Raw genomic sequence first — 129,438 nt, 5'->3', positions numbered from 1 at the left:
TTTTACTCTGAAAGGACCAATATTTTATATTAGAAAAAGCAATATATATATATTGCGACAATATATGGCGCAATGACTTATGGGGCTGGCATAGATTTTTTTTTTTCCAGGGCTGCTTTGTATCCCCAGTCCGGCCCTGGCTAGACACCTCCTTCCAATCTAGAATTAGAGCAACTTTGAAGTACACGGCATGGTTCTCAACCGAGGTGGTGGCGGGAAGGGATCCATTGAGTGTGCTACCCATCCATAAATCTATATACGGCTCCTGGGGAGCGGGGATGTCCAGTATTAACCTTGAAAAACCATGGAGAGAGGGAGGGTGGAAAGGCAAACCTAGACCCAGGGGGTGCAGAACAATCAAAACAACGGGGATACAAAATGCATCCGATTATAAGATAAAACATACCTAGGGGAAACTTATTAAATGTACTAAAACAGTTAAATTCTTATGACACCCAATACAAAATGTCATTATGACATGTAACACTGACCATACAATCACTCTTTCATTGTTCCACACGGATCTCTACAAACCCAACTCAAACAGATGCGGATCACACCTCACATACACGTCACATCCCACGACAAAAACACACTAACAAACCTCCTGAATAACACTGCACCAACCACAATCCCACTCCTACATAACATGTTAAACGCATCATCTCCTAAGGTTATCTGTTTTCTGTTTTTGTTCTTTTTTTAAATTATAAAAAAATTAAACACTGGCAGAGGGCAACCAACACAAAAGGAAGAAAACCCTCGACAAACTAACTGGACTTTATTTTCCTTTCTGTAACGCATAATTGACATATGTACTATCATATGGCTTTTGCACAAGCATAACAATGTTACTTTACCATACGATCTGCCATTGCAAAAATAAAGATTGAAGAAAGGAAAGGAAAAAAAAAAAAAAAAAGGGGAAATATACAATATAGAAGAGAAAAGGGCTAAAAAACAGAGAAAGCAAAGAGAAGACAAAGGCCTGTGCCACCCCTCTAGAAATAGCTCTTAATACAAAGTAATGCCCAGCAATATAGACTTTGTCTATACCACTTATTATGTGGGATCATGACCAAGTGACCAGACAACATATAAGATTAATTCATCAAGCCATTTAAGTCTTGCTTTATTTCAAATCTCAGGTTAAACCCACATTGATGTTGTAACATGGCTAAGCTGGGTCTATCCACAGTCTATGGGCTGCACCTCAATACTACGTGCCCAGCACAAGGAATTGTAACTCAACCTTTGTACGGCACTGTACTTAGTCATATCTCCAGTGTACTCCTTATAATCACAATGTCTGGCACTTTAAATTCTCTGTTCAAGTGAAATGGAGGTTTCCATCTGCTTATTATTTTTTCCCTGGCCACCACTTACTCCTCTTCAAATGACCGATGATGGAGGCAGACGGTGCATTTTTTTGCCAATTATGGAACCATGTTTTCTGTTGAGATCCTACTAACCTTTGATACAACTATCCTGTCTGGAAATTACCCATAGCCATGTTATACTTGACAAACCTTTTTGTTTTGTTTTACTTAGGTTGTATTGTTAAATGCAAAAAAGTGAATGTGAATGCTTCATATAAACTCTTGACTCTGCATCTATTCTGAAACGATGCCTGACTTATGTGTTGTATTTAACATTCACAATAAAAAGTGTTAAAAAAAAAAAAAAAAAAAATTTGTCTAGATGAAAATTCTTGTTCTTGGGTAGAACATTGGTTTACAGGGGGAATACAGAGCTGGTGATTAATGGAACATTTTGAAGCTGGACAAAAAGTGGTAAGTGGTGTCCCTCAGGGTTCTGTTTTGGGACCGTCCATTTCTATTTTATGTACTTAGAAATGATCTTGAAATAGGCATTGAAAGCAGTGTTTCAGAGCTTCCAGATGACACAAAACTCATATGAGGGGACTCATATGACAGATGCAATTTGATGTAGATAAAAGCAAAGTTATTCACTTTGCAGTAAAGAATGCACAAGCAATATGTACCCTAAATGATAGTGGTTTACGCATGACAACAGATAAGGATTTGGAAATTGTTATAGACAACAAACTAAGCAACAATGTTCAATGTCAATTAGCAATGGCTAAGGCAAATAAGGTATTGTCATTTATAAAAAGGGGCATTTTCTCAGGATGAAAATATAATTTTGCCTTTTTAAAAATCAATAGCAAGATCACACCTTAAATATGCTGTGCGATTTTGGGCACCTGTTCTAAAGAAGGATATTATGGCACTAAAAAAGTGCAGAGGCAGGCCACAGAATTAATAAAAGGAATATTTTAGTTATGAAGAAAGGTTAACAAATTTAAATCTGTGTAGTTTAGAAAAACCGCCTCAGATTATACAAATATATTTGGTCCAATACAAACCATTGTCTGGAAATCTATTCATAAAGAGGACTATACATAGGACACGAGGCCGGGCATTTAGACTGGAATAAAGGAAATTTAGTCTAATGAAAAAAATTTACAGTAAGAATAAGGATATTGATTTTTTCTCTTTTTAACCTGAATACTTTTTTTTTTCATTGTTTTTACAGATGTTTAAACAGCAACTAGAAAAATACTTGCATAATAGAGTTATAATTTTTAATTTTGGGGATAATCACTTCTTGATCCAAGGAGAGATCAGACTACCATTTTGGGGTCAAGAAGGATTTTCTTTTCCTAATTTGTTGGAAAATTGGAAAGCACTTCAAACTGTTTTATTTTTTGGTCTTCTATTGGATCAAGAGCAAAAACAGGATGTGAGAAAGGTTGAACTTGATGAACGCATGCTTTTTTTCCAGCCTATGTACCGATGTGTATTGTACAGGTACCTTTGTATTGCGCCCAGATATATTTATGTTGTGCCCAGCTGGTTTTATTGTATAAGTATGTATATATATATATATATATATATATATATATATATATATATGTGATATGCTCAGCTCTCTATATTGTAGGAGTATCTCTATACTGTATAGGGAGTTTTAAAATTCTGGGGAAGAGCCAGGCACGGCTCTTCCCCAGATAATGACATCTTACGGCGCCAGTATCAGTGCGGTGCGCGAGGGAGCTGAAGAGGAAGCACTCAGGGGAGAGTGCTCCCTCGCGCGCCCGCCAGCCTGCCTGGTCACAGCAGGGCCAGGAGGTGGCCGGCTCCTGGGCCCCCCAGGAGAAGAGGCTGGCCCAGAGCGTACATAACAGGTCGCAGGGGCGGCCGGGCCCCCTGGTGGGCCGGGCCCGGTCGCAGCCGCGACCCTGGTATGTACGCCACTGGATATGGGATACACCAATTCCAAGGCTATCTCCTACACAAAGTGTCTACACACATAATACAGAGATGTGGGATACATGAGGTTACTGAACACTACTCTCAAATAGTTACAAATGCATGTGATAATTACTATAAATATACTAAAAGCAAAGTATTGTAGACAGCAGTTATGTTAACACTTCCATGAAAGAAAGAAACGTTATCTTTATACTCGTTTATGGTTATGTCGGCTATGCAGGGCAAGGGTGGGTTGATGCTCCCCAACCCCAGTGGTGATATATTCCTTCACGAGTGCGAGTATGTCACCCTATCTGGCGACTAATAAGACCAGATGGATTGCACTACCATACATTTGTATTTTTATTGTTCTATCCCTTCGCCCTCCCCGCCCCCACCCCCCCCCTTTATATTTTTGTTTGCGGTCTGAGTATTCTTTAGAGTGGAACCTGGGAGTATAGCCCTGAGGAATGCTACAGATTGAGAGGATCACCCTGCCAAGAGTTGTTCAAAACTACAGCCTCTAGACAACACCTTTATTACAGATTACCCATCTAGAGGATGATGGTACCAAAAATTACCTCATTAAACTTTAAAGGAATTAATTCCCCTAAAAAGAGACGACTGTTGAAAAAAACGCAACTATATCACCTTCTTTGAGTGCCCACTGTCACCTTTACTATTTGCTCTATCACTAGAGCCTTTGCTACATGCCATAAGAGTACATCCCATTATTAGAGGGGTAGAGATAGTGCAGCAAAGTATTGCTATGATTATGGCTGACACATTTAAACACACTTTTGCAAGACTTTGGAGTTATAGCAGGTTACAAAGTAACTACCATATTCACATAGCAACGGCTAGTGACGCCGTTAAATAGCTAGGAATCCAAATTACAGCAGATTCCCATGAAGCTATTCCAAATGAATTATAACCCAATGTTTCACACCTTCACAGAGGATATAGAGAAGTGGACGGATAAACCAATCTCATTGTTGGGAAGAGAAGGGTCCACACAGTAAAACATAATATACCGCCAAGAATAATTTTTCTCTTTAATGCCTCCCTTTTAGAGTTACCAAAAAAAGACCTAGCACCGTTTTAAAAAGCGACGACAATTATTAATGCAATTGTATAGCCAGGATTGTGCTTTATAGACCAGGACTAGCTGTATGCAAAACTGCTTTAAAGCTTTGACATTTTTTTCTTTTTAAATTATTCATGAATGAGACAGTTACTTAGTTGAAGAGACTTGTGTCCATCAAGTTCAGCCTTGATCCAAAAGGCAAAAAAACCCAGTCTGAAGCGCTTCCAATTTTGCAACAAACTAGGAAAAATTCCTTCTTGACCCCAAAATGGCAGTCAGATACCACCTTGGATCAATCAGCTATCAGTATTTATCCAATTGCTGTTTAAACATCTGTATGGACTTCGATAAAACCACTTCTCCAGGCACATCATTCCACATCATTATAGTTCTTACTGTAAAAAAACAAAACAAAACAATCCAAACCTTTTTTATTTGCCCAACATTAAATCTCATTTCTTCCAGCCTAAATGCATGACCTAGTTTATTTTGTATAGCCCCGTTTATGAATAGATTTCCAGATGATGGTTTGTACTGGCCCTGAATATACTTGTATAATGTTGTCATATCCCCTCTGAGGCGCAGTTTTTCCAAACTAAAGAGATTTAAATTTAACCTTTCTTCATAACTAAAATGCCCCATTTGCTTTATAAATTTTGTAGCTCATCTCTGCACCTTTTCTAGTGTAATGATATCCTTCTTTAGAACAGGTGCCTAAAATTGCACAGCATATTCAAAGTGTATGGTCTTACCAGCGATTTATAGAGAGGCAAAATTATATTTTCATCCAGAGAATTTATGTCCCTATTTATACATGACAAAACCTTACTGGCCTTAGCAACTGCAGATTGACATTGCATATTTCGGCCTAATTTGTGGTCTATAACAATTCCCAAAACCTTCGTGTGTTGAGACATGTCAGAGAGGTCTAATACTCCTACTATAGGCACACAATTCACCAGAGTGGGGAAGACCAATGGGACAAAGAACCAGGGTCAATTCTAGAGTGGACAGACTGGAGAGCAACAGAAAACAAACAAACAAAAAAAAAACCTTAATCTGTGTTAACCTACATGAACACATACAAAATGATGATCAGATGGTACACTGCCCCCGTGAAATTATTCCACATGAAGAAATTATCTTATTTTGAAACTGTAATATCTATGGAAGTGTGGTGGGGGAGAGTATTAGGGACCCATTGTAAAAAAGGTGTTCGGCAGGAGAATGGTGTTAAACCCATGTATGTAGAGCGCTATGGAATTTGCAGTCGCTATATAAATAATAAAATATTTATTTGCTATCCAAACTGATGGAAGGGGGTCACATCAACAGAACAAAACCTATTTAACAAAACATTAGCAGCCAGGAGAGCAATAACACTGAAGGCATCTCTATGCAGATGGTTTTAAGATAACTTTGAAGGATAAGCCCACCACCAATTTAGAAACAAACTGCCATCCTTCATCCCCCCACCCCTCCACCCCCCACATGTGGAATCACTAAAGGAAGGCTGAACTTGAAGTCTCTTTTCAGCTATGTAACTTCTATTTTGAGCAACTTTGTGGCATTTTTTCCCCACTGGGTCCTCCGGTTAAAAAGCAGACTAATTGATGTTAAGCCAGAGTAAATCTATTCACGTTTTCTTAATACATATATACATATATACATACACACACCCCCACACACACAATATCCATGACAGCACTTAATAAATGCAGAGATAGCAAATCCTTTTCAAACAAGCTTTTAATGAAAAGATCATAAAACAGTTGTTTTTTTATTTTTATCACTGTACATTAAGACTGAAAGTTTCTCGAATGTTCAGATCACCAGAATCTTCTGTATCCTCTTCTTTTTATTTATATGACACTTGTGTGTGAGATGCTCCACAGAGCACTCTAACCTGAATAGAAAATCCGTGAGAAGACTTGGGAGCAGGAGGTGCAATTGGTTAAAGAATATTAAGGGCAGTGTATAAGACCCCTTTCCCCATGTCTCTGTATTCCAGGGATATACTACCCAGTGTTCATAATGTTACATTCAATTAAAGGATGGATAGAGAAAGAAGCATGTTTGCTAGTAATGTCAATAACGGAAATTCATCTTCATTAGCTTATGTCAAAAACAGGGCAGCATGTTTTACTGAAGAAGTGACAAAAAGTATTCTTGACAAAGGCATTATTTAAACCTAATCAGTTCTATTTTAGTGCAGAGTGCATACACGTGTATACACACACACGCGCCTCTTTTTTTTTTATCTGAGGTTAGTGATTCATTATCCATCAACTGAGTGAACTCTTGCTCAATAAGAGAACACCTCCCTGGCAAGATTCTTAGAAACAAGACAGGTGTAATCCGCCTTCTTTCCAGGAATCACGTTCACACAACATGCTCCAGCATTCAAAGGTATGCCCAGAGAAGCTGCAAATCCCTTTTCGTGCCAAAGAAGCCTGTGACTTTTGCTCTGGTTCTAGGGTTAAAGATTCTTGGCACAAATTAATCCTGGCAGTATCAGGGTGGAAGCATTGCCAAATAATGCTTACCCCTCTCTCACTTTCATATGAATTTATTCCAGTTATAAACTACACCGAATGCAGTCCTAAACTTCTTGTGTTTCATAACTATAACATGGGGTCTTTAAATTTATGCAAATTGTATTTTACTATGAAAACTGAACATACACTTTTCAATTTTGAGGCAGCACGGTAAACATGCGGCAATTTAGATTTCATTTTTTGCCTTGCTAAAACATCATGTTAACCCAAAGAGTCTAAATGTTTGGGTAGGAGACATTAAAACATATGTTTACTTCGTCCAACAGAATTTGTGAACTGAAAATTAGCTTGCCAAACAACCATTCGTACTGCAATATGATTTACATTGATGACTGCGCCAGAAGGATAGCTCAAGGAGAATTACTACACGGGTCTATTGTTTGCCAAGTGAATAGGTTACATTTATATCAGACTAACAGGGTAATCCCACTAAAGTGAGAATTCAAAATGGATTTCAAATCTAACACTAAAATAGCTTTACTGGAAAAAAAAAAAATAAAACATAAAATGCAGCTATTTTCCCAGTACAGCTTCTTTTGCCTTAGATTTGAATATTCGTCAATAACCCTGTAAACCCAACATGATCTTAAAACAGTCTTTACATTATTTTACAATTAATGGAAAACAATGAAGCGTACTGCCAGATTCACCCTCCTATTTGTGTCAAAAATATACCACTGTTTTACCACTCTTTATACCGTGTGTGTGTGTGTGCGTGCGTGCGTGCGCGCGCGCACACACACACACACACACACCCCCGACACTTGACATAGCTTTTTTGAATGTGTCTGCCTGTTCACATACATTCTCATGTGCCAAGCGTCATAGGCTTTCAAAAATTTAGTCTGAGGCTGTCACAGCACATCCTAGCATACAAACATCACAATTCCTTTACCAAGGTATTGGGTTATGTATGCATAATATATTTAAAAACAAAAACAAAAACAACAACAACAAAAAAACACAATTTCCAACTCTATCCATCCTCATTTAAATCATTTGATTGTGTTCCGATTACCATTGTTTATTTTTCTATAACACGGACAACTGGACAGAACCATTCTCTTTATCAAAAGTTCACCTCCTGCATCTCAAGCACTGAAGGAATTATCGCAACGTTTTCCAAACACATGTAAACAGGGAAGAGAGTAGTGGGGTTGGAGGGGAATAAACAAGGACATTTATAACAAGTGAAACAGATGGCATTACAATATTAAATAAAAGCAAAAATATAAAGAATAACAGAAGATATCCAGTATGAAACAGAAGAGCTACAGAAAGTCCTGTTTGGTGATTTATGGCTATCTTTTGAGTCTCTGAGGATAGTTAGGTTCTTTTTTTTTTTCTTTTTTTTTTATATTACAATGTTTTTTTTTCTTTCTGAAGTCCTGTAGTTAGACTCCTTCGCTGCCAAAGACACCCTGCAAAATGGCACAAGGCCTGGTGGCAGGAAAGAATTGCAGTCCTACGTGCAAATCGTTCATCACTTTCCATTTACAAAGGACCAGCAAAAAGGGGTTAAGATTGGTAAATATCACCCCCGCCTCCCCCCGCCCTCTAGTTGCACGCAGAGTCTGTGAAATAAATACATTCAGAACTGCACATACATAGTGAAACAATACAAACACTGCAAAAGTCTGCACCATCTTTGATTAGTTCTTTAAGAGCAGGCAAAATGAATGACTTAATTTTCCATGGGTTGTTTCTTTTTTGTGAACCTCACGTTTGTGTTCAGATCAGTTAGTGATTACGGGTTTACTAAAAGTGGACGGGCTATAGGGTGTAATCATTCAATGATGAGCAACATGATCAGTTATACATTCCTTATATAAAATCAACAGCCCATCAGGTCTATGAAAAAGAGTGGGAAAAAAGTGTGTGCGTCAAAAGAACAAACTGTACTTTTAAAAAATATATATATTAAGTTAAACTCATCGTATTTGTGAAAACAAACTTAAGCACAGATACACACCAGAAAAAAAATAATATATCAGATATGTGATATTTCATCTATGCAAATACCTAGATTTTAGTGTAAAGGTCATACTTTCTGTGGCTCTGCATTATAACTACAGACCAATTTAAAAACAAAATCTTACGGTGTGCACAGTGAAAACTTTACATTTTAGATCAGGTGATTAAAAACTCACCAGCAATACAGCTCTACAAAATGGGAAAATGCTAAATTGGCCCCACGCATATTACAGAGATGTACACTTTCAAATAAAAAATAAAATAAAATATATTTCCAACAAAATAGATTTTAGCCCATGGTAAATTGAAATCAGTTTTGCCTGGCCTGTCAATGAGGTCTGAAACTGCAAATATTTATGTAAACAATGAGATATAAATAGTCCATTTGTTTTTTTTTTTCTGAGCTCAGTTGGTTTATTCAAAATGTGCTTTGGTTTAAAAAATAGTTTATGGATTTGGGTACAAGCTTTTTTTTTTTTTTTTTAGGTTTCTGATTTTATAATACATCCTTATTTATACATTTTAAAAATGGTTGTCTCCTGTTACTCCGAAAAAAATAATAATTCAGGAACTCAAGTGTTTTTCGCTGCCTGCCGCCTTATTACATTGAGAATTTGCTGCATTTCATGTTTAACAGCAGGTTTCATGTATGCTGAATATATATATCCCTATCCCTCCCAACCCCTTCTACCCAGGTCCCAAAAACCTCCCAAAACTCTTACTTTTTTTTTTTAAACTTTTTTTTTATATGAAACTAGTGTTTTGCTTTTCTCATAAAATACAGAAAATGTTTGATACAATACTATGTCATAGAAATGCGGCTGAAAGTTTGATGCCCAGAGGTAGCCAGTCCCTGATGTTTGAGAAATATTGTTAATGTTGTCACAGTTTGGAATTTTTTTTCCTTTATATTCAGTCAATATAACACAAACCACAAATCTACATAGCTTTAAAAAAAAAAAAAAAAAAATTAAAAAAAAATTTTAAAGGTACAATACTCCACTATACACAGACTTTGTGTCGATAAGTGCCGAGAAAAAAAAAATCAAATAAATCATGCCTATATAAAAAAAAAAAAAAAAAAAAATTATTTTATATATATATATATATATATATATATATATATATATATATATATATATATATGAAAAATTCTGGGAGTTAAGTTTCCAATCCTTATGGGGTGAAGGTGCAGTTTGTATCATTCCTCGCTAAAAAAGGGTATATTTCTAAAAGTCTTTAAAAAGGTGTATAAGCAATGGTTAGACAGTGAGGTGTACCAATTTTTGGTATCAAAAGGTTAAACTATTTTAATATAGAAAACAAGGTAGGAGAATAATCCCCCAAAATAACAAGCACAACTCATGCCAACACTTTTGCTTCCAGAGAGTTGAAAAAACTATAGTGCAGCTCTTCTAAAAGCAAGCAGAATATTTTACAAAAAATAAGTGATCATGTCAGGAAAGTAACCTAGGAAATGTACAAGTAGATTAGGGGAAAGAGTAGGGTAAAAAAATAAATAAAAAAAATAACTGAAAACAGATAACCAAGTCTGAATTTGAAAGTCTTAAATTAAGGATTAGGTCTTTCCTCCAATCATTTTGTGGGTGGTTGCCGACGGAGAATAACTAAATGTCAGACTGTAAGAATATATTTTTAATTTGTGGCCAACACCTCTGCTGCTCTTCATGGCTTAACCTTCCACTGCCCAATTCATGACTAGATATTAAAAAGTGCATCCCAACTTTGGTAAGTTTTTGTTATTTTTAAATGATGGCCATGAGCTCATTTGTCACTCATGTTCGATTACTTTAATAAAAAAGTCAAATAACTCAACCAAAGCTGTACACTGTAAACCTAGGTGAAACCCAGTCAGTCAAGAGAAGAGCGATACATGGCCTGTACTCTGGGAATTACATCAGCAGATGGTGATTGTATTAAACAAGTAAATTGTGATGTGGATCACTTTAGCTTTTCCTAGTATTTATGAAGGCAACTTCTGTATTTTGACAAGAACAAGTCATTAAAATAGTTTATTTCATTTGATTACTAGCTCTTAAGCAGGGTTGGAGAAAAAAATAAATGTTTGTTTAGTTGTTTACTCTGTTGTATTTTAGGGTAAACTTCCCCCTCCGCCCCCAGTCAAAAATAACAAGTCGAAAAAAAAACAAAAAAAACCTGCAACGTACATTCAAATTTCTCGTGTTCTGGCAAGTTATGGGAATACACTTACACACACAAAAATGTTCTTGGACTTGTTTATATCACAGCCAACACTTCCCATTAGCTTGCCTAAATGCAGATAAAATGTCATTGCTTAATCATTGCATATTACTCTTTCATTTTAAGTTTTTATAGTTTTTGTTACAAATAAATCATTCAGACAAGACGGAGCTTTTACCAACCATATTCATATGGAAACAAATTTAAATAAAAAAAGAAAAAAAAAAGAAAAGGGGGGGTGGGGGGGAGAGGAGAACAAAAACAACAAATGTATCTCCCAATACATAAAAAGAAACAAAGCTGAATAAGAATATCTTGTGCGACACAATAAATGGCATCCTATTTCTTTAGTATTGATTTTTTTTTGGTCATAAACAAACAGCAACAAAAGCAAAACAAAAATATCCACAAAAATTAAATAGATCATTTTAGCGATATGGTATTGGGGGTGTTAAATGTAAACTACCATCAACACCAACCTGCTCAAAGCTGGAAGAAGGCATTGGAGTTCTTAAAGGAAGCTCTCTGGTGGTGGTAGAATATGAACTGCCTACGGTGCAGATGTGTGGGTGAGGGAGAGCAGGTAAATATAAACTTTGGTTAAGAATTATCCATTTAAATTTTCTCCAAAACATATGCCATATCAGGGAAAACCCACAAAGAGCATTTTCCATACCAAGTCATCTCATTTTTATATCTAGCCCATAGAGACCCTTTTCTGACATAAAATGTAAGCATAATATGCTTATATAGACTTAATAGCCGGTTGTCAGTGACCATACATGGTTTCCTCCTAAAATACATGTTACAATTACAACTCCTGCTGCATCACAGGATCCATCCTCTGATTAAATGGTTAAACTAAAGGTGAGATATACATGTTAAATAAAAAAAAAATAAAAAAATTACAATTGAACCTTTTCTCATTTTAGGGTTAAATTGATCAAATAATTTCCAACTGGAAAAGGCCTTTAACCACTCAGTTCAAACTCATATGCCATAAAAAAAACACCACTTTTGTAACTGCATCAGTTAGTTTTGGGTACATTTATGCTCTGATAGGTTAACAACACCTTTTACCCCAGTGAAAACTCAAGATTATTTAGAACGGCATCAAAATCCTAAACTTCAAGCAAGAAGACTACATTGTCTGCACCAGCATGGCAACATAGGGTACTTTGTTTGATAGTATTTCTTTGGCCTATTTTTATTTTTGGGGGGCAGGATAGAGAGCAGAGCTTTGGCCATAAACAGAGTTGGGCGGTTGACGTTTCCATATACAGTCTGCTTTTTGTGCCTTTTTAGGCTTGTCATTTAATTTAAATCTTCTAAATTTATACATTTACTTACATTGGGGATAGGGGGTGAATACATAAAGTTCTAATTGAAAAAGCTGCTTACAGTAAAAGCATCTTATTTAAGAGGTAGCAAATAAATGACCAGTCTATAGCATCCCTCCACCGTACAGCTTTCTGCACAGAGCATGCGACTGGTTGACAAACATACAAAACACACACACAAAGAAGAGTGAGTACCTTGTACAGACAAAAACATTTGCCTGAACATCTATTTGGTTCTATGAGCTTTGCTTCCAGAAAAACTCTACTGGCCAGTCTGGCAGCAAAGACTTTGTTTTTCCTTTCTAAATTGGAGCAATTACCAGTGCCCGGCTGTCCTAATACATTCAGGGTAGGACATATAATGCTATATTTTGGCACTGGCAGCATCCTACAGCATGATAGGGTTTTTCAATGTACACATGAAGAGAAAAGGCTAGAATCCAACCCCCATCACCCCAAAAAAATATTACCCCAAAACTTCCAGTTCAATAATTCACAGATTCAAGAGAAAAAAAAATAAGCCCAGTCTGCCACAACCTAGAGACAAGTACCTATAAGAGACAGGAATATAAAACAGGGGTGTAGCCTAACATAACAGAACTGTACTCCCTCCCACTAGTTCACATGGGTGCAACTTGTAAAACAAAAAAACATTAGTTTCTAGTCAGTGTTGAACGGGTTTTTATGGAGGTTGTTAAAGAAAGATAATACCAAGAAGGAACATGCAAACTATTCACAGCCATGAAACACCAAGAGCCCCAGAAATGTGCCAGCCAGACTCCAGCTATCTCTGCAATGGTGTATGAAAGAGGCACCCTGGCATGGACCTTTCTAGATGCACCCAGTGATAAATGTGGGAGGGAGTTGTGAGGTTTTCTTGGTTTTTATATGATAAACAGGAGGCCAGCATCTCCTCAGACTGGACAGATGTAGGCAGTGCCAAAAATGCAGAAAGGGATAGTTACTGAAGGGCACAGAGTAACATGCCACAGGCAATAATATACATTTACCCTGCCCCAAATTTACCTCACCACCCTTTAAACCACAACCAAAGACCTGACTGCAAAAATATATATATAAAAAAACAAAAAACAAACAAACATGGTGCTTCCCTGCATATAAGAACTAAAATTATAGTTCTGCCAATATCATGCAGGTACAGTGCAGCCATTACTTATGAACAGGGACCTTGAAGTCTTGGCGTAGGTGCTGAGAGAATGGAAAGTAAAAGGGGTTAAGGGTGACTGGGATTTCATGTTTTAACTCGAATGAGTTTCACGGAGGGAAGCGGAGATGCAACATATCATAGACTTCCTCTGTACCTTAAATTGAGATGCCACAGTCATTAATTACATTTTAAAGCTCAGATGAGACCTTACACCCCCCTCTTTACCATCTCTGAGACAACCTAACTGGAAAACAGGGTACCCTTAAAGCAGCAAGTCATAAGGAAGGTAAATTGGTTTGTGTGTGTGAGTTTGTGTACAAGAGAAGCACATTCTTAGGATGTCACATAAGTCTTTGGTTTATGATGGGGAGGTGTGCATACGCAAATGACTTATCAAATTGCGCTGCTGGGTGAATTTCCCCCCACAGAGCTGACATTCATAGGGCTTTTCCCCTGAGTGGACCCGCATGTGCTCAGTCAATCGATATTGCCTGGTAAAGCGCATTCCGCACTCTTCACAAGCAAAAGGTTTGAGCCCCAGGTGGCTCCTCATGTGGCGGGTCATGGTGCCCCGTTGAGTAAACATCTTGCCACAGATGTTACAGGGGAAAGGACGGGTCAGCCAGTGTGTCTTCTCATGCTGTCGAAGTGTAGCTGGATCCTTGTAGCTCCTCTCACACACTGAACATTTAAATGGCCTTGACTCAGTAGGGAAGGTGGTATTTGGAGTGGACAGGTCCTCTGCTTCCTCTTTACTGTACGAATCCTCCTCTTTGATGTATAGCTCCTCTTCGGTGTGTGTTTCCACATGGGCATTCAATTGCTCAGAGTTAGGAAAACCTTTCCCACATGGAATACACACATATAGGTTATCACCAAATGGCACAGTCTCAAAACCTTCCTGACGATATACATAATTGGCGCTAGGATGACCACTGCACTCATTCTCACTATGTCCACTCTCCTCACTGTTGTCCTTGCCATTCTCCATATCTTCTTTGCACTGGAAAGTCTGGTCAGAGCTGTAGACACCTCCAGAAATCCTTTCCTTTGACAAAGGTCCAACAATTACTCCATTGGGTATTGTCCCATCTCCTTCCTCTACAGGCTTCTCCCCTTCACTCCTGTCCCAATCTTTTAGACGGGAGACGTGGCGGAGATTTTTCTTTGGCCCCGCTTCACAATGGTTCTCATCCACTTCCATCGATTCATTGACATCTCTTTTCTGGAGGCCAGATTCTTCGTATGAGGCACAGTTGGTTACAGATGCTGAGGCAGACTGGGGGGAGCCTGTATGGCTGTCTGAATGCGTACCTTCATCTTGTCCAGGTAAAGATGGGCTTTTTTTGGAAAGGTCAAGGCCGAGATCCGGGTCGCTTCCATTAGTGCTGTTATTGAGGCTATTGTTGCTTCCTGTACCTCTATTTAAAGGGTGGCTGTTGTCCTGCTTGGGTGTGCTGAGAAATACCTCCTCTTCTGGCCCAGTACCTTTGGATAAGTCATTTGAATGTGTTTCCTTGGTGCAGTCTGTGGACCCGGAGAAGCGCATGTGAGCCAGTGTAGGAGCAGAGAGTCTGTGACTCCTTCCCATCCTTCCTATACTAGGTACTCCAAGCTTCCCAACGAATGGCTTTCCAGCACGCTTGAGTTTCTTACGGCATAGAGCTGCCAAGTCATGAAGTTGGAGGTAGCTTGCTGCAGTGAGCAGAGCATTGAAGTTTTGCTCTCCTGGCTGGTCTGCGGATGTTAACAGTTTACCAGTGTAGATAAAGTCCAAGATTTGACGGAAAATTGATGGGTTCACCATGTCCGTATCCAGATTGATCAGGTTATCATGGAGAACAAGGGACTTGAAGTACATGCTGCTGGCAGCCAAGATGTTCTTGTGGGCTCGGAACAGGGCATTTTCTACAACAATAATTACATCACAGAGGAAACCTTTGGCTCGTTGCTGGTTCAGCTGAAGCAGCAGTTGTTTGGCATGGTTTGGCAGATCCATTTCCACCGTATCTTTTAATGTGCTTGGCCTGAAAGACAATAAAAGAAAATATAAATAAATAAAATAATAATAATAAAATGTTTAAATATATTTTTAAGTACATATCAAAACATTTTAATCGAATCTTAACCTCAAATATACAACATGATGGTCAGTCAGCTACAGCATTCTACTTATAAAAATATTAATTTATATATTGAATGAAAATATAGTAGTCCAACAAATATTTCCCAGGGAACAAACATGTAAATCTGCTTTAGTAAATTACTGTTTAGCTATAAAAGCCAGACAACAAAAATCTGTTTTCCTGTTTCTAAACAAAGCAATTCTATCCCAGCTCCGATATAATTTTTGAAAGTAAAATCTTGGACATGCAGTTCATCTTGGACTCAAATTCCTAAATTTCGGTCAGTCACTTTCAGATATGTCCAACAACTAACTGAATAATCCGTATGGAAGCAAATACAACTGTTCAAGTGAAGGAGCTCTAAAAATTGCAGTGATCAATACTTAATGGAGTTCAAATTCAAGAAGAGGCGCAATTTCCTTAAAAATATGTTTTGAATACGCCGCTTTTAGAACTTTGTCATTCTTTAAGCAGCACTGCATCTGTGTTTCAAAACAGAGGACATGTCCTTTTAAACATTAGGGTTATGTAACGTATTATACTTTATTCAAAAGGAGTGCTCAGTATTAGTGTGTTTTCAGACCACAAAAGTTCAACAAATTAGCTTGTTTAAAGCAGTATACTAACTCATCTGGAAATTGCACAGCTAAATAAAGCATTGACAATTACAGAAAGAAAAGTTAACACGTAATATATGATTTTAATTTCTCTTTAACTGTATAAAGATTTAGCAAGCAACATCACAATCCAGTTCCGTCCAAGAACAATCAAGGTACACAATGCAAAGGAGAAGATAATGTTTTGCTCTCTCCTTTTTCACTATTCTCAATGGCAGAAAGGGGCACAATTTATAGCGATAAATGACAAACCATATAGATTTCTGCATTTAATTCTACTTTTCAGTATGATACACATTGTTTTTTTTTTTTTGTTAAGTCTAAAAAGTAAATGTAAATGCAGAAATCTATTTCTCCATGGCACTGATGTTAACCCACACCTGAATTCTCCAGACCAGCAAACTGCTAAAACTTCAGCTTTTATAGAGGTGGTCACACTTGCTAATTAATCAATCAAGAACATTTGATTAGCAGCACATGTCTGCTACTTAGCCTCCTACTTCCTATGGAAGGAGTAACTGTGTACTCTGTTTTAACCCACACACGTGACACGGTGTAATATGTCATGTGGAGGTTTTATTTTGCCAATTTTAGGACCTGCCAAGAAAGATTATTGTTATGTAAAACCACATAATTCAAAGAGGGGGTACTTTCTATTTAACATGACTGAAGATAGATCGATAAGTATACACACATAATTAGTAAACAGAATATAACGGGACATGACAGCTCCTCTTTAAGGACCAATGCTATGTCAGGTATGTCAAGATAGCAATGGCTTTGCCTACACCAATTATTAAGTGGTTAAAGCAACACTATAGACACCCAGACCACTTGATCTCATTGAAGTGGTCCCTGTCCCCTTAAAAACAGAGGCAATTGTCCAAGTTCTGAACCAAACCAAAAACTTAGAATTGAGCTATAGGTCTGCTAAACCATATATTTACCTCTTTCATGTTAAGTGCACCCACACTTCTATGCTAGCAGAATGCTTAGTTGTATAGTTGTATTAGCAGTAGAAAGAGGGAAGTGCTCATGCCATTGTACAGAACACTGGTGAGCTCTCACTTGGAGTATTGTACGCGGTACTGGAGACCGTATCTCCAGAAGGATATTGATACCTTAGAGAGAGTTCAAAGAAGGGCTACTAAACTGGTTCATGGATTGCAGGATAAAACTTACCAGGAAAGGTTAAAGGATCTTAACATGTATAGCTTGGAGGAAGGACGAGACAGGGGGGATATGATAGAAACATTTAAATACATAAAGGTAATCAACATAGTAAAGGAGGAGACTATATTTAAAAGAAGACAAACTACCAGAACAAGAGGACAGTCTTAAATTAGAGGGGCAAAGGTTTAAAAATAATATCAGTAAGTATTACTTTACTTGGACACCTTCAAGTGGCCACTGGAGGTGCTTCCTGTGTCAGTGCTGCCAAAAAAGCAGCCCCGATGTTCAGCATCCCCACGCTCTGCATGGAGACACTGAATTTTCCTCATAGAGATGCATTGAATCAATGCATCTCTATGAGGAGGTCCTGATTGGCCAAAACGGCATTTGGCCCCGCGTCAATTTTAGCCAATCCAATGGCCATTTTGATGAGGTCACAAAGGGGGGCGGAGCACGCACGGGCAGACCCGTGCGGTGCTGGAAATAAGGCGTGTTTTAAACGTTTACACAAGGGATAATGGTGAGTTAAACACGATAGGGTCAGGAATACATGTTTGTGTTCCTGATCCTATAGTGTTCCTTTAACCCCTTAAGGACCAAGCTTCTGGAATAAAAGGGAATCATGACGTGTCACACACGTCATGTGTCCTTAAGGGGTTAAGCATGCGTGGGATAGGCATAAGGCTATCCTAGCTATAAAGATAAGGCCAGGGACTATTATTTAGAAAATTGGGAAGACTAGATGGGCCGAATGGTTTATATCTGCCGTCACATTCTATATATAATTTTGTTCAGGAGAAAGAGGGCTTTCATTTCACATAAAAAATTGAGAAAAAAAAAACATATATATATACACACACACATACACACATACATACATACACACACACACACACGAAAAAACAGCTTGCACTCACAGACTTGAAAATGTGAAAACAGGAATTTTTTAATTCAAATAGCGGTCACAACATCGTCACACCAACGTTTCAGCCCTCGTCCAGGGCTTTCCTCAGGATGAACTGACAATCCATTAGTGCATTGTTAGCTACACTCACTTTAACAGCCCAGGCTGTATCAGGCTCCTAGTTAACAGTGGATCCACAAAAGCACTGTATCGAATCCACAAAAGGCATATCAAAAGACTGCGAATATAACAACCTTTATCATCTCAGTTAAAGGAGCACTATAGGGTCAGGAACACAAACATGTATTCCTGACCCTACAGCAGTGATGGCGAACCTTTTTGAGCCAGAGTGCCCAAACCGCAATACATGCCAAATTATTTTTTCTCAAAGTGCCAACATGGCAGTTAAACCTGAATACTGAGGTTTAAGTTTAAAAAAATAAAAAATAAAAAACTACTTGTACAGTTGTCCGAACTAATTAACAACTTTTGTTTTAAAAGAAAACAGACTTCAATGATACAAATTTTACATTATGATATAAATAGATCAAATTAAGCTTATATTTATTAGTATCTCCAACAAATGCAATACACACGGACACAGTCGGCTGAATTCATACAGGCGCGCACACAGTCGGCTGAATACATACAGGCGCGCACACAGTCGGCTGAATACATTCAGGCGCGCACACAGTCGGCTGAATACATTCAGGCGCGCACACAGTCGGCTGAATACATTCAGGCGCGCACACAGTCGGCTGAATACATTCAGGCGCGCACACAGTCGGCTGAATACATTCAGGCGCGCACACAGTCGGCTGAATACATTCAGGCGCGCACACAGTCGGCTGAATACATTCAGGCGCGCACACAGTCGGCTGAATACATTCAGGCGCGCACACAGTCGGCTGAATACATTCAGGCGCGCACACAGTCGGCTGAATACATTCAGGCGCGCACACAGTCGGCTGAATACATTCAGGCGCGCACACAGTCGGCTGAATACATTCAGGCGCGCACACAGTCGGCTGAATACATTCAGGCGCGCACACAGTCGGCTGAATACATTCAGGCGCGCACACAGTCGGCTGAATACATTCAGGCGCGCACACAGTCGGCTGAATACATTCAGGCGCGCACACAGTCGGCTGAATACATTCAGGCGCGCACACAGTCGGCTGAATACATTCAGGCGCGCACACAGTCGGCTGAATACATTCAGGCGCGCACACAGTCGGCTGAATACATTCAGGCGCGCACACAGTCGGCTGAATACATTCAGGCGCGCACACAGTCGGCTGAATACATTCAGGCGCGCACACAGTCGGCTGAATACATTCAGGCGCGCACACAGTCGGCTGAATACATTCAGGCGCGCACACAGTCGGCTGAATACATTCAGGCGCGCACACAGTCGGCTGAATACATTCAGGCGCGCACACAGTCGGCTGAATACATTCAGGCGCGCACACAGTCGGCTGAATACATTCAGGCGCGCACACAGTCGGCTGAATACATTCAGGCGCGCACACAGTCGGCTGAATACATTCACGCGCACACAGTCGGCTGAATACATTCACGCGCACACAGTCGGCTGAATAAATACACGCGCACACAGTCGGCTGAATAAATACACGCACACACACTGCATTGAGGGGTGCAGTGTATGTGTTTGTATGTGAGGGGTGCTGTGTGTTGGGGGGGTAGGGGCGGTAAAGATAAAAAAGAAATACAAAATATATTAAAACTGTATCCCCCCCTCCCTCCTTCTTACCTTTGGTGAAGGAGAGGGGTGGGGGGAAACACAGCCATCCCTGGTGGTCCAGTGGTGGTAAGTACTGTAGGGAGCAGCTCTCCTGCGCGATGCTGTGTGGAGTGTTGCCATGGTAACGTGCAGCAACGCTCCACACAGATTGCTGGCAGGAGGATAGGAGAGCTGCTTCACATGGAAGCAGAGTAGGCGTCTGCTGTTTTGGGCAGGCAGGTGCCTGCTCTGCATTGATGCAGACAGCCAGCGGTCCCCTCCCCCGGCCACCTATGGCCACGTGCCCACAGAGAGGGTCCGGCGTGCCGCCTGTGGCACACGTGCCATAGGTTCGCCATCACTTCCCTATAGGGTTAAAACCACCATCTAGCCACTCTGGTCCCCTCATGCCTCCCTAAAAATAGTAAAATCGTACTTGTATTCAAGTCTGGAGCTGCAGGCTTTGTCCCAATTTCCTGAAGACCTGCCCACTGCCATCAGCAGAAGTGGAAGCCTGATCCAATCACAATGCTTCCCCATAGGAGAATGCTTCCCCATTGTGCAGAGCCAGCACAATTCAAACACAGCCCTGGACAATCAGCATCTCCTCAAAGAGATGAATTAAATCAATGAATCTCTATGAGGAAAATTCAGTGTCTGCATGCAGAGGGAGGAGATACTGAATGTTTGGATGCATTTTAGGCAGCCATGACCCAGGAAGGATCTCTAGCAGCCATCTGATGAGTGGCCAGTGAAGTAGTCACTAGGCTGTAGTGTAAACACTGCATTTTCTCTGAAAAGACAGTGTTTACGGCAAAAAGCCTGAAGGTAATGATTCTACTCACCAGAACAAATGCAATAAGCTGTAGTTTTTCTGGTGACTATAGTGTCCCTTTAAAACAATTAAAAGGGAGCAGGTATGTTGTTTTTTGGGTCAGTTTGCTATAAAAGAAACTTCCCAAAGTTCTCCAGTGCGGTTTAGAAGTGATCAACCTGTTTTTTGCATCCTCTCCTTTCGCATAGCCTAATGTTTAAAGTCTGTAAGCATGATGTGTTTCATTCTCTTTCACATTGAATGTTTATTTTGATCTTTTAAATTTTGGGGGGAATAATTTTCTCTTCTTTCTGCCCTTCCTTCGGGACCCATTTTTCGCTCTTTACATATTTCATATATGTATATTGTATATTACAGGTTATACTTTTTTTTTGTACTCCAGAAATGGGTTTTCCTGCAACAATCATGTTTAAGATTATCCCCTTTTTATTATCCATAAGATTTTTTATTGTGTCCAATTCCCCTCCTTTCTCTTCTTCTTTATGTTCTCATCCACTTACTAAGAAGAAAACAAAGGTTGTTTCTATTCAATCATCAGCAGCCTGTGGATTTCTGGTGGTACACTTTATGTGGATCCACTGCTCACAAGGAGCCTTAATTCCTCTGGGGTTGAAAAAGTGAGAGTGGCAAATAACCCACTAATTGACCCACTAATTGAGAATACCATACGTTTTACTTATGAGGAAAGCTTTGACCAGGGACTGAAAAGTTGACCTATGCATCGCAACATTTTTGTTACTTTTTGTATATTTGTGGCTATAGTCTGGAACCATCTTTAATATCTAAACTTGGCAGGAGTGCAAGGATTTTCTACAATTGTGTATAATTCGTTTAAAAAAAAAAAAACCCCAAAAAACACAGATTCTTTGGCAGTTTCAACATAGTCGCACAAGTACAACAGTACCCCCCATGTACAGGTTTTATAGGGTTTTGGAAAGTTTCAGGGTCAAATATTTCTGCCTGGATTGTCATGCAAATTATATATAGTTATTTTATTCATTATATATTAGGGGATCTACCCGACAACCCTGGCAGTCTGCCAATCAATCCAGCCGGAGGAGGAGATTGATTCAGCGCAGAGTAACCTCTGTGCTATAATCAGGGGTGTGAATAAAGGGTTTAACCATTCAATTGCTGTGGAGTGGCAGAGTGAGAGGGACATTGTAGTAAGGAATATGGTTTAGAATTTCTAAGACTATAGTGCTCCTTTAAGGAATGTACCACAGCATTTGAAAACCAAATCAAAGGAATGTTTAACTGCACATAAAGGAGTTTAATTTACTAAACAAGGAATTGATGGGAATAGATAACCTACTACCAAATCGTCAGGCAAATTAACAGTAAGAGATACTCCAAGTCTCCTCCACTACACATGGCCTACATTGGCCCAGGACCTGAAATTCTTTAAACAAAAACTCCCACATGAAATAATGTATGCTCATTTTATAGTTAAAAAGGTCCCTTGTTCCTTTGAACACACTTGCTAATCACTGCAATGATTTTGGAGAAAATATCATTAGATATATAAAAAAAAAAAAAAAAAAGCGACAAGTCAAGTCCAAATCTCCCCCTATAGCTTAGTGAACATGAACCTCTGTAGGTAGACATGAGAAAAGGTCAACTTGGTCATACACTTTGCACAACCCCATTCACAAAACAAAATGGCGCTGTCAAAATAAAAGTGGCTACAGTGTAGTTGCTATGACATTTCTAAGTAATTCCACTCATCAGATCAGATTAATGGAGCCTCTAATTGCAGATGAACTGAACAGGTCATAAACTCCTGCGGGACAAAGGTTTATGGAATAAGACCAGGACGAGAAGCTTCAGAATAGCAGAATGAACTATTGCTGCTGCTTGCCTGTAGCAACTACAGAAACTTGGGGGGAAAAAACAACACAAAAATAAAAGCACTCATATCTTTGAATTAGGTTTAATTTTTCCTCAAATTTTTCCTCCCCTTTATTTACATTATCTATATACAGATTTAAATAAAAATGGTCACTTCTGCCCCCTTACAATTCTGCAAACATCATAAAATTTGACTGGTAGAATATAAGTTAAAAACAAACAAAAACATATGCCATTATTTAAACTAATATGGTTATTAAGTGAACATTTAGTGATTCATGCTCTTTAAAACCTTTCATTAAGGATGAATATGTGCTTCATGTTTTATTGTGTTTTGTATACGTAAAATCCTAGTCGCTGTAGATATGTACATTCTGCCCAGCTGCAATGTGTTCTAGATTTAAAAAAAAAAAAAAATCAACCAATTGGGGCAATCGGGGCGAGGAGGAGAGCAAAAAAAAAAATTACGTCTCAAAACACAGCAATTCATACTGGAAAATTAGGAGGCAAGACATACAAGCCAGGAATGTATGAACACAGCCCAAGCTAGAGCAAAAAATACCCAGAGTCAAGCAAAGTTCAGCTGACAAGCTTCTCAGTCAATTTAAACCATATGCAAAAGCTTGCCTGCGGGGCCCAGAGAAAATAGAGGAGAGGGGAAAAAGAAAAAAAAAAAAAAAAGAGGGGTAGATAGAAGAGAAGAAAAAGCAACAGTAAAAAAACTGAACAAAAAGATGAGGGGCTAAGATAATGGGTTACAGAGAAAGTACAGCACTAGGACTAGAATGCACACACAATAGGTACTGGTTTAGGAAGACCTGCAGAGAAAGAGTGGTGTGAGACATGGGCTTTACACTGCAGAGATGAGGTGTTCATGTGTAGGAACTAGGAAAGGGAAACCGATGCTTTAACCCCTTGAGTACTGCAAACACTTTTTACACATAGTACAACAAAATGAAGTGAACGAGGAAAGAAAGGCTGCTCGCCATGAGTGAAACAGTCTGTGGAAAAAGCACTCATTCAAAAGAACGTAAAGATGATCAATATATACCTCTATACATTTCATAGTGATTTAAGCTATAATAAACAAAAACAAAAAAAACACAACAAACAAAAACCAACAACTTCAATTTTAGTCATGTTAAAATATCTGCTTACTCATAGAAAAGCAACATTTGACACTGGCAATCAATCATTCAATCATATCCGAGCAGTGTTCTGGCACACAAACAATATTTTTGTCATGTGTCTTACTTCAGTTCCTGGGACTCTTCTCATAGTAATTCAGCTCCAATGACGATCCAGAGGTAGGGCATGTAGTAGAGCATGCAAAACTCACAAATACGGCAACGGGGTGCATCCGCACCTGGACCCATCACAGAACAGCGCACCAATCAGTACAGAGGTAAGAGTTGAACACACTAAGGGCAGGATTTCCCAAACACAGAACATCAAGTAACAAAGCCAATGGACAGTAATGTAACAGACACAGTGCGTGGAATAAGTAGCTCACAAGTAGGGCCTATTTATGCACCATATCAACAGAATATCAAACGCTACATTCTACCTCTCAGCTAAGCCCAACAAGCAGGCTCTGCCATATGCTCCATTGTTGCAACATTCTCATTCAAGGGCTGCCTTGTATTTTGTCTTGGTAGGGCACAAGGGCAAACTCGCCCTGCACACCCCCCCCCCCTTTACTCTTCAGCCTTATCCACTCTCCTGGTTTTTCTATCTGAAGGAAGGGGTGGGGGGTGTTAAGGGTCCATATGAAAAGAGAGAGCTAATTTGGAATAAAAGGAATTAAGGGGGAGAAATAAAAGCTTGTGCTGACACCTGAAGGGGGGGGGGGGTTGGACATTCTGTCCCCAAAACAGCAGCTGGCACAGGCGGGCACTGCAAAGCAAGCACACTGGACAAAAGAGACCACACAGGCTCTGGAAAATGTGTGAGTGTGCATGCAGGCTGCCAGGCCCAGCAGGACACGGAGGTCTGATCCTATAACAGGGCAGAAAGGGGGAACTCTGAGGTACCCAGTACAAAAAGCTGTCCAGTACACAGAAACAGATGTACCAGGAGGAACAGTTAAATATTAAGCACACAAACCAGAGCAACAGCTCTTTTCAAGTATCTTCTCTTACCGATGATCATACAGATTTTAGAAAAAGAAAGATCTGTGGTTGGAGATCCTTTTGTATTTTTAAATTTTAAACAGGTACTTGCACATTTGAAATTTAAGGATGGTAAAGCCCCAGGTGGTATTAGAGTCATACGATAATACAGCTAATTAAATGTGCCAATTTACAATGAAGAGCATGCCCACTGAATATAAAATACAAGATCCACAAGGGCAGGCAAAATTAAAGGGGTGGGAGCACGTTACTGGAATCTCTCCTCAAAATATGCAACACTGTCAAAGGCCGTTTAGAATACATTAAAAAGAAATAAAAACACAGTATGGAAAAATTACAGCGTCTTTATAAAAATAGTACATAGTCAAGAAAAGCAGTGGGAGAAATCCTGCTGAATAATATGCTGTATTAGTGGCCTTTTGTAGAAAATGTTGCAGTATAGCCAATGCAAGAATTAGTGCGGTTTAAATCTGAAGTCCCAAGTATATTCTATAGAGACCTTACAGGACCATAGCCATATACAAGATCAGCCCTTTTCGGAAGCAGTTTTGTTGAAAAGCACTTCACTTGAACATAGAATACAATACATGATGAGGTACCGGGAAGGCTAATCTAGAATACAAAACAGCAGTGTTTATATTTGTGCAAGGTTCTCCAAAGACCAATCTCCACTGTACAGCCACACCCCTCCACTTGACAAAGAAGATTTAAAGCCTGCAGTTTTATGACAGGGCGCAACCCCAAAACGAAACAATTCAACTCACAAAACTGCTTAAACAAAACCCACAGTAAGCTGGCAGTGGGCTGTGGACCTTATGTCAAGAACTGTTGTGTGGGCTCACTTCTAGTGATGAGGGGTGTTCCAATTAACCTTTCAAATGATAGGATGAAAAAGGTTTTGTTTGCCTGTCGTTTACATATCAAAAAAAGTGAAAAGGTTGTACTGACAAGGGGTGTTTGGTGGCCTCCTCAGAGTATCAGTAAAGGCCGAAACCTAACAATTTAACATTGCATGGAAATGTATGTAGTATTACATTGCACCTTGAACCTTTATCAGGTTATACTATTTTACAGTCTGCTAATTTATTTGCCTATATGAGTAATAAGCAGGTAGGGTTTCTAAGTATTACTATCTTAGCACTTGCTAAGGTGAAGGACCTCCATTGTTTAATTTCTCTCTTCAATCCGTATTTTATAAATGCAGATATTTATAAAAGCTGTAGGGGTTTTTGTTTTTTTAAACAAAGAGCATTGCAGTTATGCTACATACTGAAGAAGCAACATAATGTAACTGGGAGGAAATCAAAATTAATCTCACTCTACCCCCTTCTAAAATGTAAAAAAAAAAAAAAATACATGGCTTTCTCAAATCAAATATTAGTTAAAATATCCTCTAGAAATCAGTGTCTTTAGTGTAGGTAAGATGGCAAGATATACTCATGTTCTGTATTAAAAGAACATCTGCAGTTGCTCTATCCATCAACCCACTGTGACAAACCGAATACACCTGATCTGATCATTATTTCCAGGCTCTGAGACAGATTTACCTTGGGTATGACTAGGAAACAAATGGGGGAAGAGAAGAACTATTGGCACACCTGTGTTTTGAGAAAATCTCAGCTACTTCTGTAATTTACGTTGGTTAACATTTCTTGGAACTCCTTGGTTCTCTTTCTCCAAAGACCCCTCTCTTCTTGTCCAGGTAGAGGGATATATTTGGGCAAAGAAAAGAAAAAAAAAGAAAGAAAGGAGATGCCTGCTAATAAAATGTGTGTTGACCAAGGAAAGAGGATGGGGAGGGTGGACAATCATCGTAACTAAAATGGATAAGATTTTTCTGCCTGGGCAAGGCCACTCCCAGCAGAGGTTTTTGTTCTCGTTTGCATCTGTCAAAACCAGAGATTCTGGGTGAAATCCTACAAGTCAGGTTTAGCAATTCAGTAAAGAGCAGTCAAAACCATACTGCTTTCACAGTACAAACAAATTGCAACTCTCTACAAATAGGTTGCTTGTCACATCAGGCCCACAGCGTAACACAGTAACAAAGGGTAGAAAAGTTGTAATGAAAAACCTTAAAAGGAACAAAAAAGTTGATTTACTCACTAAATATATTAATGGGAAATTTAAACAAAATACATTGGGTAAATGTAGATTTTAGTAACTTACAATGTGCTCAAAAGGGCAACATTACAATACCTTCTACTGTGCACCCCGCTCCACCCCCCAAAAAAGGCCTAAAAGATGAGATTTGTGCAGAATCACTTTTAATCCTGTACCTTGGATAATTATAATTGGACAGGAGAGTCTAATCTACTTTATAACAGGTTTTACAGGACAGAATCCATAATTCCTATTCTGGATCTGTATGTGCTCCTACTGTCACTGCAAAATGAACAAAGGGGAGCAGATCAGGCATCACAAAGCTACCCAACCCAGGGGAGCGTCTCCTGCAGCCAGGGTGTGTGCCAAAACGTCTACTCTCAACTGGCAGAATAGCTCAGGTGCGTGTGTCAGTGAATAGGTGGGACAGGGAGCCAGTAAGACACAGGTTGTTATATCGATATATATATATATATATACACACACACATACACACACACACACACATGCGCGCAAAACATTTGTTGCTAGAAGGAGACCATGAATTCAGCTAATGAAATGCAAGAGAGCACCTGCCCAGGAGGGGAGGGGCAGGGGCAGGGGCAGCTTTATACATTACAAATAATGTGTGTCATGCCAAGAAGCATACAGAAATAGGTAATGAAGCACCCAACCCACAGCTATGATGCCTTCAATTTCTGCTAATAATTGCAGAGATGACTGTAAGTGTGTGGTAAAGTGTGTTCATAAACATACTAATCCACACCAATAATTCTAAATACAATCCTAACACACATATAAATGTATTTCTAGGTAGATCTAGGTGTTTCATTTAACCCATTAGATTATATATGAAATGACTTATTTTGTGCATCTTTAGGGGTATAACCAAGGAGCCTCTCTGCATCTAAATACTTAACAGTTGCTCATACATTGTTATGCATTGCATCCAGTGGCTTCTGGCACACAGATGGTTTAGCAGGCACATCTTGCTGCACTGTCTTGCATATTGCTCCCACTAGCAACCTGACAGATGTGGGAGAAGGCCAGCATTGTGGAATAAAACAGAATAGCATGATCTTGGCTCTGTCCTTCCCCTTTTTCCACGCAGCCTCGTATTCCTACGAGACAACAGTTCTAAGCACCTGACAGAAAAGTAATTAAAAGTGTTCATACCTACATTACCAGTGGACTATAGATGTAAAAGGGGGCCATAAGTGACAATTTAATTCCCAATGTAAAGTGCTGCGGAATTTGTTGGCGCTATATAAATAATAACAATTCTATAAACATGATGAGTAGGAAACTAAATACACTATATATACACTGAAGTATATAGTCTGAAGTATTGCTTCAAACCCGAGGAAGAGAAAAACTCTCGAAAGCTTGTCTTTTAAATATTAGATTAGTCCAAATATATATATATATATATATATATATATATATATATACACACACATACACATACACACACACACACACACACACAAATAATAATTATTATTTTTTAATAATCTCACACACACTATAAGCAAATGACTAGATGCTGCAGCACAACCTAAAAACATTTGTTTTCTAACCATTGAAATTCCATGTTTGTGTTCTGATCTCTTCATTTTAAATCCGATTATTGTTATAAATTAGAAAACATGGGGGAATAATACATAAAATGAAGAGATTAGAACACAAAAAACATGGAATTTCAATAAATTACTGTTTGAAAAATAAATGCCTCTCAAAATAGGTTGAGCTGCAGCTTCTAGTCATACATTTGCTTATTTAGTTCCTGCTTTATCAGAGCCTCCTCCATATTTACACTTAAAAATGTTCAAACTTTATTTATTTTAAATAAAAATGCAATCACTAGTGTGAGTTAATATAGCTTTGCACAAATAAATATATTCCTTTCCATACACATTTAGGAGAGCTAGAAAAGGAGAAGAGAGGATTATGGAATATATTAACATCCAAAGTGGTTGGGATGCCAAGATGCCACACTAGCCAAGGTGCATAGGTAATCCTCCCATTGCAAAGCCACTAGAACACCCTGCAGTTTAGGCCTGCATATGGCTAGAGCATAGGTTGCCAGATATCATATGGGACAGCTGAGCAAAAAATAAAATAAAAAAATTAGATTAGATTAGAGCAGGAATGTCCATTATTTTACTACATAAGCCATAAGAACATATAGGTTTACTAAACAGCTCTATGGAATCTTGCAGTTTTAGAAAAATTTTTTAAATGTATGTGGTTCTCAAAGAGAAAATTGGTTTCCTGCCCACTTATTATTATTTATATAATGCCATCAGATTCGGAAGCGCTGTACAAACACTTATGACTAAATGTGGCACTCCCAGCAGCACAGATACAGATCTGGCACACTGATCTTTGGTCAGTGACTCCTAAATGGGGAAACAGCAAAAATATTCATAAAGGGAAGAGATGGCACTTTTACAGCGTTCATGATATGAACAGAACTAGCGTATAAAGTTATGAATGTATGGTTCTTTTAGAAAAGGGGTATCCAATTCCTTTAATATTCCTCTGCACACATACACATTATTGCCAGGTACAAAACACCTTTTGGTCACTGGATACACACAACATTTTGCAAGTACAGGACACACGTTTTTTTTCAGTACGATACAATCAAAAGGACATAAAACAAACTAGGACACTACTTTGCCATGTTTAAGGTTTAATGTATTCTGTTTTCTCCCCACCCTCCACGCACTATAACCTCAAAGTTTAATACACCTGTTTATCACATACTAGCGGTGACGGCCGACGCAGACGCACAACCGCACCACCAGTACACGAAAACCGCAGCTCAGGACGACACCTACCCCCCCGACAGCCCCATGGTTAGGGCCACCACCCCTCACGAGTAATCTCCACCGACACTGTCCCATTAAACCCCCACGGGGCGTAGAAACACTCACTAGGGCTACTCATGCGACTTACCAACAGACGACACAACACTCACTGAACCAACCCAGGCCCCTGAAACGCGCTATAACCTCACTCAACGAGTTAACAGCTTAGATGGGCCCAGGCATCCACCACAACCCAACACCTAGGCAACAAACCCACGAATGACTAACTCAACTACACTCCTACGAAACTACACACTATACCTAGGATTTCATACAAGTAACAAAAAATTGTGCTGAAACCGGCTGAATGCATCAAACATCTACAGTTGTAACCTGCTATACTCATGTGATGCATATGTTGGAATATATCTATCTATATCTCTATCTATCTATCTATCTCATGCACGCAAAAACAAAGAATTTAAAAAAACAAAAACAAACTAGGAATTACTTTGTCCAATGTAAACTTCGATTTTTAGCAAAATGTGGCCAAACGCAAGCAACAAACTACTTCTACCCGCTGCATCTTTTCCCATAAGCCTTCATTTACACGACAACTGATGCCAGAGATCTCATTGCATATGTGCAAGTACAAATAGCGAAGTCTCAGAGAATGTCCCACAGATGCCAATTTTAAACAATAATTAATTGGCCAAGAACTGCAGAATCTGATGGCGCTATATAAATAATAATAATAACTACAGAAAATTAAAATATACTAAAAACCAAGACCACAACCTGAAGACCGTAGCACTGTGGAGGGAGAGTTTTCTTTTCCCATCAGTCTCACCAGGAATCAAACATGTCGCCCTGGGAAGAGTCGTCTAAGAGAAGGGGTAGATAGGAGGGGAGGGAGGAGGGGAGAATACATGTAAGCATCAGATTAGATGGCATAGACTGTCACTGGCCCTTAAGGGGTTAAAGAAATAGATCTTTGCTAACGTGCCAAGCAAAGCTGGAGTTCCAGTGTTTCAGGAAATGGATCTACCTCATAGCAGCAATTAATGAAGTCCAAACACAAAAGGTGTCCAGGTGGGTATCTAGGTGCTTTGTTATGCATCTACAGTATGAGCCCATCCCCCAGCCACCTCTCACCCTCAAACTTGCCCAGCAGGCGTCTCAGGCTTTGTGGAATGCAGACCAGCCCCAGGCACCAGCTTAGAACCTTCCCAGAGAAACTGTTTGCCAACTCTGTATCCTTTTACAAAGAGGTAGGGGTGCTGGGAGGTGCGGCAGGGCTATGTAGATACACAGAGTCCATATCACAATTTTACCGATACACCAAACCTACACACTGTAATGACATGAAACAGATTGTACGTACATACTGGACAGAAGTATGCATACATTTTACAGTAAACATTATATAGGCATGCACAGAAACCGGTGCTTATAACCATCCCCATGAATAGGACAATCATACATGTATACACTTATTTACTTAAGATTCTGATTCTGCTTTTTGTTTATTACATGTGGTCCAAAAATATTATTTGATAATAATCTAACTGGTGCGGTTCAAACAGTTCCTACCACAATGTCTCACAGCACACACACAAAGCTTCACATGTACAATGATGCTCAAACAAACAGTACTAGTACCAGTACCAAGCCCAGTCAGTAAGCGCAATGGCCGAGAAGTCTGGAAATCAAACAGTACTTACGGCATTTTATTGTGCAAATGCTTCATGCGGTCCATTCTTTTTGGTGTGGTAGGTGGATCGTGTGTACCCCACAGGACTTCCTGGCTGGGCTTGGTACGCTCTGATAATAGTGTAAAGTGCGATGTTATATGCTGACGCTATATAAATATCAATATTAATAGTATTCAATAATTAAATGTTACAACACTCATTGCAGATGTACCTATATGTCAACTTACCCACCCGCTTTCACTTTATATGAGGAAGCTACACTTCCCTCTGCGTCACACATTTAGTGACTTCTAACTAGAATATAAACAAACAAAATAAAAAACTGGTACGTCCATTTAATAGCAGCTTCAACAAGATTAATCATTCCAAACGTCAGAAGAATTGCTGCCAGGAGTAGAACTGATCCGAGAACCAGTTAAACTCATACCAGCCATTATATGTATATTTATACACAGGTATTCTAAGATTCAGGAATGACCTTTTGCAATTCTTATATATTATGGACATTAAGTGATAACTGGACTGGTCTGAGTAGCACTGTGCACTTTAAAAGATCACAATGTTGTTTTAGTAGAAGGCCTTTATTCGCTATACAGTACTGGTACCAGTATCCAGAACCAATAAACACAGAAGGAAGGAGATCAAGTAAGACTTAAAAGTGCAAAACATGGAGAATACAAGTATCAGACTTACACAATCATGGAAGATGAAAGCAAATTCAAAAAAAGTGTAATAATTTGTAGCTTAAGTAAAAAAAAATAAACATTCACCCTACTGCTGCTTTAATAATTCAATTGTGCTACTATTATTAGACATATCCCTTACAAGCTGCAACAGCGTATTTTGTGATAAAGTACGTGCACAATTACACCACCACTTCCAGATGTGTGGGTGTAAAATTTTATAGAAGCAAAAAGTAACATTCCCAGTTAAAGGAAAGGACTAAAATAAGTAAATATATTTAAAGCTGAGCGGCTGTTAGTTACAAGTTTTTAGTGGGATGCCTGGTGATGTCATTGGCATCAGATATCTTGTTAATGAAAACGTGCATCTATGCGGCAGCTATATAATTTGGACTCTGACCATGCACTACTAATGGATAACCAGAATGTGTCTAGTTAACACTACCAGCTTTTCAGTTTTCACTGAAGCAGGAAGTTTGAGGTCCATTTCACATTACTAGCAAATGTTTACATGTTGCTTCCTAGGCCAGACTTTTACTTAAAATCTAATCCTCAACAAGGAAGGGGTAGACATGGCACAACCTGTTTCCCTTTCATGCCAGGAATCTAGGTGGTATGGTCCCACCAGTAAGAACTGCTAGTCAGTACTTCACTATAAGCCGGTCCCTCTCTCTATGAAGTGAAAAGGATATTTTACTTACCTTTTCTCCACCACCACACCGGGGCTTTCCCAAAGCATTGTGAGGCTATTACACCTGCGCTGCAAAACACGCGGGGCCAAGCCAAATCAGCATCTTCTCGTCCAGATGTATTGAATCAATGAAAGTCTATGGGAAGCGTCCTGCATCACAGTTCAGCACTGGAAAAGGAAGCACTTCCAGTGGCTGTCTGAGCCACTTGAGGTGTTACTAGGTACCAATGTAAGCACTGCCTTTTTCTCTGAAAAGGCAACTTCTTCATTGTCAACCTGCAGGGACATGGTATAGGCACCATAACCACTACATTAATCTGTAGTGGTTCTGGGGACTATAGTGTCCTTTTATTTATTGCAGTTTTATGATTAGTATCTAATTATTGCAGGACACCATAGTGTATAAAGAATACAGTGCAGAAATTCAATAAGGGAAGAAGTTTAAGTGTAAATAAGTATTTACCGGTAGTTAAAAAATTCTCCAGTTGAATTAATTTTACCTTCAGAATTAAGAAAGGATATAACTTCTACTACTAAATAAATGTCTCTCTCTATAGAGACTATAGAAAATGCTAGTGAAATTTTTTTATTTTTTTTAAAAATCCATGAAAAACAATACATCATTAAAGAAAATTATAAACAGTTCAGATTTACATAAGTCACTCCAATATGAAGGAAATTAGTTTATAAGAGGGGAAGGTGAAGCTCGTTTTCTGCATCAGAAAAGCTTCATGTGGCCCATCCAGTTTCATGCCATTCTGGCTGCAACGATATCAATTTGTGGCAAGTTCAAAATACCTAACTTAATTTCCTCTTAAAGGCTTTTGTGTTAAATGCACATGCCTTTTTCTCAGCCAAGTGAAAAGGACTCTACTTCAAAACCACCCCCACCCAGGAAGGTGCCAGGTTTTTTTGTTCTTTTTTTTTTTTTGTTTTTAAAGCCCGCAGGCAAGACAATGCCCAGAGAGCATGTGGTTAGGAAGCATTCCTAGAAAGACTAGGTACAGATTTCTACTCTATTCACCAAGGTATATCAATTCATTTTGCGAGTGTACAAAACAGAGAGCATTGTGCATGGGTAACCTCCCCCCCCCGCCCCCCCAAAAAACCAAGACACTTGTATTAGTCTAACAAATCACAACAGACGATGCAGTATTCCAAATTCAGAATGACAGAGAATGTGATCCCCAATGATACAATGAACCCTGCATATACATATACACACACACACACCCCTCTATCTATATATAATATATTTCACTGTACTGTGCAGTGATGTGACTGTTCAATCTTAAAAAATAAATACAATGAAAGATTAGTGTTTCTGTAGGATTACTTTTGCATCACAGCTATATTTGCATAAGGCTTCATGACTAATTACCATAGTGTTATATACACACACTGTATATTGATTAAAAAAAATAAAATATTTTTCTGGCTTGTTTGTACTCTATAACAGAATGCCAGAAAGCAGCAGGCAAATTTTATTAATAGGGCTACTACGGAACCTTCCTTTGACGGAGTTTGGACCTGCCTCCAAGTAGATAGAGAATGCGTGCATGAACAAAATAGGTTTCACTCATATTCCACAAACGGAAAAGTAAATAATAAGCAGACCTTGGCTATTAACGGTTACAAGTGAACTTCGTGCCCTCAGAGCCTGGGTAAGGTTCGCTGCCAGCATAACACACCTGGCTTTTTATGCAGAGTTATCTTTACGAGTTTTAGTATCCATAAGAAAACAACAGCAGCGCCACTCCAGGCTTGAAGAAAAAAAAATAATAATACTAGCGCATATAATTAATTAATTTAAAAAAAAAGTGTTGTGTTCACATCTGCAACAGTTGTGCGCATGCAACAATTTCTTAATTATAAAAATGGTTTCTCCATTCTGTACATATTGGTCCCTTTTGCCTCCATGATGATTTATCATGAATTACACTTACAAAATAAGAAAAAAATGTTCCTACATACCGTAGTTTGTATTTTAGAATGTTAGCTCTGTTTTCAAAAGAGCTTTACAGTTTGATTATCTGACAGACTTGCAAATAATCCTTAATAGGAAGCTGCTTTGTAATGCAAGGCCCTCTAAAAGGGTTACATTTAAATGCTTGTGTGGGGGGAGAGTAGAGTGGGCATAAAAACAAAAAACGACCTAGTACTTTGTCCATGGCCAGTGTATACACCCTTATTTAAATGAAGGAGGCTTTCCAGAAGTAGCAGATGATGTGCCATTAAATGTGACACAAGAGCAAGATGGAGAGAGAAATGGAGCCTCTGGCCTCTTGCAGCTGGGATGTAATTAAGGCCTGAAAGTGGTAATCCCAAGAAAAGGGACAAGCGGTAGAGGGGGCAGGGTAAAGTGATGCAGTAGTGTAAAGGGCAGCCTTACAAGCTAAAAGGTTGTGTATATTCATATTATAAACACACACACAAATGCAGAGTGCCACTCCTGTCCTTTAGTAGCCGAATGTAAATTAAGAACTCAGAAGGGATGGGGGAAAAAAATAAATTAAAAAAAAAATGTACACCCCTTTTGTACTGTCAGGCATAAACAGAGACCAGAGAATGCCATCATGAATCCAAACTATTACCCTCCCCTCCTCGCTAATTTTATTGTACTGTCCTTCTGTCTAGGGTCAAACTGACAGATGCACCTTGCACACAGCCCAAAATAGGCAGACTCGTGCATAACAATAAAAAACTAAAAAAAAAAAAAAACACCAAACACAACCACCATGCCAGTCTGTCATACGTAAATGTTTAATTATACCTTTTACATACTATACACAGTTCTAGATAGTTTGTTAATGCTATACAAGTTATAATTGTAATGTTCATTGTTTTTTTTTTTTTTTTTTTTTTTTACAAGGAACTGAGCACTTTTCTTAAATGTTGTCCTTATTGCCCAGCTGAAATGTACAGATTCCTTGAAAGTAAGCAGGGCTTAGTTGACACTGCAATTGTAATAAACAGTACTGGAGCACTAACAAAATGAGCTCAACATGGAATAAAAATCATTTTAATTGTGAAAGCTCATACATGTCTTATGAAACATGCCACTCTTAAGAGACAACCCCCTACCACTACCAAATAAATGAATCTCTATGAATTGGTTACAAGCTATTCATGAAAGAAGAAGGCAGAGGGTCATTACCAATTTACTGGATGCATTACAATGTATCCTTTAGGCATGGGCATTAGAAAACACCGGTCAAATGGCCATACCTGGACTACTATACATAACAATAGCAGGATCTGTAAACATTTCATGCATACTACTGAAAAGAAATTATTCATGCATGTATCTAGTTTCTAAGGGTAATACAGAGCACTGGAGATCTTAGAGCATTTTTCTGGATTAGTGTGCATTGAAGACCTTAAAAACTCACAATTCCTAACCCTCCTCTTCTTGCAAGGTAAAAGCAGTAAATTAACCAATTACCCTATATTGCCAACAGTAAGCAGCCTACCAAGCAACTCATCACTGCAATAAGCAGGCATGAATTATTAAAAAGCTTGCCGTCACTGGATTGGTCCCAGCAGCACGTGTCTTAGGCTTTCACACCCCAAGGTGCATCCTCCTGTACACAAAGCTGTGTGACATGGTAGGAGCTGTATTGCTTTAGGTGCAGAGGTGATGTCTTCATATCAATTGACAATTCCCTTTTCAACCTTGTCTCCATCATGAATTTGTGCCCTCACAAAGGGTCGTGGGACCTTTGTCAGTTGAAGAACAAAACAAAACAAAAAACCCAGAGACTATTCAATACTAAAATGTTAAGAAGAAACAAACACAAAATTAAAAACAAAGAGTGCTAGCTATTAAGGTTTAACATGCCCTTTCCTAAGAAAGGAAAATGAAGACCTTGTTATGGCAGGTAATACAAACAATAAGACTCACAGTCTGAGATTTGCTTTTTGAATATAAAAACATATGAAATAGGCAAATTGGAAACGATTAATGATATTAGCAGAAAGGTACAATTTTTTTATTGATTGTTTCCCTAGATACATTAAGGAATAGAGGCTGCATGGGCCACAAGGTAAAGAAAAGCAATATTTCACCCAAATTGTACACTAAAAATACATTACAAAGAAACAAAGCAGTGTTTTGGATAGGCTTTAAGACTCTTTTTCAAAGGCTTTTAAAATGAGTTCTATGGTACTAAACCCAGGGTGATTGGGTGGACATTGTAGGCACTATAACCCATTGATTTGATTATACTGCCTGGATTCCCCAGCATTGTCCCTCCATTTTAAAGCAGTTTAAAACCGAATGAGGGTCCGTAGCTTCCCAAAGCCCTGCCGACAATAGAAGTGTGACTAAGAGACACTTCCTGGAAGCCATTCCGATTCATACCTGCAATGAGGACTGTGACAAGCTGAATGCAGTCAGCTGACACTAAGCCAATCACAGTCATCTATTGCAGCTCAGGCTAATGCGTCCTTATTAGAGGATGGGTTGATGGGGACTCTTGTTTAGCATTAAACAATAAAAACTGCTTAATCCTGAATTAATGGACAGTGCCAGGAGGACTTCAGACACTATAACCACTTCAATTAGATGAAGCACTAATGGTGCATATAATGTTCTCTCAAAACTATGCTAAGTTTGTCCAATACTAACCTTACTAGCGCAAGGGTTACTCCATATTGCAAACCTGGAAGGTCCATGGAACATTTTTTAACTGCATACATTGTTTGTGCTAACTTGGTTTGTTTTTATTTAACAATTTAATGAGTCACCCCCTTTAAGATTTAGCACCTTTTATAACACCTTCAGTTTATCTTTAAACACTTGAGTGTTAGGAATAAAAAAAAAAAAAAAAAAACGTATATTCCTGACACTATAGGTTCAAAATAACCGTTTAGATCTCCAGCCCCCATACCTCCGGTTAAAAAGGTGCTTTACTCACCTTTTTTTACCCCCAGCACTGCAAGTGTCTCCTCACAGCTGGCCGCCCTTCCTTTACCTCCTTGGCTGAGCTTATCAAATGTGGTGATCTCTGTCAATCTAATGCTTTCCCATAGGAAAACATTGGGAAGCATCAGCGACAAAACGCCACGCTGCGCCATTCAGCATCTGTTCATTGAGATGCATTGAATCAATGCATCTCTATGAGGTGTGCTCTGAACCGCAGTGCTGCACACCAGGAAGCACACCTCCAGTGGCCGTCTGAGTGACTGCCATTAGAGGTGTTACTAGGCAGTGATGTTTACATTAAAAAGCCTGCAGGGGCAGGCAGTAGACACCAGAACCACTGCATTAAGCTGTGTATTAGGACATTCAGCATCAGTGAAAACCCCATAGGAAAGCAGATATCAGATCAAGTGAGTTAATAAAGGGTTTGTGGTTTTATTTTTTACCCTTTACATGCTGTGGAGGAGAAGAAGAGGGCTCTATAGTGTTAGGAATGCAGTAACCAATGTTTCTTCCAAATACTATGTTACAGAGACCTCCTAATTTCCTCCTCCCTGTATTCTATAAAAGTAGTTTGGATCACACCAGCATAGCCTGCACAAAAGCATTGTGCATTTACAAGGAGAACAATCACCAGGTGATGCTGTGATTATTTTGATTCATGAATCAAAATAGTGTTTTAATTATCAGCATTTATATTATACTTTACATATATAGATATTTGGAAGTGAAGAAGGCCATGCTGGAACAAGCTTCCAATCTATGAGGATTTTGAAGTAGGCGAATATATATATATATATAGAAACAACACAGGTGTAGGCGCTCTCTAGAATGTATGGATGGACGGCAGCAGTAAACCAGCAGGACTTCCCAATACCTGCTATTACCCAGAAAGTGCAGAAAACAAAGTGGTAAACCGCGCCACACGATAAAAAATAGTATAAACAAAATTGTACATACATACATACAAGTAGTCCCAGTATTGAGGTAGTAAATATAAACCTTAAGGGACAAAAATAGAAATAATAGTGCAATATGCCAATGTAAAGAAATACAATAGTGCTATAATATAAAGAACCAGTAGAAGGACCAACTCACACTTTACAGAGCTGCTAAGAGCTCTGCTGATTAGCGCCTGGACGGTATAATCCCCGTCTAAGGATATGGTGGTGGTATCTGGTATCCAAGGCTCCACAGGCGTGTATAAAATAGAAACACAGAGAAAATCCAATAGTGTATTATGTATAAATATTGGAATAAAAAACAAGGGGTAAGTACCCTACTTACAATTTCCAGAGCACTAAACTTGCTCTGGTGGTGAGTGCTTGTGGTGGTATAATCCCCACCAAGGGATATAAGCAGGATCCAAGGTGCACAGGAATGAGAGGTAGATCAAAAAGCTGGAAACAAACTGCAACTTTATTGTAAAATAAAATAAAAAAACCTTTGTATATAAAATCTCCAGTAAAAATACAATGTCCAAAATTCAAAGTCCAGACTTCTTGATCCACTTTACGAGTTTCGCCCGTATCTACACTTCTGAAGAAGCCCCTATTCGGGCGAAACGCGTAAAGTGGATCAAGAAGTCTGGACTTTGAATTTTGGACATTGTATTTTTACTGGAGATTTTATATACAAAGGTTTTTTTATTTTATTTTACAATAAAGTTGCAGTTTGTTTCCAGCTTTTTGATCTACCTCTCATTCCTGTGCACCTTGGATCCTGCTTATATCCCTTGGTGGGGATTATACCACCACAAGCACTCACCACCAGAGCAAGTTTAGTGCTCTGGAAATTGTAAGTAGGGTACTTACCCCTTGTTTTTTATTCCAATATTTATACATAATACACTATTGGATTTTCTCTGTGTTTCTATTTTATACACGCCTGTGGAGCCTTGGATACCAGATACCACCACCATATCCTTAGACGGGGATTATACCGTCCAGGCGCTAATCAGCAGAGCTCTTAGCAGCTCTGTAAAGTGTGAGTTGGTCCTTCTACTGGTTCTTTATATTATAGCACTATTGTATTTCTTTACATTGGCATATTGCACTATTATTTCTATTTTTATCCCTTAAGGTTTATATTTACTACCTCAATACTGGGACTACTTGTATGTATGTACAATTTTGTTTATACTATTTTTTATCGTGTGGCGCGGTTTACCACTTTGTTTTCTGCACTTTCTGAATATATATATATATATATATATATATATATATATATATATATATATATATATATATATATATAATTGGGTGTCTCGTCCCAGGACACTTACTAGGTGTCCTGATTCTAAGGCAGTAATGTAGAAGTCCGCCTATAACTGAATGACAGTCTGCCATATTTAATTTTCAATTTAAAAACAAAAAACTGACAGCTGAACTCTATGTCCCTTAATATAGTGCTGTGTAGGCTTTGAGGTACACCTAAAATTTCAATTAATGAAAATAATAGGAAGGCTAGGACTGGCTCGGAGAGCTCCATTACCTAGTCTCTCCAAACATCGCACAAGGAGATGCAAAGGAGTTTTTCTTTTTAATGCACACCTTCCATAATATTAAAAAAGTCACCTCCATGACAAAAAACAAATATAAGTGAATAGAAGACACAGCTGTAAAATAAGGTTCTTTTATTTTTGAGTAAATATGAGAAGAATCATTTTTGCATAAACTTTTTTTGTGTCAAAAAGAATTGATAAAATTACACTTTAACAAAAGGAAATAGTTACTGATCCAGAGACAATGACAAACTAAAAGAGATGCAATCAAGATTAAAATAAAATAAAAATTTGATTCACTGATAATTTCAGCTCTATAAGGTACATTTGGTCATAAAAACAGAACTGCAAGTCATCCATCAGAAGCTTCAAAGCATCTGAAAGACTAAAAGAGTTAATGAGAGAAAGGAGAAAAAACTAGCTAGAAGCCGATAAGTAAACACGCCCATCAGGAACGTTGCCAGTTTGCCAACACAAGCCTGTTTTGCTTTCAGCGTGCGAATGACCTGGAGCGAAGGAAATGCTTTTCCAGGAATTTCTGACACTCGTTGCCATTCACGCTCTGTAAGCTGGCATCTTCCCATGTAACCCAAGAGCGCAGCCAGAGAACATGGACAATGGATCTCGTGCCGAATAAGCAGCTGCCTGCTCACTATCTGGGGGCCCCTGACACTGGCCTTTACTGGACAGATAAAACAGAGGGCACGCATCTGCAATTCATTCTAAACCAAAACGCTAAATACTGGGCAACCACTTCACACAAGGTATGACACAGAAATCGTAACTACAAATTAGCACATTTATTCAGAGATTTTATCTCAGATTGCATCTAAAAGTCTTTCGTCTGCCAACTGCCTGGTCTACCACAGCAGCTGGAACCCTGCTCCATGACAAATATATAGAACACATCATAAAGTCTACAAGGATGATGTTAATCCTTCCCGTATTATTTCTACTCTGCCACACATTGCCAACATAAGCAAATGTACACACAAACAGAAATGTAATAACATGTAAGCAAAGATAACCAAGAATCCCATAACTGTTATTAAAGGGACACTATAGTCACCTGAACAACTACAGCTTAATGTATTTGTTCAGGTGAGATCTATAGCTCCCTGCAGGCAATCTAATGTAAACACTGTATTTTCGGAGAAAATATAGTGTTTACTTTGATTGATAGGAATACCTCCAGTGGCCGTCACTCCAGAGGGACTTCCTATCATGCAGGGCCCTAAAAAGGCCCTGTACACGTCAGACGTATTAAAATACGTCTGACGTGTGCAGGAGAGAGAAGGCACTGTGTGCGCGCCTTCTCTCTCCAGCCTGTCAGCAGAGGAGGGGGGCGGGCAAAGACCGCGCGCTGAGCTGTCAGTCAGCTCAGCTCACGGCCGCGCACACCGTGCGCATGCGCAGTAGTGCGCTCAGGACTTCAGAGGGCGGCATGAATGCCGCCCTCTGGTGTATGTGTGCATGTGCGGCGAAGCCGTGCATGTGCGGCGAAGCCGTGCATGCGCACAATGGAGCAATGACGCTTCCAAATGGAAGCGTCTGATTGCTCCCTGCTCGCGCCCGCCTATTTTGTCATTTTGACGAAATAGGGAGCGCGGCTTCACGAGGCTCCCGGCGCTGGAACCAGGTGAGTAAATTCGGCTGCCTGGAGAGTCCCTTTAATTTATATTTTGTAACAATATGCTATCCAAAGTATGAACAGTCAGTATCAGACCCTCTCAGCCATGAGCTGGCAGAAGGCAATTGGAGCTGTAGTTTTAAGGCTTGGTTCTCAATGCTATCTATCCCTGCTATACTGTACCTAGAGAGGCTTCTTTATCCCTTTGATTCACAGAGTTTGGATTGCAGCCAGCTCTGACTATTTAGGGCCCTGCAGTTAGAAATGCTTTGAGTGCATTTCCTCTACACAGGCTGATTCATGCTTTACAAGTCTGACCTACATGTAGCAGTCACATGGATGCAGGACAGCCATCTCTGTACAGATAGTGTAGTGTACAGCTAAGCTAATAACAGCTTTGAATGGACAACACACACACAACACAAAAAAATGAGGTTGGAGCTGCTGGGTGAGGTATATCACAAGATTGTCCTCGTTCCGTGCTGTTAATGTCCCCTCTCCCCCCCCCCCCTGTACCTTCTAGAATATAGAAAACAAAATTAGGTGAACGTTAATCTTGCGGTTTCCATAAACATTTTTAGCTCATTTTTATTTTAAGAGTTTGTTTACGTTTTTAAATGCATATTCAGACTTCTACATTCCCAGTCCAGACTACCAGCATAAAAAGACACCAAGTACCAAAACCAGTTCTTCATGAAGTTGATTTGGTGCATTGTCCCCTTTTTCAGTGATTTGAAATGGTCATGATGTCTGGAGTCTGTATATGCATAATTCCTTTGCGTAACTCCACCCCTGGCAGCAGCATCTGGGTGTCAGCCAGCCCAGAACAAGAATTCCAAGCTGGCTAACGTTAATTCTGTGCTCTCAGCCAATGAAAGAGCGGCAGGGTCGGCAACCTGCTTCTGCAAATCTGCAGAAGCCGGTTGTTGCAAGTCTGCTGGACTAGAGACCAGGCATCTGGTGATGATAAAGGTCAGAGGGGCGCCAGGGTACTTCAACCATCAAAATCACTACAGCAGGATGGTTGGAGTAACCCTGTAAGAATATGTAACGGGTATACATAATAACAATGAGAGACATAAGAGGCGTAGAAGGTCCTTCTGAAATCTTTGGAAATCAAATGTTTATTATCACACCAAACTCTCTTTGGCAGAGTGCAGTCATTTTTGTGCATGTAGTAACTATGTCCCCAATGATTCTCTAAAAGAGCACTAGATTGGACAAAAGTCATCATTACGGATGACATCGCTGCAGGCAGAGCAGCTGTTACGAGGAGACTGAATTCTCACTGGGCAAAAAGGTTTTATAGTGAATTTCTATTTTAAAAAAGTGGTTAAAAGAGTTCTTTAATGAAGAATCTAACAATAGGAAACCAGCAAACCCAAAGCCTATATGAATGCAAAAGTACAAAATATACCACCTCATGCGTTTGAAAATCGATCATTATGTACCAAATACCTAGATTGTAGTATAGGCATTTGTAAAAGAAGGGTACATATATCTGACAGATACCATATAGCAAGGGATGCAAAGACTCAACACTAATACTATTAGAATACATAACAGTGTAATGAAAATTCATAGGAAGATATCAATGCCACATCTCTCTCACAATCATGGCTCAAAGTTACCACCAGCCACTTTAGCGTGGAAATTCAGCAATGGCGTGGGTTAATTGTGCTTATTGGTATCTGAAAACAGCATATTGTAATGATGACAGTATACACAGAGTATTTCAAAGACTGCAACAATAAGATTGCTCTCCTCCAAACACAGATAGTTGAGCAGGCACACGAAGCATAAGTAAACTTTAGGCGAATGTAATTGCAAAATACCAACACTTGTACAAACTGTATGCAGACCAACATCTTGGTGAATAGACGTAAAGTACTTCCATCCCTAGTTAGCGACAACCAGGCCAGATTGATACATTTATAGATTAAATAAGAACACGATAGAGTTAGGAATACATGTTTACTTATTGCAGACACTAAAGAGTTCCATTAAGCTAACTTGGAGGCTATAAAAGTTTGCCACCTTCAAGTAAATGTATTCAAAGATACGTTGGGCATAACAAGCATGTAGTTTAAAAGGTTGTTTCGCAGGACTTATTTTGTAGACATGAGCTGTTTTACGTGAATTTGTTGGCAGTAAGACATAGTAGATATTTGGGTAAATTCAGAGACCGTCACGTGGCCCGCTCCAGACATTCAAATCAAGAATACTACAAAATGATATGGGTCATTATTTACTAGTGCAGGTTCATACCACACCTTCCTTCCCATGATGATTTTGTGGTATAAAATATACATATTTAGGTGGTAAAACACTAGGATACAAGCACAATTTGGAGGTCCATTTAGAAAGCAATTGGCCAACCTTTTGGTTCTTCCACACCGGAACACATCCATAACCCAGGCCCCGTGGGGGCCTTCAAGGGAGCTCTAAAGGATGCTGGACACTTAGCACAAAGTGTTTCCGTTGCCTGATGCTTTATTGGAAGAAACAAGGGGTATAAAAAGCCCCTGAGTAATGAAGAAGCTTTCAATGAGATATGGAGCAGCTCTTGATGTGCAGTGGAGTAGGAGTGACTGGGCTAGGGATAAACTGGCTTATATATTATTAACAGTGCACCCTCAGAATACCCAGGACAAGAGCCACTAGCAGGGCAAGGAAAAGCTGCTTAACAAGCAAGCAGGTTATTATACAAAGTACAAACATTCAATTGACAAATGTACCTCCATGTATATACACACACACATAGGCATTAATTGCTTAAAGTAAAAAAACAAACCAATATATATTATATATACACACTCACACCCCTGGATAAATCAACATGTTTAGTGACAGCAGGTTTTAGAACCACATATGAGTTTTTTTTTCTTGGCTTAGTTAGCATATGGTAATGTGAGACTAACCAAAAAAAAAAAAGTAAATATAAGTGGGGTTTAGTAATCTAAAAGTGCAATGTTTCTAGATGAATGGAGCTGCACTCTTATGCAGAAAAATGACAGTAGCATGTAGCAGACCTGCTACAACCCACTTATTCTGGTGGATCTACTTTTATAGTTTAACATTCTTATAATGGATATAATCAAGATTCCAGTTATATGTGAATTGACTGGCATGACAACAAAAAAAAGGATTGGATTGCTTTACTTTCCAACACTGCGTTTAGACAATATTATGTATCTAAAATGTATACTAGTGGAATCACAATTATACAAAAAAACAAAAACAAAAAACCAGAGGGTGTAGACATTTTAAGATGTCTTGCAGACACACTGGTCCAAATGGAGTGCATCTTGAAGTTCAGATAACTACATCTTCATTTTTACATTTTTGCAATGATTTGGACAGCATAATATATAGTATGGAATGCATACACCGATCTAATGGGACATTGTCATCCTCTTCTATGGATACCCAAGCCACCTCCAACTAAAGCATGCACTAATGAGGAATTATTTAAAATCTATATTAAGTGGGGTAGTCTAAGCAGTATAGCTGCTATATGCCATTGTAGTTCATTTCAGTCACAGAATGCCATCCAAATATACAAAGTTTGTATTGGCTATATAGAAGTGGAATCTATGTTTCAGCAGTATACATAACCAGAGCAAGGTCATGAGTGCCTCAAGAACCCTCCGTTTTGGTCAAAAGTGTCAACGGCACAAACCATCCTGTGAAAAATGCACAGCTAAGATAGACTTGAATACACATACAAATCTTTACTAACAAGAATGTGCCAGGTACGTCAATAAGAAAACTCCCTCGAGGACTTAAGGGCATGGCATGTCTTAAAAACCCTGCAGTGCGCAGAGCCATATTAAACTAGTTTAGCTACTACCCCAGGACCAGAACACTTAATACAGATCCCCTGCCCTGCTTTTCCACACAAGAGCTCTAATAGCAAATCTGGAATCATAAAATCAAAATTAAAACAAAATAAAAATGTTGATCTAACTTCAGCACCACTATCATGGGTAATGTAACTGGAAATATCTGAAATTGTTTAAAACTTCCTCAAATGAGACATCATGAAATTTAGAAGAGCCCACATTGTGGTATTTTACTGCAATTATACAACCTATATGTTCAATATACTCAACCTCAGAAAAATTCTGAATAAAAACTATGACCACGGGTAAGCAAATTTTTTATGGCAAAATTGCCTCAACATTTGTTAGATGAGTAAAGAATTTTACTTGCTCCCAAGTTCCATAAACAATCTATTTTTCTAATGTCCCTTGGCTGTCTCTTTTTGGTACCACGGTCTACTCTTCACAGCATATAAAGTACTATCACATTTCGTTCCAACACTTTTTTTTTTCTTAAAAACAATCCCCCAAACAGACACTTCCAAACAGACCCAAAGCGGCTATTCTTGTTTTATGAAAAGTGCACCATGCTACAGCAAGCGTGTGTACATGATGCCTTTTTGCTCCCCCACATTATACTAGAGCATGGACGGCCAATGTTATTGTACATTTTATAGTGGAGTTAAAAAATAAAAAAAAAAAAAAAAAAAATATATATATATATATATATATATATATATATATATATATATATATATATATATATATATATATTTTCAACACACATTATTTAAAGACTGTCAAATGTATTATAAGCCAAGGGGGACAATTCAATAGTTCATATTCCTCTAATAATTATGCAAAGGATGAACAGATATATGTAAAAGGATCTTTAAAACACACAAAAAAAAAAACAACTGTTCTTATTTAATGTGCTTTTGTTTTATTGCTCTTATTTAACTGTACTTTTCACCACACTATCAAGCCCAGGTGCCATTAATCTTAAAAGGTTAGTTACTCCAACCTCCATGACCACTTCTGCTTTTAGAAGTGGTCACAGAGCTAGCAATATGTATGTGCTGTGTCTCAGCTTGAAATGCTGCCTATACATCGAAATCAGTCCTTTTGCACTAGTGTGTAGTTGCGCCAACTGCCAGCACAGGCAACTTAGGCAGCTTGGAGCAGTTCGAGACAGCCTAATGCAAATCCAGACTAAAAAATAAATAAAAAATATTGCAGTCCTCAGATTCTTCCCTTCCAGGCAGCCCAAAAATGTGTATTTTTAGCCTCCTTCCCTGAAAAAAATGGAAATAATTTATAGTGCAATCATAATATATTTTAAGAATACACTTTAATAATTATAGAGCTAACTTGTTGTGAACGATCTAGGGATATAGAAGATCTGAAAATGCGATGAGTACATTTGTCATATACAAAGATCAGAATTATTTTTGGAATAACAAGATACAATTGCCTGGGGAATACGTCACAGGTTTACTAATTTTATGCAAAACCCCATCCTTAGACATTTTATAATGTACAGGGGACTTCAGTGAGTTGGGGAAGGCATTGCTGATAGAGTAACAAGAATAACATGGGCATAAAACTGGAGTCTGATGAATATGTGGTGTTTATTCACACCATTGGGACCCAGAGGAATAGTGAAGGAACCAAATTTGGGCCCATGCTCCGTTAAAAAAAAACAAAAAAAACACAACACATTATATAGTTACGAAGAAAGGTTAAAAAAAATTAAATCTCTCTTTAGTTTGGAAAAATGGCACCCCAGAGGGGATATGATAACACTATACAAATATATTCGGGCCAGTACAAACCATTATCTGGAAATCTAATCATAAACAGGGCTACACATAGGACACGAGGTCACACATTTAGGCTGGAAGAAAGGAGATTTCATTTAAGGCAAAGAAAAGGTTTTTTTATAGTAAGAGCAATAAGGATATGGAATTCTCTGCCCGAAGAGGTGGTTTTGTCAGAGTCCATACAGATGTTTAAACTGCAATTGGATAAATACTTGTAAAAACATAACATACAGGGATATTATCTAATTAGTGGGGTAATAGCTGCTTGATCCAAGGAGACATCTGACTGCTATTTTGGGGTCAAGAAGGAATTTTTTCCTAGTTTGTTGCAAAATTGGAAGCGCTTCAGACTAGGTTTTGTTGCCTTCTTTTGGATCAACAGCAAAAACATGTGTGAGGAAGGCTGAACTTGATGGACGCAAGTCTCCTTTCAGCTATGTAACACATAATATTATATATATATATATATATATATATATATATATATATATATATATATATATATTAAAAAGTGAAAGCTATAACTAGGAACGTGGGGGAGAGATTTACGTGTTACAAAGTGTTGAAAAGCACTAAAAGTGGTGCAATGTCCTATAACAGGGGTAGGCAACCTTTTAGCAGCACTGTGCCGATATAGGATTGTGATGTCCCGTAGCGTGCCGGTCCTATTTTTTTTAAATTGCGGTGTGTATGTTGCCGTATTCTGCTTGTGTTATTTGTACTGTAATTGCTTTGGATCGTTGTATTTGTGCATATATAAGCTATTATATTGTATATGTTCATTAGTAGTTTATGGTATCATGTATGATACATATGAATGTGGGCTGTGTATGGGGGCTGCTTGTGGAATTGTGTGTGGATGCATATGTCACATTGTGTGTTTAGTAGTGTGTGGGGGCTGTTTGGGGTATTGCATGTGAGAGGCTGCATGTGAGGTTGTGTGCATGTATGTGGATTGTTAGCGGGTTACGTTTGTGCTGATTGTGTGTATGTTTGTGTGTGGGCTGTTTGTATTATTTGTATGAGGGGAGGGTTATTCTGCATTTCTGTGTATATCTAGCAGTGTGGGTGGCTTCCCTGGGGTCCAGTGGGGACCAGGCTGGCCAGGTACAGGTCAAGGACAGGAGCTGCAACAGCAGCTGCGGGCTGCTTTACTACATGTGGATTACCATTCACAAGTGCTGGGAGGAAATGATCTCAGATCACTTCCTCCATGTGCTACAATGCTTAAATTGAGGATTGTCCTTCACAACCTCTTCGTATTAGCAGATATCTGAAGTTTTACTGGAACTCCTGATAAGCCAGAGCCTGTTTGGCTCTAGCAGCCTTGAGTGCCGTGCAAAGACACCTCGAGTGCCGTGCATGGCACTAGTGCCGTAGGTTGCCTACCCCTGTCCTATAACATATCAAACAGGACAATGTGGATTATCTCACGGTAATCTCTAATTTACTGTGTGTTTATATAGTGGTTCTACCATTTAGATGACGGTTCTATTCCATTCAAAATAGGCTGGTGCAAGTCAAGGTGGTTTTTCTGGGCATCCATCCAACATGGATGAAATATTACTCAATATGACCATTACACACACCAAACAAAATACCTCAAGTGGACCTATGCCATCTTCCACTCTTCTGTTATTCAACATTATAAAAATGCACAAAACCAGGTCTTGGATGGGGCAACAGAAAGCCTACTGGCAACCCAAGAATTACCCCAAAGGTCGGAGCATTCACTGCAACAAAACTGGGCTACGGGTTGTAGGCAACGACAATATTCCAAACAAAACCAACAGGTAAACCAGAAATGCTGGAACCGTTTGCAAACAAGGCATGACCAAAAGGATTGTAAAAATCCATCGGTCAACTCTTATTTCAGTTACCACATAAATATTCCACATAATAAAAACAAGTTACCCATTCTTTATAACATTATCCCAAAAATGATGCTACATGAAAACATACTGATTAGAAATGATAAACAGATAATTATATACACATGTAAATACACACATATAAAAGAACCTGATGTTCAGCATCATACAAAGGATCAACAGAGGAGGATTAGGAGTCACTATTATCGCCAGGTTAGCATTACTTGTAGAGGGATAGGCAGAAACATTATCTAGTTGTGGATGTTCAAACCCAGTATCTGTCAATGCAAAGCAATATCACATATCACGGAATTAGAGGAAGACAGATTTTATCCACCACAAAAAAAAAAAAAAAAAAAATAGAGGAATGTTGCAGAGAGTTATACCAAGTGTTAACCATTTCGTTCCTCTGCATTCAATAATACAATAATGAGGGTGTTTGGCACTTGTTTACCATTTTTGCGAATTCAAAAAGGGGCAGTGATAATGCATACATGTCCAATTATTATTATTTATAAAGCGCCAACAAATTCCGCAGCGCTGTACAATGGGTTCTAATTATGGCCAGAGACATTAGTACAGGACAGTATTATGCATAAAGAAAACACAGCAGCCAGTCTTTTCAGGGAGTTTGTGACACAGAGCGAATTGCTCATTGTTTAGAATAGCTAGGAATCCCTCAAAACGCCGTGAGCACTAACCCAGGCTGGTGGTTTAGCTGGGACCGGTTCCAGCAGCAGTCACACCTCACACTTATTGCAGAACAGGTAGGGCAACCGTGAGACCTTTTTATCTGTGCTGTGTCTGCATTTATCTTGGCGATGGATCAAACCCTCACTTCATTGTGCTTGGAGTTATTACTGAACAGAGACTTTTCAGGAATTGCATGCGATCGCCATTAACCCATTATGCAGAAAACAAGACTACAGCACAATATAGCAAATGGCATATCCATAAATAAATAAATCAGCACTGGGAAAGAAGACAAACGCACACACATCTATACACAAAATTACAATTATTTATACAGTTCCAACATATTACACAGCTCTGTACAATAAATTTGGAATCGTGGAAAATGGACAAAACTGTAAATCTTATGCCATAATAAATAAATTTCAAGAGTTAAGCTGAAAAATATAGTTATATTGGGACAATTTCCAATAAGGCCATTTTAGACTCAAATTTGCATTTCTGTTAACTCATAGTTTAGTGACTAAGCACCATAGCTTAAAGGACGCCAATTAGAAGAGAAACTCAATATGGTTTAATGCATTCTATGTTGAGAAATAGTCATCTATAGGATCAATGACATCTGTTACTAAAAGCCACAACAAATATACAGATTGTTACTAGAGACAACCAGAACTCATAATTCCAGTTTCTCTCCAAGAAAGAACTGTCACAATAGCAAAGGGATTAATCCTTAGCCGCAACACTAGAAAGGCTTTTAAAACTAATATCAACTGGAAAGCCTGCCTTACAAAGCAAAGGGGAGGGCTAATAAATCATTGCAACTGCATATCTGATGCAGCAAGGGACCTACCTCTGAATAATAAAGGGGCAGTTTGTGCTGACCCACTGGGGTCAAACTGATTTAAATAATTAAACTTGGAACTGTCAGCCATCCCCTGTAAATAATAGCCCTGAAGACATCAGGATCAGATTGCTAGTGAAAAGCTGGCCCCTTGCAGGGCTGCAATTTATCTCCTTTTTCCTAGTCTCCTTTGTATTGAGAGGCATCAGGAAATGTGCCATCCAAGAGGTCTTTCCCCAACACTCTGCCCTGCAACACTTTGCATAACAAGATAAACAATGTTGTAGAGTGACTGAGGAAAAAAAAAATTAAACACACACTGCCAAAAATACCTTATAATGAAGAAGAAAAAATAAAATGTAGTTGCCATCGAGAAAAAAAAACTCCCAATTACAAATGTATATTACTGCAACAGAATACATTAAGTATACTATTGCAACAGTAGTTTCTGAGTTCTGATTAGATGTACTTTTATATGTGGCAGGCCAGTGAATTCTACAAATTAGGTTTTGAGATGATATGCATTACATTCTGTTGAAGAGATAGGAAATAAACTTAATATGCTGTAACAAGTTGTGGACCATGAAATATTATCCAGAAGCTATAAGACATTGTCATTTATACTCTAGCATGGTGTAGTATCTCGTTCTCAATTAGCCAAAAACAGAAAACTTCTTGCTCAGCAAACTGTTCTGACGGAGGTCTATGTACCAAGCTAATTGGCAAGCCTCAAGTTTTTTAAAATTCCCTGTTTGCTCAGGAATGGAAATTCCTTGCTGGCAGTATGCAAATATGAAAGTTAAAGCCTTGTTTTTTTGAAAATAGAAGAAAAATGCCAAGTGTCATAAACTGTAGAGCCAGGGGCATGGAGCAGTGAGTACGGTTCCTTGCATGTTACATTCCAGATGCATGCTAAGCCACTCACAACCAAATCTATATATATCCATCAAAGGTTTAGCCAAAGCTCTCACTCCCAGGTATTTTCACCTGAAACCATTATGTTTCCACATATACAAAGAATGCAGATCATCTGTGCAGCCGAATGCAAGGCAATTTGCTCTATTCCCGTGGTGCCCAACCATGGCTCTTCAGATAGCCTATGATAACTCCTGCTTTTATTTTTTTGCTGGCTAAGAATTTTGGTAATTGTAGTCAAACAACTGGGAATCACTATCAAACAACCATAACAAGCCTTATTTAGAAAAAAAAAATTTAAAAAAATGTACAAAGCATGCTTCGCAAACCCCTACTTAGTAGAATAGGTCTATGAATTGCAACTAGTAAGTGTAAAACACTAAATTTAATGCAGTCCTTTTATAGTGATAGGCTACTTTACTTCCAAAGAATAGTCTGTTTATAAAAAACAGGGGTTCCCCATTTAAGGCTATGCTACCGTCTAATTCACAGCAGAAACGTATAGTATTTTGACCCCATATGTATTCATGAAAGGGGCAGCCGCAGTTGTAGGTTATGTTTATAAATTAATCTTTCTTTACGTTCCTTTACTTCCTTTGTGTTTTTTTTCTTCAAATTCATCCTAGTCGTTCGTTATTGATAAGTAAAGGCTACTTTTTCTTATTGAGAGCGTGATCATTGTCAATGGGCGGAGCCTAAGCAAAGCTCCATTTCAATTGCCAAGGTAATTTACCCACAATCCATCAGTCAACAGAACCCCACAGAAGGGCAAACTACAGACATCGTGGACAGAGAAAAAACACTTTAAAAATCACAGATAAAAAGGTCTCACGGTTGCCCTACCTGTTCATAAATCTCCCCAAAGATCCAGTTTGAATGCTGGTTTGCTATGTCGCAATCCTCAGTACATGGTTTAACCCCTTAAGGACACATGACATGTGTGACATGTCATGATTCCCTTTTATTCCAGAAGTTTGGTCCTTAAGGGGTTAATTTGCAATTATTAAAAGGAAGTGTGGGCAAAATAATAAACTGGGACTTGTAGCACTTCTAGAAAGAGCAAAGAAGACTTAACGTCTGTCAAACTGCAATCCGATTGAAATACTCTGTAATTCATAATAGATTGGCACATAAAACCTGATGCCATATCAATATTTGCACAAACCATAAAACAGCCAAGACTGAAGACAATGCTCTATATGCCTCCCTTTGAGTGGATTTCCTAAAAACGTTGAACAGAATACAAACATTCTAGTAAATATTTCATAAACAAAAAAACAAAACAACAAAAAAAAAAAACCTAGAAAGTAACAGTTGTGTAAGGATTAAATTGTGTGGCTTAATCCAACAAACATCTAGTAAAGTTCAGAACGGAAATCAACTCTCGCTCTGGCAACAAAAAAAAAGCAATAAAAATATGCAGAGCTTTATCATTTTAATTCCATAGTGGAGCAGGTCCCTATCCATACAACACATGCGTGAGAGGCATGAAGATTGCATACGTAGCTATCCAACCAAAAAAAAAAATTATATATATCTTAACCCATTCCAAGGTAAGAAAGAGACTGAAGCTAGTAACATAATATAATGTCGAAAGCATTTTAGTCACATGAAAACCCAATAAAACTATATAATTAAGATGCCACGCACAATCTTCTGGTAGCAGGTGACAAAAAAAAAAAAAAAAAAAAATTTTTTTTTTTTTTTTTTAAAAAGGAGGTATAGAAAAAAAGTCATCTGAAGAAGTGTCTTGCCAGCAAGTTAGAGTTAAATGCCTTAATTTACTCGAGCATTTGGCATTACTTTCAAAAGGGGGTTAATGCATGCACACACTGCATTTACCAGTGTTAGACTAATGGTGTTACTGAATACTCACGCATGCAACACAAAGCAGATGCTATCATACAGGCAAAGTACAGAAGCCTAACAAGTCATGACACCTCTTACAGCGTCAGAATAGTAATAAAATTATATTAAAAACATGAGGACATTATATAGAATAGGTACCGTATTACTAAATAAATCTAGTCACACAACAACACTCAAATCAGCAGTTAAAAATATATATGTATAAAAGTAAAAAAAAAAAAAAAAAAAATAATATATATATATATATATATATATATATATATATATATATATTTATATTTTTTGGGGGGGGATATTATTTATTTATTTATAAAACAACCCCATAACATTGAACGCTATCAGTTTTTCACAAACTCAAGTGGGGTCTTAACTGGCAGCAGAAACTGATTAGGATATCATCTGCTCCCTTCTCCACACCCACCATGCACACCTTCTATAGTATCCACACAATATACCACTTACCCTCCCCCCTGTTTATAACCCAAGGTTTCACCACACCAACCCTTCATGTGCTTGCCCAGCCATACCACAAGCACCCCGTGTTGACACAAACCTTTAAGGGGCACATACATGCATACAAGTACGGATCTCCCCAACGTGGACAAAGCCCCCCACCTCCTGTTAATACATAGTGTTGGCCCCTGGCAGCCCCTCTCCCAGTACATGCATTGCAGTCCATACACACAGCTGCACCCAGTGCGGGCACTATTAGAGCGCACCCCCCACTCCAAAAATCACCCATACTCCCCCATGGCTTGGAAATGATTTAGTGGAACATGCTCACCTTGAATGCTCAGCGCACACACTCCCACCTCCAGAGTGTGCCCCCCTCCTCTTTACTATGTACCCCCTAAACATTAAACTGCACAAGCCGACTGCCAGTGCCCCCCAGCACGCTTACCCTCCCCACTGCCTCCTCCACCCTCCGCCCCGAGAGGCCACGGCTCCTGCTCCATTACCTTACTGCATGTGAGTGGCTCTGTCAGCGCAGCCCCCAGCTCCTCATCTCACAGCCGCCCGGCCGCCATCTTCCAGCGTGACGTGGGGACTCACCCCTGACCTGCAATATGAACAGGAGCCAGGGAGCGATGGGGAGAGGGAGGAGAGGAGGAGAGCTAGTGACACACTGAGGGAGGAGATAGAAACACAGGAGGGCGGAGGGAGGGCACCAGGGAGAGAGAGAGAAGGCAGGGCGGGTACAGGGAGGTGGGGGATGGCACAAGGAAGAGAGGGCTTGCACAAGGAGGAGGGGAGACTGGCACAAGGAGGAGGGGAGACTGGCACAATGAAAAGCAGAGACTGGCACAAGGAGGAGGGGTGGCACGAGGAGGGGGTATGGCATAAGGAAGAGGGGTGGCACACGGAGGGGGGGGGCACATGGAGGAGAGGGCTGGCACAAGAAGGAGGGGAATATGGCACTAATGGAGGGGGGGTGGGAGGAATCGATAGCAGGAGCAGGAAAAACCCAATGAGGGGCACTGGGTAAATGCAGAGGGTAATAAGTAAAGGAGTGGGTGGTATCACTGTATGGATAGATATTAAAACATCTGTAACTGCCCTCTTATAGTGCGGGGAATTCATTCTAGATTTTTCATGAATGATATGTTTGAAAACGTGTTATTCCAATACATATTTTAGAAGCAAAATAAAATAATGCGTGGTAGAAACCCAGAATCTATATGTACGCATAAAGGAAATGGAATCACCTAACTAGGAGTCACGTGTTGTTAGCAATGAGTATCACAACGAATGCTTCCTTTGCAGGACACTTATTCAGAATTAATTGTAGCAATCGATTGGAAATTCTTAAATAGGTAGACACTCCACATTTCTATCATTTTAGTAATTTGCCACCATTCTCGGTCAATGTATATGTGATAGATGAATCAATACATCATCATATACAGTCCAGAAGGCACAGTCTTCAAAGTCTCTTGGGTAATTGGCTACAACGTACTATTCTTCATTGCTCAATTTTATATTCAAACCTACAGATTTTTTTTTCGCATGCAGCAGCTGGGGCCCCAATTTAATTGTATTTGCATATGGGTTACATACATTTTGTGACACAGTGGCAGGGTGGGGGCAGTGTCCTTGTGTGTAAAGATGGTTTGGCATTGGTGCATAACAAGTACAGGAATGATGATCTACCACAAAGACCTCGCCCACCCCCCTTAATGGGCAAGTCTGTACGCCTCCCTGCACTAAGGATCAGATGTCAGCCATATACCAAGATCTGTGGTATAAACACACTAGGTTTTCTGTGCCAGTAATGACATACCACTGCTGGAGTGTTGTAGGTTCTCAGCAGCAAAGTCTCAAGCTACTCTATTAAATCAAAATGATTCAGTGTACATGTTCATATTTATTTTATTATGCTTATATGTGAAATATGGCACTGCAAATAGGTTATAGCATTCAAACACAGAGTAAAGGACATATGGGTAGTTTAATATATCAGCATGTTTTAATACACTGAGATGCTCCAGTCACGAATCTCTAAATGCTAATAATTTGTAATTTATTTAAAATATTAAATTATAAGTTTGCTGAGGTTATGTATGTGTTATGCAATCAACTTTACATATGCATATCTATAAAATTTCATATAGAAATATATTATATATAAAGTCAGTTGCCTCTTTAATAGGTACATCTATTCAATAAACAACCTTTTTATACCCAGAACAGCTTGAATTCCGCATAGGGCTCAGTAAACATTCTAGGACTTTTGATTCATGCTGACGTGATAGCATCACTTATTCTTTTTTTAGAATTTTGGAAATGCAAATAATGCTGTGAATTTCACAGAACTATCCTCTTGAATTGAAATATGGAGAATATATACCGGTAGTTCTTTGGAGTAAACAGGAGCAATTGTCATGCAAATGGAAACAACTTGAGATGATGTGTGCTTTGTGACATGGAACATTATCCTGCTTGAAAATGTAGAGACTGTTCTAGAAAATGTGTGGCTATAAAAGTAATCACAACGTTATCTTTCAAAATGAATAGGCCATTTGTTTTTAACCATTGGGTCAGCATCGACATTTGGAACAATCAGTCCAGGGATGCACATGACCAACAACATTTAGTTAGGCAGTCACATTCAAATGTTGCTTATTTGTTAATATAGAATAATATAAAAACGTCCCCATAAAAACAAACCCCATTAGATTGCCCAGTGGACTAATGACACAAGGCAAGATACTATAATTTCGCCAATATCCTGTAGTCCAGTTTTCCTGCTAACATGTCTGCTGTTCTCATCTTCTTGTTCTTAGCTGGTTGTAGTGGAATATGCTATGGCCGTCTGCTGCGTTAAGCCCATTCACTTGAAGAATCAGAGCTGTATGTTTCAGAAAGCCATTGTTATAAGAAGTGTTTTTTATTGAGTATTTGTGGCCTTTGTTGACTTGAATGATTCTCAACATTTTTTGGTGACCTCTCACAACAACAGAGTGTTTTCCCCCAGGGAATGACTGCATGGTAGATGTTTTTTATTCTATTCTATTTTTGTGAACTCTGAGACTTTGTTGTGATTAAAAACCATGTTCAGTCAGCGTTCCCAGGTATACTCGAACCACTATCTCTTGTACCAAGGATCATACCATAATCAACACTGCTTCTGTCATGCAACAGCCCAAATCTAATGAAATTACATCTCATGGACACTTCTACCTGCATTGTAGATAAAATTCAGGAACATGATTCAGTGTTTAGCTATTTGCATTAGTGAATAGGTGTACCTAATCAAATGATCAGTGTATTTCCCTACGATACTGGTCAAAGTATCCTTTAAAACCTAAAACTCAAAATAGATTGTAGTTCTGAAGGAGATCATAATTATCTTTGGTTACCGGAACCTTTGTTCCATCAGGAAGTCAAGCAAACCTTTATTCCATTAAACAAACACAGGGGCATTCTACAGGGGTTGGAAGGTGAGTCTCAAGTGGGGTACTTGCCTGTCTCACCAGTTCAAATTTCCGCACCATTTCGTTGTTGGCTCCAAATCCCCTGTTATACTGAGAGAGAAAAAGCACCCCAATTATATCATTTGTGACAATGCAACCTGAACGTACCATATTTGGAGAAGGTAATTGCACAATTATACACAATGTGAGGGTACTGCTGTAGGTGCAGGATTTGAATGGGACGATTGGTAAATACAGCATGGCTTGGGGTTAAGGTTAGTCTAAGAGTATGGTATAGAGGCTTAAATGGTTACTCCAACCACCATGACCACTTCTGCTTTTAGAAGTGATCATGGCTTTAGGAGTCTGTATATGCGGCATTTCTGCTTAAAACTCTGCTTAAAATATCTTCATTTTTATGATGGGGTATACTTGCACATCCGGCACACGTGAATTAGGCAGTCCACACTGCCTAATGTAAAATCTGTGCAAAGTTTATGCACCAACGACAGATTTAATGAGCTTTGTCCTTGCAGACAGCACCTGCAAAGGGTAGCATGTATCTCCCCTAAATCCCTTTTCCAAAACAACCCCCCCCCCCCGCAGCTTCCTATAGACTTAATGTTCCTACATTTTTTATTTTTGTTTTTTATTTTACATTTTTCCTCCATCCATCTCTTCCTCTCTCTGTCCTTCCCCACTCCATCCCTGCATGCGCATGTTCCCTGAGCCAGTGAAACGGTCCAATCGAATATGTTTCTATATGCAGGAGGGGCAATTACATTTCTCCCTGGGCTGAAGCCTCTAGTCTTTTTGGAACTTTGCAACAACCCTGAGCAAACACTTCAGACTGCATACGTTATGTATATGGCACAAACAAAATTACAATTTAGTCTGGCTATGAAGGCTCTTAATCTGTGCTGGAGAATTTTATTTATGTGTGTTTGAATTGAAGGATGTGTGTATGTCAGCAGCAGGAAATAGTTCTCTATTGTGATAGTGGAACAAAGAGGTCAACAGATCTCAAAATTAAAGAAAATGCAACATAAACCTATAAAACAAATTCCCTATACACTGCTAATTTATTGCCAAACTGCTATTATAACAATACTTTATTTTATTTTTTTTTCTATTTCTGTCTTAGAGCAAACAAATAAAAAGTAATTCTGGAGTAGCAACTCTATTGGATTGCAATAACACTTTCTGTGCCAGTCTGACATTACAATAGAGAGTTGAAATCAGAGCTGAATTATTGTCAAAAAAACATCTTCCCCAAGGAAAAGCATCAGTACTCCACATTCCCTAAAACCATCACACTTCAGTCCCAGATGTTGCTTCAAACAACTGAAATGCCATCTGTTCTGCAAAAGGGGAAAGAGCTATTGCAGGGGTGTGTGGAAGCTGTTTTGGTGGTGGGGGAGTGTTTTTGAGAGCACACCAAAGGATGCTAACTTGCATGGTTTAAAATTTACTGTTGCTTGGTGCAGGAAATGAAGGGGTTAATGTCACTTTGTCTGCAATTTCACTAGGGAGTCAAGCATTCTGTAAAAAAAAAGGAAACGCAGAGTGGTAATTGTTATTTGTAATCATGCAAATTAGAACGTCCAAGAGGGAAATAAAATAATATTAAAATGAATTGCTTCCTCATATGTTCTGCGGCTTTAATTCTTAGAATGCAAATGCATTAAAGGTGCAGTGACTCACTGAGTCGATCTATGAAACATCCTGCCCTGATATTAAGGCACAGAGGGGGAACACTAGTTGGATTTAATGCTGCGCATTGGTTTTGGTATTTATAATGGGTTTGAATATGTACAAAGTAACAATGGATGCCCTGAAATTAAACGATTTGAATTTCACATCCTCTGCATTCTATAGTTGCATATTTGCTTTGTAAATGACCATAGCCTTTTATTAAAGACACATCAGCACATTTTCTGCCAGGGTGCAGTACAAAAGATAAGCCACCCTCCCGACCCTGCCCATACACTTGCTCACTTTAGTATTTAAACTGGTAACAAAACAATGATTTTCCACTCTATTGAAAAATTACAATTTCTACAATGTGCTGGATTATTTGCATGCTTATTTGTATCACCGGCCAGTTTATACTGCAGGCATTTCTACCTATATTTCTTCGATATGGCACATACTGCAAAATCAGAAAAATAAATAAAAATGTCATAATCACATTAAAGGGACTCTATAAGGGACTATTTATTCCCTTAACATCCTTATTATTTTATATCTTGAGAATCAAATCTGTTGAAAACATACATATTACATTCACTGGACTGGAACAAAGCAATAGAAAATACATTTAAAACAAATACTCTAAATGCTTTTTTTTACATGAAAATTTATAAACAAAATGTTAATGAGAAAATAATAAAAAAAAACTAATATCCAAACTCCCATTGTACTATTTGAAGTGGTACAATTGCTGCTTTAATCTTGGTTTAAAGGATCACTATAGTGTCAGGAAAAAAAAACTTGTTTTCCTGGCACTATATAATCCTTAGGTCCCCCCCATCCTCAGGGTTTCTCTCTCTCTGGGCTGAAGGCGCTGGTGATCTCTCCACCCCCTTCGACGTCAGCTCCCAAGTGGAGCCGAATGCGCATGCGTGGCCAGCAGGGCCGTCTTTAATAGTGATTGGACCCTGGGCAAGCATTTGCTTGGGCCCCCTGGACCCTGCTGCCCTCCCACTCCCTGGCATGCAATCATGCCTTACACTCCAACCCAGTGGCGGAACTAATGCAGAGAAGCCCTGGTACAAGAAAGTTGTTTGGGCCTCCCCCTCTAGCACAAGAGTGGCAAAAAGATACATCCCCATCTGTCATACAACTTCCACAATGCTATGCCAGCTGGGGATCTATACTTTACCCATCCTTGTAGGGTTGTATTTGTGTGCAGTGTTTGTGCATTTGAATGTAAGCCTGTTTTTGTATAGAGTATATGTGTGCATGTAGAGGTGTATTTGTATGTACTATTACAATTGGAATGCAGAGGTGTACTTGTGTGTAGTGTTTTGCGTTTGAATGCAGGTGTGTAACTGTGAGTTGGTGTATGCATATCATTTTGGCATTTTAATACTGGGTTTTGTTTGTATGTAATATTTGCCTTCAGGGTTGTTATAGGATGTAGTGTTGTCTTCTAAACATTTGTGTATAGTATTGGTGTTTGAGTAAAGGGTGTGTTTTATATATAATCTGAAATCAGGGTTGTGTTTGTATGTAATGTTTGTGTTATCAGGGATGTGTTTGCATGTTGTTTTTGATTGCTGGGATGTATACACATACACAGTTACATACACATAAACACACATAAAACACATAAACATACTGACACATGCACATACCTTGACACACAGATACACACACTGGCACATGCACACAAATTCTGATATACACACTGGCACATAAACACTCAGATACACACCGACACAGTTACACACTGGCACACACATAGACACAGATACACACACTCTGACATACATGTGATAATTTTTATGTTTGCAGCAGGGCAGAAGCAGAGAGTTGGAGGAGGCACAAAGCTTGTACATGCTGATGATGTGGCAAGGCAAGCTGGTACTGTTATATGTAATGCACAACAAAAATAAAGAATTAAAACATAAAATAAACACTGTGCTTAAATGCAACTGCAGCAATAATTAAACTCATCTAAACAGAAAAAAGCAGTGAGTGGGGGCACAGGGTAAAAGAGCAGTGAGGGGGGGAAGGCAGGAGCAGTGAGTGGGGGCACCGAGAAGCAGTAAGAGGGGGGAAGCAGGGCAGGGGCAGAGAGAAGAGAAGAAGTGAGTGGGGAAGGCAGGGCAGGGGCAGAGTGTGGGGGCATAGAGAAGCGAAGTGAGTGGGGAAGGCAGGGGCATTGAGTGGGGGCACAGAGAAGATAAGCAGTAAGTGGGGGCACAGAGAAGATAAGCCGTAAGTGGGGGAAAGCAGGGCAGGGGCATTGAGTGGGGTGGCTCATAAGTTTTTCTAAAACCTATCCTAGCTGCAGCCATTCACCCAGAAGGATAGGATCAGGGACTGGATACACTTACCTTCAACTCAGCTTAGTGCTGGCTGAGGCTGATGGGAGTGGGAATGAGCAGCAGCTCATTCCTGCCTCTCCTCCCCATGCTGCTACCTGCTGCTGCCTCCTTCCACTCGCGGTGCTCTTTTCTGAAGCTGGGAGGAAGTGATTGGCTGTCACTTCCTCCCAGCCAGCTAATACTACAGGTGCCCGGTCGGCTCTTAAAGGGCCAAGGCACCCCACCGGGTCCCTGTTCAGAGATACCCATCGGGTGGCCCTAAATGCATGGGCCACCTGATAGGCCCCTCCAAATTGTTGTGGGCCCACAGGGCAGCTGCTTTGGGCCCCCCAGGAGTAACTGGGCCCGGGGCAGCTGCCCCGTTTGCCCTGTGTTAAAGACAGCCCTGGTGGCCAGAGCCGCGCGCGCATTCAAAACGCCCATAGGACAGCATTTCTCAATGCTTTCCTATGCACATTCTGCGTGCTCAATACGTCTCGGAAGCACATCTAGCGACTGTCAGAAAGACAGCCACTAGAGGCTGGATTAACTCTGCAATGTAAACATAGCAGTTTCTCTGAAACTGCTATGTTTACAGCTGTAGGTTTAAAACCTGGGGGACCTGGCACCCAGACCACTTTATTGAGCTGAGGTGGTCTGGGTGACTATAGTGGTCCTTTAAAGGGACACCCCAGGCCCCAAAATCTTCGACTTAAGTCAGTGCTTTATGTGTGAACAGTGTGTCCACTTTTTAAGTTTACAAACAGTGCAGATTTCAATAAAAACTGATCCCCCTGGTTGTCAATCAGACAACCGGTCCTGTTACTCTCTGGTATTTCAGGTCAGTGGAGCTAAACTCAGGGTGCAGGCAATTGCCCAGAGCACCTGCCTTGTAAAGACATCTCATTGAGCTGCATTGGTAAGTCTGTGATAGGACAGCCACAGAAAGTCTAGGTGTGTTAGAAGGGGAAGGGGGGGGGGGGGGGGAGAGAGGCAGCAGACAATTTTCTGCTTTTGCAAATTGTTTTCAATTATACCACACATAACAAAAATCCTAATTAATTTTCATTTGGGGTATATCTACTTAAAGGACCACTATAGTGCCAGGAAAACATACTCGTTTTCCTGGCACTATAGTGCCCTGAGGGTGCCCCCACCCTCAGGGTCCCCCTCCTGCCGGGCTCTGGTGTGAGGAAAGGGTTAAAACTTACCTTTATTTCAGCGCCGGGCGGGGAGCTCTCGTCCTGCTCTCTGCCTCCGATCCTCCCTTTCGGCTGAATGCGCATGCGCGGCAAGAGCTGCGCGCGCATTCAGCCGGTCTCATAGGAAAGGATTTACAATGCTTTCCTATGGACGCTTGCGTGCTCTCACTGTGATTTTCACAGTGAGAATCACGCAAGCGCCTCTAGCGGCTGTCAATGAGACAGCCACTAGAGGATTTGGAGGCTGGATTAACCCTATTATATACATAGCAGTTTCTCTGAAACTGCTATGTTTAGAATAAAAAGGGTTAATCCTAGAGGGACCTGGCACCCAGACCCCTTCATTAAGCTGAAGCGGTCTGGGTGCCTAGAGTGGTCCTTTAACAGTGATTTTTATTTTTGTATTTGGGCAGTGGAGTGTCCATCTAAATAATAAAACTATTTCCATCTTTTTTAATTGTGTCCTTTGCCTGGTTGTTTAATTCTCATGGTGCCATGTGTGCACAGAGCGTACGTCACTATGGAAAGAATGCGTGCAATCATATGTCCCTCTCCAAGCAAATGTCCAAGTGCGCCTGGAATATCAAGGGCCAATTGCATCACCCACACAAGAAAGTGATGAGGTGGTAAGTGTATTTTCTACTTACTTTTGCAGCACATCACACCAAGCTAAATGCATAGCATTTACTGGGGTTAAGCTTTGAGGAACTGTCATTTTCAAAGAAGTGAGTTCCTTTTTAACATAAAGCTGTAGCATTTATTTGAAACATGATATTCATAAACAGTACATCTCCCCCCCCCCCCCCCCCCACCTTCTACAATCAATAAATATGTACATCTATTTTTTCCTCAAAATATTTTTTTAAAAACATTTTTGATTGATTATAGTTGAAGGAAAGCTGTCCAGTTGTGTAATTTGGATTTGTGCTGCCATAGGTACAACTAAATCGGGCACCCCCAATCTAAATTTGCACCACGTTTCCTTGTCAAGGCTGCACCTCTTCCTGTTTAAGACCTACACACTTTGACAGACAGACACACTCCCTCACTGATACATGCACTGACATATACTCACTGACAGATACACAGTCATTGACACACACACTTACTGACAGACACACACATTCAGTGACACACACACTCACTGACAGACAGGCACACTCACTGACAGACACAAACACACTCTCAGACACAAATACATTTACTGACAGACACAAACATATACACTCACTGGCAGATAGACACACATTCCCTGACAGACATACTCACTTACTGACAGACACACATTCACTGACAGATACACACTGATACTGACACACTCACACACCTTTTCTTATACACTCTCCTACCTTTGGGAGAGAGTGGATTATTTCCCTGCGGTCCAGTTTGGATCATGTCCCTGGGGTCCACTGTGGCTGCTGGGCGCATGCACACACAATGGAGGCAGTGAGGAAGCTATAATCTTGCACTTCTCCCTCATGTGCCGCTTAATAATGCCGGGGCTGGAGTGACATCAAATTCCAGCATCACTGCAGGGTGCGCAAGAAAGTAGTGCACAGAGAACAGTGCTTCCTCGCTGCCCGTCTGCAATATGGACAGCCAAACTCTTTGGGGGAGCCCTATGGTGGTCAGACAGCCAGCTCTTGGGCCCCCATGACACTAACAAGGCATTTGCAGGGGCGTTTGGTGTGGAGTTTTTTGCCAGCCCATGGAAAGTGCCATTCAAAGCAAATGCCTTTTTTGCCTTGCAGTAAATACAGCACTGCTCTAGGCACCATAACAACTTCATAGCACCAGCTTACTTTTAGGGAATAAACCATTCATAACCGGTTTTGCCCTAAAGTCCAGTATACAGAGATTGATCGCTCTGCCCGCCATCTTTCTGCTGAATCTTGAAAGAGGAAGACGTGGCCAGAGACTGCCCGCTGAGGTTCTAACTCAATCAATAGCTTGCCATTCACAAAACGACTTGAGAAAAATACGTACCTACAGCTGAGACCAAGGCTCATCAACTGGCCAAGGCTTTCAACTGCCCATCTCTTTCAAGATTCTGAGTAGCGGAAGGACAGGGGGCAGAGCGAATGGGCACTGGATACTAGAGATAAACAGTTTGTGAATTGGTTAACACTTAAACATCATGATAACAACATAAAAGACTCTATTTTCTACATATCAGATATTCATATAAAAATCAGTTGTAGGAAAAAGCATATTGGGTTTATTCACTGAACAGGGATTGTAAGTAATTGGATAGTGCGTTTTAGATTTTCGAAATGTTTCTCCCACTTAAATTTTCAATTCTCTGGTTCATTCCACGTAATTCTATGCTAAGTGAATATACCCATATTGTGTTTTGTCTCAACACTGTAGACGTAAAGCAAAATGTAGGGATTTAAATTGATGTTGATTGATAGGGTTATTCATTATAGGGAGAATTGCAGTGAATTCAAAATACCCAACATGGAAATTATTCTCCAAGTCAGCTATACTTCCAGCATGGCTACTTGGGCCTCAAATTTGAAATTCACTTTCATGGTTTTCACAAATGTGAGAATTCAAAGTAAATTTCTAATTTTTTGTTCCCTATTGGCATAATTCTGTAGCCCCACCCTCAAAAGAACCACTGAAAGAGCGTTTTAAAATAAGGTTTTGCTTATCTGTGTCGAACGTCGGGCCAAGCTCCCGGCACTGCACAGCATACCCCATATGAAGTCACGAGAGCCTCGCCAAGGCCCAATCAAAGGCTTCTCATAGAGAGGCCTTTGATTGGACCATTTAAGGGGGCTCAGAGAGCATGTGTGTGCTCTGAGCCAGCAAGGACAGGGGGAAAGATAGAGAGGGAAGGAGTGAATGAGGAGGTGGGGGGGGGAGGGGGGGGGACAAGAGCTCTGCCTAAAAGGGAGAAGTAGTTACGTCTGTGGGCAGTGTGCAGTGCGAGCTTCCAACAGATGTAAAATATACACAGAATTGACATTAGGCAGCCCGAAACAGAGTGCTAGTTAGACTCCTAGCACACAATTGCCAATAACTCTCGATGTGCAGTATTTCCATGGTTTCATGGTGGTTGGAGTAACCCTTTCAAAATAGTGAACTGGAAATTTTTCTGAATCGGCTATGCTTTCACTTTTAAATATCTTAGTCAGTTATTGCCCTCTTCACCTACTTTTCCAGTATGTCAATGATTTTTTTTTAATTTAGTGTCTGTTTTGTTTACGTTTTTACAGCACTGAGGAATATGTTACCACTATGTAAGCTCATTGAGCAGGGCCCTTAACACCTCTGTTCCTGTGCATCCAACTCGCCTAGTTACAATTACGTGTCTGTGAGTCCACCCACTGTACAGCGCTACGGAATCTGTTGACACTTAATAAAAATAATATGATTTAAAAGATGTAATTTCTTGTAAATTACAGATAAGTGGCAATCTCCTTAAAAAAATATTATTATTATTTATTTTATTACTTATATAGCGCCATCAGATAATTGTACTCTGAAATATAGATGAAGTTAAAGAATACTAACTGCTTTTGTATAAGTAGATTAAAAAATTACAACTGCATTGTGAAATTGAACATTACAAAATTATATCCATCCCCGTCACTCCACCAATTTTAGGTGCTTTGATGATCGCAAAATCACTCCAAATAAATGTACAACAATCCCAAAAATACAATAACCCTAAATATACAAACGTATATACAGGGAGTGCAGAATTATTAGGCAAATGAGTATTTTGACCACATCATCCTCTTTATGCATGTTGTCTTACTCCATGCTGTATAGGCTCGAAAGCCTACTACCAATTAAGCATATTAGGTGATGTGCATCTCTGTAATGAGAAGGGGTGTGGTCTAATGACATCAACACCCTATATCAGGTGTGCATAATTATTAGGCAACTTCCTTTCCTTTGGCAAAATGGGTCAAAATAAGGACTTGACAGGCTCAGAAAAGTCAAAAATAGTGAGATATCTTGCAGAGGGATGCAGCACTCTTAAAATTGCAAAGCTTCTGAAGCGTGATCATCGAACAATCAAGCGTTTCATTCAAAATAGTCAACAGGGTCGCAAGAAGCGTGTGGAAAAACCAAGGCGCAAAATAACTGCCCATGAACTGAGAAAAGTCAAGCGTGCAGCTGCCAGGATGCCACTTGCCACCAGTTTGGCCATATTTCAGAGCTGCAACATCACTGGAGTACCCAAAAGCACAAGGTGTGCAATACTCAGAGACATGGCCAAGGTAAGAAAGGCTGAAAGACGACCACCACTGAACAAGACACACAAGCTGAAACGTCAAGACTGGGCCAAGAAATATCTCAAGACTGATTTTTCTAAGGTTTTATGGACTGATGAAATGAGAGTGAGTCTTGATGGGCCAGATGGATGGGCCCGTGGCTGGATTGGTAAAGGGCAGAGAGCTCCAGTCCGACTCAGACGCCAGCAAAGTGGAGGTGGAGTACTGGTTTGGGCTGGTATCATCAAAGATGAGCTTGTGGGGCCTTTTCGGGTTGAGGATGGAGTCAAGCTCAACTCCCAGTCCTACTGCCAGTTTCTGGAAGACACCTTCTTCAAGCAGTGGTACAGGAAGAAGTCTGCATCCTTCAAGAAAAACATGATTTTCATGCAGGACAATGCTCCATCACATGCGTCCAAGTACTCCACAGCGTGGCTGGCAAGAAAGGGTATAAAAGAAGAAAATCTAATGACACAGCCTCCTTGTTCACCTGATCTGAACCCCATTGAGAACCTGTGGTCCATCATCAAATGTGAGATTTACAAGGAGGGAAAACAGTACACCTCTCTGAACAGTGTCTGGGAGGCTGTGGTTGCTTCTGCACGCAATGTTGATGGTGAACAGATCAAAACACTGACAGAATCCATGGATGGCAGGCTTTTGAGTGTCCTTGCAAAGAAAGGTGGCTATATTAGTCACTGATTTGTTTTTGTTTTGTTTTTGAATGTCAGAAATGTATATTTGTGAATGTTGAGATGTTATATTGGTTTCACTGGTAAAAATAAATAATTGAAATGGGTATATATTTGTTTTTTGTTAAGTTGCCTAATAATTATGCACAGTAATAGTCACCTGCACACACAGATATCCCCCTAAAATAGCTAAAACTAAAAACAAACTAAAAACTACTTCCAAAAATATTCAGCTTTGATATTAATGAGTTTTTTGGGTTCATTTAGAACATGGTTGTTGTTCAATAATAAAATTAATCCTCAAAAATACAACTTGCCTAATAATTCTGCACTCCCTGTAAAGCCTTGCACACTGTATTATCAAATAGAAAAATATATAAATTAATGGAAATGCTTGTACAGGAAATCTTTATTTTCTTATAAAGTAAGGAATACAAAAATAAATTACCGTATATACTCGAGTATAAGCCGAGTTTTTCAGCCCATTTTTTGGGCTGAAAAACCCCAACTCGGCTTATACTCGAGTCAGAGTCTGTATTATGGCAATTTGCATTGCCATAATACAGACTGGGGGAGAGGGGGACTGGCAGAGCTGTACTTACCTTTCCTGCAGCTCCTGTCAGCTCTCTCCTCCTCCGCGCCGTCCGTTCAGCACCTCGGTCAGCTCCCAGTGTAAGTCTCCCGAGAGCCGCGGCTCTCGCGAGATTTACACTGGGAGCTGACAGAAGAGCAGAACGGACGGCGCAGAGGAGGAGAGAGCTGACAGGAGCTGCAGGACAGGTAAGTTACAGCTCTGCCAGCCCCCCTCTCCCCCCCACTGAACTGCCACTGGACCACCAGGGAAGGAGAGCCCCCCTCCCTGCCATATATCAAGCAGGGAGGGGGGACGAAAAAAAAAATATAAATAAAATAAGAAATAAAATAATAAAAAAAAAAAGGGGTATGGGAGGGGGGGGTATAAGGACCACTATGGGAGGGAGGGGGTGGGTTAAGGACCACTATGGGAGGGAGGGGGGTATAAGGACCGCTATGGGAGGGAGGGGGGGTATAAGGACCACTATGGGAGGGAGGGGGGGGGTATATGGACCACTATGGGAGGGATGGGGGGGGGATAAGGAACACTATGGGAGGGAGAAGGGGGATAAGGACCACTATGAGAGGGAGGGGGTGGGATAAGGACCACTATGGGAGGGGAGGGGGAAGTAAGGACCACTAGGGGAGGGGAGGGTAAGGACCACTAGGGGAGGGGTGAGTCAGGACCACTGGGGGGGGGAGTGAAGGAACACGGGGGTGGGGAGGTAAGGACCACTGAGGGAGGAGGAGGGGAAGTCAGGACATATGGGGGGGGGGGAGGGGGCGGCAAAAAATGTTTTGCCTACGGCGGCAAATATCCTTGCACCGGCCCTGCACACACTGCATTCACACACTGCATTCATGCACACACACACTGCATTCATGCACACACATACTGCATTCATGCACACACACACTGCATTCATGCACACACACACTGCATTCATGCACACACTGCACTCATACACACACGCTGCACTCATACACACACACATACGCACACACTGCATTCATTATACACACACTGTAAATAAATATTCAATTAATATATTTTTTTTAGGATCTAATTTTATTTAGAAATTTACCAGTAGCTGCTGCATTTCCCACCCTAGTCTTATACTCGAGTCAATAAGTTTTCCCAGTTTTTTGGGATAAAATTAGGGGCCTCGGCTTATATTCGGGTCGGCTTATACTCGAGTATATACGGTAAATAAGTAATGCATCCTCTTGGGGGGAACCTTGGATTGCAATTCTCCTTAGTGAAAAAACCCTGAAGTGACAACAAAACTATATAACACCAATCCACAAAGTAAAAAAAAAAAATATATATATATATAGAAACACTTGTGCGTATGGAGCATTGCAATGCCTGAGATTATTCATCACACCTTTTATTTGGTTTTGGATTATTTCCTTATGAGCAAGATTTTCTGAGCAAGTGTTTCCTGTGGTTTCAAAAAACAAATTCTAGTTCATGATAGCGTTCCAGATTCTATATACTCTTAAAAAAATAAAAAAAATAAATAGAAACGTAAATAAAAGTAGCGCATTTGAGAATTTTTTTTAAAAAATTGCCCACACAAAAACTGCAGCACGAAAACTGAACTGGTGCCAAAATGCCCATCACCACACAAAAACGTGTCTCATCTTGTCTGTTGGACCTGCTCTTTAATCATTATGAACAATCTTTTTTAGGGGAATCGTTGCTTTTGTGCATATAATGACGTATCTGAGTGTCTTTCATTTCTAGAGTGGTGGCTTGGAACAATGACTTGAAGGCTACGATCATCTACCTCAAGAACAGCAAGGGTATAAGGTCAATGTTCTTTTAGAATAGTCACATTATGTTTTAAATTACAGGAATGGGTTGCTGTGTTTTTCCTGGCAAATCTAGTCTGCTTGACATAATACTATTCTTTATAATTAATAATAATTAAATAAGAATGGTTGATTCTAATAATAATTATCTCTATAATTATCTTCAAAATAGAATAGGGGAATCTCAGAATATCTGGGTTTAGACAAATGATTCTAATATGGTTACAAAAGAATTGTGCATGACCTATAACCCTGTAGTGCATTCAAATTAATATTAGCAAGTTTATAATGTTGGAGATGGTGCTGGGGATCAGGGAAATTATGTAAGATTGTTTGCCATTATAAATGAGACACATTGAGTACCTCAAATTTGAAATTCACTTTCATGGTTTTCACAAATGTGAGAATTCAAAGTAAATTTCTAATTTTTTGTTCCCTATTGGCATAATTCTGTAGCCCCACCCTCAAAAGAACCACTGAAAGAGCGTTTTAAAATAAGGTTTTGCTTATCTGTGTCGAACGTCGGGCCAAGCTCCCGGCACTGCACAGCATACCCCATATGAAGTCACGAGAGCCTCGCCAAGGCCCAATCAAAGGCTTCTCATAGAGAGGCCTTTGATTGGACCATTTAAGGGGGCTCAGAGAGCATGTGTGTGCTCTGAGCCAGCAAGGACAGGGGGAAAGATAGAGAGGGAAGGAGTGAATGAGGAGGTGGGGGGGGGAGGGGGGGGGACAAGAGCTCTGCCTAAAAGGGAGAAGTAGTTACGTCTGTGGGCAGTGTGCAGTGCGAGCTTCCAACAGATGTAAAATATACACAGAATTGACATTAGGCAGCCCGAAACAGAGTGCTAGTTAGACTCCTAGCACACAATTGCCAATAACTCTCGATGTGCAGTATTTCCATGGTTTCATGGTGGTTGGAGTAACCCTTTCAAAATAGTGAACTGGAAATTTTTCTGAATCGGCTATGCTTTCACTTTTAAATATCTTAGTCAGTTATTGCCCTCTTCACCTACTTTTCCAGTATGTCAATGATTTTTTTTTAATTTAGTGTCTGTTTTGTTTACGTTTTTACAGCACTGAGGAATATGTTACCACTATGTAAGCTCATTGAGCAGGGCCCTTAACACCTCTGTTCCTGTGCATCCAACTCGCCTAGTTACAATTACGTGTCTGTGAGTCCACCCACTGTACAGCGCTACGGAATCTGTTGACACTTAATAAAAATAATATGATTTAAAAGATGTAATTTCTTGTAAATTACAGATAAGTGGCAATCTCCTTAAAAAAATATTATTATTATTTATTTTATTACTTATATAGCGCCATCAGATAATTGTACTCTGAAATATAGATGAAGTTAAAGAATACTAACTGCTTTTGTATAAGTAGATTAAAAAATTACAACTGCATTGTGAAATTGAACATTACAAAATTATATCCATCCCCGTCACTCCACCAATTTTAGGTGCTTTGATGATCGCAAAATCACTCCAAATAAATGTACAACAATCCCAAAAATACAATAACCCTAAATATACAAACGTATATACAGGGAGTGCAGAATTATTAGGCAAATGAGTATTTTGACCACATCATCCTCTTTATGCATGTTGTCTTACTCCATGCTGTATAGGCTCGAAAGCCTACTACCAATTAAGCATATTAGGTGATGTGCATCTCTGTAATGAGAAGGGGTGTGGTCTAATGACATCAACACCCTATATCAGGTGTGCATAATTATTAGGCAACTTCCTTTCCTTTGGCAAAATGGGTCAAAATAAGGACTTGACAGGCTCAGAAAAGTCAAAAATAGTGAGATATCTTGCAGAGGGATGCAGCACTCTTAAAATTGCAAAGCTTCTGAAGCGTGATCATCGAACAATCAAGCGTTTCATTCAAAATAGTCAACAGGGTCGCAAGAAGCGTGTGGAAAAACCAAGGCGCAAAATAACTGCCCATGAACTGAGAAAAGTCAAGCGTGCAGCTGCCAGGATGCCACTTGCCACCAGTTTGGCCATATTTCAGAGCTGCAACATCACTGGAGTACCCAAAAGCACAAGGTGTGCAATACTCAGAGACATGGCCAAGGTAAGAAAGGCTGAAAGACGACCACCACTGAACAAGACACACAAGCTGAAACGTCAAGACTGGGCCAAGAAATATCTCAAGACTGATTTTTCTAAGGTTTTATGGACTGATGAAATGAGAGTGAGTCTTGATGGGCCAGATGGATGGGCCCGTGGCTGGATTGGTAAAGGGCAGAGAGCTCCAGTCCGACTCAGACGCCAGCAAAGTGGAGGTGGAGTACTGGTTTGGGCTGGTATCATCAAAGATGAGCTTGTGGGGCCTTTTCGGGTTGAGGATGGAGTCAAGCTCAACTCCCAGTCCTACTGCCAGTTTCTGGAAGACACCTTCTTCAAGCAGTGGTACAGGAAGAAGTCTGCATCCTTCAAGAAAAACATGATTTTCATGCAGGACAATGCTCCATCACATGCGTCCAAGTACTCCACAGCGTGGCTGGCAAGAAAGGGTATAAAAGAAGAAAATCTAATGACACAGCCTCCTTGTTCACCTGATCTGAACCCCATTGAGAACCTGTGGTCCATCATCAAATGTGAGATTTACAAGGAGGGAAAACAGTACACCTCTCTGAACAGTGTCTGGGAGGCTGTGGTTGCTTCTGCACGCAATGTTGATGGTGAACAGATCAAAACACTGACAGAATCCATGGATGGCAGGCTTTTGAGTGTCCTTGCAAAGAAAGGTGGCTATATTAGTCACTGATTTGTTTTTGTTTTGTTTTTGAATGTCAGAAATGTATATTTGTGAATGTTGAGATGTTATATTGGTTTCACTGGTAAAAATAAATAATTGAAATGGGTATATATTTGTTTTTTGTTAAGTTGCCTAATAATTATGCACAGTAATAGTCACCTGCACACACAGATATCCCCCTAAAATAGCTAAAACTAAAAACAAACTAAAAACTACTTCCAAAAATATTCAGCTTTGATATTAATGAGTTTTTTGGGTTCATTTAGAACATGGTTGTTGTTCAATAATAAAATTAATCCTCAAAAATACAACTTGCCTAATAATTCTGCACTCCCTGTAAAGCCTTGCACACTGTATTATCAAATAGAAAAATATATAAATTAATGGAAATGCTTGTACAGGAAATCTTTATTTTCTTATAAAGTAAGGAATACAAAAATAAATTACCGTATATACTCGAGTATAAGCCGAGTTTTTCAGCCCATTTTTTGGGCTGAAAAACCCCAACTCGGCTTATACTCGAGTCAGAGTCTGTATTATGGCAATTTGCATTGCCATAATACAGACTGGGGGGAGAGGGGGACTGGCAGAGCTGTACTTACCTTTCCTGCAGCTCCTGTCAGCTCTCTCCTCCTCCGCGCCGTCCGTTCAGCACCTCGGTCAGCTCCCAGTGTAAGTCTCCCGAGAGCCGCGGCTCTCGCGAGATTTACACTGGGAGCTGACAGAAGAGCAGAACGGACGGCGCAGAGGAGGAGAGAGCTGACAGGAGCTGCAGGACAGGTAAGTTACAGCTCTGCCAGCCCCCCTCTCCCCCCCACTGAACTGCCACTGGACCACCAGGGAAGGAGAGCCCCCCTCCCTGCCATATATCAAGCAGGGAGGGGGGACGAAAAAAAAAATATAAATAAAATAAGAAATAAAATAATAAAAAAAAAAAGGGGTATGGGAGGGGGGGGTATAAGGACCACTATGGGAGGGAGGGGGTGGGTTAAGGACCACTATGGGAGGGAGGGGGGTATAAGGACCGCTATGGGAGGGAGGGGGGGTATAAGGACCACTATGGGAGGGAGGGGGGGGGTATATGGACCACTATGGGAGGGATGGGGGGGGGATAAGGAACACTATGGGAGGGAGAAGGGGGATAAGGACCACTATGAGAGGGAGGGGGTGGGATAAGGACCACTATGGGAGGGGAGGGGGAAGTAAGGACCACTAGGGGAGGGGAGGGTAAGGACCACTAGGGGAGGGGTGAGTCAGGACCACTGGGGGGGGGAGTGAAGGAACACGGGGGTGGGGAGGTAAGGACCACTGAGGGAGGAGGAGGGGAAGTCAGGACATATGGGGGGGGGGAGGGGGCGGCAAAAAATGTTTTGCCTACGGCGGCAAATATCCTTGCACCGGCCCTGCACACACTGCATTCACACACTGCATTCATGCACACACACACTGCATTCATGCACACACATACTGCATTCATGCACACACACACTGCATTCATGCACACACACACTGCATTCATGCACACACTGCACTCATACACACACGCTGCACTCATACACACACACATACGCACACACTGCATTCATTATACACACACTGTAAATAAATATTCAATTAATATATTTTTTTTAGGATCTAATTTTATTTAGAAATTTACCAGTAGCTGCTGCATTTCCCACCCTAGTCTTATACTCGAGTCAATAAGTTTTCCCAGTTTTTTGGGATAAAATTAGGGGCCTCGGCTTATATTCGGGTCGGCTTATACTCGAGTATATACGGTAAATAAGTAATGCATCCTCTTGGGGGGAACCTTGGATTGCAATTCTCCTTAGTGAAAAAACCCTGAAGTGACAACAAAACTATATAACACCAATCCACAAAGTAAAAAAAAAAAATATATATATATATAGAAACACTTGTGCGTATGGAGCATTGCAATGCCTGAGATTATTCATCACACCTTTTATTTGGTTTTGGATTATTTCCTTATGAGCAAGATTTTCTGAGCAAGTGTTTCCTGTGGTTTCAAAAAACAAATTCTAGTTCATGATAGCGTTCCAGATTCTATATACTCTTAAAAAAATAAAAAAAATAAATAGAAACGTAAATAAAAGTAGCGCATTTGAGAATTTTTTTTAAAAAATTGCCCACACAAAAACTGCAGCACGAAAACTGAACTGGTGCCAAAATGCCCATCACCACACAAAAACGTGTCTCATCTTGTCTGTTGGACCTGCTCTTTAATCATTATGAACAATCTTTTTTAGGGGAATCGTTGCTTTTGTGCATATAATGACGTATCTGAGTGTCTTTCATTTCTAGAGTGGTGGCTTGGAACAATGACTTGAAGGCTACGATCATCTACCTCAAGAACAGCAAGGGTATAAGGTCAATGTTCTTTTAGAATAGTCACATTATGTTTTAAATTACAGGAATGGGTTGCTGTGTTTTTCCTGGCAAATCTAGTCTGCTTGACATAATACTATTCTTTATAATTAATAATAATTAAATAAGAATGGTTGATTCTAATAATAATTATCTCTATAATTATCTTCAAAATAGAATAGGGGAATCTCAGAATATCTGGGTTTAGACAAATGATTCTAATATGGTTACAAAAGAATTGTGCATGACCTATAACCCTGTAGTGCATTCAAATTAATATTAGCAAGTTTATAATGTTGGAGATGGTGCTGGGGATCAGGGAAATTATGTAAGATTGTTTGCCATTATAAATGAGACACATTGAGTACCATCAGCACTAAAATTCATTTGTTTTCTCATTACAATGTTCTCTGAACTTCAGAAATGATCTCATATGGATATTAAAGTAATTAAATAATATTTGTCAAGTTATTTTTTTTTATTTTTGACATATTAACACTACTTAAGTCTAATATGTATACTGGTGTATGTAAAAGTTCCCCCTGACAAAATGACAAATTTGTTGATTGAAAAGAAACCAACACTTTCTCGTCAATGGAAAAAAACACCTATACTGTAGAGTTGTTTCTCCATAGTTATTGTACAGTTACTATTATTTGCTAAATTTAGGAGATTGGGAAAAAATAAACAGTATATTTGATGTGGGCAACGTTTGGGAACCCTGTCAGTCATTAATTAGTAATACCACCTTTGGCAAAAATCACAACCTAAAAAAGAGCTTTTTGTGACCACCTAACTGTCTTTCTGTTCTTGTTTTAGGCATTTTCCCACTCTTCTTTACATAATACTTCGAGTTCAAAAATATTCTTGGCTGAAAACTTATTGAATAAAAATAAATTTACCACAAAAATATTCTTTGGTTGTCTCTCATACACTGTATGTTTGGGATCAGCCCAGAGATTTTTTTAGTAATATTCGAGTCTGGGACTTTGAAAACCTTCCCAAAAACCTTAATTTTTCATTTCTTGAAATGGACCATGGCTGCTTTTAAGATGTAAATTTCCAAGTTTAGATATTCTTCACTTAATATGTAACATTACTTCCAGGATTTGTTTATATTGACTAGAATCCTTTCTTTCTTTGACACTTGTAATACTTTGTGTGCCACTGGCAGCCACACAAACACACAGATTAATAGTTCCACCCCCTGCTTAACAGATGGCAAGGTATTTCATTCTTCAAATGCTTTTTTCTTATTTTCTCCAAACATACTCAATTTGCAAATTTTTTACAACAAAACACTTGGTTTCAAAAAGGCCCCTAGCTTATCTAAGTGTTGCATACTTGAGGCGTTGATTTTTATGATAACATCGCATGAGACATTTCCTTCAGTTGATCCTTTCATGCAAATCATCCTAGTAAGAGCATCTGCACCCGGTGGATTGGTGAACAACCACTCCAGTGCCAGCTTAACCTACCTGCAGTAGCTGTGATAAGAGCAGTGATATGCTGTGAAACCTCAGCCAGATGCTCCTACTTGGGATTTTACATTAGGACCTAAGCCCTACAGCGCAAGGCTGGCTAATTAACTGAGATCTTCAGCTGACCACTCTCAGCCAGCGAGCTAAGCCCTGCACTGCAGAGTGCTTAGCCCTGCTCAGGCAGAGGGCCTCCAGTTCTCTGGCAGATGTAGTGGAGATGGGGCTGGTGCCCGGCAGACCCCATGTAAGCTGTCAAACAGTTCTAATGCAGTTTGACCACTTACATTGAGTGGGCACTGGACACCATAGCACACCTGGTAGCATAACTACGACAGTGTGCTTGGAGTGTTCCTTTAAGTGTAAGCACTCGGAGAGGTTCCAAGATACATAACATGTATAACGTTTTAGAACTGTCACCAACAGACTATGTTCAATACCTGGTTGGTCAATTTAGACAACTGAGGTTCTGAGTCATTACAAAAAACTCACCATTGGATCAACCAGAATTTTTCCATAAGTCACCTTTTGTAGTCTTATATTTTTGTCATCAGTTAAAGGGTTTCTCCAAGCACCATAACCATGCTGCCAAGAGTACCCATTTTGCAATGGTCTCTCCTTTTACCTGGGTCTCCACCAGATGCTGGGCCTCCCTTCTATGGCTGGTAACATGCATCTAGCTTCTGTAGAGCTGCAGAAGTTGGAAGGCAATCCTGCAGACGATTCAATGGCTGGGAGTCTCAGCACAAGTGCGCCTAATGATATACTTGTGTTTTGCTAGCTGGGGACAGTTCTGTAAGGCGCCAGTTGTCCTTGTAGGGAATATCCTGACAAAAGCGGGACAGTGGAAAACCTAATGTTTAAAACTTGCAGAAATATCTTTTGTTCACTGCAGAGGTTTTGTTACGTTCTTTTCAAATCAAACAAATGTGTTATTTACTCATAGGAGCTTAAACAACTGTATACAAAACAATAAAAAACAATATTAAATTCCATTAGATATTTTATATATTTTGTAAGTTTGCTATAAAAAGGTAGGTGTTAGTACTACATTTTAATATATATATATATATATATATATATATATATATATATTTATATATATATATATATATATATATATATATATATATATATATAATGTGAACCTGTTATGGCATGTTACCTTTTCTTGCATAAAGTTCCTTAAAGGGAAACTCTACTCACCGAAAATACAGCTTATTTTCCTCCCAAACTAAATTCTACCCATCCCCTGCACCTCTGTAACCCCCCTTGCAAGACATATAAACTTCAATAAATATTATAATTCTTACCTTATTTCCAGCGCCGCGTCACACATCCATCCTCCGTCGTCTACACCCCCTTCCGCGTCATCCGATCAGCTGACCCACTCTCCTTCCCTCCGCCAATGAGCTCATACTCATTGGGAATCATTGGGAAGCAAGAGCGCATGCCCATGTAACGCAGCGCCCCGCCCCTCGCACGCTTCACGCAGAGATTCATTGAATCCCCTTGTGAAGCTGCATTAGACCCACGTGATGTGCGACGTCCTCATACAGTGCGTGGGGGCGTCGCACGTCGTAACTCACCTTTCCTCTCCTATGGATGCGGAAGCACCATCTAGCGGCTAGGTAAGAGAAGGCAGCTGGAGGTGGGATTTTCAATTTAACCAAAACACTGCGGTTTAGCAAAAACCACAGTGTTTTGACAAACCTGGTTAAGGGTAGAGGGCCAAGGCACCCAGACCACTCAAATGAGATGTAATTTAGCATATAATATTGCATTGCATAAGGAGCTATCAACAAATTACCTACCCCCCGAAACGGGAAATGACCCTTCAAAGACACAAAGACCCAAAGAGACATAAAACAATACTTACAGGGACAAGTCAAATTATAGACAATTACACCAGCTGAGGTGGAATTACTCAAGGCCCCCATATAAGAAGACGAAGTACAGTCAGTACAAGCATCTGGCCCAGACGGACTATCAGTGGGATACTATAAACAAATCAGAAATATCTTAGTCCCTAGGCTAACTAAAGCGCTAAACAAATTAACAACAGGGTCATCGCTCCATCTAGAATCATCAGCAGCGACCATTACAGTGCTCCCAAAACCAGGGAAAAACACGGAAAGCTGTGGAAATTACCGCCCAATATCTTTGCTCAATGTAGACGTAAAGATACTCTCCAAGATCTTGTCGACGAGAATGCAACCATATATGCCAAGATTATTGCACCCAGATCAGGCTGGATTCATACCAGGGCGAGAGGCGAGAGGCGAGAGACTGCACAATGAGGATGTTCTCTATTCAACATACAGCCAGAAGGGAGAGTAGAAGGCTCATGCTTCTCATGCTTTTAACAGATGCAGAGAAAGCTTTAGACCGGGTAGATGGGAACTTCATGATGGAAACTCTTCGTAAGGTAGGATTTGTCAGGGGACTACTCAGCTGGATTGGAACGCTTTACCATAACCCAAATGCAAAAGTGAGGGTCAATGGGGCACTCAGAGATAGCTTCCAAATACATAATGACACCAGACAAGGATGCCCCCTGTCGCCCCTGCTATTCGCTTTAACCCTGGAGCCCTTCTTGATCACCATTCGAAACACGCAATCTGTCAAGGAGTTTTGATATAAGGGCATGGAACATAAGGGGCCTGCGTATGCAGATGACATGCTGTTCTAAGTGGAAGAACCCCAAACTACCCTACATGCACTACTACAGGAATTCAAGACGTACGGCAAATTATCTGGACTAAAACTAAATCTCACTAAATGTGAAATCCTGAACATTACTATCACAGATGAAGTATGTACTAAACTTAAGACCGACTTTCCTTTCCACTGGTGCACCGATGAAATGCGCTACTTTGGGGTTTGGGTACCACGCACTCCAACAGACATATACCATCAAGATCCATTCAAGAAAACCTAAAAAAAATGGAACTACGCCCACATATCCTGGCAGGGCCGAATAGCAGTGGTAAAAATGAACATCCTACCGAGGTTCCTATACCTGTTCCACATCATTCCTTTGAGCCTGCTAAGGGATTTATTCACCATGCTAAGAACAGTGGTACTCCTAGTACATCTGGAGGGGAGAAAGAGCTAGGCTGAAACATGAAAAGCTCTGCCTCCCGAAAGAGTGGGGAGGACTGACATTACTGGACTTTTGCAAATACCACCAAGCAACAGTTCTTCAGCTAATCTAGGACTGGCACACAGCTCCAGCTCATAAATTATGGGTAGCCTTAGATAAGGCAAGTTCAAATAAAACTTTATACACCTCTGTGTGGCACAAGGAAATAGGTACTACACCCACCTCGAAAAGTACCTCACCTGTTCCGAACACACTGAAGGTCTGGACCACTGTAAGGAATGAACAACACCTCTCCCCAAGACAGAGCCCGCTGATTCCCCTGATATATAATAAGGAGCTGGATAGAGGGCTCCCTCCAAGCGCATGGACATTTGCGCAACAAGTAGATTTTGTACCGCTGCAAACTGCACTTAACAATACTGGAGTGAGAGATTTCCGAGACTTGATGACAGGAATACCCCTGAACCCTGTACTCACAACTAAAGCATTTCTACTTCAACGTGCCAAATAAATCCAAAATACACCAAGACTTAACATAGTTTGAGGATCTCTGCATGAGCACAGCAAGCTCAGACTCTAGTGTCTCCACCCTTTACCAACAACTACTGGTGGTAACCTGGACCGTAAGAACTACTTTAAAAGACAATGGGAGGAACTGACATCTCAAACCTTTTCCGATGCCCAATGGGAGAAGATCCTCATTTTACAACATAAATGCTCGACCAGCTCCAAATATCAAGAAGAGGTCAATTATAAATGAATCTCCCAATGGTATCGTGCCCTGACCCATCTCCACTGGATATTCCCAACGGTTCCTGAGAACTGTTGGAGATGTGATTCTGAGGTCGGATCCATGCAACATATCTGGTGGGACTGCCCAAAAATTAAACTGTACTGGAATGAGATCAAAAACAAAACGCCGGGAGGGGCGGAGCCTGGCTGTGGAGCTGATCAGATGTGTGCAGCACGAGCTCCCGTCTGAATTTACAATCTATGCTAAAATAACCCATCTCTCAAGCTACAAACTCCATTAAATTGCACCACCCATGTAGAGGATGCAAAGGAGATTGCAACGAGACCACGAGTGTGACTCTAAGACACCAGGAGCTCGAGACATATCGCTGGGGCCTACTGCGACGATAGACGCTTAGACCTGCAACCTGGGTAGAGGCAAAGGCGAGGGTGAGGCGGCCGATCACCCAGCCCGAGACTCCCTAGAAACGGACCCTAAAGCTGCAGAGGACCACCCACGAGCCTCCCTCCCCCTCCCTGCCGGTGAGGGATATCCCGGCACCAACAGCATACCTGTCACGTATTCATCCGCTTATAGAAATGTGGTTAATTACATTTACTGTCCACACAGGAAAAGTTGTGCCGAGCAGCAACCTAATCCACAGAAGGGTTAATGCTGAGCAGCAATTATGCAAATTTAACCTGGTAACTGACTTTGGGGTCAAAGGCCGGTTACAGCCTATCAGAACTAAAGGAGGGGTATTTAGGCCCAGTTCTCATCCTGCTCAGTACCCTGTCGTGGTTTCCCTTGTGGTTGTCCGAGAGCGCGTTCCTGTTATTAGTTTTCTACCTGGTTTTTGACTTTGGCTTTGTTTATTGACTTCTCTATATTCTGGTATCCTGACTCCTGGCTTTCCTCATCGCTGCGTCCCTTTCTGTGTTCCCTGACCTCGGCTAGTATTTTTGACTATTCTATGTACGTTAAATCCGGCCATTCTAAGGACCGGTAATACGTTACTTATTTGTCATCCGTGCTATACAGTTCTACGTGCTAGATCAAACCGTAATCCTGACAATACCTACTGTATACCCCAAAGACTGTTCGACCCAAGGATCACCGACTCCAATATGGCGGATGCCACGTGCCAATCGGCAGACATGGGGGCCAGCAGAGATCCAGCGACTCACTCTCTGTCCAAACTTGACGAAATCTTCGCTGCCTTCTGGGCTAAGATAACAGAGAGAAAGCTGCACACCGCTTCAACTATGCAGACCACTCCTGGAAGTATACCCCCAGACACCTCCAGCCCTGAGAGCACATGCAGAGTGGTTACTATCGGCGGCTCCCCTAAGAGGCGCCGACGGCGGGACCGGCAGCACAAGCGGCGACGAAGAGCCCGCTCCCAACCCAGCATTCACCTCCACTTTAAGCAACCACGACTCCGGACGGGTGCTGAAGCAATCTGCCCATCAGGGAAGCACCAACCCCCCCACTACGCAAACCTCTATCACCAAATGCCGGATGCCTGGCTCCGACACGCATGTATGTCTTTGACACCACAGGGGATAGCGGCTCACGGGGGCTACAGTGCGAGCCCAGAGGGGATCGGATGAGAGTGGCCGTGAAACTGGAGTATGTCAAGCATATCGCTGGACTTCCCCCATTATGCCTCCTAACGCACAAACTGCTCCCTGACTGCTGGCTAAGCATACAGTAACGACCATTAACCTGTTATATTCCTACCCTTTGCTGAGTGATCAATAAGTATTATTATAAGTGCTAGCTAAATCAATCTAATGTGGCATCCTAAGCATGTTTAAAACTGACTAGATGGCTGTTGGTCTACCTGCATGTTAACACACTAGCAAATATAAATCTATATACACCTTCTCACACATAGATGTGACTGGAAGCTTGCAATATACCTGTTTGTACTAGTATACTATGTGTGAAAATATGCTCCAACATGATAATCTTCAACCTATATATAAATACATAAAATTGTGCACTGTTAGCATATACCCCTGTTATAAATGTTCTGAAATAAGCAAGTGGAATGCCGTCGGGGTACCACCTGTATGCTTGTTACACATATATGCACTGCAAAAATAAAAAATTTTTAAAAAAAAAATAAAAAAAAAAACATCGGAAATTTTTGGGGAAACCCCTGAATTCGGTATTGCGAATGTACTCCGACACTCCAGTAAACTGCCAATCTCTCAATATAAAAAATCGATCCTTGGTCAATGTGGACAAATCACTGGTGCCTGCCCTCTGGAAACAGACGAACCCTCCAATTGTCGATCAATGGTTACTGAGGGTGGAAAAAATTTATACTGCTGAAGTAAAGCAAGCAGAACTCTTAAACCAAAGTGTCAAACATACAGAAAGATGGCGCCCATGGTATATCTATCTGGCACAAAAAGAGACGAGAGATGAGGAGGGAGCCACCAGCTGAGGTAGAGCAGGGGAAGCTATGTGTGCCGGCCCAACACCTCTACAACTATTACACCCTCCCTCTGTACCTTACTTCTAATGATCTTTTTTCTTATTTTTATCAAAAAAATACATTAAAAAAAACAAAAACAATTACCTACCCACTTTCCAGTGCCTCCACAATGCTGAATTAATGGCTGTTTCACTGTTGTAATACATTCTCCTCTGTTTTTACCCTACCTTCCACCCACCTCTAAATGTCCCTGCTTGGGAAGCACATTAGCTCTTTCTAAAGCAGGGGGCCCTGTATAACACTGACATGCTCTCTTCATTGCCAGCTCAATGGTGTGCTAATAGAGTGACATTTGCACAAAGCGTAAACTGCTTGTAATCTCATCTGTGCCAGGGCCAATCATAGCAACAACCGTGCTGTTGTAAAGGAAAGAAGATGACCTTCCTGGAGAATGGTTGTCCTGCCTTCATCTGTCTGTGGATACTAAGCATACTCCTTCATAGCTGAAGAGAGGGAACATTTTATAAAACATTTTTTGTATAAAATCTTTTCTACTAGAACAATGTATAGATTAAATGTAATGCTTTACAAGTGATACCAAGTTGTAGTAGACACGAGAGATTAAGGTTTAAAGCTTAAAAAAAATTGATTCCATAAGTATGTGGACCCCTCCATTTTGTCGTAAGTCAGGTTTACTCAACACAAAATGGTCGTTGATCTGACATTGTTAGAGCACATTCTCATGATGCCAACAGAAATTGCAGATGTTGATCATGTGACCAGCCTGGTGGAACAGGAATGCTGTCTGAATTCTACAGAGCAGAAAAGAACACCTCTTACCTGGAACACTAGATATAGTTTGTCAAGACTAAAATCATTACACCCAGCATTATGACACACAAAATGCCACCAGTACAGAAATCACATCTGTCTGCAGTATAAGCCAGAATTTAGTTCCAATTGTTGAATTTCACAATACAGCATGCATACAATATATTAATAACCAGCGAGGCAAGGCACTTAATGCTGGCTTATACTTGAGCTATTCCCTTCCTACCTCAGAATGTGCTGGTAAACTCTCCTACCTTTCTTGAGAAGCAGATCACTTTCTTAGCACATTTAGCATGTTTTTAAGCACAAAATGTATGATATGGCCCTTCTTTAAAATATGAAATTGTGAAATGTGATGTGGGTCACGGGTGCTCTATGCAACATGCTTGCCATGTGGGTGTTGTAACTGTCAGTCACACAGATACAGTTTCTGATATTGGAGTTATGTTCGTGCAGTATTTAATATATGTGGATATCACCCAATATTTCAAATGGACACAGTGGATCACTTTTGTTTCACCGACTGTGCAGGTGAGTCCTTGGGGTTAATACATTTCATAAAATATTAAATGTTTCTGTTTTATTTTATTTATGCCCCATTGCATCTTAATAATTAAACACTCTTCTTGGCTTTATCTATAACCTTGAATCAAATCTCAATATCCTTCAGCCACCATTTTGTTCTCATCCGTGAAGTCCGAGCTGCTTTGCCCTTCTATGGGCATGCACCTAAAAAAAAGTAAATTAGCTTGGCAATGGAAACTGTACTTTACTGGCACTTTACCTGTTGTCAATATTCCCAAGGATCACACTTTACATAAGAAAAAGTTGAAACAACTTTTTATCATGTTTAAAAAACAAAAAAAAAACAAAAACAAAGGTGAATTTCAACAAAATAAAATTGAGGGAAAATAGAGGGATATAAAAACAATAATTATGAAAAAGCCTGCTAAGTGACAGCGCTGCTTGAAGTAGATGCGTTTATTATAACTGGATACTTTGACACACACTTACAATGAGTGCTGTATGTTAGACTGGTACTGCTGGTGTGAAATGGATGCTAGATACAATATGGATGCATTCTGTATTAGTAATTAGTGTTGTGTAGAATGTAACAGTGTAGTGATCAGGGTACAGCAGCTATTTTGTTTTAACCCTGCAATTTAAAATATTGCCATTTAGCATATAGTGCAATGTTATGATTGCAGGGTTAACACTCCTCTAATTGGAGACTTCCTGACTGCCACAGACGCGCTTTCTTATTCAAACAAATTCTGCTCACAGAGCGCATTTGATTGGGGCAGTGTGGCGCTTTGCTGCGCTTGCACACCAGCCTCCCAATGCTTCCCTATGGGGATATACTGGATTGGATCTAACTAGGTTGTAGGATACTGTAGCATTCAGAATACATGTTTGTATTAATAAAACTTTAGTGTTTCTTAATCAAATGTAACTTGAAGTAGATTCTAGAATCCAAAATCTTGCAGTGCCCTTTAGACGTACAAATTTCAAGTCCTAATAGACATACTATGTACAGTCTGTGTTCACTTTATTAGGTAAACCTATGTAGAACTGTCCATTACTCCCTTAGTCTTAATTCTTTATGACATGTTTGATTAACAGCCTGGACGTGTTACTAAGGGTGGTTATAAAAGTGCTGACTTCTCTTGAAAATTGCACTTTTTTAAGCTAAATCTGCAGGAAAACTTTGTTAACCACTAAAGCTCTTCCCTAATCTGAAGTGCTTTAGGAATTTAGAGTTTTCCTTTAACACAGCACAGTCTGCCCCCTCACCACCCTTCCCACAAAAATTAGTATTTCATGATCTCCAATTCAGAATCTTTATGAAATACTCATATTGACTATGTTGGAATTTCACTGAAGATCCACTGAGACAAAGTTGGGATTACTTTGTCTCAGTATTTTTCCTATGCCGGACACATCTTGACACTGGGCGGAGCTACCGCTATCAAGAAGTGTCAATCTCCCAGTTGTTAGTAGTGAAATTGGCTCCATCTATAAAATTGGCAAATGGACTGAAGTGCTAGGAGCAGAAGAGGACACACCCGAAGAGAATGAAAGTGCCTGTGAGGGTCCGGTTTACGGGGATAGTCCATCTGTTTTACTTTTCTATCCTAATGTCCCTCTTCTCTGAGCGTATAATAGCCTCCCACAGCAAAAATATTCACAGTAAGGTGTCTTTAATCTACAATATGTGTTTAGAAACAGTCTGTGTAAATAGGATATATAGTTCTTGTTCTAAGTTACATTTTAGTTATATAAATTGTTATTAGTAAATCATGTCAACGTTCTCAGAACAGCCCTGTCCATGGCCACACACCCACTGACACCCCTAAAGTGAAAGTGCCCCTTATTGTCCATTTGAAATGTTGGTAGGTATCTTATTCTATTGAAATATAGGGCCTCTTTTGGCAGGGCTGCCATCATGGTATTAAAGTTTGTCAGAGGTCTGATCAAGCATTGGGGCACATTTGTGGTCCTTTAACTCTATACAGTCCGGTTTGAGATAGTAATATCTCTCCCAACTGGACACATTTACAAGCTTCATTGGTCCAAGCCAATTACACTTCACTATCTACTGGTGCACGAACAGAGCTACGCAGGTGGGAAGCAGCAACAGCTCTATCTCACTGGACACCAGGAAAGTAAGGCTCATGCACACAAAAGGTGTACAATCAGGATAGCTAAAAATATGCATTTTTTTTTTGTAAGTGCATCTGTGTGTGTCGATGTGAGTATCTGTGTGTTTTTAAATGTGCATTTGTACTTGTGTAACAGTATTCATTTGAGTATGTGGCTATGTGTTCCTGTGTTTGAAGCTGTGTATATCTGAAAATCCGTAAAGCAGTGTATACCTGTGTGTGTGCCTGCAATGTATATTTGTGTGTGTGTATGTGTTTGTAAAGGTGTGTCTGTGTTTGTTTGGAAATGTTTATGAGAAACTCTGAATGTGTATGTGTGTGTGAGCATATCTGAGGGTATTTGTCTGAGAAGGTATATGTATGTGTGAGTTTGTATTTTTGTGCATGTCTTGGAGTATGTGTCAGTGGGCCTTGTAAAATCGTTTTGTAAGAGACCCCAGGATTAGTGATGTCCCGAACGGTTCACTGGCGAATAGTTCCTGGCGAACATAGCTTGTTCGCGTTCGCCAAGGACGGCGAACATATGCGATGTTCGGTCCGCCCCCTATTCATCATCTTTGACTCTGTACCTCACAGTCAGCAGACACATTCCAGCCAATCAGCAGCAGACCCTCCCTCCCAGACCCTCCCACCTCCTAGACAGCATACAATTTAGATTAATTCTGAAGCTGCATTCTTTTTTTTTTTTTTTTTTTTAATTTTTTTTTTTTAGACAGAAGTGTGTTATATTTGAGCATGCTAGGCTGAACGTGCGTATATCATGGCTAGTTGCACTGAGGGTATGAGTATATAGCAGTACATTGTTGTGAAAGATGGCTGTCATGTTTAGGGTGTAGCTTGCACGTTATCAACTGTGTATTTATATCAGCAGCTCCACCACTAGTTATAAATCAAGTGTGAGTCGCCCCATGAGATGAGACTAGTGAATAACATAATACATGAACGGTTAAGGTAAAGGCATGTAAGGAACTACGACAATAAACTCTTTAGGAGGTGAAATAATGACATGTTTAAACGCTTGCTACTTTACGATTAGTTAATGTGCAGAGAGCAGTTCATGTGATCAAAGGCATGGTGTGGAGGATCGGCTATAGTGGGACATGCTTGGCAGGCTGCTGTTTACTGCTTGTGCTCATCCGATCCCTTCTGGGCGCCATGTGCAGACCCTGGGAGTCCCTGATACCTGGAACAACAAAGGCAAGTCTCTGGCTGAGTGCTGGGTTCACGGCTTGAGGTGGTGGAAGCTTGTTTTGTCGGGTGGTCGGATCTGTCCCGGTGGTGCTTCACGTCCGGTGCGGGATTGTGGTGGCTTAAGGTGGAGGCGAGTGCTTGACGTGGGTCAGGCTCTGCATTTCTGTTTGTGCCTCCGGTCCCGTCTTCGACGCCTTTTGCGTTGGTGGATTTTAATGGGGACTGCTTCGCTTAGCTGTGGTGGAGCTTGTTGGGGCTGTGGTGGAGCTTGTTGGGGCTTCCTGCTTGTTATTTGCTTCCAAAATTGATTAAAGAGTCTGTCCAGCTTAGACTCAATATCCTGCCATGCTTTGCTGGTACCATGAGGACACGCGGCTGCCGCCATATTGGGAGAGTCGCAGATGAGTATGTCAGCCTGGGCGGCTGTGCTCTGTGCGTCCATTAGCTCCAGACAGCCTCTCAGGTGTGGACCGGGATAACCCCCACCAGTCCGAGGGGGGGGGGGGGGTAACGGAGCTCCTGCCGGGAAGTAGCTGCTCCTGGGCATCTCAGGATCGGGAGATCGGCCGCCTCTCCCGCCCGGTGAGCACCAGGCCACACTTGCCATGCGGAGGTAAGTAAGACTCTGTCGAGTTGCTGACCGCTATTAAGCATGTCGGGTCGGTCAGGTAGGAGCAACATTGCTGGGTCATCCCCTTCTGCGGTGAAATTCGCTTGTTGATAGCTGCTTAAAGTGAGATATTGAGGGAGCTCACACGAAGTGCGTCTTTCCTCCATGACAGCTAGGCCCCGCCCCCCGGAAGCTGCATTCATAGTGAGAGGAGGGACAGTGTAGCTGCTGCTGATTTAATAGGGAAATCGATAGCTAGGCTAGTGTATTCAGTGTCCACTACAGTCCTGAAGGACTCATCTGATCTCTGCTGTAAGGACAGCACCCCAAAAAGCCATTTTTAGGGCGAGAACATCAGTCTGCTTTTTTTCCCTGTGTAATCTAATTGCAGTTGCCTGCCTGCCAGCGTGTGTGTCAGGCTCACAGCGTATACTGTGCCCATTTGCCCAGTGCCACCACTCATATCTGGTGTCACAATAGCTTGCATTTAAAAAAACAAAAACTTTTTTGACTCTAATATATATAGCAGTCAGTTTCCTTCACACGTGTGCGTTTCAGGGCCTGCCAAAGCACAGTGTCACACCAGTGCAACTCATATCTGGTGTAACAGTAGTGTACATTAAAAAAAAAAACTAGAAATTTGACTCTGGAATAATAAGAGTCAGTTTCCTTCACACGTGTGCGTTTCAGGGCCTGCAAGGGCACAGTGTCACACCAGTGTCCCACCAGTGTCACACAGTGTTATTCCAAACAATTTAGGAATGTTAGGTGATTTATGCCCTTTATGGATTAAAACCAGACTCTGCATCAACTATGTAATTTTCCATGGGAGTTTTGCCATGGATTCCCCTCCGGCATGCCACAGTCCAGGTGTTAGTCCCCTTGAAACAACTTTTCCATCACTATTGTGGCCAGAAAGAGTCCCTGTGGGTTTTAAAATTCGCCTGCCTATTGAAGTCTATGGCGGTTCGCCCGGTTCGCCCGTTCGCGAACATTTGCGGAAGTTCGCGTTTGCCGTTCACGAACGGGAAATTTTATGTTCGCGACATCACTACCCAGGATTTCTGATGGCAGCCCTATTACAGGCCACAGGCGAAAACTGTAGTCGCTGTCATGTTTGTGGAATATGCGCTTTGTGACATTGCACTTACTTTAAATGCCGATTAAGATTTATGCTTTTTTTTTTTTTTTCATTTAAAAAGCAGGCCAGATTAACTTTTTAAATCTGTCTCAAAAATAGCAAAATACATGGGCAGTCTGTATTTGGTAAAACCAAAATAAAAAAAATTGATGCAAAGGAATCCCATGGTCCCGCATCCACCATGGAGGAAGAAACAGATAACTTTGGCTAATTAACATTTTTTTTTACTTGTCAGTGTGCAGGTAGCCATTTGCTGACCCATCTGGCATTGAAGTAATCAATTTAAAATTGTGTGGTAACACCTAGTATCTAACCCACTTGAAGTGAATCTTTTCCATGTTGCAGAAATTATCTGACATCTAGTGTTGATTGTGAGTATTGCACGTCATACAGACAATACAAATTAAAGGTATACTATTGTGTTAGGAATACAAAGTTTTATTCCTGACACTATAGGAATCCTTTGCCCCTCCCTTCTTCGCAATTTCTTGGTTCTGGGTTGGGCTCCTTCTTCACCGACATCATGGCGGGAACCTGATTGACTCAATGCTTTCCTATGAGTTTTTTTAACACGGTGGATATCTTCATGCAAAGCTCAAGGACGTCCAGCACTGTTGAACAGAGTCAAAATCTGTGAAACAGCAGGAAGCACCTCGAGTGGCTGTCTGGTAGAGAGCCACTAGAGGCAGTCTTAACACTCCAATTTCTCTAAAACTCTTAAAGAGACCGGGACAAGACACCTGATGACCACATCACTGATTGGTGTGCGATGACCTAGTGGTGCAGGAGAGGTGAGTGTGTATGTCAGTCTGGGACTGTGTGTGTGTGTATGCATGATTCTGTGTGTGTGTGTGTGTGTGTGTGTGTGCGTGCGTGTGTGTGTATGTATGGGTGTGTGTGTGTATGTATGTATAGGTGTGTGTATGGGTCTTTGTGTGTCTGCATGGGTCAATGTGTGTATATGGGTCTGTGTGTGTCTGCATAGGTCAGTGTCTGTGTATGGGTCAGTGTGTGTCTGCATAGGTCAGTGTCTGTGTATGGGTCAGTGTGTGTGTCTTGATAAGTCAGTGTGTGTGTGTATGTATCGGTCTGTGTATGGGTCAGCGTGTGTTTGCATAAGTCAGTGTATATGTATGTATGGGTCTGTTTGTGTGTATGGGTCTCTGTGTGTGTGTATGGGTCTCTGCATGGGTCAGTGTGTGTGTGGAGGGGGGGTCAGTGTGAGCGTATGTGTGTGGGTCAGTGTGTGTGTGTCTGTATGGGTCAGCGTGTGTGTGTATGGGTCAGTCAGGGCCGGATTAACATAGGGGCTGATGGAGCTGCAGCTCCAGGCCCAGGCCCATGGAATAGGCCCATTGATTTAAAAAAAATATATATATATATTTTTTTTTACACACTACTCTTAGGGTTGCCAGGTATTTCTCAGGTATTTGAGGCTGCCTAGCCGGTGCCTGTACTGCAGTAATACTGGCAATACAAATGTCTGTCTCAGTATAAACAGAGATTGTTCTGCAATACCAACACCAGCCAGTAGGGGTCGCTGTTTGTGTGGAGAGAGGCAGTGATAAGAAGTTACGGCATCTCCCTCCCTGCCTCTCTCTTCTCACTGAGAGTCCAGACAGCAGCTCCGATACATGGGGACGCTGAGACATTGGGACACTGGGGAACATGGGGACCCTGAGACACTAGGGACCCATGTCTCCCAGTGGCCCCTAGTCTGTGTCCCCATGTCTCCCAGCCACTGTCCCTAGTGTCTCAGTGGCCCCATGTCTCCCAGTGTCCCAATGTCTCTAAGTGTCCCCTAGTGTCTTAGTGACATTGGGACATTGGGAGACATGGGGACACAGACTCTAAGGGACACTGGGAGAAATGGGGATACAAACACTAGGGGACACTAGGCAACATGGGGACACTGAGAGACATGTAGACACTGGGGGACACAGGGAGACATGGGGACACTGGGCGACTTTGAGACCTAGGAAACATGGGGCACTCCCAGTGTCCCCATGTCTCCCAGCCAGTGTCCATAGTATCTCAGTATCCACATGTGTCCCTGGTGTCTCTCAGTGTCTGTGGTGTGCCAGTGTCCCTAGTGTCTCAGTGTTTCCTAGTCTCCCAAAGTCCCCTAGTCTCCCAGTGTCCCCATGTCTCCTAGTGTCTCAGTGTCCCCTAGTGTAAAATAAAAAATCTCAGGCACTCACAGTGATAGATTTAGGCAGGCTTATTGGACACTGCAACGTTTCGACCTGTACCCAGGTCTTTATCAAGTCTCCAATATCCCCTATGTATCAGTGTCACCTATGTATCAGAGTGTCTCAGTGCCCCATGTCTCTCTGTGCCCGTAGTGTCTCTGTGTCACCTAGTATAAAAGAAAAAAGAGCTAAACTCAAGAGGCAGCAATTGCCCAGAGCACATGTCTTGCATTGGGAGGTCTGTGATTGGACAGACACAAAGTCTGGACAGGTTTAGAAGGGGAGGCCTTGCAAAGGCAGACAAGAGCAGTAGCTTTTGCAAAATTGTTTTTTTTTTCATTATTATGCATGTAAAAATGCTTAACTAGGGGGGTGGAGCCAACGCATGAACCTGAACAGACGCCATTCCTGAAAGCTCCTCACAGGCCCTGTCATCGCCTTATATCATCACCCCGAAACGCCATCTAGCCTTGCCACCCCAAGAATTGGCACCAGGAAACCTACCCGCACAGTTAGATGCCTTTCCAGTACGCTCAGCGACAAAATAAACAGAGGCGTAAAACTGCGGTCTACCAGCCACTGACACCACGAGGCCTGGAAACGTTCCTTGATCAATTCTTCGAGGCACACAGCCCGAGCAAGCCAGAACAGCCTGAACCTTCCTCACTTTCAGACTCCTCGAGGATGAAACACCTGACACAAAAACCTGACAGAGACATAGGGGCCATGCTCCAGAGGCCCACACCAACTAAAACAACACAAATGGAGACCTCACACATGGAAGGGGCACCAACACTAGAGTCAGCAAACGGGGAACAAGAAGCAGTCAACACTGAACCCACCTTAAGCCTGCAACATACAGACAGCTCGGCCCCGACCAATAAAGGGGATCTCAAAATCCTCCTTGCAGACCTGCGCAAAATGATGGCAGCTGACCTAGTGCCCCTACGAACGGAGATCCAGGCCAATACTGTACGCATTAAAGCGATAGAAGAAGAAATCACGGATGTCAGAACCACAGTGAATCACCTGAACGGTGAGATCCCACAACTCCACACTTCCTATTACAACATGTCCCAGCGCCTGACTGCCCTTGAGGACCAGAAGCGCCGCAACAATATAAAGATCCGAGGCATCCCTGCCACAGTAGTGGCTGAAGAGCTGCCACATTACGTCAGGAGGCTGCTTACATCCGTTCTCTCGCCCCCAGTGGCCAAGAAAATTGTCCTGAACAGCATATTCCGGATCGCTAAAGCAGCTAAAGCCTCTTCAGCAGAGTCAAGAGACGTCATAATTAAATGCACCTCAACGTTGGATAAAGCCCATATCATGGCAGCACTACGGGGGAAAACCCCACTGACTTTTGAAGACTCCTCGCCTAACTTCTTCAACGACCTATCCAGGGCAACACTACAATGGCGCAGAACCCTGGGCCCTGTCACTACCCACCTCCGATCCTCAGGCGTAACCTACCGCTGGGTAAACCAGGGCACTCTACTGGCGAACCGAAACGGCGCCACATACACACTCCGGTCCCACACTGACACACCAGTGTTCCTGGCAGCATTGGGTCTCCCCGCACCCGATACCACCCCATTACCAGAGGCCCCATCAGAGACGCTAAACCCTCATAACATCACCACATTTGTGCCAAGGGTCTCAACACTCACCACCCCTGGGACCTGAACACTTGGAGCAGAAACATTAAGGACTCAAGAATCCAGGCGGCAAGACATAGGAACGCAAAGCAATGGATCACACCAGATGGCTCATTTTATTGTTTAAACAACGTTTGACAATAACTGTTTTTTTTTTTTTACTTCATATTGTATTTAGTTAGACACTGCATGTTCTCCCCGGCTAACAATACATGTAATGTCAGTTACAGGCTCCTATGAGTAGCAAACGGGACACAGTGCACATCGACCAGACCAGGCATGGCAGAACACACACCCGCACAGGTGCCACACCCATCACAAACACCTCTTGAAATCCCCCCCACCCCACGAGCCCTAGGCACTGGGGTAACCACTCACACCAGCCCTCTCTCTAACCATGGGGCAATCATAGGTGCCCAGCTTGCCCACCCATGTACAAACACACACATGACCGGCCTCAGTAAAAACAGGCTAGCCAGAGGCTCACGAGAATCACGAGCCACCATGTCATAATACCACAGCACATGCGTGACACACCTACGGACACCTACAGATATATACTGACGCATAACAGCCTAAACATCCTACAACACCTGGGTTACTATCCTGGCCCGACACTGCAACACTCACACCAACGCTGACTAGGACAGCTCCCTCCTGTCTATATAAAAAAAAAGTGCCATGAATCTGTCATATAATGCTGATCTTGTAACTACTGCTTTCACTACCTTAATTGACCAAATACATGTATGGTATATTACAAGCACTACAAAAATAAAGATTTATTAAAAAATTAAATACCTTTTTTTTTTTTACCTTTTTTAGTTGCTGATTATAGCAGATTATAAAAACAGTGTCAATTTTTTCTCTTTTTAGCACAATTAATTAATTGAAAAACAAACACAAAAATCTTTTTTTCTGATTAAATAAATGATCACTGAGTTACCTTTGTCACACTGACCACTTGTGTTCATATTGACACCTCAACCTATACCAGCCTAGCTCTGAGCAGTGAGAATGAAAGCTACTGACGGGTACAGTATTAACATGAACATGAACACTCCAAGGCTACTTGAAGCACATATTGTACTAAGTATTATTAATATTAGAATGGGTTGCACTACAGGGCTCAGTGAATTTAAAGGATCACTATAGTGTCAGGAAAACAAACTCGTTTTCCTGACACTATACAACCCTTAGGTCCTGCCCATCCCCAGGGCCCCCCTCCCTTGGCGCTAAAGGGGTTAAAACCCCTTCAGTTACTTACTTTAACCCAGCGCCGGACTCCCTCGGCGCTGGTGACCTCTCCTCCTCTGCCGACGTCGGCTCCCGAGTGGAGCGATATGCGCATATGCGGCAAGAGTCGCGCGCACATTCAAACAGTCCATAGGAAAGCATCCAGCGTCGCAGAAGCGCCTCTTGCGGCAGTCAGGAAGACAGCCACTGGAGGCTGGATTAACCATGCAATGTAAACATAGAAGTTTCTCTGAAACTGCTGTGTTTACATCTGAAGGGTTAAAACCTGGGGGACTTGGCACCCAGACCACTTCATTGAGCTGAAGGATCTGGGTGACTATAGTGTCCCTTTAAATATAAAAACGATGTCATAGGGAAGCCACCATTTCAACAAGTCATCAAACTGTCCCAGTCAACTCTGGGCGCTGTTATTGTGACCCACCAGGAGCAACAATAACTCAGTACCAATGTGGTACGCAATATACTTAACCCTTTAAGGACCAAGGCTTTTTTGAGATGCAATGTGCTTGTGCCCAGTGTCTTTTGGCATTTTTGCCATGCATTAATTCCACCACAATCACCTCCTTTCTGTTTAAGTGCACCCATACGTATTACATATTATTTTAAAGGAGAAATAGGACTTTCTTTTGATACCCTATATGTATACATACTGCAATATTAAATAGGAAGAAAATATAAAAAATAGGACAAAAAAGCCCAACACACTTTGTGTCTCAGTTTTACATGCAATCATTTATACACACCAAGTGCAAGAAAACTAACTCAAAATAGATTTATCAAGTCCTGATTGCTAAAATGCCCCAAAGTCTAGAATTTCAATACATTTTTAGAAGTTAGAAAACAAATACTGCAAGGAGTAAATTACAGATTTAAAGCTAAAACTGTGCAAAATCTGGCATGCCGAGATTACAATTTAAATAGTAGTCCCAGAATCCAAAACCGCTATATTAAAGCATATTTTTCTAGACAGTATTAACCTACAGGCTATGTAATTAGGAACATTTTGAAACTTTTAATTTAACACAAAGCTAGGTCAAATTACTCTTTTTTTTGTGTGTATGTTTTTCCCTCACCGCCTATTATTTGTGGTAAATTTACAGACCACGCGTGGCCCACTATGCCACATATTTGTATTCTGCTACTGTTATCGAGTACAATGGTACCCCATATGTACCTTATCCCTTAATCCTGCTTCTAATCCAACCACAAATTCAACCTTTAATCCAACCCATGCCCATAATCCAACCTTTAATCCAAACCATAGCCATAATCCAAACTTTAATCCAAACCATAATCCAATCCATAATCCGACCCATAATCCAACATATAATACAATCTATGCTCTAACCCATAATATAATCCCTTTTCCAGATACTTGGTAGTCCCCCTTATTAAAAACTCTGAGTGAAATTGCACAGCCATGGTATTTAACCCCTTAAGGACCAAGCTTCTGGAATAAAAGGGAATCATGACATGTCACACATGTCAGGTGTCCTTAAGGGGTTAAATGGCTATGATCAACACTCATTTTAGGGGTTGCTCAGGGGTTGCTCATAGCTCATTTATCAGTCTGGGGCCACTAACTGTGGCCCAGTGACAGAACTAACTCCCATGCAACTAATGCAGGTGCATTGGACCCCGCACTCTGAGGGGGCCCATTGGGTGGCCTGTGCACTTAGGGCCAGTTGATGGTAATACGTCTTCAGGAGCCCGGTCAGCACTACAGCTTTTTAATAGCGCGACCAAACTCTTTTAAAAATATCAGTGCCGGTAGAAAGTGATAGCCAGTGTATCTATCCGTGTGTCTGTATATGTGTGTCTGTGTACGTATCTGTGTGTCTGTATGTGTATTTATATCTGTTTCTGTCTGTCTGTATCTATTTCTGTTTCTATGTGTATCAGTGTGTCTGTATTTGTGTTTTTTATATGTGTATCTATCTGTATGTCTGTATATCTGCATGTGCGTCTGTATGTGTAAATGCATGTGTCTGTATGTGTGTCTGTAGCTAGCTGTGTGCCTATATCTGTATGTGTGCTTGTGTATCTATCTGTGTGGCTGTATGTGTATCTGTGTGACTGGATGTGTTTCAGTGTGTGCCCCTGTGTATCTGTGTGTGTCAGTGTTTGTATTTGTATAAGTTTCATTCTGTGTATCTGATGTGTGTGTCTGTGTATATTTGTGTGTCTATGTATCTCTATGTGTATTAGTGTTTGTGTGTCTGTGTATTTGCATAGGTGTCACTGTGTGTATCTGTGCATACATTTTAGCATTCAAATGCCAACACTACACACAAATACACTGTTTCATTTAAATGTCAACACTACATACAGACACACCCCTACATTCAAATGCAAACACTACACACAAGTAAACAGCTGCTTTCAAATTGCAACAGTACATAAAAACACCCAACACTACATACAATTACACCCCTTCATTTACACACACATACTCCATACTCCACACAAAAACATCCATATATCCAAACACAAAAACACTGTTCAGTGCTAAACACATCCCTGAAAGGATGGGCAAATTGTAGATCCCCAGTTAGCAAAACATTGTGGGAGTTGTACAACAGATGGGGATCTACCTTTTGGGATCTGTGTGATAGGGGTGGACAAAATAATTATTGCACTATGGCCAAATCTACTTTAGTTCCCCCAATGTTGTGGCCTAAGCTGACAGAGGGCCCCCAGGAATTGAAAGATACCAGGGGGTTTATGGTACCAACAGGGATTTTACCCATGCTGGTACATTTACTGCATAACGGTCTATGCCGTCACTGAGCATTAAAGCACTGCATGACGGCATGGACCTTCATGTGGTGCTTAAATGGTTAAAGGACAACTGTCACCTCAAAAGTATTTTAAATAGAATAACCCTTTCATGTATGGAAAGGAAATAGATTTTTTTTAAAAGAAGTATATGTTAAAAAGTGAGGAAAGGTGCGAAGCCAACATCAGAGCTGAGCAGACGTGCCAAATCAAGCTCTAGGCCTCATGCGAGGAAAACTGCGATTTAGGATCTAAAAACGACTACTGCCAAGCTCTACAGCCCCTCACTCTATGCAGGAGAAGGCTATGGGCCGGAAAAAACAAAAAACGAGAGTCGACAAAGACCCCCTAAGCCAAGATATAGGGGAGCTGTTACGACGCTCGCAGGCCCCTATGTGGGACAAAATGGCACTGGAGGATGAAGAGCATTCCTACTCCTCGGGCGACGAGACATTCGAAGCGGGAGTAGGGGCAATGAGTACTCCAATTGTTATACCTAAGCCCCAGCAAGCCACCACTGGAGATCCGGTAACAGCCACCCAGTTAAAGAGCATGCTAGCCGAACTACGGCAGAACATATCGGCGGACATAGCCGGCATTAGAGATGCCATGGAAGGTGTCACATCCAGGATCACCCTGCTGGAGGCCTCATCGAGCTCCCAAGACCAAAGAATCGACTCTATGAAGAGTAAAATAGCTGAATTCCAGCTACAACAAAAAGCCACCAACAACAGGGTTGACGCCACTGACGGAGGCGTTATAACCTCAAAATCCGCGGCATACCGGACACAATAGACCTAACCGACTTACGTCATTTTGTCAGGCGCATAATAGGCGCCTTGCTGCCAACCGAACAGGCCAGGGCAGTATGGCTGATTGGCATGTTCAGACTACCGAAGCCAGCCACAACACCTGATAATCCGCTTCCAGTCAATGCAGGATAAAACTCTCCTAATGGCGGCTGCCCGAGAAAAGGCTCCTTTACACTTCAAAGGTGCTGCGCTGACCATGTTCCCAGACCTCACTAGAGGCACCATTGAGTGGCGCAGGGCCCTGCGGCCGCTACTGCCTCTGCTGCGAGACAAGGGCATTCAGTATCGGTGGAGGACCCCGAGAATGCTCCTCTTCCAACATCAAGGCACAACGCATTGAACCTGTGGCTTCTCCGAGCAAGAGACTCTCCTACGCAACTTGAGATTTGCGGACTCTCCTCAGGTGACGGCAACAGGTCTTTCCCAGCTAGATCCCTCTGTGGTACCGGAGTTTGTTCCTAGATCATCCAGACGACCAACTTCCCCACGGGGGAAGACTTGAACAGCTACGAGCCACCCTGGACTCACCTGTCTAACTCGGGGATACATAACCCTCAGTCCGCAGTGTCCTCACTAGCAGCTATCCATAGCGGCACAGTTATAACATGTTAATGCTTTTTTTTTAGATTTTAGTTATCGGTTTTGCTTTTATATGATTTATTGGCTCTCAATCTACACTGATAGGAGTAGTCGGCCTGTCATACACCGCCTTAGACATTTCCACAAACCTCCACAGATAACTCTATATCGCTAGTTGACCCTCACGACACTTATGCTGGCACACATTGATGTACCCTTCTACTCATGCAGTCAAGACTGGGAGGCAGGAATTTCCCTCCAGGGGAGTAACATCCACTACTAGGTACAATCATCAGGAACTACCCGACCCTCCTAGGGGGGAGACTATATTACTGCCCTCGCGGACAGTTCCTTAAGATACAACACAACTATACATAAAAATGTTTCACATGCTCAATAATTATTGTTGATGACACGTAAGCATGCACGTATGACAACTCTGATTTGTGTCTCTGTATTTTTCTCTGTGGAATGAAAAATAAAGAATAAAAAAAACAACTCATCCCTATCTTTAGTATATGACAGGATTCTTCAACAATACATCCATTTTTAGTTCAAAGGTTAGTCTCTATGGTCTTCCCTGCTTCACTCCCTGCACATCATTCTATTGGCCACATTGAAACTTATCTTTGTCAAGCAGTCAAACTCTTGATATCACATCACTGTGCACACACAAGGAAGACCATAGAGACGGTCATACTCAAACACTGTCCAATCAGTATTGCTTTATGTTCCTGGCATATATATATATATTTCCTTATAAAACTTCAATTTTAGAAATATTTTCGAGACCCACCTCCCTGCCATCTCCCACCTCCAGATACCCACCTTCCTGCCATCTCCCACTCCCCAGAATAAAAAAGAGAAGGGACAGAATAAAAGAGAGAAGGGACAGAATGAAGGGACAGAATAAAAGAGAGATGACATGAAAAGTATGCAGTTTGCAATAAATTTTGCATAAAATAGTTAATTTGCATTTAATTTTAATGGTTCAAAGAATGTCAGGCAAAATGTCGGCCCTCACGCATGTTCACTTCATCAAATCTGTCCCTCTTTGAAAAAAGTATGGACACCCCATGCATTAGCCTTTTCCTGTGACTTATACAGCTTTGCTAAACATTTCCTATAAAGATAGATCTAATTTTTAAACTTCCTTTATTGCACATACTGTTTAATATATCATTTCATATCGCCTGCTCTTTTAATTGCTGGCTAAAGCCTGCAGGAGCCTCCTGTATGTGAAAAACATTCAACAGAAAATAAAAACTTCTAAAGTAAGTAAGATCTAATTTTTTTCCCATGAAATCTGTGCCAGTCAAAGCCAGGGGATGTATGGCTACAGCTGCATGAACAGAAACACAAATGATTTAACTCCTAAATGGCAGAGAATTGAGCAGTGAGACTGCAGGGTCATGGTGTATACACCAAAACTGCTTCATTAAGCTAAAGTTGGTTTGGTGCCTTTAGTATCCCTTTAAGTACACCATGTTGTTTTAACAAAGTGGGAATACTTTAATCCTACTAAGGCAAATGCTAGAACTTCCCATGGTCTGCATCCTGCACCAATGTTCCAAGGCCATCCTCTGGCTTCTGGCCTGGCTGTTGTAAGGACTAGTCATACTTCTTGCGATCACTCCTTTCTTTCGTTTTTTTTGCTCACAGGGCTAGACCTTGCAAGGAGGGTAATTACACCGCCTCACAGATACACCTGTAAAACTGGAGATGTTCTAAGCACCTATTAAATTATTATTCTTTTTTACCAGATTGTTACTGCCGAGTTAGACAACAGGCAGGGATTAACGTGTGAATGAATAGTGCTAGGTGGGAGCCTCAGGTTTGTTTACAGAGTCTGGGTTGGGTGAGTGGCGTACTTAATCATGTGATGTATCACAGCTGATTGTGGCCACAGTGCATTGACTTTTAACCCTTACAGTTTGAGTTAGAAAGATTTTCTTACATTGAAAAGTTAATGCAGAGCACATTTTATATACACTTGTTCAGAGAACATTTTTCAGAAAAGGCGAAAATCACTGATTAAACAATGTATATTATTTGGCACCCAGGATGGGAATGTCTGTTGACAACCCCTTGTGCATCTCTAAACCCTCTTACCCCTTGTATGTCATTGTCTTACCCCCTCCACCCTTATTCTTCCATAACTATAGTGTGGCAGATGATTACTACAGCAGGGATAGCCCCTAATTCTGGTGGGACTAACCCGTCATCATCACCCCCTCGTCAAAAATCTGGACAAAAAGCTAGCTATTGTAGTTAAACGCAAACAACAATTGAGTTAACCTTATCTAACAAAAATCTAACAACCTGCATAAAATGTCTTTAAACATTTTTATTTGGGGGACTAACCCGGCTGTGGTCAGAGGATTAGGTATGTTGTTCTGTCCAGTCTGACAGAGAATCACAAAGTAAGAGGCCAGAGAGCTCAGATGGATGAGACTGCCCATCACATTCCTGCACCTCCATTCACACTGCTCCAATTATAAACCAGGTAGAGAAACATGCAGCCTTGCCTCTGTTTAGATGCTTTACAATTAGTGACAGTGGATAGAGGGTATTGTGTGTACCCGTCACATGTTTGTCATCTAGGGGAAGACCGCCCACCCCTTCAAATCTTACTATGCTACTGATGATGATCCATGCACAAACAATAGAATATATCAGGGGTTTGCAACCTATGGCACACATGTAATGTGTGCCAATTGACAGGTGGGGAGGGGTACGCACAGCACCTTCTCTCCATTGTTGCAGAACCCAAATGAGCAGACAGGTAGGTCAGATGATCTTCTCAGCCAGCTTAGAGCCCAAGGATGACTGTGGTTTGCTTCTCCAGCAGGTGCTACAGGCTCTCCTTCGCAATCCAACACTTCACAACATTACTGCAGGTTACCATCCCAATGCTGTCTCACTGGAAACATGCCAATGACGATTGCCACTCAGGCACTGTAGATCTGCAATGCTTCTCTATGAGAAGCATCTAATTGGAACAGAGGTTAATAATGTTGATGATCTCACATGGGTGTATTGAGTTTCAGTGAGGAGATAGTCTGGGTGAAGGATGACAGGTTTTACTGCTTTTTATAGTTTTATTTTCTTTTTTTTTCTTTTTTATAACGAGGGTGGGCCAATTAATCCAAGTAAAAAAGAAACATTCTAACTTTAAAAATAAATATATTTATTTGTAACGTTAGAGTGTTCCTTTAAAAGTTGCACTATTTGCTATTCATATAAAAGGTAGATTATTACTGCCAGGATGCACAGATGACTTTTGTGGCGAAAGTGACCTCACCACTGGTTTTTCGAGGGGCCTGTTTGCCAGCCTTCTGCCCTGTGACTATGGCCCTGTGGTGAACTGGGGGTTAAAGATACTGTTTCTGACTCTTGGACTTCTAACTGGAACAGATTTGAACTTTTGAAGTGGCACTTCGGCTACAGTCGAAGTAGTCAAAGTGGCCACCATTCGACATTCAAACACGTGGCGGTGGCCATCTTATTTGGTCGAACGTGTTCAGCTGTGTTTTGTCATTGAGTTCATGGAACTCAAATCGGACACGCGATGGCACGAACACCGCTGAAAGGTTACCTTCCAGGGAACTTCGACAATTCGAATGGCGTTCGGTGAGTTGAAGCCCACGAACAATGGACACACATTGACTATGTTCATTCACCATTTCATTCGGTAATTCGCACTGTACTGCGACTGTTTAAAATAGACCTGCCAAACATCCTAATTCTCTGGAACTGTTTTGGGCGTGAAACCATGCACACAGTTGGTCAAAAAGAGACTTCCAGGAATTTCCTGAACCCCTGCTCTAATCTGGGTGATTTTTGGATATGTTGTTCAGACTTTATGGGGATATGTTGTATTTTGGGATACTAATGAGACTTTGTAAAATATGTGTTTTTTATGCCTGGGGATAATTACGTTAATGCATTATCTGGCTTAATTATGTCACAGGCAGAGGGGAGGGTTTGTGTACTGTATATGGGAGTGTCATTCATTGTCACATTGTTTTTATTGGCTTGTACACCTTGTGTCCCTGTGCCCAACAAGGTCCACCTGGGCGTCACCCTTTGTTGGGAACCAGTGTGCCTCCATTAAAATTGAGTTCCTGTTTTACCCTCAACATCAGGGCCGGATTAACATAGGCGCTGATGGAGCTGCAGCTCCAGGCCCAGGCCCATTTAAAAAAAAAAAAATTACTCTTGGGTTTGCCACCTGACTGGTATTTTACTGGCACAGTGGGTATTTGAGGCTGCCTGGCCGTGCCGGTATTGCAGTAATACCGGTAATACAAATGCAGGTATATTTCTCAGAATAAATGGAGATTACTCTGCAATACCAGCACCAGCCAGTAGGGGTCACTGTTTGTGGTGAGAGGCTGGGATAGGAAGTTACAGCATATCCCTGCCTCTCTCTACTACTCACTGATCCGTGGGGGAGCAGCAACACAGCACAGAGTCCAGACAGCAGCTCTACAGCTTAGGTAAGTGAGGGATGGGGGGAAAGGCAGCAGGGACACATGGGGACACTGAGACACTAGGGGAAACTGAGACACTAGGGGACATATGGGGACACTGAGATACTAGGGGACACATGGGGACACAGACACTAGGGGACACTGAGACACTAGGACACATGGGGACACAGACACTGGGAGACCTGGAAACACTGAGACACTTGGGGACACTGGAAAACATGGGGACACTGAGACATTAGGGGACACTGGGACACATGGGGATGCTGAGACACATGGGGACGCTGTGAGACATAGGGACATTGGGAGACGCTGAAACATTGGGACACGGAGACACTTTGTCCCCATTTCTCCCAGTGTCCCCATGTCCCCCATCCAGTGTCGCTAGTGTCTCAGTGTCCCCAAGTCTCCCAGTGTCTGTGTTCCATGTCTCTCAGTGTGCCTAGTGTCCCCATGAGTCCCAGTGTCCCTATATGTCCCAGTGTCCCCATGTCTATGTCCACAACTGTCCCCATGTCTCTTAGTGTCCCCAAGTGTCTGTCTCCCAGCCAGTGTCTCCTAGTCACCGTGTCCCCTAGTCTCCCAGTGTCCCCTAGTCTCCCAGTGTCTGTGTTCCCATGTCTCTGTGTCCCTAGTGTCTTAGTGTCCCCAAATGTTTCAGTGTCCCCATGTTCTCCAGTGTCTGTGTCCCTAGTGTCTCAGTGTCCCCATTTCTCCCAGTTTCCCTAAATGTCTCAGTGTCCCCATGTCTCCCAGTATCCCCATGTCTCTGTGTCCCCGGGTCTCTCAGTGTCCCCATGTCTCTCAGTGTCCCCGGGTCTCACAGTGGCCCCATGTCTCACTGTGTCCCCAGTATCCTAGTGACATGGGGACACACTGAGACATTGGGACACTGTAAGAAATGGGGACACTGAGACACTGGGAGACTAGGGGACTGGGCAACATGGGGACACTGACACTGTGATACATAGGGACACTGAGACACTGGGTGACTTGCAAGACTGAGACACTGGGAGCAATCCATCTATACAGCAGAATTAAACTGTGAGTAGTTTGTTGGTGATTTTACAGAATTTTCTCTGATGTCACTCCATGTGATTATACAAATGATAAAGGTTGGTATTTTTTTTGCAAGAAAGGTGGCAACCCTGACTACTCTTCACATACTCTTCCTTAAAGGAGCACTATAGGGTCAGGAACACAATCATGTATTTCTGACCCTATTATGATAAAACCACCACCCTGGCCCCTTCTTGCCTCCCTAAGTATAGTAAAATATAACTTGTATTCAACTCTGCAGCTGCTGGCTCTGCCTCTGAACTGACTGTCTGCTGAGATCATCAGAAGTTGTGGTCTGAGCAAATTACAATACTTCCCCATAGGATTGGCTGAGACTGTCAACTAGGCAGATCAGGGGCAGAGCCAGCACAAGTCCAACATAGCCCTGGCCAATCAGCATCTCCTCATGATTTTTGAAATTGAATCAATGCATCTCTATGAGGAATGTTCAGTGTCTGCATGCAGAGGGTGGAGACACTGAATGGCAGTGCTGCACACTAGGCAGTACTGCCCCAGGAAGCACTTCTAGCAGCCATCTAAGGAGTGGCCAGTGGAGTTATTTTCTCTGAAAAGACAGTGTTTACTGCAAAAGGCCTGAATGGAATAATTCTACTTACCAGAACAAGTACAATAAGCTGTAGTTGTTCTGATGACTATAGTGTCCCTTTAAGTTTGGAAGCTTAAGAGGGCTGTATGGGAACAAAACTTGTGTGGACTGGCTGACAATAAAATTAGTTTAGGTAATGCAGACGTTGGTCTCTCTAACACTGTGGCATGTCCCCTTTCTTTTACACTTACTACAGTTGCAAGAAAAAGTATGTAAACCCTTCGGAATGATATGGATTTCTGCACAAATTGGTCATAAAATGTGATCTGATCATCATCTAAGTCACAACAATAGACAATCACAGTCTGCTTAAACTAATAACACACAAAGAATGAAATGTTGCCATGTTTTTATTGAACACACCATGTAAACATTCACAGTGCAGGTGGAAAAAGTATGTGAACCCCTAGACTAATGACATCTCCAAGAGCTAATTGGAGTGAGATGTCAGCCAACTGGAGTTCAATCAATGAAATGAGATTGGAGGTGTTGGTTACAGCTGCCCCGCCCTATAAAAAACACACACCAGTTCTGGGTTTGCTTTTCACAAGAAGCATTGCCTGATGTGAATGATGCCTCGCACAAAAGAGCTCTCAGAAGACCTACGATTAAGAATTGTTGACTTGCCTAAAGCTGGAAAGGGTTATAAAAGTATCTCCAAAAGCCTTGCTGTTCATCAGTCCACAGTAAGACACATTGTCTATAAATGGAGAAAGTTCAGCACTGCTGCTACTCTCCCTAGGAGTGGCTGTCCTGTAAATATGACTGCAAGAGCACAGCGCAGACTGCTCAATGAGGTGAAGAAGAATCCTAGAGTGTCAGCTAAAGACTCACAAAAGTGACTGGCAAATGCTAACATCCCTGTTAGCGAATCTACGATATGTAAAACACTAAACAAGAATGGATTTCATGGGAGGATACCACAGAGGAAGCCACTGCTGTCCAAACAAAACATTGCTGCAGGTTTACAGTTTGCACAAGAGCACCTGGATGTTCCACAGCAGTACTGGCAAAATATTCTATGGACAGATGAAACCAAAGTTGAGTTGTTTGGAAGAAACACACAACACTATGTGTGGAGAAAAAGAAGCACAGCACACCAACATCAAAACCTCATCCCAACTGTGAAGTATGGCGGTGGGGGCATCATGGTTTGGGGCTGCTTTGCTGCGTCAGGGCCTGGACGGATTGCTATCATCGAAGGAAAAATGAATTCCCAAGTTTATCAAGACATTTTGCAGGAGAACTTAAGACCATCTGTCTACCCGCTGAAGCTCAACAGAAGATGGATGTTGCAACAGGACAATTACCGAAAGCATAGAAGTAAATCAACAACAGAATGGCTTAAACAGAAGAAAAAACGCCTTCTGAAGTGGCCCAGTCAGAGTCCTGACCTCAACCCGATTGAGATGCTGTGGCATGACCTCAAGAAAGCGATTTACACCAGACATTTCAAGAATATTGCTGAACTGAAACAGTTCTGTAAAGAGGAATGGTCAAGAATTACTCCTGACCGTTGTGTACGTCTGATCTGCAACTACAGGAAACGTTTGGTTGAAGTTATTGCTGCCAAAGGAGATTCAACCAGTTATTAAATCCAAGAGTTCACATACTTTTTCCACCTGCACTGTGAATGTTTACATGGTGTGTTCAATAAAAACATGGCAACATTTCATTCTTTGTGTGTTATTAGTTTAAGCAGACTGTGATTGTCTATTGTTGTGACTTAGATGATGATCAGATCACATTTTATGACCAATTTGTGCAGAAATCCATATCATTCCAAAGGGTTCACATACTTTTTCTTGCAACTGTACATACACCTTTTCTCTTTCTCAGACTATATACCAGGAACTTCTGCCTGCTAGTAAGAAGGTAAGGAGACAAGTGGACCAGCGAGTGCTAAGGGACAGTCCTTAGAAAGCATGGAGTGAGCGCATCATTAGACGCATTTATGTCAAGCTCAGGGTGCTGCCTGCATAGTATGCCCTTAGTTGGACAGCCTGCAGGATTGGCGGGCAGCCTGACATTCATTCATGCCAGGCTCTCCTTCAAATTCTTTGGACAGACATGCCCCCTTTTTGGGCATGTTCTCTCCTTTTGGCAGGTCTGGTCACGTGATTTGCACCAGTGGCCCACCCTTTTATCCCGCCCATTGACTTCCTGCTTCACTGGACACTGCTGTTAGGGGTTATGGATTTACTTGAAAGATGAAAGCATAAATTAGAGAGAGATTAGCATAGAGTATGTGTTTTCTTATAGCTGCATCCTATGAGTTTCCCTCCAGCACCATCTCCATCAGATACATGACGCTTGGAAGGTATGACTGTTTTAGTGTTTTTGGTTGATAAGATTCTGTAATTAGGCCCATCATAATTGTCAGCACAAGGCCCAGTGTGCTCTTAATTCGTCCCTGCTCAACATAGAGCCTCGTCTCATGTGTGGGGGAAAAGGCTGCATCCACCCTGGGGATTGCTATATCACTATACTCCCCTGGGATTATAATCACTAGCTCTTTTGAGAGCTGTTCCTGCTACGCTCTCTGGAGTAGGAGAGGTTCACCCACTAGAAGCTGGATCCTGGTCTTGGGTCCAGGGTGGGTGGAGGATGGCGAGTTCCCAGCCAGTGCTGATGGTGTCTGAGGGAGTGCTTGGAGTCCTCGGTGAGCACTAGGAGCATCCGTCGGTGGAGCTGACCAAACGGGGTACAGGAAGCTCCGTTACAACTTTCTTGTTAATTAGTCTAATGTAGACAGTATACCAAGCAGAACAGGTTTCTCCTTTTAGAGATTTAACCAGCAAGATGATGTTTGGGCTCCCAATGAGCCTTTCTGAAATGTCATAACTGTTACAAGTTCCATCCTAATGTCTGTATACTGATACTAACTAAGTAGACATAATTTATTGAGTCTGCTAAGGGTGATAAGCCTTGCAGTTTGGTGTTCGCTTATCTACATCTAGAATTAACTGCCATATTCGGTTTCTCTACCCTTAGTATAACATTTTGGAACAATGTGTAGCACATTTAACATCCTAGTGTGTATTAAAAGAACACACCAAGCACCGTAACCATACAGATCACCGTAGTGATTATGGTACCAGAAGTGCCCTGGTGTCCCAAATTGTAAGTAGTCAAACCATTTTAGAAAGGTTTGACTTCTTCACATTTAAGCTTAGGGACACCTCTAGTGGCCACTCCTCAGATGGCCACTTGAGTGGCTTCCTGGGGTAGTGCTGCACAGTTTGTAGCACTGATGTTCAGCATTTCCACGCTCTGCATCGTGACACTGAACTTTCTTGATAGAGATGCATTAATTCAATGTATCTCTATGAAGAGATACTGATTGGCCAGCGGGGCGATCTCAGCCAACCCAATGCTTCCCTATAGCAAAGCACTGTGATTGGCTGAGATCATTAAGTCTGTTGATGTCAGCCATGGAGGCGGATCAGTGGCAGAGTGCTGAAAATATTTAAGGGGGGCGATGAGGGTGGGGCTGGGGGCTAAATAGTGTTTTTTACACTATAGAGTTAGGATTACAATTTTGTGTTCGTGACCCTATAGTGTTACTTTAGTTGTTCTGGTGACTATAGTTCCCCTTTAATACGTTTTTTTGTGTGTGTGTTTCTTAGAACACTATTCCTCCTCTGGCATACTAAAAACTTCCAGTTAACATCCAGTATTTGGTGATACTAAAAACATCTAGCTATTTAAGTGTATTTATTTAAAGGGACACTATAGGCACTCAGACCACTTCTGCTCATTAAAGTGATCTGAGTGCAGTGTCCCTGTCTTCCTTTGTCCTGCAATGTAAGAGGAAACGTTAGTGTAGTAGTCACCTCAGTGGTTGCTGATGAAGTGGAAAGCTTACACCATACATCCCAGCATTTCAAATGGACAAATAGGGACACTTTAATTTTAGGGGTGTGACTGAGGGTATGGCCAGAGGTCGGGGCTGTTCTGAGAAATTGTAGGTGACTTACTAATAACAACTAATAGAACAAAAATGTCATTTAAAGGAAAAACAAAATATTTTATTTACACAGTCTGCTTTCTAAACACATTCATTGTAGTCTGAAGTCACATTACTGTGAGTATTATTGTTGTGGGAGTCTATTATACACTCAGACACACCAACAACATGGAGCTCCTAGAAAAGAGGGATAGAGTTGTTATTGTCCAAAATGTATGTTACACTATAATAGCCATTAAAATGGTATTTTAAAAAACTCCAGTTATTTAAATGTACTAAGGGATTTGGGATAGTGTGCAGGTAATTTATCTTAATATGACTGATGAATACTGTAGCAATTTCTGCCGCCCAAGAGTAGTTGGAGGGCAGGGCTTTGTTTTGTGTGTTCATAGTTGGCAGCATAGTTTGTCTCTATAGAGGGTTAACTCCAGTAAAAAGGGCATTATATAATTTCTTTTTTTTTTTTGTAAATCTCTTTTTTATTGAGGCATGAAGTCATGTGGGTACAGAATGTAGAAAGGGAGACAATAAGGTTTTCAAACAATGCGGGGGTAATACCATGCAATACATATCATCCCTGTACGGTGTTAGCCTCTTTTTTGTAGATTTTGTGTTCATTATTTCTTTTCTTTTTGTTTTTTGTTTTTTCAATCAAGACGTTTGAAGCTGTGAGACTCGCAGGTCTCCATAATGAGTTATATACAATTTAAATCAACATTAACAGTTTGGGCCCGCAGGCCCGCATTGTTGTAGGTTTCGCAAATCACTAATGTCAATTCAGTCACGTTTCTGGTTGGGTAAGTAGTCAAGTGTGTGTTAGCTGGTGTCTCCCCCAGTGTCCGTGTGGTTTGGTTGTGTTCGGGAGTCAGGTAGAGTGAGCGCCACCATAGCTGTTGGAGCGTAGTTTGTGGGTAGCTTTCTTCAGTAGGTGTGTGAGTTAGCTCCTTCCCCTCCTTGTTTTCCTTATTCCCTTACTGTGGTTGGACCCTCCTATGCTATGTCTGTCCCCCCGAGGGGTTGAGTGAGTTGGTAAGTCCGAAACTTGTTTGGTTCCTTAGATTTCAGGGTTGTATGTAGTGTTGGCGGGGGGTCTACGGTGGCTGGGTAAGCTCTTGTTTAGGGTCTGTCGTTTTCCCTTGTGTTGGTGCGTTCCTGGGGGCTGAGGCAGGAGTGTAGCTAGGTCAACGGGGGGGGGGGGGAGGTGGGAGGGGGGTGGGTTGAAGGTATGTCGGGTAGAAGAGGGGGGTCGGGTGCGTCCTTCGTCCGTCGTCCTCAGTCGTGTTTGTTGTGGGTTGGTCTAGTCTGGCTGTGTCTCAGTTGGCGTTAGTTCTGATGGTCTGTTGGAATCCTTCTTTTGCTGTCTCAAGGATCCAGTGTGTCCAAATGTCTAGGTAGGTCTTATGGGTCTGGTTGGCCGTCATCGTCAGTTCCTCAATTTTCCTAAGGTCTTCCATTTGGCTAAACCATGTCAGTAGCGGGGGTGTTGTAGTTTGCTTCCAGAATTGGGGGAGCACCTGTTTGGCTGTGTTGAGTATTCTAACGGTTATAGATTTTTTGTATTTGGAGTGTGGGACAGTAGTATGGTGTAGGAGCATCGCAGCCGGTTCCAGGGGGGGGGGCGCATCCGAGAACTTCTCCAGGACCTTGTGTATTCCCTCCCAGTATGTTTTGATTTTCTCACAGTCTCACCATATGTGTTTAATGGTTCCCACCTCTTTTTCGCATCTCCAGCATTGGTCAGAGTGTGTTGGGTCAATTTGGTGTAGGAGGTGTGGTGTTTTGTACCATTGTGTTAATAATTTGTATGCTGTCTCTTGGGTTTTACTGTGCGTTGAGCAGTGGTGTGTTAGGTAACAGATGGACTCCCATTCCTTATCCGTGAGTGTGGTGCGTAGGGCCGTCTCCCATTTACCCATGTAAAGTGGTGTGTCGGATGGGGTTTCTAGTTGTAGCATGGAGTATAGATAGGATATTCCATGCGGGAGTGGTTCTGGGCTTGCGCTGACCGCTTCTATTGTGGTCAGGCCCCTAGTAAGCGCCGGGCCTTGCGGTAGCGTTCGGATAAAGTTAGTCAGCTGGGTGTGTCTGAACCTGTGCATGAATGTCATAGGTGTCTCCCCTAGTAGGGCTGTCAGTGGTTTACATTCACCTGCTTGGAGGATGTGGCGTAAGCGAGGGGTCTCGTCCGGAAGAATGTTGCGAAGTGCTTTCGGGTCTAGTCCCGGGGGGAAGTCGGGGTTATATGTAAGGGGCAGAAGGGGGGAGGGGAATGGCGACATGTTACCGGTCTTGGAGGCTCTCCTCCATACCTTCAAAGTGTGCCATGTGTATATGGACATGTCTTTCCCATCCGCTGCCTCCCGGCCCCAGGGTAGTCCGGAGAGCGGTCTGCCCACTTCTGCCTCCTCTACTGTTTTCCAGAGCTTCCCGACGGTATCCTTTGACCACTCCACGATCCGCAGTAGGTGCGCCGCGACGTAGTATTGGTAGAAGTCTGGGAGGGCTATTCCCCCCCTGTTTTTGGGGCGAGTTAGTGTGGTGAATTTCAATCTAGGTCTACCCCCGTTCCATACGTATTTGGTCATCTCCGATCTAAGGGACCCGAAGAATGTCTTTTGGATCGCTATGGGGATGGCCTGGAGGAGGTAGAGGAGACGTGGGAGGAAGTTCATTTTCAGGACCTGGACTCTTCCCAGCCAGGAGATGTGTGGGAAGGACCATTCTCGCATGTCTCTTTGGAATGATTGTAGTGTGGTCGTGAAATTTTCTTTGTACAAGTCCTCACTATGTCTTGTCAGCCATATCCCTAAGTACCTAATTTTGTGTTCGGCCCATTGGTATGGGAAGCTGTTTCGTAGGGGCTCTGTTTGTGTGGCATTGAAACTGACGTTGAGAATGAATGATTTCCCGTGGTTGATTTTTAGATTTGATATGTTCCCGAATTCCCTTAGTTCTTTCTGCAGGTTTGGAAGGGAGATCTCGGGTTTGGTCACCACAAAGAGCATGTCGTCCGCGTACGCGGCGACCTTGTGGTGCACTTGCCCTGTTTCCACTCCGGTGATGTCTGTGTTGTGTCTAATGTGTGAGAGGAACGGTTCTAGTGCTAGAACAAATAAGAGCGGGGAGAGGGGGCAACCCTGTCTCGTGCCGTTGTGTATGGTGAAGGTCTCCGTGGGTGCTCCATTAACTATTACCTGGGCTGTCGGTTCCCGGTAAAGTTCCTCTATCCACCTTCTCAGGTGGGGTCCCAGTCCTGCTTGGGCCAGCACTTCGAAGAGGTATACCCAACAGACCCTATCGAAGGCCTTCTCTGCGTCAGTTGACAGGAGAAGAAGGCCTTCCCTCTTACCTGTACTACCGTGCATGAGGGTAAGCGCTCTGATGGTATTGTCGCGGGCCTCACGTCCCGCCACAAACCCTACCTGGTCCGGGTGGACCAGCGATGGGACATGTTTTGTGAGCCGTGTGGCCAGGATCTTGGCCAGTAGCTTGATGTCGCAATTGATGAGCGATATGGGCCTATAGTTACTACATTGTTCCCTGTCTTTACCGTCTTTGGGGATTATGGAGATATGCGCCGCTAGGGCTTGTTTAGGGATATTGTGTCCCTCCCTGACTGCATTAAAGGCTTCTACCATTGGTTGGTATAAGTCTTCAGCATAGGTCTTGTAGTATTTGGTCGGTAGGCCATCCGGCCCTGGGCTTTTACCTGTCTTGGTTTGCTTAATTGCCATCGCTAGTTCCTCTATCGTGATAGGCATGTCTATCATGTCTGCTATGTCTGGGTCCAAGGTCGGCAGTGGGTGTTCAGCTAGGTATTTCCTGATCGCTTCGTGCAGGCGGGCTTTCGCCTTTTGAGTATGTGGTTGTGGCAGCGTGTACAGGTCCGAGTAATATGTGCGGATGGTGTTTTGTATGTCTTTCGGGAGATGGTGTAATTTCCCTTGTTTGTCTCGAATCTTGTCAATGTAAGTGTGTTGTCTCTGTTTTTTTAGCATCGCAGCTAGGAGCTTGCCGCTTTTGTTTCCCTGTTGTGCAAAGAGGGCCTTATGTCTTATTGCTTCTCTGTGGTGTTTGGTGTGTAGTAGGGTGGCGAGCTCTCTCCTTAGTTGAAGAAGTCGTGATTGGTGTGTGTTGTCAGGTGTTAGTTTGTTTTGTTCGTCAACCTTGTGGATATTGGACAGTAGGTCGTTTAACCGTGCCTCGGTCCGTTTCTTTAGTAGTGCCCCCTGTTGTATGTAGTGTCCCCTTATCACGCTTTTGTGCGCTTCCCAACGGATTGTCGGGGAGGTCTGTTCGGCCGTGTTGAGTGTGAGGTATTCTTTTATTTTCTCGCCTATGAAGCCCGAGATCTCCTGGTTAGCTAGGAGGTACTCATTGAGTCTCCATTTCGGGTTTGTGGGACGGTAAAGTGGTGATGTCAGGGTCAGTAATACTGGGGCGTGGTCCGACCAAGTGGCCCCACCGATTGTGACTGTAGTCACCAGGGGAAGGTCGTGGTGCGTGGTATAGACATGGTCTATCCGAGAGTAGGAGTTATGTGGTTGGGAATAGAAAGTGAAGTTCCTTTCATCTGGGTGGTGGGCTCTCCAGCAGTCAACTAGGCGCTGGCTACGGAGAAGGGATTTGATGTGTTGTAGGTGTTGTGTGGGGACATGGGAGACGCCCGATGAAGTGTCCCATGCCGGTTCTAGAGCAATATTAAAGTCCCCCCCTAGAATGAGAGTCCCTGCCGTGAAGTGTTGGAGCTTGCGTAGTGTCTGTTTGAGAAAGCGCGCTTGTTGTTTGTTTGGTGCATAGATGCTTGCGAACGTGTATTGGTGTCCCGCAATTGTCCCTTTGAGGAACAGGTATCGACCTTCGTCGTCGGTCATGCATCCCCCCTCCTGGAACGGCAGCCTTTTGTGAAGGAGTATCGCTGTCCCCCTGGCCTTACCGCCATGGTAGTCGCTGTAATACCCTTGGCTATAGTGATGGTTTGTTAGTTTGGGTCTTGCCCCTTTTTTGAAATGGGTTTCCTGAATCATGACTATTGAGGCCCTGTGTCTGTGGAAGTCTCGTAGGGCCCCCGTCCTCTTTTCCGGTTTGTTCAGTCCTTTAGCATTTATTGTGAGGACACGTAGTTGGTCGGGAGTCAGCGTCATGTCGTGTGGTCGGTCCGTGTCCGGACGGGTTTAAGGGGGGTGTCTCCGTCCGAGGTCTCTGTCTGTCGGGTAGGCACGTCGAGTCTCGGGTGTGTCGGGGAGGGTACGGTCAGAGGAGTGGGTGTTAGGGTGGGGATGGAGGTGGTATGGGGGTTCGGGTGGAAGGGTGAGTGGTGGAGGTGTGAAAGTGCCTCCGGGAGTCTCGTCTCTACCTAATGACGATGAGGTATAGGCGTCGGTGAGCCTCACTCCACCGCACCTCCAGAGGTGTCAGTGGGCGGTTCGTTACCTGGTTGGCGCCTCCCTGTAGGGCGTCGGTTGGGCGTCCGGTGTGTCGAGTCGGTGTCCCTGTGGCGCGTCGGGTCACGTGGCTTCCCTATGTGGCTCGTCTTTGTTCGTTTGATATGTGCGTTTCTGTCGTCCCCGCCTCGGGGTGTAGTGGCCTTAAGGCCTGTATGGGTGCGTGTCGTTGAGTGCCTTAAGTCAGCGTGTGGCTGGTCTGTCATTTGTAATAAGGTCGCATTAATATAGCAGTGGTATAACAGGTTACATATCACAACAGGTGAAAACAGGTCTAAACAGTTCTAAACAGTTTGTAAACTTCACTAGATCGTGTACATTTCGCCCCCCCCCCTCCCCCAAAACCCACACAATTCCCCCACCCGGTGATTGAACATAACAAGGCCGTCTGGGTCAGGTAGTGCTCGAGGTTCTGGGCCTCTCTATCCCGTGTCGTGAGTGGCACCCCCGACTGGGTCTATGCGTGTGGAAGGTTGGGACCGAATTATGGGTGTCTGAGACCCAGGGCGGTTTTAGTAGGGAAGCAGTACGGGTGGTTTGGCTATGCTAAGAGGATGATCACCAGGGTGCATGCCCTTTGTTGGCCCCGTCCCCTTCCCACATTCATAAAGCAGATATTCTTGCAATCCCCCCTTCTGGGTCTTCCGTATCACCCGTCTACTCATCGTCTGCTCTACAGAGTTTGGTCGTTTGTTCCTCCCCTCCCAGGTGTGCCCCACCAGCGGAGCCCCCCGCCTGCTCCCCGAGGTTCGTCACAGGTCGGGCGGGCTCCGGCGGTGGGGCCCAGCCGGGATACGGGGCCGCCCTGTGTTATGCCATCTAAGGTTGAATACGTTTGTGAGCTTGTTCTCTTCCCAATAGTGGCCCTCCCCAGTTGGACCCTGTTGTCCCTGACTATTCAGCTAAGTGGTGGAATCTGGAGTCCGGAGCCATGTCCTGGTATCGCATTGTCCTTTATACTCTGCGGGCAGAACATGTCCGCCAGTGTCTCTAGTTCCCTGTGGCCCTGTAAGTTCTGAGTGTCTATCGCCCGTTGGGCTGTATACTTGCGTTTCAGACGTGCGGGGTATCTTTAGTCTCTTGAAGCGGGGGTGGGCGACTGTGAGCTTGGTTGCGGTCGGTCTCCCGTGGGATCCGGAGGTGGAGGGTTGCGGTTGTCTTCTTATGCGTTGGCTCCCGAGGGACGAGTAGCCTGTTGCCTCGTCCTCCGGGTTCTGGGAGGTTGCTGTGCCTGGCGGTGTGTCTCAGGAGCAAAGTTATAGAAGGCCAGTGGGTCCGGCCAAGTCATGTGTAGTGGGGGTAGTTGTAGTTCCTTCATGAGGTCCCCTAGATCTTCTTCTTTCCTCGCCGTGAGAGGGCCAGTCGGTGTGGCGATTTGGAGTCCTGTTGGGAAGTTCCAGCGGTATCTGATCCGGTTGGCCTGTAGCACGTGTGTGAGTGGGCGCATGGCCCGCCTGTACGCCAATGTTGCCGGCGATAAATCAGGGTATAGCTGTATGTCGTGGCCATTATGTGAGACTTGTTTCTTGTCCCTAGCGCTTCTCAGGATGTCTTCCTTTTCTTGAAAGTGGTGTAGGCAGCAGATAACATCCCTAGGGGGGGAATCTGGAGGTCCCCTAGGTCGGAGGGCTCTGTGGGCCCTGACAAAGATAATGGGCGTCTCGGTTGGCCTCTGCAGGAGGGAGTTAAATATTTCAGTTAGGGTGTCACGTATTGGGGCAGTTTGGTCTAGATCTTCTGGTAGGCCCCTAATTCTTATGTTTTGCCGCCTCCCTCTGTTATCCAGGTCTTCAACGTGGAGGGCCATTTGGCGGATTTGGGCTGCTTGCTTCTGTATGATATCTGCGGCTGTATTTTGCGCTGCCACTACTTGGTCACACTCTGCCTCCAGTTTGTTTAGCTTGTGATGGATTCCCTGTATGTCCTCTCTTAGGGCTTGAAGTTCACCCTTTAAGGAGTTATGTAGTGCCGTGTTGGCCTCTTTTAAGTCGGCTTTAGTGGGTAAGCTGCTAATTAGTGCTACCCAGTCTGGCTGGAACTGGGCCTGGGGTGGATTAATTCCGGGCTGTACCTGTTGTGAGTGTTCGCCCTGCGGTGAGGACGGGCGTGGTAGGCCCGAGGCTTCTGCGCCGCTGGAGGCCTGTGCGGTGTGGTCGGCCGGGGTAGTAAGGTATTGGCGCATACCTGCCGGTTGAGAGTTCCTCGGTGTGCCGGTGGTTGAGGCAGCCTGCTGTTGCTTGGTGTTTTTCCCCATTTTTCCGATGTTTAGTGCTTGTTTAGCGGGTTTTAGCTGTGAGCCTGGAGGGAGCCCTCGTTTCACGCCGCCATCTCGTCCGGCGTCCAGGCCACGCCCCCATTATATAATTTCTATATGGATGTTTTTACAAAGCATATTGTAAGGATGTGTTTAAATCTGCTTAACTCCTTCTGTGTCGAGGATAATTCCAAAACCTTAGCAAAAACTCAATTAAGGTAAACCGCCTTGACTAACGTTAGCAAATACCATGGCCTGCTGTTTGTGTAGCTTTATGTTTGACAATGAAATTATAGAATGCAAGCAAAGAATGTACACACGCACTGGGTGTTTACTGAATGGTCTGCAAATCCTGTTTGTATATGCAGCTGCCCTTGCTATAAATCTGGAGGTAGGGATATTATGCAAACACAGCCAGAAGCAACAATTCTACTGTGGTATTGTATACATAAAGCTCAAACGTTCTGCAAAAAAAAAAAGGCATTTCTATTTTCAATTTCAAAATAAAGACTCGGAAACAATGAGAGATCAAAAACATAACATGCAATAGTCTAACATTTAAAGCTATAATGGAAAACAGAAAAGTCAGAGTGCGTCACACATGTATATGCATACATAGGTCACCTGCCTTTAGCTAATACCATTCTTTGTGTTGCTGTTTAACCCTTTCTAGACCGGAAAGGCTGTTGTAGCATTACAAGGTACATTGTAGTGAATTAAAAATCAAACTGGAGAATTTAGGCCCACCAAAAATCTTTTGGAAAACTTCCCTAAGTCAGAAATCGCCTGAGCTTGGGTACTTTAGCCTTAATTTTACAATTCAGTTTTAAAATGTATTTTTGTTTGAAATTATGCTCCTGGGAAAAATAAATACAATTCATATAAAACAAATGGTTCATTTAAAATGCAAAAACTATATAATTATGATGGATTTTATTTTTACATGAAATAATTAATAATGCATATGATATAAACATTTACAACAGAGTTAGAGACATGAACAAACACAGAACTCTTGAGAACTCTTCCCAAAAGCTTGCAATCCTAATGGCTGCCTTCTTGTTTTTTCTGTCAAGAGCACATTAGGATATCCAGAGCTGTGTGATAGTACGAATCTTCCAAAAACGACCACATCACGTCGTCCTGTAAAAAAAAAAAAATAAGAATAGTTCAAAAAAACTATTTCAGAACCCAAATCAATTGATATACTAGAACCAACAGTTAGTTTTTTAAGGAATTGAATGCGTATACCAGGATTATGACCCAGAACGATGGAACCACAATACTCCCTTCTGTTACAGAAAGTTTTTCTAGGGCAAATAGGGAGAAATTAAACGAAAATTGTCACCTCAACAGTATCTTTTAACATAATGATCCTTTCATCAAATTTTGAAAGGAAATTGATTCTTTGTTTAAATCAAGTATATGTAATAAATAAATATAAATAAATAAATAAGAAAAACACATCCCTATCTTTAGTATTTGACAGGATATTTCAGCCATATACATACACTTTGGGTTAGACAGTGTTTGAAAATCTCTATTTAGTCTCTATGGTCTTCCCTGCTTCGCCCCCTGCTCAGTGACATCATCAAACCAATTCGCTGTCAAAATCAAACACTGACTGACCAAAGGTGTATGTATATAGCTGAAGGATCCTGTCATATACTAAAGGTAGGAATTTGTTTCTCATTTTTTACATATACTTTATTTAAAGGGACTCTCCAGCCAAGCAGTTTTACTCACCTGGTTCCAGCGCCGGGAGCCTCGTGAAGCAGCGCCCCCTATTTCGTCAAAATGACGAATTAGGCGGGCGCGAGCAGGGAGCAATCAGACGCTTCCATTTGGAAGCGTCATTGCTCCCTTGTGCGCATGCGCGGATTCGCTACACATGCGCACATACTTCAGAGGGTGGCATTCATGCCGCCCTCTGAAGTCCTGAGCGCACTACCGCGCATGCGCGCGGTGTGCGCGGCCGCGAGCTGAGCTGACTGACAGCTTTTGCCCTCACTAGCCGAAAATAGTTCCATAAGTTTTGGCCTTGCGGTCGGTCCTCGTTCGTGTGGTGAAAAGGCACGAAAATCTTGCCACCCGTGCATTTCCTGATGATCGCTAAAATCCCTGTATGTGGTATAGTCTATCTACCGAATGGCAGCACGGTTGGTGGTTCCAGCACGAATTTACGGTCTTATGGAGGTCTCAGCGGTGTTCGCCTACTCGAGTGTCCGATTTTGGTTCCAGACACTCAACGGCAAATCAGTTAGTGAACTAAGATGGCCGCGAACACGTGTAAAAGTTACGAAATGGCGGCCACCTAGGAACTGAAACAAAGAGTTTGTGCGTTTCATACGGATGGTAAGTGCCGATCTGGGAGGTAAAATACCACATAATTAAATAGCAGGGTGGTCCGGTGTTCGGTAGTTTGGGTTTGTTTTTATACATATTGAGTCTCTGTCGTACGGGTTGTATAAATAGACGAATGTTGTTAAAAAGTCCCGAACTGTGATAAAAGTAATCCACATGAACCAGGTAAGCACATTCCACTGTGGTTATAGTCTCTGTTATTGTACATGTACCTGATTAGTTGTTAAAGGGCCGGTTTAGCAATAAGTATTCCCAGGCAAAGGTAAGGTTCTGTTACACAAAGCATCATGGAAGTTGTAGTTCTAAAATATCTGGAGATCTACCTTTTGGGCACCACAATATATGGTTTAGCAGGTGAATGATCTAATATTGACCAATAACTAGAAAACATTCACTTTTGAGAATTTCAAGGACAATTTTGATAACCTCTAATCATCCTACTGTTGATCTCTTTAATAGTCAAATTATAAAGACGCCTTAAACAATGTGAATGCCTCAAGTGATTGCCCATCAGCCCATCCTGATAGCAAAGATTGCAAGATATATAGAAGAAACATCCGAGTCACTTTCTATACAGAAACCATTCTGTCCTGCTAGTACTGTATATATCATTGGCTTGCATTAGTCTGTTTTACAATGCCATACAATACAACAGAACATTATAGCAGAACTAATACATGCACGTAAGAGCAGAGCTTGTTTAAACATAGCTCCCCTCTTGGCAATAAGTAGTGCCTCAAGCCACCTCAACGTGAACCACAAACAAATGAATGTCAGGTCTGTATCAGGTTGAATACAGCCTTTAAAATGTATTTATTTTTTATAAGTATCAGCATTAAAATAGGGTTTGCCATTCGGAAATGAATTAAAACCAATAGTCAGTTTAGCTACATGTATGCATATCTTTCTAGGTAAATAGAACACTCATAAGGTGCTGATGAACGGGAAAAAATTATCAGGGGTATTCACTCAAGTGAGAATTCAAAGTGAATCTTAAATGTAAGATCAAAGTAGCTGAACTAGAAAAATTCTCTACATCAGGTATGCTTCCAGTGTGGCTACTCTGGCCTTAAATTTGACCTTCAGTTTAAATTCTAACTTTAGTAAATAAATTAAACGTGTCTCTCCTTGAAGTGTGTTTTGGTCCAAGGTGGGAACTGCTGCTCTAGATAATAACAAAGAGTCAATGTCGTGTTACCATATACAGCATGCATTAACCCTACCATCCCATTCATCAGAATTCATTAGAATTTTTGTTAAAGGAATTCATTTATGATCCTCATCATGTTCTAACTTGTATAAATAGTGATCTGATCTATACCTACCCAATTACATGGCCATTACCCAATCCCATATAAATATGAAACCATGAAATAGTCCTTATTATCCTTGGTAGTGAGATACGCAAAACTAGTTTAATATAACTTGGTTATGAAGAGGTTAAGGAACATAAAGGATATTCAGAAAAGAAGGTAGCAAGCGCATGGTTTAGAACAGATCATAAAGCCTGTCTGCCTTAGGCTATTGGTAAGGTATGTCCAGCTCAGGTTGCCTAACAGGTTATTAATTGGCACACTGATTAAAGTGACTTACTTATCTTTGTTGATTTGTTACTCTAAAAAAAAACAAATCTAACTGCACTTCTGTTGTGCAGCATGTATGTCTGTTTTCGGTAGGTCTTGTATCATCTTTCAGCTTTCTTAGAGCCAGTTATCACTGTATGGAGGAACTAACTACGTGACCAGTCGATTACTTGACAAGGAATGGCAACATTGGGGGTTATTCACAAAAAAACTGAATTCTAGTGAATTAAATACCGCATTGCCAAATGTAGGCCAAAATAGCTGATTTGGTGAAATACACACAATTGACTATTTTAACATACATTTTGCAATTGTGGCATTACTTACCTCCGCTGAGCCGCGCAGACCTCCTCCTACCGTGCTGTCCGACTGATCCGCGCGGTCTGGCCGAACCAAGTAACCGCACAGCAGGACATCTATAAATAGATGTGGACGTGACGCCACGCACTCTTAAAGTGACCACGTCATTATTGCGATCCTAATCTGTTTTGGATCGCAGTGATGACGTGGACCTATCAGAACATAGGTTAGCCAATTTAAGGCTTGTTTTAGCCTCCATTCATTGCCCTATCGTGGTTTCTGTTAGATCCTCGTTTAGTGCTCCTAGAGATTCCCTTGTGATTTCCTGTGATTTCTGGTATCCTGACCTCGGCTTCGTATTACATTCGTGATTTCTGGTATCTTGACCTCAGCTTCATATTTGACTCGTGATTTCTGGTATTCTGACCCAGCTTTGTCTTGACTCTCAGTATTTCTGTTATTCTGTCCTTGATTTATCTTGACCCTGTTTTTTGTTGTATTTATACGCTAAGTCCGGCCATTCTAAGGCTCAGTAATACGCCTTTCGGATCCACCTTTTGTGGCTTTCCTCTTTCCTGCGTGTTGGGGGTACGACTCCTGTGACAGCAATTCAGTGTTCTGTTCTATTTAAATCAGTATTTAGTGAACAAATCCCCCTGACGTCAGGCCTGACACTATGGCCACTATTGACAAATTTCCCATGAAAATAAGATTGTATAAAACAAGAACACTTCAGTTTACCTTAGAAGGAGAGAGAACCAGCCTAGATCTATGCTGTCATTAAGACTGTTCATCTGGATATCACAAATACAGCTATGCTTTCTGTACAGCCCACTGAATTATTCTCAATTTTCCTGTAAACGACAGACATGAAGCAATGTTATAATATATAGAGATTTTTAAATGAACACATGCTGAATTAGCTTTACTTTACTTATGAAACTAGTGAACAGAGGATGACGTTGATATTGTATACATTTTTACAATCACCAAAAAGCCTGAAAGATGATAATGTTGATAGTTACATACCTCCCACCATTGGGAGCTATGAGATCGGTCCACCCACTGAAAGGGCCTTGCTTGCTGGCACCCAACCTACAGGACCTTGCAGAGAGAGCTGTAGGGTGCTAGTGTTGGTTCACAGCACGGGTGTACCTAATGAAGTTCTGTGCTGCCCGAGGACATTTCCTCATCTGGGAACACCATGAACATGATGGAGGGACTGTAGTCAATCAAGGTGAGCATCACGTAGTCTTAAAGGGAATCATATTTTACAAACATCTGCACTCCCAAAATTAGCCTATAATCAGAGATATGAATGGTTGGTTGGTGTATCTGCATTCTGTAGCAATTCAAACTCTTCAGGACACAGAATCTCCTTAACTAATGTATTTATGCACACAACGATACAAATAAAGGCCTACTTTAATGAGTAAGAGCATATGGAAAACAGAGCTTCATATTCATTTAAATCAATATTCATATGAACATATGTGCGTTTACTTGTACAGTGATAGATTAACCCGCAACTCCTCTGTTGTTGTGTGTCCAACTTGTCTATAAATACATGTCTGTTAGTCCTCCTATTGTACAGCGCTGTGGAATTTGTTGGTGCTTTATAAATATAATAATAATAAAAATGTATGGTTTTAATGGTCCAAAATTTAAAGATTTTGATGTGTCTAGTGCTACTAAATTGTATATATAGAAAGACAGATTTAACAGAAGAGAAACATAGGGGTATTGAATAAAGTGAGATTTCAAAGCAAATTTAAATTTTAAATCAGTTCCAATTTTAAATTTTAAATTTTTGTTTAACCCTGTTTGTCTATGTACCTTGTGAAATAGACCTTTTCAGTTGGATTTGGAGTGCTTGCCTTTCCTGGCATTATTTTGTTTGTTTTTTCTGAAATACTCACATTGATTGTATGCATTTTTCCTACCACTGACAAAACGTGACATGAGCTACTACAGTCAAATTTGGTCATTTCCCTCAGCAATCACTATTGATGGCTATGAAGAAAAAGGCTTTGTCTACTGAGGCTTCGGCTGTCTTGCGAGATTCTCCATAGACACAGAGTACAGCACTGACTTGGGCTTCTAGCATACAATTATTGATCTGCACAATTTTTTTTATTAGATTAGTAAAAATACTAAGAGGGGATTTGATAACATTATACAAGTATATTCGGGGCCAGTACAAACCATTACCTGGAAATATATTCATAAACAGGGCTATACATAGGACACAAGGTCACACATTTAGGCTGGAAGAAAGGAGATTTCATCTAAGGCAAATAAATTTTTTTTTACAGTAAGAGCAATAAGGATATGGAATTCTCTGCCCGAAGAGGTGGTTTTGTCAGAGTCTATACAGATGTTTAAACTGCAATTGGATAAATACTTGCAAAAACAAAACATACAGGGATATTATTTCTAATTAGTGGGGTAATAGCTTGATCCAAGGAGACATCTGCTATTTTGGGGTCAAGTAGGAATTTTTCCCCCGAGTTTGTTGCAAAATTGGAAGTGCTTAAAACTAGTTTTTTTTTGCCTTCTTTTGGATCAACAGCAAAAACATATGTGAGGAAGGCTGAACTTGATGGACGCAAGTCTATTTTCAGCTGTGTAACTATGTAACTATGTATAGTGGGATGGTTTGTTTGTGGAATACTATTATTGTTTTATGGGTTTTTTTTTGTTTGTTTGCTACTTTTGAGTCTGTTTTGGATTTCAGATGTAATCTTTTCATAAAAGTCTCAGTGTGCACACTGTTAAGGCACCCATGGTTTTCTCTAATTAAATCGACACTTTAAATGCTATGAGGATTATTAAAGCAATAGTCCATTGGGCAATTCTTTAAAATTGCTCTTTGCTAGATTACCTACAACCGAAAAATGCATTAATTTATTTATGCAGGTGTACTGTTCATTTGGGTTATACCTAAAAAAACACCCGCAAAAAAAAAAATCCCTTTGCAAGCCCCACCCTTTATCCCAGCCCAGACTATCTGTCGAGCTAATAGATCATCTCCCCGGCTCTCCGATGGACAACCAGGGAGATGTGTTTGCAATTATTTTAAAAAGTGCTGATTAAAAAAAATAAAAAGCTGATCTTTTATAAACTGCTATTAAAATTGCAAGGTGAATGCGTTATGTGTATGGAGCTGTCCTCTAACATGGGACGACACATTTTGATAACTACAGGTTCTGTCACACCCTACGACCTTGATATTGGATCCCTGAATTTATCTATTGAGCATCTCTAATATATACCACATTTTTTCTGTTCTCACGTTACATTATATAAAACCTGTAAAAAAACAAAAAACTTTATCAGTTATTGATTTACTTGTAAGTCATTCAAGATAACATCTAGATCACTTTATTCATCCATATGCTTAACTGGTTGTATACTTTCCTTAATGATCGTACATTTAGTGAACACCCATAGGAACACATATCACAAAATCATGTGTGAAAATGCAGTTTGTCTCTTAAAGCATCAGTAATGTCATTGCTAAAAAAAAAAAAAAAAACACTACCCCGTAACTGATCCCTGTGAACAACAGTCCCCTAGATTTAGTATAGAACATTGGTCACAATATTTTGCCTTCTGTCTTCTAACTAATTATTTGTCTGTATTACTATCCTTGTCCAATCCATATCATTTTATCAATTTAGTTTTCAATTAGAAAATTCATAGAAACGTAGAATGTGACGGCAGATAAGAGCTCATCTAGTCTGCCCAATTTTCTTAATACTTGCATTAGTCTTTTATATGTAGGATAGTCTTATGCCTATCCCATGTATGCTTAAACTCCCATACTCTGTTAACCTCTACCAAGTCAGCTGGAAGGGTATTCAATGCATCCACTACCCTCTCAGTAAAGTAATACTTCCTATTGTTTAAATCTTTGCCCCTCTATTTTAAGACTATGTCCTTGTAAATATAGTCTCCTCCTTTAGTGTGTGGATTCCCTTTATGTATTTAAATGTTTCTATCATATCCCCCCTGTCTCGTCTTTCTTCCAAGCTATAATGTTAAGATCCTTTAACCTTTCCTGGTAAGTTTTATCCTGCAATCCATTAACCAGTTTAGTAGCTCTTCTCTGAACTCTCTCTAAAGTATCAATATCCTTCTGGCGATACGATCTCCAGTACGGTGTACAATACTCTAAGTGAGGTCTCACCAGTGCTCTGTACAATGGCACATTTTCAGTGTGGGTAAGGTGAAAATTCTAATAATTGAGTTAGAGACACAACCCACCTTAATTCTGATGGTTATAATACTATCTTATGCTGGTACTTGTCATGCCTTACAAAGTTTTAAATGTCCTCATGGATCTTTTAGATCATATATATGTTCCCTAAAAAAGTGTAAGAATTAACAGTCGGATTATTCGCTAAAGTGAGAATTCAAGGTGAATCTCAAATTTAACGGCAAACTAGAAAAAGTCTCTAAATTAGCTATGCTTTAGTCGAGCTACTCTGTTCTTACATTTTAAATTTACTTTGAATTCTCATTTTAATTAATTAACTAGACAGAGATTTCTGATTGAAATAACATATATGTATATGCATTACGTATACGGTATTTATCTGAGGCCCTACCAGAAATCAGTCTTCTTAAATAGCACCCTAAGCTACATGTACTTTTTTTTTATTAAGGAGAATTATATCTGAATTAAATTTAATAGGACAGTTGGTTACTTACCTACAGATCCTGCAGCAGCAACCATTGAAAATCTTGTGTATGGTTTTCTTGATAGAAGAACAGCCCTTAATATATAGTAATGGGGTCAACACACAGTTCAGGCGGGGTAGAACAGCTACAGCATTTGTGCTGAGGTTACTTGATGGAGAACACCAACTTATGTATGTTAAGGAACAGACAATGGACTTGACAAAGACTGGGGCCCAAAGCAGAATGAAACTGGCAGCCACCCCTATTATCATATACAGAGAACTCCTGCTTTCCTCTCGGTCTGAACAGGGCACCCTTTCTTTCTGGTATTTAGCTATCAGAAATAATTTTATATTCAGGCCCACCATGATTATGTAGGTAATTACAGTCCACACAAGCATACCCATTGCTTGGATTTTGAGAGCTGTACCTGCTGGGGTTAAGTTCTGAGAAATTAATATCGCAAAGCTATAAGACCAGAGTAGAAACATAATTCCGATGGTCTTTTTGCAGGTCATCCTTTTAATGTACCCGAGGGGAAAACTGACTGCACAGTACCTATCCGCTTGTGCTGCCAAAATGGTAAGATAAGAGATTCCAACAAAGTTTGAAGCTATATACTTAGTGTCATTTTTACGTGGCATGTCCTCTCTGACATCAAATATTCCAATATAATACCAGGTAATCCCAGTGCAAAAATCACTAATACAGGTGCCCATCATATAGATAAACCTGTTCTCTCTCCTAAATGACCCTGAGGACACAATAGCTACAAAAACCAAAATGTTGCAGAACATTATGCTGGTTGCTAAACAAGTCTGGAAACATAGAAGTAAGATGTTCCCAAAATTATCTGTTGAAACAGCAAGTGGGATCATATTCTGTATGATGCAGTCTGGACTCATTTAGTGGGTGTTGAGAAACCCAGTCTTTAAACCTGTCCTAATTACGTGAGGTGAGCAAGGTATTCCCAGAGGAAATGGATTTAATGATGCTGTGATTGTTATCTTGGGGATTTAACTTTTGTCCCTTGATATTTTTTATTTATTTACATATAGACCATAGAGATTCCTTATTATGAAAATGCTTTGCATTATGTTCTCAGTTATATAAAACTATTAGGATTTTTAAGAATTTATATTAATGCTTTTTTCCAGTCGTGCTATAGACCCTGTAAAAAAAAAAAAAACCTGTATGACGTTGACTCTAAAGTTTAACAATTACTGCAGATGCCTTCCATGTAAACCTAGGAAAACATGATTTAGGTATGCAGAGCTTCGGGAAGCTGAACTTGACCAGAATCTAGTGAATTCAAAAGTTCCAAAACTCCTGAGCTGAAGTCCATGAAAAACTCCCCATGATCTGTAGCGACACATTTTTACCAGAAATGGTCAAATAATTCTCAACATTGATCAAACACATAAATGATTGTTAAAATCACTGAGACAAATGTTTGTTATACATACTGAAGATGGCCAGCATTTGTGATGGTCTAACCCTAATTTTCATCATAGAATTTAGTATTTTGTCAATTTCTGTATACAGTTACAAGGCATTCGAGTGTACTGCACAAGAGGAAATATTGAGAGAAAGCTTATATTCTATGCAAGCAAGTTCATAGACATGTAAACAGAGATAGTAAAGTAGGTTGTGAAACATGCTTATGATACTGAGATATAGTATTAAAAAAACTAGAATATAGGACATGCAAATAATCTGCACAATTTTTAAGAAAATGACAGGCCAATAACACGAGTACTAGCAATTCTTGTAAGTACGAAATAGCATGCTAATTAACTTGCATAAAACGTATGTGAGTAGTACCACCAAGAGCTCATTGGCTGGTCTCAAGTTGTAACTAAGACAGGTAGATTGGGCCAGGAAGCATGAGAGAACAGGAGTAGGTAAGTACAAGGAGCAGGGTAAGAAAGAGAGGTGAAGCATAAACACACTGCTAAAAGCACACTGCAGCCGCTTCATCCCATGCCCCCAGCATACAGGAAAAGTCCAGGTAGGAATAGCAGTAGTGGTATAGTGCAGCCTTCCTGGATGCCAAGGCACTTCTCAGCTCTCCAGCCCCAGTGGCCACATGCCACTCTGTTTACAGCCAGTGAAGGTTCTTTAGATTGCAAAGGGCAATGATCTTCTCAGGCACATCGACCGCCCGTGGCCCGCTGACCCTGCTTAAGTCCTTGCCTGAAACTAGGTCTTAAAGCCGAGGTTCTGCAAGCAAGCTCCACCACTGGAGTTGACAGCAGGGTGTGCTTTTTTTTAGTCTGTCATTTCCACCAGAAGCTTGGACAGATTGTGTTAATTGCTCCAAATGGTGCAGATTCCTCAGCAATATACAGGTCAGTGACCTAACCAAAAAGCACAGTAGGAAACAGGGGATGAAGATGCAATGGCACTTGCGCCCACCAGAGTTTAGGGGCCCACTTCTGGCCACCAGTGAGGGTCATAACAATTGCCCTACTGAGTCACCAGTTGGACATGTTCATTCAAGTCCAGGAGAGGACTGCCTGGCAGTAAGAGCAGAAATATGACAGGGCCCAGCACTTCAGGAGCCAGGATGTGTGGATAGCAAGGAAAATGAAGCTATATTTGGTGGGAAGGAATGTCTTACTTGGAAGAGTGATGTGGCCATATATTTGGGGGAGGGGGAACGTAATTGTAAGGGGAATATACTAATACGAATCAAGAATGTGTATTTTAGTTGACAGAGAAATGTGCAAATCTAATTTGGGAATAGAGTGTTCATAGACAAGCAAATTTGTCAGAATCTAATTTGGACAAGGAGAGGGTCATTTGTCAGGTAAATGTGGCAGTTTACGCTGGGGAAGGAGAGGGTGAACTGGCATGGGGATGGGGATGTAGGGTATTGGGACTATAGAGCTGGTTATTTGGCAGTGGCAAGTGCAGACATTTTGGAGAAATTAGAGGTTAATTGTTCTGAGTGGTATTGGGCCCCCTAAAAAAAAAATCTTGCACTAGGGCCCTGTGTTCATCAGTTTGGCTTCTGGTAGGAAAGAATAGACAGGCATATTACCAGACCACAGAGTGGTTGGCTTAATGCTCAGACAGAAATTGGAAATATCAGCGCTAAACTATCCATAATACATTCAGGACTAGAAAAGCAAATAAATAGGTTCTGAAAGCAGACCACAGAACTGAGACAAACCAGAATCATGGACAAAGCCGGGTCTGGTACACAGGAACACTAGGCAGTATAATATCAAGGTATGGTATGTAGAATTGTCTGGTACATGGGAACAAAGGACAGGAAAAAAATGAAACCAGGAACATTGGATGCCAACCAGAGTCAGAAGCTGGACTTACATTGCTGTATATCACATTGTTGGTTCAGGAACAATCTCAAGACAAAATCTTTTACATTGTTAATTCTCCCAGAGGGAATAATATCCTATTGTAATAATACAATTCTGCTTACTATTGTTTCCTTTACAGTGCTGTTGTTTTGGCTTCAGGCACATATATATTGCATAATCTGACCAGTAGATCTGGCCGACAAAACTTAATGGAACTAATAGCGAAAGGAATGCACTTTCTCCCCCCCCCTAACGTTATAGTGCCCTAGTCACGTTTAGATGACTGGATCCATGCCAGGCTGGAAAAGGAGATGTTACTTCCTTTTCTCCCTGCA

At 41.4% G+C, this 129,438-nt stretch overlaps 1 protein-coding gene across 1 annotated transcript; it reads right to left on the bottom strand.

Moving 5' to 3' along the window:
* Window positions 1–11,400: 11,400 nt before the first annotated feature.
* On the bottom strand, window positions 11,401–54,988 carry HIC2 (HIC ZBTB transcriptional repressor 2). Its single transcript, XM_063454470.1, has 2 exons — window positions 54,871–54,988; window positions 11,401–15,655 (listed from the first exon to the last, which is right to left on the bottom strand). Exon 2 carries the CDS (start codon window positions 15,625–15,627, stop codon window positions 13,987–13,989), a length of 1,641 nt encoding a protein of 546 aa, XP_063310540.1. The 5' UTR covers window positions 15,628–15,655; window positions 54,871–54,988; the 3' UTR covers window positions 11,401–13,986.
* Between the last annotated feature and the right edge of the window lie 74,450 nt (window positions 54,989–129,438).

This window comes from Pelobates fuscus, chromosome 5 (genome assembly GCF_036172605.1).
Source record: "Pelobates fuscus isolate aPelFus1 chromosome 5, aPelFus1.pri, whole genome shotgun sequence".
Lineage (NCBI taxonomy): Eukaryota > Metazoa > Chordata > Amphibia > Anura > Pelobatidae > Pelobates > Pelobates fuscus.
Note: the sequence above shows the minus strand (reverse complement) of the source record. Positions and strands in the feature narration are given on the sequence as shown.

Coding starts and splice junctions, on each gene's coding strand:
- HIC2 (XM_063454470.1), bottom strand. CDS start 15,627: ATGGATCTGCCAAACCATGCCAAACAACTGCTGCTTCAGCTGAACCAG.